We start from the raw sequence: 111,935 nt of genomic DNA, 5'->3' as shown, positions 1-111,935 counted from the left end.
GTGGAGCAGGTGAGGGGGCAGTGCCTGGCCACCGTCCGGGGTGCCAGGCAGGGCTGTGGGGCTTCAAGGCTGGGGCTGTGAGCCTGGGGGGCACGAGCTGGGGCCTGATCCCCACAACCACCCCAAGGGACTCCACCCATGCACGAATTCATGCACTGGGCATCTAATCAATGATAAGAGAGAATCATTGATTGACTGCCTCCTGCATGCCCTGACCAGAGATTAAGCCCACAACCTGGGCATATGCCCTGACTGGGAATAGAACTATGACCTCCTGGTTCATGGGTTGACATTCAACCACTGAACCACACCAGCTGGGCCAAAGATATATTTCTAATTATAAGTCACAATATCACACAGCTGTTTCACCCAGGGACTGCCTAACCAGGGCTGATCAGGACAACAACATGTTCCCAGGACTAAATGAAAGGGGGAATCTACCTCCTGAAGCCAAAACCAATGCCCTTTGGCCTTAAGATTTGGGGAAGCAGATGCACTGCTTGGTCAAAGTGGAGGGGATATCTGACCTCAACCTCAGGTAAAGGAAATCAGAAGTTCTTACGTGGACTCAAATGATGATTCATCTCACATACAGTCATGGGCAGGAGGAAACAGCTGGCTCATGTTTTGGGGTCAGATCAGTGGTTCCTGAGTCTGGCTGCACGTCAGAATCCCCTGGGGAACTTGAAAAAAATAGAAATGTCTGGGCACTACCCCTGACGTTCTCATTCAAAATCTCCATGAATGGGGTCCAGAAATATGCATTTTTGAAACTAATCAGGTGGTACTGAGATAGCATGCCCTAATTGGTGGTTCAACCTTAGGGAATCCCTGGGTTTGATGACACTGGTCACATTGATCCTCATACAAAAAAGCGAGTAAAATGGAGAAGAGGCAGGATAGAACCCAAAGATAAATAATGGCTATTTCAACATGTGGGTTACGTTGGTGGTAAAATACCTGAACTAAGACATTTTATAATACATATAGAATGCCTAGAATTTCTTGAGTCATGCAAAGTAAAATAGGGCCTCCTGGTCCCTTCTGCTTGAGTGGTATGTGTGACTAAAAAAGGGGGCACATACTAAACCTGAAAGCCCAGGGGAGGACTGCACAAACTCAGAGACCAAAAGTAACCAAATACAGTGGGGCCTTGACTTACGAGTTTAATTCGTTCCTAGACTGAGCTCGTTAAGGAGCTCGTTAACTCAAATTACTCTATCAACTCAATGCAAAAAATAGGCGGAGAGACAGCTAGTATCTCAAAAAACGCTTTAGTCGGGACACTCGTAAGTCAAGGCCCCACTGTAAGGTGGTCTGAACATAAAAATTCCTAACTAAAAGTGGGTCATGGTGGTAGTCACATCCTAGGCAAGGAAATGTGGCAATACCTAACAAAGCTACCAAGACACCCACCTTTGACCCAGCAATCCCACTTCTGGAAATCTACCCTGAAGATATATCCCCAACAGTACAAAATGTGAAAGTACAAGGTTATTCATTGCAGCATTGTTTATAGTAACAAATATTGGAAATAATAAGTACCATGGTAGGCAGAATGGTGCCTTGCCACACCTGGCCCGTGTGAATCAATAGTTGAGTGTCAACCTATGAACCTGGAGGTCATGGTTTGATTCCCTGTCAGGCACATGCCCAGGTTGTGGGCTCAGTCCCTAATGGGGGATGTATAGGAGGCAGCCGATCAACAATTCTCTTTCATCATTGATATTTCTTTTATTTTTTAAAAATATTTGTATTGATTTCAGGGAGGAAGAGAGAGGGAGAGAGAGATAGAAACATCAATGATGAGAGAGAATCATTGATTGGCTGCCTCATGCAGGCACCACACTGGGGATTTAGCCTGAAATCCCCAAGCATGTGCCCTTGACTAGAATCAAACCCAGGTCCCTTCAGCCCACAGGCTTATGCTCTATCCACTGAGCCAAACAAGCTAGGGCTCATCATTGATGTTTCTCTCTCTCTTTCTCTCTCTCTCCCTTTCCCTTCCTTCCTCTCTGAAAAAAAAAAAAAAAAAAGAATAGTGCCCTGCCAAAAAAAATTCACATCCTAAAAAATAAACAAACTGAATTAACAAGCAAAGTAGAGACAGACTCATAGATAGCAGGCAGACAACTCTGGTGGGAAGATGTTTGTTGGGGTGGGTGGAGTGATTGAATAAAAAAGAAAAATGAGAAAGAACTCATGGACACGGAAAACAGTGTGGTGATTGGGCGGGCGTTGGGGTGGTTGAAGAGGGTAAATTGTGATGGGAAAAAATAAAATAAGAGAAGAAAAATCTATGTCCTGAATCTGTGGATATATTACCTTACAAGGCAAAAAAGGGAGTTTGCAGATGTGATTAACTAAAGGATTTTGAGATGAGGACATTATCCAGGATTATTAAGACAGGCCCAATATAATTACAAGGGTCCTTATAAGTGAATGATGGAGGCAAGAGAGTTAGAGTTGGAGAGACATGAAGATGCCACACTACTGGCTCAGAGAGGGGGGAAGGGAACATGAGCCAAGGAATTCATGGGGCCTCTAGAAAAAGCTTCTCACTGTCTGAGAAAGAATTGCAAATAAAGAAGGGTAAAAGCTCCACTAAAATGTCATTCTAGATTAGAATCAGAGGTATCAATAGAAACTCATGGTTTAGAATTCAGGGTGGGGCAAAAGTAGGTCTACAGTTGTGAGTACACCAACACAATTTATTCCTATATTGTTATTTATTAATTACTAGAGGCCCGGTGCATGAAATTTGTGCACGGGGGGTGGGGTGGGGTGGGTCCCTCAGCCCAGCCTGTGCCCTCTCCCAGTCTGGGAGCCCTCGGGGATATTCGATTAATGGCTAGGAGGGAGTGAGCCTAAGCTGGCAGTTGGATATCCTTGGATATCGCCAGCTGTGAGCCCAGATGAGGGCTTCTGGCTGAGTGGCGCTCCCCCTGTGGGAGTGCACTGACCATCAGGGGGCAGCTCCTGCATTGAGCATCTGCCCCCTGGTGGTCAGTGTGCATCATAGTGACCGGTCGTTCGGTCAATTTTCATATTAGCCTTTTATTATATAAACTAGAGGCCTGGTGCACAAAAATTTGTGCACTCGGGGGCGGGGGTCCCTCAGCCCGGCCTGTGCCCTCTCTCAGTCTGGGACCCCTCGGGGGATGACCACCTGCTGGCTTAGGCCCACTCCCCAGGGGGGATTGGGCCTAAGCTGGCAGTCAGACTTCCCTCTGGCAGCCCGGGAGCCCTCGGGGGATGTCCACTTGCCAGTGGGGAGCAGGCCTAAGCTGCAGTCGGACATCCTTAGCACTGCTGAGGAGGTGGGAGAGGCTCCCGCCAGCACCACTGTACTGGCAGCTGGCAGCCTGGCTTGTGGCTGAGCAGAGCTCCCTCTGTGGCAGCGCAATGACAACCAGGGGGCAGCTCCTGCATTGAGCGTCTGGCCCCTGGTGGTCAGTGTGTGTCATAGTGACCAGTCATTCCCAGTCATTCTGCTGTTAGGGTCAATTTGCATATTACCCTTTTATTATATAGGATAGAGGCCTGGTGCACGGGTGGGGGCCAGCTGGTTTGCCCTGAAGGGTGTCCCGGATCAGGGTGGGGTTCTAGCTGGGGTGCCTGGCCAGCCTGGGTGAGGGGCTGATAGCTGTTTGCAGGCTGGCCACACCTCCTTTAGGGTGGGAGGTCCCCACTGGGGTGCCTGGCCAGTCTGGGTGAGGGGCTGAGGGCCGTTTTCAGGCTGGCCAAGCCCCCCCCCCACCACTCCCCCCCGGCGATGGAAGCTCCCAGCCTCTCCTTTTTTTCTTTTCTTTTTTTTATTCTTGGGTTTATTTAGCTTCTATAATTGAAACTTTATAGCCTTGAGAGGACCTCAGAGCTGGCCAGGGCGGGCGGGAGGGAAGCTTGGCTTCCTCCATCGCCAGGGGCAAACCCAGCCTCTTGCTCGCTCCAGCTCCGTGGCTGCTGGCCGCCATCTTGGTTGGGTTCATTTGCATATAGTTGTTCTGATTGGCTGGTGGGTGTGGCTTAAGGCATAGTGAAGGTATGGTCAATTTGCATGTTTGTCTTTTATTAGTGTAGATTGTATTATTTTCCATATGAACAACTGTAAACCTACTTTTGACCCACACTGTCTATATACTTACAGGCAGATGTAGAAATAGGTATGAGTGTATGCATATGCATGGGTTGGTATATGTGCATGTCCTTGCTGAGAGGACCAAGGAACAATGGCCATAGCAATAAGCCCACCTACAGCCCTGATCTCGTTTTCTAAATACCATTCTCTAACAAAAGGAACCAGACTCCTTGAATAAGTGGTTAATTCCAGACCTGGGGCAGGGTTAATAGATGTGGAATATCTGGCCGCAGAAAATAAGCAAGTATTCAATAAAAGATGGATGTATCAAAAGGACATAGGAGCCAACTGGAAGGAGTTCCCAATAGCCAAAACAATTTAACCAATAAAATAAATAATGATGGTACTACATTATAACCTACAAAATAAAAAATGTCCATGATGCCATATTTATATAACTAATATAATAAATAATCATATGGAGAAGATGAGGCTTTTGCAATGAACAAATATAGATGAAATGAAGGAGAAAAATAATATCACAATTAGGCAAACACCCCAGAAATAATAGTTGCATGTAAATCCCACCAATGGATGCTAAAATGAGTGGGCAAAAGACTGAAGAGAAGCAAGATATTAACAGTCTCAAAGTATATATCCAAAGCTATTTATTACTTAGAAAAAAAAAGAGTAACTTTACAGTGGAGAAACCTGGTGGACACTACCGTAACCAAGAGATCAAGATTAAATTAACCAGAAATACGATATCACATCAGGTGTCCTCCGAAATGATGCAACGAATAGCATTCTGTGGTTTAAGAATAACATGCCAAAAAAATCCTCAAAATCACAACCTCAATCTAATCATGAGAAAACCTGGGAAAAACCCTAAGTGAGAGAACTTCTTAATAACTGACTAGTGCTTATCAAAAGCCAGGGAAAGAAAGAGGAACACCACAGGCTGTAGTTGACTAATAAGACACAACAATGAAGTGCAATATAAGATCTTGAATTGGGTCCTGGATCATAAAAGGGACATTATGAGAACAATTGGTGAAATTTCAAAAGGATCAGTAATTTAGTCAATAGTATATACTGATGCTAATGTTCTGGTTTTGACCATTGTAAATTGTTAACATCAGCTAGATAAGGGCATATGTAAACTTTCTGTACTAGTTTTGCCACTTTTTTGCAAATCTAAAATTACCGTATTTCAAGTAAACATTTCTTAAAATGTGGATTCATTATTTTTCTGAATTTGGTAAATTTATTCAAGAATAAAAACACTTGGGATTTCCCCCTTATGTTAAATATTAAGGATGTTTATAGAGGCTACTCTTTTTCAAATCCTACTCTCCCTGCTGCCCTACATTCTTAATGATCTTAAGGAAGAAAATGAAGTAGAAACAAAACACACATGAGAAGTCTAAAGATTTAAACAGCAGCCTACCTGAAATTCTTTTAGGAATAAGGTGGGGTATATGTGCATGTGCACATATTATGAAGATTTATAGAAAAAAAGAAAGAATTGCTAGAGCTATAGGATCATTTTTTAATTAATAGTTTTGTGCCACAACTCTCTATAAAGTAGGCATCCATTAAATGCTTTACTGAGTTAATAAATAAGTGACCCCTCTTGCTCAAGCAATGAAGAACTAAACTTGAATTAAAATTCACCCAGCTCAGAGTTATGAAAATAGAATTACAGTTGAGGGAAGAAAAGAAAAAGAAGATCTTTCTGCCAGTCTATAACAGGATTTATCGGTCTCATTTAAGTTGTGAACAAACCTAAAACCAGTGTGTCCCCCTGGAGAACTGAGTGTAGAAAGCGTCCTGGACCCACTGTCAGCATGGAAGGACCAGGGAGCCAAGGATCGACTTGGTGGCTTGACTTTTCTTTGTCATTTGTTTATCTTTGTAGAAGTAAGTGCCTATGGTGCCAACAACCTTTATCAATTATTTTGCTTTCATTTCCCACCATGCCTGAACATAGAGAGTATCCAGAAAGTTAAGTCTTAAGAATATTTTTATTAAGTCCTCTAAGTGATCCCAGACCTGTTAATACCTTGCCCCACCTTTAAGAGACTTGCTGAACATTTTTAGCAGCCTCTTTAATAATCAAGCAACTCATTATATTCTTTGCATTTAGACCCAGTCCTTCATGATGCAGTTCTATTAACTTATAGTCATCTGTTTTAACTTTGATAGAGAAAGACACCAGCAGGTAGGCACTATTTTAAACATTTTAGTGGTTCCTCAATAAGTTAGGTCATAAAATTATTATATGATCTTGCAATTCCACTTCTAGGTATGTACTCAAAAGAACTGAAAAGCAAGTATTAAAAAAGAAAAGTACAAGAATTTCCATAGCAGCACTATTCTCAATAGCCAAAAGGTGAAAGAAAACAACACTTAATTTCTATAAATCAATGAATGGATCAAGAAAAGATGGTATGTCCATACAATGTAATGTTCTTTAGCCATAAATAGGAATGAAATACTGATACATGCTACAATATAGATGAACCTTGGAAAGATTATGCTATGTGAAAGAAGCCAGACACAAAAGGCCTTATGTTATATGAATCCATGTATATGAAATGTCCAGAATAGGCAAATCCATAGAGACAGAAAGCAGGTTAGTGGTTGCTAGGGGCTGGGGGAAGAGAAAGAAGGGGAAGTGACTGCTTAAAGGGTATGGAGTTTCCTACTGGGTGATGATAATGTTATCGAATTTAAAAGTGATGATGGATGCACAACAGTGTAAATGTACCAAATGTCACTGAGTTGTGCATTGTAAAATGGTGAATTTTATATTATACTAGGGGCTCAGTGCATGAATTCGTGCACCTTGAAAGGAACCGTGGGCCGCAAGGCTGTGGTGGGCACAGGGGTGGGTCTCGGCCCATCCTCTGTGACCCCACCCCAGCCCTCCCACCACGACCCCCTCCCCCCATCCCCTCTCTGCCGGCAGCCCCGCTCCCACAGCTGCCACTCCCACATACTGATGGCACCGGCCCCGCTCTCATCCACTGATGGCGTGGAGCAATTGGTGCCAGCACCAGCAGTGGGTGCGAGCAGTGCCTGCTGCCCTGATTGCCCCTCAAGAACAGGGGGAGGGGGAGAAGCCCTCAGGGGCAATCTGGGCCGGCAGCCATCGCTCGCACCCACTGATGACACTGAGTGATCAGGACCAGTGTCAGGCACCGGCAATGGGTGCGAGCAGCGTCTCTCTCGCCAGCAGCGGGTGTGAGCAGGGCTGGTGCTGGCAGCAGGTGCGAGCACTGGTGGGACCGCGGTGCGCGGGAGCAAAGAATTTTCAGTAACCACCAGTGGCTTACCCAGATGATAGCGACAGGCGCGCCACCTTGGTCAGGCGCTCCCGCTCACCTGCTCCACCATCCCACCACAGCCAATGCCCACCATGTTCTGTGCTCCACTGCCTGTTGCCGATGCCTACCATGTTCTGCATGCACCCCCTGGTGGTCAGAGCATGCCATAGCGACCGGTTGTTTGGTTGTTCGGTTGTTCATTTGTTCTGCTGTTTGGTCTATTTGCATATTAGTGTTTTATATATATAAATGTATTTTACCACAATAAAAAATTAATTTCAGGAGAAGGATTATAGGTGAGGGACATGGGGAGGCTATGAGCAGGTAATGGGGATGGAGAAGATGATTGTGAATGCAAGCACAAGAGTTAGGCCACTATAGCCTTCCTTGTAGCCCCACTGTCTGTGAACTTGTGTTGATAATTCTACTTCTTTTATTCAAGGCAGTTCCGGGTTAAGTTCTCTGACACTTCCAGTTCTTAAAACAACTCTCAGTTGCTTATCCAGCTACCTAAAGATACAAGGTTGGCTGCTTTCCCTCCTCTTCACTGCCTACTCTACATTTTGGGTTCCTTGTCACCACAAGACTGTCTATAAAGCAAACACTGTACTTTCTTGCTTTATTTCTTCTATTTCTTCTATTTATTGAGGTGACATTTATTGAGGAAAGAGTTCAAGATCATAGTAGGCTAAAGATATTAGTAGGTATGGTATTTCAGTCAGGAGTTTTAAAAATGTCCCCTTAGAAGAACTTACAAAGAACTGTTTTCTTCTACCCCAGTGGCCTATCTCTTCTGTTGGTAGAGTCCTGCTCAGTCCTCAGGGCTCTGGGACATGAGGTCAATTCCAGCCTAGCTTGAGCTGTTTGCATTTACTCAACATGTTGGAAGGAACCCATAGATAGCCTCAGGGGTATTGTGAGGACGTAATTATTCAATTCAGTGATGGGTTCATTGGTGTTCATTTTATTATGCTCCAAAGTTATAACTATATTCTCTTGTATGTATCAAATATTTCATGATACTTTTTTCTAAAATAAGAATAGCTTCAACCCTAAGAATGATGCTAGAAGTTTAATTCCTCTAAATGTGGAACATTCAAGGACCAACCTGATCTTCCAAAATGGCTGTAGATGAGTTTCTTTCTAGGCTTCCCCAGTTAGGATGAGAATTCAAGTGGCTTTAGGGTTGGAAAGGTCCTTCAACCATGTTGATCTATGTTCTCTTTGTCTTCTTCCTTGAAATCAGAAGATAATAAATAATATTAATAAAGATAAATAATAAAGTATTTTCTGATCAACAAGGAAAACTAATCATCTTAACCAACACACATGTTGAGAGAGTCAATAAGCTCGGGCCCCAAGCATTCCTGCACTTTCTTACTGGGTAGGCCAAGGATGCAGCCTGACTGCTCTTTATCTGGGCCATTTCTCAGGGTTGTGTTTGCAGTGAGCAGACTTGAGGGATGAAGTAACCTCTTTCACAAAAAAGCAGCCTTGCTGACCACTCACCATAAAAGTGGTAGATTTGACAGCTCACTGTACCTCAGTTAAGTCACAAACCTGCTGCATCCACCTCAGTGTCTAGTCCAACTAGGCCCACCTCCATGCCCTCCATGGAACTTGGGGCACATGGAAAACATCTCATGCTCATCATGAGCCTACACAGGCTGCTTGCTGCCCTGTGAGTAACAGAGCCTCCTGCCTGCCCCCCTGAAACAGTAACAGACTATCCTGTTTACCCGCCAGTAGGGTAAATCCCAGGCCCTCACAGAGCCTGCCTGTTTTGGTGACAAAGCTGAGATGCTGATAGAAGCATGGCATTCTGAAAGAGAAAGGACAAGAGCCCTCAGTAAATGGGCTATTCGATACAAGAAAACTCCCTGAGATCCAGTAGGAAATGCTCTCATGTAGGTGGTGGTGAGGGTGGGAGGGTAGAGTAAGGGTCTCTCACTGTCCTAGGTGTGAAATGAGGCTGAGCAACAAAAGGTAGGGTCAGAACAGGTCACCCAGAGGGTACTTTGGTTGTGGCACATTCTCTTCTGGGGGGAGAAGGAAGGATGTTATCATGACAATGGGGCATCAAGCCCCACACCTCAGCCCAAAGGTATGCAGGGTGACTGTGGCTGATGGGTCAAGGGTCCCCAATGCTGAAATAATGGTGTCAGCATTGAAGTTACAGAACTTGGGGTAGACTGCAAACAAAACAAAACTTGTTTGTTGAGCCTAGTGGTGGGAGGCCCCGTGAAACAGAGTACATGCAAAGGCTCGCTTACTGGCACTGAGCTGCTCTCTCTGCCTGTCTCTCTCTCAAACTTCAGCAGCTTCAGGGAAGAAGGCTGAGTGTTCTGGGGAACTTCAGGGAGGGGAGAGAGGATTCAGATGCTTATGGCTCTGTTGGACAGAGGTACCCAAGTCTAGTTATTTCCAAGCAGAAGTAGGGTGAGCTAAGTACCAGGTTGGCCCAAAGTGATGAGGATACAGGTGTGGATGAAAAAGGGACCCCCTTTTAGACCTGACAGACTCAGGGGAGGTCTGCATGGCAAGCCTTACAAACCCAGAAACTGAAAATAATCACATAGGATGGTCTGAACATAAAAATGACCATCTAAAAATGGGTGATGGTGGTAGTCACATCCAAAGCCAGTATCTTCCTGACAAAGGTCCGTTTTTTCCTTAATGGAGCCTGACTACTGTCTTTTTGCATCTAAGATAACATATCTTTGAAATGTCAGAGTAATCATCATTTTCAGACCCGCTGCGCCAGAGCACACACTACAGTGCTACCTCGTTCCCAGCATACCATCTCTATGTGCTGTAAATGCTAATTATTAACTATCCTATACCCACCAATGTACAAAAAGTATGTCTCTTTGCATTGTGCTTTTTATCCATTCCTCCAGATTTCCCTGCTTTGCTTTCTTCCTCTTAATCTACCACCAATGGATTTCATGTTACCCTACTTACATCTCCTCCTTTGATTCTAGTGTATAAGATAAGCTCCAAAACTGCCATTCTCTGGAGCATTTTCTCAACCCATTGAGATTTTGCTTCCTAGCAGTTGTTCTCAGTTTGGCTCAAACAAACTCATAAAAATTATTTATTGGTTTGCACATTTCTTATGTAGACACATGTTAAAATTAGTGACCTCTTTATTTAACGGCAATTCTTACATGAATTTTTTTGCCAGATGAGGTGGAAAACAACATTTTAAAAAGTTGATATGCAAGCATTGCTTTCCTTAACTATTATTCTAGAATCATAAGGCCATGTGGCTTTAATTTCCAGCTACTCATTCCAGAATGGATGTTTATTATTTGAACAACATTATTTTCCAGGCACTGGGATGCAAAACATTGTCTCTGCCTTGGGGGGCTCATGTCTATTGTGGGGAATGGCAAATGAACAGAAATATTGTACCAGGGGGTTAATGCAGGCATAGAGAATGCCCACTGTCTCCCAGCCTGCTCTGAGGACAATCCCACTGGGTGCAGCTGGGGCCTGTCACTTGGCCTGAGAGGAGGTTGGTAATGAAGGTGAGGGGAAGTATAAGTGTCATAAGACAAGTAGTTACTAGGTCCATATATGACATACAGTGGGGACTAATTAACTTTAAGATGGGTGGCCAGAGAAGGCTTCCCTGTTTTACAAAAGAGGAAACTGAAGCTCAGAGGGTTTAAGTAAACAGGTGGCCAGCGGGAGGCTGAAGAGCCTTCGGGAACAGCGGGGCAGCAGGAAGAAGAGGACAGGATCCTGCTCCCCTCACTCCCTAGCTCCTCAGACCTCAGCCCCTTTCACAGCTCCCTAAAGATAAGGAGCCAGTGAACTTTACTTGGAGCAGCACAGAGGTCATGATCAGAGACCTCTGTCCAAAACTCTGTTTCATCTCTTACCAGCCCTGAGTCGTTGAACTAATGACTTTCTCTTTTGGTTCCTGTTTCATTGTAACATAGGGATCATAAAAGACCTGCCTTATAGCATTGCTGTATAAATGATTTGAGACATGGAAAGTGCTTCAAACAGGGCCTGTTGGTATATGGTAAGTGCTCAATAAATATTAATTCTATGATTTGTATGCTATCACCTGGTTGGTGTGGCCAACCTAGCTTAAAGAGCATATAGGGGGATAAATGGTGATGGAAGGAGACTTGACTTGGGATGGTGAACACACAATACAATATACAGATGATGTATTATAGAATTGTATACCTGAACCCTATATCACTTTATTAACCAATGTCACCCTAATAAAGAAGTAAAAAAACACACCTTAGCTTATTTTTCCCCTCATAATTAAAATGCAAAAAGTTTAGGGTTTTTTTTGTGTGTGTGTGTTTTTTTGTTTTGTTTTTTGCAGGTTGTAAAATGACATATTGTATTATTGTAAAATAATTTTAAATGAAAAAAAAAGAAAAATTACCCAAATACCTAACCCTAGAGTTAATTGTTGTTAATATTTTGGTGAATATAATTCTCTACAGCTCTCTGGATATGTCTATATGAATGCCACTTTAATTTAGAGTGTCCTTATCTCAGAATGCTGCTCAGTGAACTGCTTTTATCACTCATCAAAGATATTATGGGCATCTTTTCATGTCAATAATTATAGATCCCATGATTATTTGTAAATCTTAATTAGTATTTCACTGTATGGCTATACCATAATTTATTTAAGCCTTCCCTTAGTGATGGCCACTTAGGTTATTTTCAATATTGTTGATATTATAAATGAATGGCACCATGAATGATGCTGTACAGTTGGCTCTGAGTCCTAGTCTAGTTATTTCTTGGAAACACTTGCTGTATGTAGAATCTCTGGGTTAAAGGGTGTGTACCTGAAGACACCTGGCCCATATTGTGGGAAAACAGACTGGCTGGTCAGCCTGCTTGACAGGGCTTTTGTAGCAACTCAGGACCTAGTTGTGGGAAGGCAATTAGGCCAATGAACAGTTTGAGGGAAGGCAAATAGTTGGAGGCTGTCCCTGCCAACAGGTTTGAACATGTTCCTATACTGACAGGTAATTTTTCAGGCCTGAGAAGGGACTCTGTGGGAGAATTTACTGACCTCTTTGTTAGATCACCAGTGCCCTACAACTTCTCTGAATATCTGGCTTTTCTAGGAAATCAGGTTAAGGAAGTTCAATTGGCTGAAAAAAAAATGTTACTTAAACTTTTGAGGAACCTTCTAAGGATATCATGTACAAGGGAATTTTGCTCCCGTCAGGCTTAGGGAAGATTTTTCCTAGCCCCAAAGTTTCCTCTTCACTTAGCCAGTGGTTCTGAGTATTTTTCCTTAGCAAATAAAGCTGGAATGTGAGGCAACATATAAGAGTGGTGGCCATGACACCAGCAGCTCTCACTGGCTAGAGATTAATGAAAGATAGAGAATGCAGAGGAAATGGCACAGGCTGGATTGCATCAAGGCTGGGCCAGTTCAGACTGGCTCCTGTCATAGGTGGAGGAAGGTGAGGAAACGCCTAGAGGTCAGCTACACACTTCATGTCAGCCTCCCTTCCTGATGCTATTCTAGGGTGGAAGTTTGGTGTGGAAGAGTGACCAAGGGATTAGCGGAATGTGCAGTCTATTCCTACTTTTAAGCAATTCTTAACCAAAGAGGAAAACAGTAATACAGGTTAACATTTACAAAGGTCTAAATATTGCCAGAGCAGTTCTAAGTGCTTTATGTGTATGAACTCATTTAACTCCTACAACAATCCTAGGAAGTAGGTATAGTCGTTGGTCTGATTTTATAAGTAGGGAAACTGAGGCACAGATTGTGTAGACAATTTGCTGGAGATTACACATTGAGTAAATAAGAGAGCTGACATTTAACCCCCATCACCTAGCTCTGGGTTTTCTTTGTTTTACTATTCTCTTTATTTTGGTAAAAATGGAATCTGTGATTTCTCTTCAACCAAACACTCCTGAAATAATCCTTAAAAAGAATGTATATCAGGGATAGCCTTAGAGAAGCTAATGGGAAGTGAAACCTTTTAAGAGTGATCAAAAGCTGATAAATAAGAGGATTGAATGAACCCTCTCCAGACCTGGGAGTGGGAAAGAAAAAAATGTTAGTGGCAGAACCCTGGGGATTCATGACATTATCTGACAGTGACATGCTGTGCATTAAGAGTAGAAGGTATGTGGCCATCTTTGCTTTCTTACTCTTTGTCAACTCTAGTTCTTTTACTTTTCCCTCCCTGTTTCTTCTGTTCCTTTTTCATAGGCTGCAAATGCTTTGTATCCACACTAGACATATACACTAATGATCTCTCTTATATGTATATGTTCTGTGTGGGTATATATATCGATTTATATCTATATATACATGCTTACATATTTCATACATAAATAACTTGTCTCCACAAATTATTAATTTTCTAAAAATGTTATTAAGTAATCAGATTTAATAAACATTTTACTCCGTGCATTGTATGTCTAAGCTTGTGAAATTATGACCTGACTTGTTCAAGAGAACAGGAAAATAGTTGGGTCAAATGAGGTACTAAAGACTGCCAGAGGCCCAGTCAGAAGGCCCAGTCTTAATGCGATTCCCAGAGTGAAGAAACAGGAATGCCAGGAAAAGTGACCAAAATGTGGACAAGCCATCATACAGTGGATGGAAAGGAAGGAAACTGGGAGGGTTGGAAGGGCTGATGTGACGAGGGGGAGCAGAACATTTCGTTATGGATATAACAGCCAGGATAGTCACTCCCTGTCATACCTGCACCTGGCAGGCAATACCCTACCTCTCCTAGCAGGAGATTTAAGGATGATCATGGTAGCCACAAGCTCAATTGCAAAAGACATTTGTTATGTCTTTTCTTTTTCAATAGATGTGTATGTAGGCATGAGTGTGTGTGTGTGTGTGTGTGTGTGTGTGTGTGTGTGTGTGTGTGTGAAATTATTCAATTCCAGCAATTTCTTAAAGTTCAAACCAGAGAATTTTCATAACCATCTGATTTTGAGTAAGTAGTCTCCCGGCTTACTTCATCCTCTCCACAGTCACCTTTTGATTCCCCAATTGTAACTCTTCTCTTCATAGCAACCAAACTCAAGGCTTCCCTGACTGTCCACAGGATTTACCAGTGTCAACCTTTCACATAATCTAGGAGAAATATAAAAAAGAAACTTCTTTTCGAGCTCCATGGCCTACATTCATAAATTGTTCTTATTAGCAATTTGGGTTCTCTGGATTCACTTTCTCTAAAAGTCCCAAATTTCTTTAGGACTTAATACTCTTAACTAACCAACTCCCTTGAAAAACAATAAGAAATAATATTTCTTCTTTCTAGGCAATATAATAAAGTCATTTTTTGAATTAAGAAGGATATATATCCTTGGATTTAATGACTATCAAGAAAATTTCAAAATAGTTTAAGGGGCCTTGGGACAAAACCAAGTGTAAGAACATTCAAATCATAGGGGTACAAGAAGAAAGAGAGCAAGGAATTAAAAACCTACTACTCAGTCATAAAAAGGAAAAAAATCTTACTTTTTGCTACAGCATGGATGGACCTTGAAGGTATTATGCTAAGTGAAATAAGCCAGTCAGAGAAAAGCAAATAGCATATGATTTCACCTATATGTGAAATCAAATGAACAAAATAATAAACAAAATAGAAACAGACTCACAGATACGGAGAGTAGACTGACAGCTGTCAGATGGGAGTGAGTTGGAGGCTAGGTGAAATAGGTGAAGGAATTAAGCAAAAAAAAAAAACAAAAAGAAACTCACACACAGACAAAAGTATGGTGATTAGCAAAAGGAAAGGTTGAGGGGGCAGGTAAAAGAGGGTTAAGAGGGGATAAATGGTGACAGAAGGAGACTAGACTTTGGATGATGAACACACAATATATAGATGGTGTATTATAGAATTGTACACTTGAAACATATAATTTTATTTACCAATGTAATCCCAATATATTCAATAAATATGTAAAAAAATAAAAGAATGCAACTTAAAATAAAAAAAAGAAAAGAAAAAGATGGCAAACTTCCCTAACCAGGCAAAGTAAATAAACATACAAGTCCAGGAAGCATAGAGAGTCCCAAACAAGATGAACCCAAAGAAACCCACACCGAGACAAATCATAATTAAAATGCCAAGGGTTAAAGACAAAGAGAGAATCTTAAAAGCAGCAACAGAAAAGCAGTTATTTACCTAAAAGGGTGCTCCCATAAGACTATAGTTGATTTCTCAACAGAAACTTTGCAGGCCAGAGGGTTTGGCACCAAATATTCAAAGTGATGAAAAGCATGGACCTACAACCAAGATTACTCTACCCAGCAAAATTATCATTTAGAATCAAAGGACATAAATAGAGAGGATCCAAGATGGCAGCAGTGTAGATGGAAGCTACACTCACCTCCTCCAAGGACTAAATGAATTAACAAAGCATTCAGAACACTGCCTAGCATGTATTAGATACTAAAAAAGTTAATACTATTTATTAAATCATTTCCATATGTTCTAGTGCTGTGATATGGCATAAAACAGATGGAACTACAAAAATACCATATTTGGATTAAACTCAATGGGGCACCAAAATACATAAACTAACCCTCAAAGGTTTGATCAAATTTAACTGAAGCAGTAGAGAGTTTAACAATTAAGTTCAAACTGCTTTAAATATTTTCCAGTAATTCAATGGTTTGTGTCTGTATTTCTGACAAGTCCTATTATTTGTATGTTTTGTTTTGGTTTTTTTTGGAGGGGGGGAGGAGTTATGCCCTTTACTACTAATAATATGTTTTAATCTTCATGTTTTTAAGGGCAGTGTGAATATCTGGGTCATCTCTGCATTCTACATAATGCCTAGAGGATACAGTAGATGCTCAACAAATGTTCAATAAAAATGATAAGTTCTCATTTATGGTGCACTCATTTCTGTGTAGTTAGAAACCAAGCTGCATCATTGTTTTGTTATGATTTTGTGTTCAATTTGACACAAATTTAGACAGAATAGACATAAATTTAACTTAAGGTATAAAAAGAGAAATTACTTTCACTAGGAAGCTGTTTGTTCTGAAATTAGCAAAGAATGAAGCATTTTTCTTTAAAAACAAAACAAAATATAGTTTATCCAAAAAATTTACTAAATTTCCCTAAAAATGTTATGTTATGCTACACAACTTCTGTTTTACAGTAGCTCCATAATAACTGACATGGGGGAAGCCAGCTGAATAAAAAGGAATTGATGCCAGAATTTTAAATGTACAAATTGAAAAAGAAAAGAAATTCTAGTTAAACATTATGAAAAATTCCAAAATTATTAAGACTTGGACCATCAACCCAGCAGAACTTTAATTCACAGTTATTTTAACTTGAAAGATAAAAAGAAAAGTTAAATATTTTAACTTAAATGTTTTTAATTTTTAAATATAAAAATTTAATAAATACAAAATTAATTTTAATTAAAAATAATTTTTAAGCCAAGCCAGTGGTTGAGCGTTGACCAATGAACTAGGAGGTCACAGTTTGATTCCAGATTCAGAGCACATGCCCGGGTTGCAGGCTCGATACCCAGTGTAGGGTATGCAGGGGGCAGCCATCAATGATTCTCTCTCTCCCTTCATCTCTGAAATTAATAAAAATATATTTCAAAAAAAGTAGTATTTAAATCATTCATAACAATAACAGTCTGGTTGGATTCATAGCTCTTACACCTTAAAATAATTTAATAAACCATTTCTTGCCACCAGTGATATCAGTAAACAAAGTGACTACACCAGGCATTGTTCTAAGCATTTTAGATATGCTGCCTCATATAGTCCTTATTTTATTTCATTCATTAGCAAACAGGCTTAGTGAAGTTAAATTACATATCCAAAGTCATAGAATTAATGCAATTGGAACTTGGGTCTGACCAACTGTAGGTCTTTGAAGCAAATTCCCAATCTTCTCAAATATATGTACATTTCTCAATACAGCTAGATTTTTTCCCTTTCATGGTCACCTAGTATAAAGCAACTTATAGAGCAGTGGTTTGTGTGTTTTTTAAGTTCTCTGCTAGAAACCTGAATTATTTTAATCACATTTGAAAGTCCCAAACACCCTTAGTATCCTAGAAAGAGATGACTTTGTATGGTCTCATATACATCAGCATTACCTCAAGCTTGCTAAGTTATTTGTGTCCAAAAGGAAGAAAGGTGTTTGACACCTGAAGGCTGCTGTTAGTCATCTGCTGTTGCTGATATTAGGTGTTTTGTTTTTTTATTACTCAAGTGTGACATGGCATTTTCTTTAATTCTCACAACAGTTCTCTTAATCAGTTTCAGTTATGTAAATTTTGTTGTCTTTTGAGTAACTTCTCCATGATCTTTCCCTTTTCAGTTTTTACCACTGCAGAGATTTTTGAGGTGAAACAGCTTTTTTGTGTCTTGTCAAACAAAGGCTGGATGCTCAGTTTGGGGGCAGGCAGCCAAAGTTTCCCACAGAGAAGCCAAGATGCTAAAAGGGGAAGCCTAGGTTGGGGGTTTTTATAGTCACCAATATCCCCTGAAATGCTGACCAAATAGCTTCACCTCACTCTTATGCAAAAACTTCACATCCTAAACTCAGTTCTCAGACTGGATAAATATAAGTTAGGATCATTTTTGCAAGCTTTCCCAAGGTCCAAATGTTTTAGTTATTTCATATCTATGGAAGCATTTTCATGTCTATTAACAGTGGGTTGATTTGGTTCATTTGTTTGTTTATAATATCATTTACATCACGTGGATCCAAACCCATAGCTGCTTAATCAAAGGCTATAAATTACCTGATCATGCTTCCACATATTAGAGGTGTGCTGAGGTGACACCAGTGAAAAATAGAGGAAAATTAAATGAAAAAAATAATAATTCAAATCAGTTGGGTTCAAGTCCAGACTGAAATCCGGTGGTGGTGGAATTTAGTTGTTTAAACTTCCTCACAACTGATGTTTGTATTGGACTTATACATTGAGAGTTATTATTTCCTTTAAAGTTTATAAAATTCCCTGAAAGGCAAGTAATTGAGCTCAAACTTTTAAAAACTATAGTTTATTTATTTATGACTAGAGGTCCAATGTATGAAATTCGTGCAAGAGTAGGCCTTCCTTCCCCTGGCTGCCGGCATGGGCTTCCCTCTGGCACCCGGGACCCGGGCTTCCCTAGCAGCCCTGGCTTCGTCTGGAAGTTTGTCCGGAAGGACATCCAGTCTAATTAGCATATTATGCTTTTATTATTATAGATAGGTAATATGTTCACAGGATTCAAAAGCCAAGAGATTACACCAGTAAAATTCTCCCACCAGGAACCCAATATGCCACCCCAAAGGCAACCAGTTTTACCAATTTCTTATGCATCCTTTCTGATATATATGTTTTGCATACATGGCAAATATACATCTATATTTTTTTCCTTTCAAAGGTGCAAAATGTATATCTGGAAAGATACATAGTGCACATAATATATGCTTTAAGTGTACATAGTATACATACTACTAGTAAGTACCTAGTATGCAAAGTAAGTGTTCATAGTGTACATGTTATATGCTTAATATAACATGTGTACAGTGGCATACTGTCCACTGTTCTGTAACTTCCTTTTTAAATGATAAATATATATTGGAGGTCTATTTTTATGACAGTACAGAAAGAATTTCCTTATTTGTTTACATGGCTATCTAATAAAGTATTCTATTGTTTTGATGTGCCAGCACATTTAATCAGTTCCCTATTGATGGGTGTTTGGGTTGTTTCCAATGTTTTTCTATTATAAATAAAATTGCAATGAATATCCTTTATACATAGGTCATTTTACATCTATGAGAATACAGTGTAGGGTTAATTTCTCTAAATGGAATTACTCTGTCATTTATAATTTTTATAGATATTGCCAAATTATCCTTTTCAGAGGTTGTACTAATTTATATTTCCACTAGAAATATAAGGGATCACAGATTTTCTTCAATCATTAAACTTATCTATAATAATAAAAGCATAATATGCTAATTAGACCAGACAAAGCTGGGGCTGCAAGGGAAGTCCGGGGCCCAGGTGCCAGAGGAAAGCTGGTGCCAGCAGCTGGGGGAAGGAAGGCCTATTCTCACATGAATTTCGTGCATCGTGCCTCTAGTCCTTTATAAAAAGAAAAAAAAACACCTGCTTTCTACACAGCTATGGTTTGAAAGTTTTGGTCCACCTCTTTGCCCCAAATCCTAATCCCCAAAATGATGGTATTAGGACAATGGGGTCTTTGGGAGGTGCTTAGGTGGAGCTCTCATGAATGAGATGACTGTTCTTTTGAAAGAGACCCCACAAAGATCCCTTGTCCCTTCTACCATGTGAGGACACATGAGCCAGGAAGAGGGTCCTGACCACAACACAACCCTGCTGGTGCCTTGATCTTGGATTTCCCGAACTCCAGAAATGTGAGGAATAAAAACTTCTGTTGTTGATAAGCTACCCAGTCTGTAGTGTTTTGTTATGGCAGCCTGAGTGGACTAAGATGCACATCCTCAGAGGTAGGCACCTCTCCATTCTCCAGGGGCCAAGTGGGATCTGGCCTCCTTGCTGCAGGTTTCCTAGCACCTAGGATTTCCTCCCTCTGCTTCACAGCTTTTGATGCCCTCTCTTCTCACTGTTTTTTTTTCCAGTTTTTTTTTATTGCTTAAAGTATTACAAAGAGTTCTTCTCACTGTTTTGAGACATTTTCTTAAAGTCTCACATTCCCTAACACTTGAGTTATTACTTAATTCTTCATGAATGTATGTATTGTCTCCTCAGATAATAAGCTCCATGACTGCATGAGCCACATTTAATGTCTTTCACTTCCCCACAATGCACTGTAAATGCCTGGCCTGTGGAAGATGCCCAATGAGTAACTGTGAGCCACTGAGCTGCTTGTAGTGAATTGTGGGAAGTGCAGGTGTTATTGTGGTACTTTCTATGTCTGAGCTTTGGCATGGGGCTGGGGAGGGAAATCGACCCTCAGGCTACAAAGGGAGAGAGGGCAGGTAAAGGGAACTACACAGAGAAAAATCAAGATTAATATGTTGAGGTATACTGCAATCCTGCCGCACAGCCTTCTTCTGTTATTATCGGAGCCTATTCAGTTATTATCTTGAAAATTACCCCTTCTCAAAATGTAGGCACAGGAACACTATTTGAACTCATTACAGCACCATCGTAGTCATCCCCAGGGATATCAACACATTGAGAACCTTTGTGGGATCCTTTGGCTAGTCCCCAGCCTAGAGATAATGCAAGTTTAAAGACTGGGTGGATCTTCACCTCCCTTTCCCTCATCTTCAACCAGGTTGCTGCTGCTCATTTCCTCGGGCCTATCTCTGCAAGGCGTGTCCCTTAACATTTCTGACCTGCCCTCAACTCTTAGGTCGCACCCTGGTTTGTCACCGGACATGAAAGGCTCTGGTGAGGGATTGAATCCTGGTTGTGAGTGAGGTTTCACTCCACGGCTGCCTATCTCCCAAGCCTGACTTTCTCCTCAGCCAAGACAGGATTAGATACTCATTTTCTGCAAGAAGGTATCTCCTACAGAGTTCACACTGAGTGGAAAGAGGAGATGGGAATCTGTGTTTACCAATAATGTTTCCTCAATGGAAATGGGTATTCTAGACTTCCTGTCCATCCAATTGCATTTTTCTATTATAGAATATGTAATCAGATCATTAATAAGTGGGGAAAATGGAGCCAAAATGATAGCTTCACAATAATTAAGAAACTAAGAAGTTTATATTTCAGCCAAGATTTGGCTATTTACTGTCCATTCAAAATTAATGTCATAGTCTTATACACAATACTTTTAAATGACCTTTTTACATTTTTTGTTGAGGGAAAAGATGTAAGTAAATAAGCAGCAGGAATTTCAATCAAAACTTTTTTAAAGCTTCCCCATAGTATCACTGTAATTATGCACTTATTTATTTTTGCCTATTTAACGCTCCACTTTTCCTTAACTTTGCTGATTTGGTAGTCATCCAGGCAAATGTTGTTTCCTTGTTTGGAACACCTCCTTGCTGGTTCATGGCATTAAATGAGATAATATATGTAACTCTTAGTGCCTGGCATAGCATATATGCTCAATGAATGGTAATTATCATGATTATTAATTATAGCACCCAACTACTAACAATTGCTTCAGTTTGGTCAAACTTTAACTTTTCTTAAAATAAAAATAATTCTGGAAATATTTAAATTATAACAAGGAGTCTGGCCAGTGTGCCTCAGTGGTTGAGTGACAACCCATGAACCAGATGATCACGGTTTGATTCTCAGTCAGTGCACATGCATGGGTTACAGGCTCAATTGCCAGTAGGGGGTGTGCAGGAGGCAGCCTATCAATGATTCTCACAACAATGTTTCACTCTCACATTGATATTTCTCTCTCTCCCTTTCCCTTCCTCTCTCTCTAAAATCAACTATATATATATATATATATATATATATATATATATATAGAGAGAGAGAGAGAGAGAGAGAGAGAGAGAGAGAGAGAGATTTTTTTTAAAACACCTTGTAGAATCTGGCATATATTCTTAGAAATCATCATCACCTTTTGAGTGTCTGATTCAGAGAAATGACCAAAAGTCTCTGTAAAGTGAACTTGGTGACTAATTAAGCTAGATGACAGCATTAAAAGTTCTATACTTCCTTGAATGACAAGTGTTGTCATTTGTTGTAAAACCATAAATCTCCCTATGGTAGCACTCTGTACCAGGCCTCAATTCTAACCTTGGCTTTGCTCTAGGTTTCTCACTTCCTATTCAGAACCTGAAGATTGAACTACATCCAGCTTCATGTGTGTTGGCTTACATATCCATGTTTACTGATCTGAGAAGAGTACTCGCATAAAGGAAAGCCCCTTTGTTTCCCTGTAGTTCTCTTTACCACTCCATCTCTTCCACTTTCCCTCCCTCAACTCTTCAATTCGGATGGCACAATTCTGACAATTTTTTTTGTATTCTCCTAAAAGAAGCTATTGAGTTACAGAGAATAAAAATTTTCAAAATATGCTTTTAAAAATAGTTCTTTTGATATTTTTCATTATGCAGGACTTAAGAGCATGCTGTGTAGACATAGAAGCTATGGGAAAAAAAAGAACGAGGAAGATGGCTGAAGATCTTTCAAGTAACTGTCTCCACTGGGATGCTAAATTAGGAGTGGTTTTTATAAGACAAGAAAAATGGTCATCCTGGTATATTGGAACCACAATAAATAAGAATGTTTTATTAAATTAATGCAGGTGTATACAGTGATTATCAAATGCAGAATTATATATCATTTCTGCCTATGTCATTTACAACAAAACACAAGACAAAGGGCTAAAGTGCTTTATAAATCTAACACCATGAAGGCTTTAAGAATTAGAAATGGAGTGAATAAACTGGATCCTTGCTTGTACATCACACAAACAAGGAATATTGTACAAATGAACATGTGCAAAAAGATAAGAGAAGACATTTTGTTGGAGATCCTGTTTCTTCAGCTTTGACATGTGGAAAAGCAAAGAAGGTTTTCCTTGTCATCAATCCAGGTAAATGGCTAAAAGGGAAGGAATACTCTGGGAGCTTCTGAGAAGGCATCTGAATCTCATCACCTTTGGAAAGCAAGATCTTAAGAGGCCTCTGTAGTGATGAAAACTGGCAGGACTCAAGGGTTTAAGCATAACTCATGGGTCTTTATTGGCACACATGAGGGTCTAGGGTCAAGGTACTCTACTGGAATTTCCAAAAAGAACATGTAATTTTTCAAGTACAATATCAAAGTCAAGTTTATACTCAGGAGAAAACAAACAAAATAACAAGTTGCAGACATGATTCTGTCACACAGAATTAGAAATAAAGTCATCCTTTACGACTAAATTGACCCAGTTAGAGAGCCCATGGGTTCCATTTTGAGAAAGACAAAATAAACCAAGTCCCTCCTCAGTCATAAAGCAAGTACTCAATGAATTGCTGGTTGTCTAAATGTAGACGTAGTACATATTTAGCATGTACTAAGTCTTATGAAAGACACTAAGAGGCTATAGAAAAGGTGCTCTAGAAACTAACAAGACAACGGTGCCTGACCTCTGGGAACTTCATATTTGTCCCACTGCTACATATAAAATAATATATTAAATAAAAATAGCAAAGTGTACAGCAGGCATGTAATGTGTTACCACACACGTGAAAAACAGGAAGAAAGAAAAATATATGCTATATAGTAGGTGCTCGGGTTACGTCGGAGATCCATTCCTATGGCGCAACGTAAGGAGATTTTCGCCATAAGTCAAACCCACCTACATAAGCACCTATATCACTACATGGAGCACATACACAGCAGTAATGAAGTGAAACAGTAAAAAAAAAAAGTAAAAGAACGGTAACAATTCCTGACCTTTACTTGTGGTAAATAAATAATAAAACACATAAAGCATATATGTACATACATCGAAATGACGGAACTTTTTTTTAAATAAATAAATGGGAGATGGCGACATAACCACAAAACGACGTACATCAAGTCTGATGTAACCCGAGGACTGTCTGTATATATATATTTCCACAAACATTCATAGAATATCTTCAGAAGCATAATAAACAAAAGGCAAGAGTGGTTGCTTCTAGAAAGGCAACCTGGATGATACAAGGATGGCGTAGAGAGTTTTTAATGTCTCCTAGTTGACTTTCTGAATTTTGAATCATGGAAAAGTCTAAATTCAAAATTCAACTGCATTTAAATAAAAAAGAACTGTTAAATAATACCCGACACTATATAAATAAGCATCAGGTTGCATGACAAAGGCAAATAAATAAGGGGTAAATATAATGATAGGAAAGGAATTCAAAAGTTATTTTCTATAGTTTTTAAAAATTTGACATCTTAAAAACATAAAAATTATTGATATTGTCTCACAAACTAAAATTGCTTTGATTATTAAAGTATTTTCAGTTGTCCAGGAACACACTGACTGGCCACCAATAGTACCCCCTCCTTTTGGCAGCATATCTAGACTTTCTCCCTCTCACTATCATTCTCCTCCAACACCTTATGCTATGTCACTGCAGGAAGTGTAATAATACATTTTCCTACCGGTCTCCCCATTCTGCTATGAGCTCCTTTAGGAGCAGTACTTTATTTTGCTCACATCTGTAGACTCATTGTCTGGCACAGTGATTGGCATGCAAGGGCATTTCATAAATGTTTGCTGAATGAATAAATTAGCAGCTGTAAATTATATTCTAAAAGGACAGTGGATGACAGTCCGGGAAATCTGAAGTCTGCTACTTACCACTCCATCATCCTATACAAACCAATGGTTTGTTTGTGTGCTTCCTACATATCAATAATTATAGAGGATTCAAAGCACCTGACAAATACTATACATTTTTCTGGACACATACAAGTGATTAAGCAGGAAGTTTAGTTTGGTGACAATATATCTTCCAAAAGAGATCATTCGCAACCACACTCACACGACAAGATCCCACAAACTCAAAATAAATAGAAATCACTCATACTTAAATACTGTTACAACACCAGCACTCTCAATCATGCAGAAGACAAATCAAGACACTGATTGAAGGCACTTCTGTAGGAACTGACCAATAAATCAGGGAGCGATGGACAATTTGCGTGGAGGCTCATCATTCAGAAGTTTCCTTTCTCCCTTCCATAGGCACTGATGAGTCTTCCAGTCATTTTGAAGTATCAAGGTTTCCTTCGTTCTTTGTTCTCCTCTTCTTTTCCAGCTTCCATTTTCAGTGCTTGAGCCTTTTGAGTCCTACATCGCCTGCAGCCTGCCGGCCTATTGCACACCTCTGGTCATGCTCAGCCCTGACAAACGCAAACCACAGGCTGAGAATCCCTGCTTTAAGACCAGAAGTTTCAATGTTGGATTACGTCTCCTCAAACTGTGCAGCTGGAGAGCAATAATGAGAAATATTTTATATTCGCTAGATGCTATAATACATTTGCAAGAAGATAAAGAAGCAGAGTATATTTTTGCTCAAATACCTTTACTTGATAAAGGGTGACCAACCATCCAGTTTGTCCCAGACTGTCCTGATGTTAAAACTGAGAGTCCCCTGACCCGAGAAACCTTTAGTCTTGAGAAAACTGGGATGGTTGGTCACCCTAGGATGACCCAAACAACATTCACTAGTTAGCTTTACACACAAAGGAAACCACATAATAAAACCTGCCTGAGCTTGTCCAATCTGATTAGATTACTTTAAAGTTGGGCTTTTTGTGAAGTCTGGTTTCTAAATATATTAAAGCAAATTGAAAACATTATTTCTCTTAGTTCAGTTGGGCGAGATTTTTCTGACCTTTTATAAATATAGACATTTGTGGCAAAATGGAATCAAGCAGATAGGCTAAGAGTAAGGTTCTATGGTCAAGCTAATGGGCCTCAAAGCCTGATTTTTGTCATTTATCAGCTGTATGTTTTGGTGCAATTTACATGATCTTCTTGGCCCTGTATTCTCTAATATAAAGTGGAGATAATCCTGGTATTTATCTCCTTCATTTGAGGGGTTGGAGGGAATTAAAGGAGGTACTAACACAGTTCCTGACATACAACTTCTATTGATCAATCTATCTACATAAGTCAACTTGGTCCTCTTGCAGGGAGAAGTTAGGATGCAAAGCAATAGAGACCCAGCAGAGAGAAACTGCCTCTTCCCCTACACCCCCCAACACATACACACAGAGCTGCTCACCATTCTTTACTCTCCAGGCCATCCCTAAACCTTCTCAGACTGCGGGGGCGGGGGGCGGGGGTGGTTTAGGGGAGGTAGGGGGAGGAGTTCTCACATTAGAGTTGTGAGGCAAAAAGAAGCCAGCAGTTCCCACAGCTAGCATTCTTTTAAAAGAAGAGGAATTATGACTGATAGAGTCCTCCTTGTTATTACTTTAGCTTTTTGTTTCCTTTTTCTTCAACTTCTCAATCCCTGCTAATATTCTTACCATTTTGTTTCTTTGAGTTCATGTCTCGAGTGACACATTTTTCCACATCCATCATTCTCACTTGGAAAAAAAAAAGTCATTTTTATTTCCACAAAACACAATTCTACATCCCACACAGTGACTCAAGTTTAAATTCCAGGTTCCTACGAAACATTTTTAATCCCTAGGAAATCTGGTAGACTTTCTTATTTCACAGGTCTCAACCCCTGAGGTTAATTCAACAGTTTAGGGCTTTTGCTCCTAGATTTTCTTTGTAAGTATATACTTTTATTTCCCATTCTTACCTCAGAGATGGACCATACTCTGAGGTACTTTATCATGCACTGGTTTCCTAGTCATTTCTAATACCAACTAATAATTTCCATAGGAAAATATTCAAAATGCAAGTTGGTAATAGTCACTTACTTGGACAAATCAACTCCATCTCAGGATCTTCCTACCATTGAAACTTGGTCCTTATATTCTGGCTGTCTGTGTTCTGTTAAGCATTAAGTACTTCGTCTTTAGAATCAGCAACCTCCACTCCCTCAATTACACTACTTTCCCAGATCCCCTCTTAAAGGGTTGTGGGGAATTTCTCAACAACTACTGGAATTCCCTTCCATTTTCTGCTTCCTTATTGACAACAGATAACTCTATGCAAACCACCATTGTGTCCTTTAGTATACTTCTCAAAGAATTGGAGAAATGTTTTCTTTGAGTCATCTTAACATGGGAAGAAATTATTTGAATAGGCTCATTTTCCTGCATTCAATTGTTGCCATAAGTAAACAGAGAGATAAGCACATTCAAATTATTTAGAAAATTGAATAATCAGCAAAATACTCTATGGTAAAAGTATCACAGCTCTACAGAAGGAACTATTTTTATAACTTAGGGTATCCAGAAACCAGCTCAATATAACAGTGCAACTAATATAAGACTCAAATTCAAATAAAACCAACAGGTATTTTAGCTTTTTCTCTCCTCTAAGTCTGTGGTTATTAGTTATTTCCATAATAGAAAGAAACTGCATGATGATGGTCTTCTTCAACCTCTATTCACTCCTGTTCTCCTGCCCCTCACTTCTATACACATGGACCTTCACTCAGCAATCCTGCTCAGAGTCACTATAATTGCTATTAAACAGTAGAATGTTTTTGTGCCACCTTGCAAAGGCAAGTCAGGTTTCCCTGCAGTCATGATCCAACTGTCACTCCCTCAGATATGCTCCTACAGTGTGCACTGCTGCCTTCCAATGCTGGTGATGCTGCTGGACAGGAGAATGAACAGGGCTAGAGGAAGAGGTGATATACAGGTTCACATGATGGCATAGCTAAAATCTACTTTGCATAATTGAAAACAAGCCCTGAAAGAAAAGGCTTATAGGAAGGCAGCATTTTATAAATCAGTGTTTCCTGGTGGGGATACTGCAAGCATTTGGGGTAGTCCCCCTATTACGTGGGACTGCCCTGCACATTACAGCAGGTTTAGCATCCTTGGCTCTATCTACTAAGTACCATTGTGACAACATTAGCACCCCCATACATTTCCCCACATCTCCAGTGAAGACCCTTTCAATAAAGGAAATACCATCTCTCTGTAGACAGAAGACCACTGCCAGGGCTACAAATAACAACAGGATGGCTCCCAGAATTGCCCAGTGAGTCCTCTTATTTCTTGGAATTGTAGGTGGTTCTGAAAATCAAAACAAAAGAAAAATAGACTAAAGATAAAATGTTGATGGGAAGGAGTCAAGAGAATAATAATCATCCTTGAAAGTGATCGAGGTTAGCTTTAGGTTAATTTTCAAAAGTTCCTGTCCAGTGAGTGGCTGGAATGGTAAGATACCTCCAATATGAAAGTGAGAGCAGCATGGAAAAGTGGAAGCAGCCCAGGCTTTGGACAGATGGACCTGGGGTTAAATTCTGCTGCCACTTACTAGCTTTGACTTCTCGGACAAGTCCTTTAACCAGCCTACAAGTTGGAAACAATAAGGCTAATGTTTGTAAAGTGCTTAGCAGTACTACAGTGGGTGGCTGCTTAATCCTAAATGGCAGCCTTGATTAATTCACTTTCTCTTATATTCTTAAATATTGAAGTCAAAAGGCTAATGTACACGGCAAAGATGCAACATGAAGGCCAACAAGCACTGCCAAAGAATGCTCACCTCCCTATGTCTGTGGTCATGATTGGGGACCAATTTTTATCTTTTCTTTTTCCACAGTTTGAATCTCGGGACATCTAATCATTAGTGCCTCTCACCAATCTCCCAATCTCTCTGTCTGCGGTTCCATGCAGGAAGAAAAGGTGGTCCCATGGCACATGAGGCTCAGAGATTGCTAACCTCCCACCATTAGTCATGATCTCTGACTACCTAGTTCAAGTTTTAAAGCCATAGCAGCAGTCCGCCTTCATCTAGTAGCTTACAGTCTATAAAGCCTGTTCCTATCTATTTTGAGTCTCAAAATAAGTTAGATATGCCAGGTATAAAAAAATCCCCAGCTTACAGATGAGGAAACAGACTCCAAGCAGTTCGAGTTATTCTAAGTTATTCCACAAATAAGCTGTCAAATGGCAGGAACCCACTAATGCAGCTCCTACCAAAGTGACTCATGCCCAGTAAGAGCATCTCTTCCATTATCTAAACTAAACTTTTTTTAGGGGGGGGGGCGGGCTGGATTGTATTTTCCTATTGCTCAACGTTTCTACCCATTTTTTTAAGTTGTTTTCTCTGAAGTACCTGAAGCTTTACTGTCAACATCTAGTGGGGAAGAGAGCAGTAAAAAGTGCTTCTCAGAATACCTCTAATTTTATTTAACATCATGCTTGCCCACCTCACTTTTTCTAAAGGTCTGAGCCGGTCACCAGACTGTTTGCTGCCTTACCCACTTCTGTAGGGTAGGGGGGTAAAAAAAAAAAACCAAAATTGCTGAATCTGTGCAGGTAAAAATCTAAAATCCTTGTCATACACTGTAGCTCAAGTAATCCCATGATAATTTTGCCCAATAGGTTATAACCATATGGGGAAAATGAGGCCTATAGAAGTTGAGTAACTTGCCCAGGGACACACAGCCTTTAGACCTATGCACTAAGCAGACTGCCCTGCGTTGAAATGTCATAGACTACCCTGAGGGAGGCAAATGGCCTGAATTGAGTATTCTTCTCAGGTGCTCCCCTGGATCCCTCAGCCACAACAGCATTTCTGCATGGATGAGATTGCCTGTTGTTGTTTTTTAATCTGTTTCCTAAAGAATATGATCTGTCTTATTCTTCTGAGAGCTCCCAATGCTTTGCACATAGGCTATATTCAATAAATATTTGTTGATATACAAATATTCAATAAATATAGCAATGTGACTTGGATGAATGGAGATAAGGAAGCAGGCTGCATATTAATTCAACAAACAGTGAATGCCTACGATGAGCAGGCATCATGCTTGGTACCAGGGGATAATACTAGGCACATTTTGAGACTTTCAAAATATTACCTGGGATGACCAACTCAGATGTACTGTTTTCCTCAAAACCTGATCTCCGAAAAGTGCAGTAGAAAATCTCATTAGCTGTTGTGTTGACTCTAAGTGTGCTGGTCACATTGAGAAGTTTCTCATCCCTCTCGGAACTGGTGATGGTGGTCTTGCCATTCAGGACTCGGTGGTCACTGCTTGTCCAGGTGACTTCAGCCTCAGGGTAACCCTCAGCCTGACAAGTTAGTTCATGTTCAGAGGTGTCCAGATCCACAGAAATTCTTTGGTTGATTTTGCGGTATGGGGCTAGGTCATGAGCAGAAAGAAGAGAAGTCAGGGTTTTCACTTAGCACAGAACTAGACGTGTGGCTTGGTGTTGTCCACATTAGAAAGAATATAAATCCAGAATGGTTCTCATAGAAATCAGCTTAATGTTCAGATAGCTTAGCAGTGGGGAACTGCTAGTTCTGCCTTAACTCTTCTATTCATACTTGGGCCAAGTTTGGACTTAAAGGAACAATTATCTTGCTATAAATATCATATTGTTATTTTCATTGGACTCAAAGTAAATATATAGAGTAATAAAGTGATAATAACAATTGAGTTAATCCAAAACTTCAGTTTCACATTTCAGTTTTGAAATGTTTCACATTTAAAAGGCCATGGTAAGTAAACTCCCTGTGGGGAAGCTGTGTTACCACATGTTTGCAGTGATGGGAAGAGAAGTCTGATAGAGTTACTGTGAAATCATTTGCATATGGAGATGACTCAGGACAGTGGTTCTCAACCTTCTGGCCCTTTAAATACAGTTCCTCATGTTGTGACCCAACCATAAAATTATTTTCGTTGCTACTTCATAACTGTATTGTTGCTATTGTTATGAATCGTAATGTAAATATCTGATATGCAGGATGGTCTTAGGCGACCCCTGTGAAAGGGTCGTTCAACCGCCAAAGGGGTGGCGACCTACAGGTTGAGAACCGCTGACTCAGGAACTCTACTTCCTTGAATTATGTAGCTCAAGTAACCTGGACATCAAACTTATATTAGTGATTCAGCCTCAGCTGAAATTTGGTGGCTGGCTTGCTCTCAGTGCAGCTCAATTTAACCCCTAAAACTATGATATGACAACAAGATGGATGGGGAGTAGGATGCCAATTTAGTAATTTATAACACAAAATAGAATAGTCAAGCAAATCAGATGTTAGTCATCTACAGTACTCCACCAGGGGCCCCGCCTTGGAAAAACTATCAGACCCATAGATTTCCTATTGTGTCAAACCATAGGAGAGGCAATTGTAGCTCCACAGGAGACAGTACAGAGCTCAGGTGACCTGGAAGAACACCCTTCCTCTGCAGGGACAGCTGTCCCACTCTGCATAGGACCTGCAGGCTAACAAGAGACTTACACTCTATACTTCTACCTGACTGCCAGGCTTATGCTCTTCTTCCTATTCCAGATTCCTGGCTGTTTATAGGATGACGTCTTAATAATTTCTTTCATGCATAGAAACACAGTAAAGTGCCTGATATTTGCTGATGGACTGAAGAAAAATTAAAAATCCCACTTGAAATCCCACTATTCTATTTTTATGAATATCACTGTTCTAGAGAAGCATATGGTAAAATGCAATGAACATTTAACCTACTTCACAAGTGGCATCTTCTTGACAACAGTAGCATTAATTGAGCCAGAATCAGTGATCCAGTAATATACCATAAAACAGGTGCATTTCTCCTAATTCTTATATAATTTTGATTTTGAGATAATGACCAGTTATCCCTTTATGATAAATTCAAACTTTTTCTACTTATTGACCTTCAGATTAATCGTAGTTATCCTAGGAATGGAAATACCAAGAGATGATGATTTAATTCTAGTCACATTAAAATGTGAAAAAAAAAGTAGGCACATAATTTCAAAACTGTAAGTAAATAGGGCAGATTTCAGCTCAATACCAGAAAGTAATTTCAACAATTGTGGGAAGTATGTGAGCAGAAGACCCTTTGGGGAATTTCTGTTCCCTGGGAATTTGGGCTAGTTGCTCTTGCCTGGGATCCTTTCAGCTTTCAATTCTAGGAATCTTAACTGTGAAAGCAGAGGTGGTCAGCTAAGGTGTTTTCCTTTACCCAAACTTTGAACCCAGGTGACCTGATGACATATTTGTGGTTCAGAACTCAGGGATTTGTCACTCACAGTTCGTCTTTAACACTCCACGATAATGCTGGTATAGATTTTTCAAGATGAATGCCCAGTGAGCATAGTTTATACCATCTCTAAGGAAGAATAGTTTTCTCTATTCTTGATGTAATTATAGTTTGCCTTCATAAAATGATTTCAATTCTTTTAAAATGTGAACCTTATAGCGAAATTTGTTTTTAACATTTGTTTTAGTTAAGTATGGCATAGAGAGGTTCAAAGGAAGGAAAATGCTGGCAGATCTAATAAAATAAAAATAGTAGTTGAATTAAAAAAAAATCCTGGAGAAAACACACAAATAGTGGTTACCTGGTTATCTCTGCATGTCATGGAAGATGGTGGTGAAGGGTGGAGGGACACTTCTGTAATTCATTTTATTTCCTTCCATAGTATGTATTACTTTTATAATAATAGCAAAGTAAAGAGTGAGAATTTATTTTAGGAAAACTGAACATTCTATGGAACATGGCTCTGACATGTTTGGCTCTGGATCTCTAGGGACTGTCAAGTAGGAGGGGCTCAAGAAATGCTCATTGGGCCCTGGCCAGTGTGGCTCAGCTGGTTGGAGTGTCATCCAGTACATCAAAGGGTTGTCGGTTCCATTACCAGTCAGGACACACTGAAAATGGTGGGTTGATTCCTGGTGGGGGTGTGCATGGGAGGCAATCAATTGATATTTCTCTCATACATTGATGTTTCTATCTCTATCTCTCTCCATTCCCCTCTCTCTAAAATCAGTAAAACATGTCCTTGGGTGAAAATTAAAAAGGAAAAAGAAATGCTCATTGGATGGGTGTGTGAATGAATGAATGAACAGATTGCTCCTGTGGAGAGTAATAGTGGACTTTCAAGAATGAAAAGTTCTCATCGCTGATATGATTTTAATAAAGGTTTGGCCTCTTTACCTATAATCATTCTTACCATTGACTTTCAAAGTAATCCGCTTGTAGTCGGCACCACCATAGCTGATCAAGCAATAGTAAACCCCGGCATCCTGCAGTTTCACATCAGTGATCTGAAGTGCAGCCTTTCCCAAAACGAGCTGGTCTTTCAACAGATGGGCCCTTTGGCTATAGCTACTGTGTTGAACTTTCAGGTCTTCCTTCCCATTTACAAATTGAATAACTTTCTTTTCTCCCATTTCCCAGTAGACAACTAATACATGCAAGTTTAACGGTGTTGTTACTGGGAATTTGCATTCCATTGTCACATTACTGCCATACTCTACCACATATAGGTCCTTGGTAACTGTGATAGTAAATGCTGAAAAGAAAAATAACCAATCTTCAGAACATGGAAAATTTCTTAAAAATTTCACATAATGAGCACATAGTTTACAAACATTTTACTTGGTCACTTATGTGATAATTATGTTTAGGAACTTGCTTAAAATACGTATTTTATCTGGTGGGTTTGAAACGCATTTTGGGATGCTATATTTCATCTTTGAGATAAAAATAATAAAATTAGCTAAACAAGTTGTCCTAAAATTCATAAACATACATTACTATGGAAATACTATATGGTGATGGGGTACTTAAAACTGAAGACTTTGTCTCATGTGGACATCCCCAGAATGTCCTTTTACTGGACACATATTTGCCTTCTGCGTAGTCTGAATGGCAGATTCCAATACAGTCATGCACTGCTTAACAATGGGAATACATTCTGAGAAATGCATTGTTAGGTGATCCTGCTGTTGTGCAAATACCATAGAGTGCACTGACACATACCTAGATGGTATAGCCTACTACATATCTAGGCTATATGATATAGCCTATTGCTCCTATGCTACAAGCCTGTATGACATTTTACTGTACAAAATAACATGAGATTAAATCAAGCACAAGTGAAAATAATACAATCAAAAGACGTAAACACAGGATGTATGAGGCTGCTGTTGGCCTAACATGGCATAATGTTTAGAAACAAACCTTTTTTTATAAGTAGAAAGAGTCTTCTAAAATAACAATAAAAAGTATAGCATAGTAAATACATAAACCAGTAATAGTCATTTATTAAAAGTATCAAGTATTATGTACTCTACATAATTGTTTATGCTCTACTTTTATACGACTACCAGTAGAGTAGGTTTTTTTATACCAATCTCACCACACACAAGTGAGTAATGCATTGCACTGTGACATTATGATGGCTACAATGTTACTAGGTTACAGGAATTTTTCAGCTCCATTATAATCCTAAGGGACCACGGTGGTACATACAGTCCAGTCCATCATTGACCAAATCATCTTTTAGCAGCACATGACTGTATTCCTAACTCTTGATCAGTTGTCTGGCCTGAGGTAAATGAGTCTGAAGATTTGTGGAGGGTCTTAGGATAATGCCAGTACTGCTGTTACCCTGACACTTTCCAAAATTCTTCCTTATAATATACTCTTCAGGGAACAGCATGTCACCAAGCAAGGTGGATAAAATGATCCTTTCATTGTTTAAAACAAACATCATAGACTATTTCCCCAGATATTTTCAGTAAATATACCTAAGAAATGAACAATGCATAATGGATAATGAGTTAATTTTGTTTTTTGATTTGTCTGTGTTTCCTAAATCTTTGTCCAATGATAAGAGATTATGAAATATGTTTATGAAATAAAGAAGGAAAAATCGAATGTCCTCTCTATTAAAAATTATATTCATTTAAATTTATTTTAGTCTTTAAGTTATGGTTAAAATATTTAAACTATATGACAAATCCTTATTTGGTGTCTTACCTTTCAACAAATGACAGTAGGCCATGAGTGTAAAACTACCAAGTATCCTCATTTTTCTGAAATTACCTAATTATAGAAAACACAAGAAGGAAACTGCTTTACTCAATAATTCAATACCCAGACATTATGAGACTTGGCAGTTCTAATTGAAATAGTCTTCAGATAACCAGACAATGACTGACTTGTAAGTGTAGAAATGCAGCAGGAAATTTAGAAATTCAATACCATCACTTAATATCCCCGAGCCGTTTAAAGGCAAATTTTAAGAAAAGCTACTGTGATTAGGATTTTACAATTTAATTACAAGCCTCAAAAAAAACTTATAATGTACACTTAAAAGAAGCCAAGAAGACAATATTGCACCGAAATACTCTCCATTATTTCATGTGTGTTTTTCTACTGTATAACATATCTAGAAATCTAAACCTGCCCTGTGCAAATGTCAAAGCCAGGAGAATCTCATTTCCATATCATCCCACCTCTCAATGCTTCTTTTCTTCCCCTGCCCCAGTGGTTCTCAACCTGTGGGTCGCGACCCCTTTGGCGGTCGAAGGACCCTTTCACAGGGGTCGCCTAAGACCATCCTGCATATCAGATATTTACATTACGATTCGTAACAGTAGCAACATTACAGTTATGAAGTAGCAACGAAAATAATTTTATGGTTGGGTCACAACATGAGGAACTGTATTTAAAGGGCCAGAAGGTTGAGAACCATTGCCCTACTCCCTCCAGCAGCTGAATACTTTCATGATACCCTTTAATTAACTATTCAAGCCTTCCACACCACTACTCCAACCATGCCAGCTCGCCCCCAGGTGCCATCCTTCATAAATCTCCTCTTCTGCCTTTTATTTATTCTAGATAATATATCCTATCCGTGCAATAAATTGATTCCACTAGTAGCAGGGGAAGTGAAAAGTAGAAACAGTTGAATTTGACTGATTCATACTAAGATGTAAATGTCTTACAGCCACTCTTTGAAGAGTATTTGCCTAGAGCCTATTCTTCATTTTGTCTTCCTGCTTGAAATTCTCCCAATTTTTTCTCAGCAAACATTGACGGAGCAGCTCCTCTGTGCCAGGCACTATTTTAGGGACTGGGGATATACCAGTGAACAGAAAAGGAAACTTATTCCACTCTTGGAACTTATATTCAAGAAGATTTGTACTGAATTTCACCCAAGCTGTTTATTTAATAAAATAGTTTCTCTATGGTGTTATACATACGTTTATACACTTTGAGAAGAAACTCAGTTTTCCTCTTAGGGTGTCTTTGACCTCTGCATACATATAAAAACTCACAATAACCCATTAATCAATGTGACACATATATAAGGCAGAAAATTAATGCCCCTAATATATAGATAGCTTCTAAAAATCACTAAGAAATAAAAACAGGAAAATGAACAAAAGGTTCTAACATACAGTTCAGAGGATAAGAAATGCAAATGATATTTAAACAAAAGAATGCTCAATCTCACCAATTTTTAAAAAGCATAAAATTAAAACATAAGATACCATTTTTCACTTATTAGCTTGACCAAAATTACAAAGATTCCTAATATTTAGTGTTTTTTGAGGATATGAACCTCTCACCCTCTAATGGTAGGAAGGAATATGAAGTTATGTAACCTTCTTATGGAAGGCAATTTTAAACATTAAAAATTTAAATGTATATGTCATATTAGCTTTCCCTTCCTCTTCTAGAAATATATCCTACAAAAACAAAAACACATACATATAAGAAGATATGTAAAGGGAATAGCATTGCTAATATTAGCCCAAAACTGGGAATACTCTAGAAAATCTAAGTGGTCAAATAAATGTTGGTATAGTCCTACAATGTAATAGCATTAAGGACAGAATTAAGTACATGTACATGTATTGATTGTGCAGAGATGTAAAAAGTAAGTCGCAGAACAGTGTATGTGGTAGAAACTCACTTAAAAATCTGTGTGTGTGTTTAAACATAGATTCCAGAATAAGCCATATCAAGATGCTGACAGTGTTTATCTTCAGGAGTGAAATTAGAGGAAGGATAGGTCAGTTTTCACCTCTCTAACAACCTATATGATCCTTCATGTTCAAATACATATACAAAAAGGGTAAAATAAAATGAGTCATTGTTCTCTTGCTAGTGTGAGGTGCATAATTCTTATTTATCTCCTTACCATCTGCACTGTAGATGGGAAAGAGATGGCATTCAGGCCTTGAGAACATAAAGGCTGTTGAAATGAGGCTGCTGTATGATAGTTATCTGACTGTCCTTCCTTGAGCCAGAGCTGATATACTACAGTTATGAAATGCAAATGCACTATTATAAACAAAAATGCACTTATTGGGCAGAAGAAAACTTAAGACTCCAAGCAAAGAACCGTTGAATAAATCAGAGGGACATTATATCTACTCATGGATTGCAACTAAATTCTGCCAATGAGTGAAGTCCCATACAAGAACTGATGTGTTCAAAGACCAAGGAAATGTGAACTAGAGAATAAGTAATGGTTCATTCAGGATGGGGAAGCAGGTTTGTCCCTGGGAGAACCCAGCATAATACTATGGAACTGATACTACTTCTCTACCTCCCATGGAAGAATGGATAGGAGGAAGAGATAGGGAAAGAATTCAAGCTTTATTTCTCAAAAGTAGGAGTATAGAATGATATATGTTGGTTTAGGATTTCCTTTGATTTTTACCCAATGTATATGATTTTTAAAAGTTCTTAGAATTTGATAATGTATCTCCAAATGAACTGAAAACTCACCTCATTAATAGATCAAGAGAGTTGATGAGTGGCCTTCCCTTCAGTGACCCTACAACACACTTGTACATTTCCCAGGTCTTGCTTCAATTCCCCACAGTATATCTATGGCTTTCTTTATAACTATACACTAATTGTTGTCCTATAACCTCTACTACCTTCTTCCACTGAAAAAAGCTACTTTTTTTCTTCAAAGTATCATAATTCTTTAAAATCTGCTAGCAACTGTCAATGTGAACTGGCACAAGCTTTCTGGAAGGCAATTTTCATTTCATTTATTTACTATTGAATTTATTGGGGTGACATTGGTTAATAAAATTATATAGTTTCAGGTATATAATTCTACAATGCACCATGTTCACCACCCAAAGTCAAGTCTCCTTCCATCATCATTTAATCAAAAGGCCTTTAAAATATTCAGACTCTTTGGCTAAGTAGTTATGCTTCTATGAGTTTACCTGAAGGAAAAAATCAGCTATGTCCCAGAGAGCAAAAATGTCCAGTGAATGGCTAAAATAGTAAATCACTGTAACTATAAATAATCTTTTGCCCAACATGGGGGATTATTTCTGTTTGGTTATCCAGCACCATGGAATATAGCCATTTAAAAAGAAATCACATTTACAAGACTATTTAATCCATAGAAAATCATCCACAGTTTGTCTATATATTTATTTTAGGTGCAAAAACCAAGATGGAACAATGGTACTTGAAGTACTCCCTGTGTTATAAAACAAACCCAAACTATTCTTGACATAAACCACGGTCAATGTGTCTAAGAAATGTTTTAACTCACCCCCTTCTTACCCCTTTCTTCCTCCTTCAGGACTTCTTTTAAGTCCCCAGAGCAAATAGGGCAAAGAACTCGGGTTCCAGAATCCTGGGTCTTACCACAGGAAAGGACCTTAGGGAGATGCCGCAGGTGTGCTGACTTACCCACTGCTAGTGAGTGGCTGAGGATGGATTTCCAGCCCAGAAATTTTCCAATAGACCCTCTACCAACCTCAGGACCATATTTATGAACTCACAGAAACATACACTTACAAGATTGACATTAAGCATAACTGGATCCTGCCTAGGGACAGGCCCAACGTGTACCTGTTCTTATTAACCTTGACAAGTAATTGGCTCTATTGCCCACCCCCACTCCCACCCTCACCCCCACCCCTACTTTCCTTTTCCCTTCTCTCTTCATCTCAAATAAAGGAGACCATGGACCATACATTTTAAAAATGCCAAGCGAGATGGCCAGAGATTCTGGCCAGTGGGCCACTCGCGGGGATAGCGGGGATAGCACGCTCCCTACCTCCCTACCTGCGGCGGGCGCTGCGCCAGGGACTGCCTGTAGAACTCGCGGAGGGCGGCACGTTAAAGGCTCTCGGAGAGGAAGGGTGGAGTCCCCGCCCTCTGCTGCAGAGAGTTCCGCTCAGACTTGAGTCAGCCAGGGCTTTTCTACAGCGAGAACTGCGGATCCTTCTTCCTTGGAAATATATACGCGTGAAACCAAAAATGAAACTTACCACTGAGGTTTCCCATAAATCAGCTTTTAAAAAGAAAAGCTTCATGTTTCAAATCCAATGTTTTTTAAAAAGGTAAGAAACAAAACGACGCCTGAAATCATCACAAAGGTTCAGTTGGTTTCGGCTTGAGAATCCAGGCACTTTAAATTCTGCCATCAGGCTGACCCCTTTTCGACAAAAAAGCTTTTACAAGAAAACAGAACAACTTGATATAATTCTGCAACATATAGAAAGTGAGAGGACAGGCCAATATGACTTTGATTTTTATTCTAGAAAGTGGGTGTGTGTGTATAATAGGAAATATATTTTTAAATTGTGTATTGTGATACTTCCTCAGAGTTCCTCGACATAATGAAACTTCAATTGCCTCGTCATTAAAAGAATTTCCCATCATGACTTACAATTTGTAAGAATGCTCTGGGATCACTGCTGTCTTACTATTCAGGTTGGGGGAGCATGTTTTAGGTGGGGCTAAGAAGATCCTTCTGGTAACTGATCAGATGAGCCCAAGTTGAAACCATGTGACTCACACAGAGGGTGGTGGCATAATTTACTCAAGCATTCAATACCTTAGACTTTTAGGTGCTTGCCGCTCTTTCTCCTTTCCTCTTCACATCTTTCTTTATAAACTTTGTAATTTTTAAACTGATATATTGAACTCTTCATGGTTTGCTTTTCCTACTTATTCATTTCAAATGCAATTCAAAATACCGTACAATGAATGAATACTGAGATGTCCATTGGCTTGGTTATGGCATTTCCTTCCCAAGTAAGAATTTCCACATTCTCAGAATAGCACATATTTATTTTTAACTTGGAAAACTACTGAGAATTATATTTCCTTAAAAATCTGGTGGGGAACCCTGGCCAGTGGCTCAGTTGGTTGGAGCATGGTCCTGCACACCAAAAGGTTGTGGGTTCGATCCCCAGACAGGACACATACCTGCAACTAATTAATCTCAATCTCTCTCTCTCTCTCTCTCTCTCTCTCTCTCTCTCTCTCTCTCTCTCTCTCTCTCTCTCTCTCCCTCCCTCCCCACCTCTCGCTCCTCCCTTCTCCCCCTCAACACTCCCCCCGCCACACACCTCTTCCTCTTTCTCTAAAAAAATCAATAAACATATCCTCAGTGAGGATTTAAAAAAATCTGGTGGGGAATGTGAAATTCTCTTTAGCCTTAATAAAATCGTAATAGACTTGGAGATTAAGCTCAAAATGCTCCCTCTTGCAAATCTCTTGTTGAGGCCACGTAGTGAAATACAGCAGTATTTTTCCAAATTTAGTTCCTCTGATATATTCTATTTAATGTTTCATTTTTCTTTAAATGACCATCAAGACCCCAAAACATATATTTCATGACCTGCTAGTGTGGTCATGCCTATTAAGTCAGAAAAAACCAACTCTAGTGTCACCTACCACTAACTATCGGAGAAATCTTGGGCAAATAATTAACTGAGTAGTCAGGATTAAGTAATTTCCTCTTAGATAGCCTCTATGACCTATGAATGATTTTTTTAAAACTGGATGGGAAGCCCTAGCCTGGTAGCTCAGTTAGTTAGAGTGTAGTCCTGATAGGCCCTCCAAGGTGTCAGGTTTGACCTCTCGTCAGGGCACATACAAGAATCAACAAATGAATGCCTAAATAAGTGGGACAACAAATTGATGTTTCTCTCTCTCTCAATAAATTTTTTAAAAAACATAAAACTCTGTGTGTGGGGGGCGGGGGGAGGATGTTTAGTTTGTTTTTTAAGAGCGCATTCTTTTCTTTTTAAAATTTTTATTGATTTCAGAGAGGAAGGGAGAGGAAGAGAGAGATAGAAACATCAATGATGAGAGACAGTCATTGATTAGCTGCCTCCTGCATGCCCTCCAATGGGGATCAAGCCCACAACCCAGGCATGTGCTCTGACTGGGAATAGAATCTGTGACCTCCTGGTTCATAGGTCGATGCTCAACCACTGACCTACGCTGGTCAGGCTTTTTTGTTTTACCCAAGCAGTGTTCAAGGTGTACATATGATCAATAGGAAAAACAGGAGACAAATAAAATTGATTTTTCTCTGAAGTTGTTGATAGGAATGGAAGGTGTTGCTCATCTTGGGGCTCAGTGATTAGCATATTAGTAATCTGAGGACTTGTGATCTTGTTCATCTGACCCACCTGTTTCCATCCTTCAGCCATTCATATTCCATACGGTTTATCAAGCTTCTTAATATAGGTACTCTGGAGTTAGGAAAACAGGATATGTTTAGAAAAAAGATTTTATCACTTAAAAATATATGAAAATCCAAACAGCTGAGGTGTTGGGGGGTATCAGTCCCAAAACCCTGTGTAGGTTTTATGATTTGGGTGAAGTGGATGGAGAAGTGCTGAGATAGAAGAGCAGACACTCTCATTATCTCCAGTATCGCTATTTCCCAGTATGACCCTCTTACTTTCCTCATTTTTAAGGGTAAATCTCATCACTGCCAATGTACAGTTTCTGAGGGTCACTTGCATCACAGTCGACTTGAGCTGAGTGTTTAAATACAGATTTCAGGGCTTTAACACAGACCTGTTGAATCCAGTTCTCTGAGGAGTGATCTTGAGTCTACATTTCAACATCAACCTGAGGTGATTCGTGTGCACACTGAAATTTTAAGTACTGATTGTATAATGTTTAAGGGAGGAAAATTAAATCAAGTGTTCTTTGAAAGTACAGTTATAACTTCCTTTCCTCCATCTAATTTGGTTGAATAATACCAATACCACCCTTCACTCTACCTCTGCCCACCTTTTGTTGCCTCCATCTTTGCCATCTATTCACACCCCATAGATTGTAGCTAAACAGACTTCATTGAGCAGAACACTTTGCCCTGGTTATACAACTGTTTAAAATACAGGAGTAATTAACATGTGTGGATGGCCAGGGGGCAGCAGCTGTCATCACTTGACACCCATGCTCACTTACCCCGTATTTGTCTCCTTCCTTCCTATGCTGAGCTGTGAAAGAGCTGGCCAGGGAAAGAGTTCTTGCCTTCAAAAGGCAGCTCCCATGCTGTGCATACTTTAATACAAAGATGAGGCCTCCAACAATGTTCCCTGTCCTCAAGGAATTTACAAACCCAGACATAAATATGTAATTACTAGAGGCCTGGTGCACAGGATTCGTACACTGGTGGGGGGCGTGGCCTTTGGGGATCAGCCCACTGTGGGAGTGCCGTGCAGCCCAGTCAGCAGAGACCACCAGACCACCAGGGGGCAGCTCCTACATTGAGCATCTGCCCCCTGGTGGTCGGTATGCGGCATAGTGACTGGTCGAGTGGTCGTTCTGGTTGTTTCGCCATTTGGTTGCTGGGCTTTTATTATCTAGGATGCCTTGGGTAAATGCTGTAGGAACTTGGGAACACTGTATGGTAAATAATTTAATTTTAAGGAATCTCAATAAATGAATTGAAGGCCATGAAAAATAGAGATATCCTTTCAGAGGATAAAGGGAAATGTTTTATTGATTTAATATCCTAGAACTAAATAACCTAACTGAATGTTGTAGAAATGACAGTCCCCTTGTGAGTCACTTCACTTGGTTTAAGGACATGAGTAAGTTCAATGGCTCTTGTGGAAGTGCCTCCAGAAATTGTTTTAAACCAAGAACAATATGAGTTCTAGGTCTAAAAGTGTTCAAAACTCCTGCTTTGAAGGGAACAAATGGGTTTTGTTTTCTGCTATGAGTAAGTGGTTATTCAAAACCAATTGTAGTCACACCTGGGTTAACAGGATCGTCAACCTAACCAATTTGGCTTTCATGACTATAGACCTATCATAAAAGAATGAGTAGTTTTTTCTTTTCCCCTACTTTTTCTGAAAAGATAATAAGAAATATCCTTTCTTAGGATATCCTTTCTTAGTTTCAAGAGAAAGCGATTCCAAACATAAACTAATAAACTAAAATTTCAGATATTAAAAAGTCCTATTTTTAAAAAGAAAAAAAATTGGTGACCCAATATTGCAGAATGCCTGGATGTGAGGCTCCTTTAGTTATGGTAGCCAGGGAAGGCTTCTCTAAAAGGTGTTATTTGAGACATGAGTTATGAAGACAATCATGCAAAGATCTACAGGAAGAGCATTCCTGGCAGAGGAATCATAAGGATGGAACAAAGTTGGAAAGAAGGTCATTGTGTCTGGAATGTAGAGTGAAGGGAGCAGTGGTAGATCAGATCATATCCTGAAGGTCCTTGTAAACCAAGGGAAGAGGTTGATTCCAATTGCAATGGAAAGTCACTGGATGAGGTAAAGCAGGGGAGTTACTTGATGAATGTTCTGAAAATGTCACTCTAACTGTGGTCTAAAGACTAGAGTGTAGAGGGGCCAGCAAGGAAGCTTAGAGACCTTTAGGAGCTGTTGCTGTAAACCACATTTTGGAAGTAGAACTTACAGAACTTATTGATGGATATTAGAAGTAAGGGAGAAAAGGGAATCAAGGATGGTATACAGGGTGGGGCAAAAGTAGGTTTACAATTGTGAGTATGTGAAACAGAGTTTATTCTTATATTATTACTTATTAATTATTGTATTATTTTCCATATGACTAACTTTAAACCTACTTTTGCCCCACCCTGTATATATTTTAATATGCTGTTCCATATTAAAACCAAGGACAATATACAGGGTGTCCCAAAGAATGTATATATACTGTAACACCTAATAGCTCAATTTTTAAAATGAAATGTATTTTAATAAACACTGCCTTTATAACTATTGCCTCTATTTTAGAGATGCAGATACTGATGCACAGAGCTTAAGTAACTGATCTAAGCTTACATAGCTAGGAAATGGCACAGCTGAGGATTCCATTCCAGGTACTACAGCTCCAGTGTCTGTGCTCCTTACTACTGTACAATGTGTGTGGTAAAATTAGTATCCTTATTCACACCTGGTGGCACTATGAATTTGTTCAACTTCAAACATTTAAATATAGAGCTACCATATGACTCAGTAATTTCACTCCTACATATTCTTTCCCAAGAGAATTGAAAACATATGTACAAAAACTAGTATACAAATATTCATAGCAGCATTATTCATAACATCACAAAAGTGGGAACAACCCAAATGTCCATCAATTTTGAATGGATAAACAAAATGTGGTATATCCATACACTAGGATATTACTTAGCCACAAAAGGAATGACGTACTAAACAATGTTGCAACTTTGATGAACCCTAAAAACTTTATGCTAAGTGAAAGAAGCCATATACAAAAGGCCATATATTGTATGACTCCATTTATATCAACTGTATAGAATAGGAAAATCTATTGAGACAGAAAGCAGAGTAGGAGTTTCCCAGGACTAGAGGAAGGGGGAGAATGGAGAGTAACTGCTAATGGTACAGGGTTTCTTTTTGGGGTGATGAAAATGTTATGAAATTAGATAGCAACGATGGTTGTACAACCTTTTAAAATACTAAAGATTTCTAATTTGTACACTTAAATGGTGAATTTTATGGTATGTGAATTAAATCTCAATTTAAAATTTTCTAGGTAGGGAGAGAACAAGATTTCCTGTCCACTGTTGCCATTATATTACACTGCCACTTGGCGTCACTGCTGAGGAATGGACAAAGTCCAGACAAGGTTTGTACAAAGCTCAGTAATGCTTTGCCAGCTCAGACCATGTCCAGGCTACAGGTGTGCTCCATGATTGAAGTGTAAGGTTAAAATTCAGACCATGTTCCCCAGAGCATGAGAAACACCATTCCAGAAAAGCTTAGTTGAAGATCTTCTAGCCTCAGTCCCACACACTGTGCAACTACTTGCCCTCCATAACAGACTGAGGTTTTTGGCTAATCCTGGTTCCCATATTAATGGAGATATTCACACTCTTTGAAACAGCATCTCTGTTAAGAAGAAATACCTCTAAGCATGTCTTAAGCTTTCAAAAACTTTGTTTTTTTAAAGAAGTACTTTATGGATATAAAGGGAAATATTGAGTAATTTTCCTTTCCTGTGGTAGGAAGACTTTCCATGAGTCGAGGGATTTACATTCAATTTCTATATATTTATATTTTTTAACCCTGTATTTCCCCATCAAAATATTAAAAAGCTATATATATATATATATATATATATATATATATATATATATGAAGATGGTCATCATGATACTATTGACAATAGCAAACAAGAAATCAGAAATATCCAACAATGGGAATTGTATACATACTTCTGGGAAATCTGACAACTGTTAAAAATGACACACATGAATGCTATTTAACATGAAAATCCTTATGCTATAATGCAAAATGATTTTTTAAAAGCAAATATTTGTACATGTGTGTAAAAACATATACACACACATTTATACAATTAGAAATAATGCATATAGCAGTTAAAGTTATATTAATTTGATTTGAAATGAATTCTTTTAATCCTCTTACCCCACATTCTAAAAAATGTGCCATATATATATATATATATATATATATATATATATATATATATATATATATATATATCAATTACCAGGGTATATATTCTCATAGTCACTTTTTCACTTATATTTCAAAGTTGTGAACATATCATACATACAAGAGTATTTATAATGTATGTATACAGTTTAAAGTGTATCCATTGAGTTTCAATCAGGAATCAGAATTATACTCAGTTGGTTTGACTAAAGAGATATTAATGTAGTAAAGAGATATTAATGTAGACACTATTTAAAGGGTGTGGTAAGGTTGAGAGAATCATCCAGCTGAGGCATCCCAACCATCAAGATGAAGTTAAGAACCATCAACTTGAGAGTCTTGGTGCAACAGCAGGAAGCCCATACCATTTTTAGACTAAAGAGCAAGGGAGGATGCCCTGGCCGATTTGCTCAATGGTTAGAGCCAAAGGGTTACAGGTTCGATCAGGGTCAAGGGCAGGTGTGTGAGCTGGAGCCATGGAGGAGAGACCTCTGGTCAAGAGCTGCAGCTGTGGAGAAACACAGCCACCGCCAGATCCTTACACCGAAACAGAGAAAGAATGGATAAAACATATCCTACCTCTCTTTCCTCCTGCCTACAATTTCCTGATGCTTCCATTGTTTAAACCCAGCTAAGAAGAGCCCAGGTGATGCTTTCCAAAAAGGTCAGCTTCTGGGGTAAAGAATAGGGCAGGGGAGGGAGAAAAATAAATATGAGTAAATATGAGGGTAGACAAAGAGAAAACCCAGATAGTCTACTTGTTTTTCCCACCCCAGATTTATTCTTGCCCTTTGCTCAAATGAAGAGAAGTTTATCCCCTGCACATGAGAATCACAGAATCCTACCAATCATCAAATTGCTTTGAGGTGATGTCAATTTGGGTGTAGTCTAGAAACTAAATTATAATATTTGTTTCCACCAGTACACTTCATGCAAAGTAACAGGGAAAGAGGGGCCAGGGAGGTTATAACCAGTTAACATTTTGTATGCAGAGCTACAATAATCCCTGCCTCTACAACTTGTCGCTAAAAATGAGAATCAAAGCTTCCTACTTTATTCACGTATGTTTCCCTGGCCTTATGCACTACCGGGATAAATCAGGATTTTTTTACACTTTAATTTTTGCATGGTCTGAAATTTAAGTGGTCCGACTTTATCAGGTTACTGCAGTTATCTAATGAGCATTATTATTGTAGATGGGAGGAATAAGATGGGTCCAGTGAATCTCTGGGGGTCATGCACAGTTCCCCTTCCCTTCATTGTATAGCTGCAACCCAATTTCCTCTCAGTCATTGGGATCAGTCATCCCAATTCTATCACTATGAGGAACCAAAATAATCAGGGGCAATTTCAGCTTTCAATTCAATAGAATCATGGCTGTGTCCTCAAGTGGTAGCATTTCTTTCCTTTGAACTAGGACTTCCAAAAATGATAAACCCAAGGTTGTAAAAGAGGTGTGCTGGATATTTTCCATTTGTCCTGTCAGTCATTGTCCCTAGGAGGCTTGCCTCTATAGACTGCACCCACCTGTCTCCTTCTTTCTCTGGCTTCCTGTTCATCCTCAACATTAAATCTATTCTGCCAGTAGAAAAGCCCTTAAAAATGTTTATAAGGATTATATTTTTAAGTGACAACCTCTCACAAGATACATTCTCTTCCTGGAAACAGATCCAACAGTGGTGGTTGATACCATTTCTAGAGAATAACAGTAAAACAGCTCATTAAAGTCTATCGAGGCTTAGCAGGGCACAGGAGCATGGATTCTCATGTACGTGTTAACAGGGTTACTGACAAAGTTCACTTGAAGCTTTTAAGTGAGACTGTCACTCTGCGTCCTCTGCCTCCCCTCAAAATCTGACAGCTCAGTCGCTGGGGTTTTGAATTTGCCTCTTCGACCTGCCCCTTCCAGGTGCCAAGTATAGAACACAGCAGGCCTAGGTCGGGCGCGCGGGTCCTTTAAAGAAGACAAGGGCTGCGCTGATTGGCTGAGGGGTTGGAATCCACTGTCACGGCTAGCCAATCCGCAAGGCGAAGCCCGGTTCTTGGCGCGGACTAGGGGACCCGAAACCTGAATGTCTCAGCGGCCTTTACCTTGCCCCGCTCCTCCACTGCCCGCTGCCCAGTAATTGAGCACCAGCCTTGCGGGACCCGGCCGGCCACAGGTGGGTGGAGAGCGCGGGTCCACGTCCTCCGACGCTGAGCTGCCGGGCTCGGCGTGCAGGCCCGTGCGGCGCCCTTGCTCCTAGTGTGCTCCCGCCCTCGGCTCCCTTCCTGCTCCCAGTGGAGAAGGTTAGTGTGCGCCCGCCCTCGGCTCCCTTCCTGCTCCCAGTGGAGAAGGTCTCCTACTGGTTTCGGAAAGAATCCCTTCCGGTCGATAGGACTCCGGGCCTTTCCCGCACCTTGTAATCAAACTGGGAAAGTATACAGAGCACTATCCTCGGAAATCAGCATACCATTCAGGAAATACCCAGGTTATTGTCATCAGGGCGGGTGGAGTTAAATTAGGGAAACCCTCCGGAAGTTGTAGGTTAAGGGCTGGAATTTGCAGGGGAAGTGGGCTAATGTGAACGGAACGCAACGACTTATTGAAAATGATTGTAATTATGCAACCAGTCATAAATGTAGGTTATGTGTAATTCGATCAGGAAGTGAGTCAGCGCAGAAATTTGGATGACAGAGGTCGTGGGTTATGGGATTATCCTTTAAAAAAAAAAAAGAATTAAATGCATGTTCTCAGCGGTGCCTGTAAGTTGCAGCCTCAACACTCCTCAGAAATATCCCTTCCCATTGTAATCTATAGCAAACTGACACTGGGCTGGAGTATCAAAGAGCCCATTTTAAGGTCTCAGGAGTAATCAAAGGAAAAATGCAGTCATTAAGAACTCAAATCAGCATTCTCAGTCCTCTGAGACACACTGGTCTCTAAATTTTAAGTATCAAGAAATTTGTCACAAATGGTAAGTGTTGGAATTTTTGAAAGGCTTACTTATACAACTGAGTGAATTCAGTTATTCCTATTGAAAGATCACTCTTGCTTATTTTCTTTCCCCAGTTTTACTGACAAATAATTGACATACATCATTGTCTAAGTTTAAGGTATACAGCATGATGGTTGGACTTACATATATTGTGAAATGATAACCACAACAGGTTCAGCTAATACCTATCATGTAGATACAGTAAGAAGAAAGAAAAAACTTTTTCCTTCTTGTGATGAGAACTATTAAGATTTATTCTCTTAACTTTCCTATGTATCATACAGCAGTATGAACAATAGTCATCATTTTACTAATATTTTGTGAGTCCAGCTGGTGTGGCTCAGTGGTTGAGCGTTGACCTATGAACCAGGAGGTCACAGTTCGATTCCCAATCATGGCACATGCCAGGTTGTAGGTGATCCCCAGTGTGGGGCTTGCAGGAGGCAGCCAATCGATTCTCTCTCATTATTGATGTTTCTATCTCTCTCTCCTTCTTCTGTCCTCTCTGAAACATATATATATATGGGAGAGAGAAGAATGAGAGTATTATGAACACCTTCCAGACATTGGAAAATGTGGGAAAAGTTGAAAATACTGAACTCCAAGATGTAGTTTACAAGGTGTGGTGCCCTTGTTTCCAGGTGTGATCTCCCCTGAGGACCACAGGGAAGCTCTTCTCTTGGGTTTGCTTCTAGCTTTGACCCTTGGGAACGTTGCCTAACACATTCAAACTACAATCTAGAAGACCCAAGAGAGCAAGGCCCAGAAAGAGGTAAACTTAAATCCTAACTTTCCACATAGTTTCTTTTCCCTAGATGGCTGATATACAGACTCTTCCTGTATTTCAAGGAAGATCCCACCCCTTAATAAATAGTAGCACTGTAAGAGACATAGCTCTGTGACATACTATGTGTGTGTAAGAATAGGATTAGGGGACAATTGTTTTCTTTAGAAATGTTTGCAACATATGTAAATTTTCAATTATCCACTCCTATATGCAGAAGAAAAGTAAGAAATGGCAAGTGACCTGAGCCAACCTTTCTCTAGTGTCACTCATTACCTTCTGCAAACTTTTATGGGAAAGAGACACCATGGAGACTGCCAAGATGGATAATACATTGCTTCTGCCTTCAGGCAATTTCTGGTCTGCTATTGGAGACCATTGACATGGGACTGTCAGAATTTGCAGGAATGAGAGAATTTATGCTAGATCTCCCCACTCTCAATGGGTGGCCTCCAATTCTGGTCACAGAATGGAGTGGGGCAGTGGTAGAGCAGGAGGGAAACCTCATGACCTCTCACGGCTGTGCTTCTACTTTCTGGTGAATAACTGGCCTCTTCCCAACACTAAAACTGACTCTGGACCAGAGGCCCCCCTGTAATTCCAGGGTGTGTCTACGGCCTGAATACAGGAAAGACAATGAAGTCTGGCTTACAGTTCTCACCCACCTGGAGCCCTAATAGCAGAGATAACTCATTTCACTTGGCATGAAATGCTCTCTCTCCATTCTTCTCCACAATTAGCCAGAACCCAAGATTTCCTGATAGGGATATTGAAAAACAGAAGCTCCAATGGCTTCCCACAGAATACTATGAATCCTGGTAGAAGCATTAAAACTGGCCCTCTGCTCAACAGCTCACCAAAGAGAATCAGCAGCATTGTTGAGGAGGGGAGAGCAATTGTAACATCCTTGAGTTTTGCATTCTGAAAGTAAATAAACTGAAGGTCTTCTGTACCTACCCAATTGGATTAAGACCAAAATATTAAGAGTTCTGGCCTCCCTAGAATTGACAGCCCACATAAGATAGACAATATCTTATATTCATTTAAAAACTGAGTTTCCCATGACATTTAATTATCCTTATGTTTTCCCCCTTGAGAACTTCAGGGGGAAGTTAGTAGCTTGAAGAGAACAAAGGTGAAACTTGAGGAGGATGGCCAAGGGATGTCAGGAGTGGGTGGCTGGAAATAGAGGGTGTTTAGGAGAGGGGCAGGATTATAAGAAGAGTACTGATATAGTGACTTTGAGATATTTAAAACCTCCTAAAACACAAATGCACAGACAAATCTGTCCTCAAAGTGCATGATGCATCTTCTGCATCACCCCTCTTCAGAAACAAAGATTTTCTCATCCAACTATACAGAAGGTAGAGTATAGACGGTATCCTCCCTCTCTCTCTCTCTCTCTCTCTCTCTCTCTCTCTCTCTCTCTCACACACACACACACACACACACACACACACAACCAGAGAGTTTTTCTGTATGTTTGTTTTTAAGTATTCAGTTCTTCAAGATTTACAGTGGGAAACAAAATCAGCAAACATGGAGCCAAATATTTACAAAGCATAAGATTTTGGAAGTCGTCTAGTTCAATCAGCTGGTCTTACTAAGTGACAGCCAAGCCAGTTAAGTTTGCCCACAATCAGACAGTTAGTTGAGAGCAAGGACTAGAATCCAAAACTGTGTTCCCAGGTCAGAGTTTTTTTCTTACATTGTTATAAGTTCACAATATTCCAAGCCACAGCACATGAGGGATGCATGTAAAATGTATTGTTTTAAACTTCTTTGCTTTTTTATATTTAGGTCAAGATGGGGTTTATATTCTCAAAATCTATGAACGAAAACATGAAAAACCAACAGGAGTTCATGCTTATGAATGCTCGACTTCAGGTACTTTTAAAATAATTAAGCTTTTATGTTGTTACTTTATGTTGTTACTAGAGACCCGGTGCATGAAATCGTGCACATTGAAAGGAAATTAATTAAAAGAAATATTTTAATATCGCTATTCACCTTTTCTCTATAATAGAAGTGTCAACCAAATTCATGATCAGCAATGAAAGATGGAAACACACGTGTGTGATTGGCGCCAGCAAGAGCTTTATATATATAGATATATAGATAAGTATATCTATATATATCGATATATAGATAGATAGATAAACTTGTTTAATTAGATCTGCTTTCTTATTTAGCTAAACTTTTTCCAGCCTAGTGAAGCACCCCAACTTCTCTTTTAGGTAATTGTCAGCAACACAGCAGTAAATATCAACATGAAGGAGATTATTATTGTAGATCACTCAGGGAGAACAAAGGGTGAAATATTTACCTGTAGCAGTGTTTGACTATATTCTGCGCAGTAAGAAAACCTGAAGTCATTTTCAAGTTCCACCATTTCTTACTTCTTTTCAGTCTGGTCAAGCTTCTAAACTTTCTAAATCTCTGTTTTCTGGCTAATGAAAAGAAAATAGGATTCTACCAAGTCTCCTATCTACCTACTCCAGGACTTCTGTGAGGATTGACAGAGATGAGGCACATGAAAACGCTTCACAGACATTTGGTTAAACTGTAAAATGTTTGCAACTGGCTATAAAGCAAATCGTGTTCCTGTGCTGAAGAAACTCCAAGGAGGCTAGTCGCTGGGCATTGCTACATGACATCATTCCCCGGTGCCCACAGCCACCATTTCTGAGCTGGGCTGGGCTGTGGACCACATTTTGCACCATCGGGTCTTGGCAGCATCGGCTGCGATTTAGTGGGCTGTCGCTCTGGGGTGATGGTGGGACCTGTGTCCCACGGGGGGGAAGCCAAGTGTTGCTTTCTCTGTAAATGGCCAGTGTGCATCAGTGTCTGCCCCCTGGTGGTCAGTGTGCATTATAGTGACTGGTCAAACAGAAACTTAGCATATTAGCCTTTTATATATATATAGATGGTGGTTAAAGTTTCTAACGTGTGCTCCAGCAGTATGTTCTCTTTGACCCCAAAAGGTAAAGTGCTCTTGGGGCTCCATCCTCAAAGCCAAGATGAAATGGATTGTTAATTATCTAGTGAATGGGCTTTTAAAAATCTCCAATCCAGATATTTCTGCTAAAATGTCCATACTATAGCTCTGGCTGGTTTGGCTCAGTGGATAGAGCATCGGCCCACACACTGAAGCGTCCCGGGTTTGATTGTGGTCAAGGGCATGTATCTCAGTTGCAGGCATGCTGCAGGCTGGATCCCCAGCCTCGGGTTAGGGGCAGGAGGCAGCCCATCAATGTGTCTCTCTCACTCTCTCTAAAAATCAATGAAAAAATATCCTCCAATGAGAATTAACGAAAATAAACAAAAAGTTTATATACCATAGTAAGAGACAACTGCTTACAATATAGAGTAGGGAGAATGATACCCCCTCAAAGATATTTGCATCCTGATCCCCTGTGACTGTTTTTCTTTGCATGACCAAGGGCTCTGCAATGTGATTAAGTTAAGAGCTTGAGATGGAGAAGATCCTGTATTATCTTGGATGATCTGGATGGGCACAATGTAATCACAAGGTTCTTGTAAGGGAAAGAGGGAGGCAGGAGAGCCAGAGGAGGGGCAGGCAGGGTAGGAGGAGAGATTTGAAAATGCCTTGCTGCTGGCTTTGGAGATGGAGTAAAGGACCATGAGCCAAGAAACACAAACAACTTCTAGAAAATGGAAAAGGCAAGGATATGGATTCTCCCCTGGAGCCTCCAGAGGCAGTGCAGTTCCATTTTGGCTTACAGTTCTCACCCACCTTTCCAAGGTTCCATTTTGGACTGCTGACCTCTAGAACTGTAAGAAAATAAATCTGTGTTGTTTTAAGCTACTAAGTTTGATAATTTGTGATATAACAATAGGACACTAATACAGAGTATGAAAACGACACTGGATTTATACATAGGCTGCATAGAAAAGATCAAAGCAGATTATCTAATTGCCTATATATAGGTTGTCAAAAAGTATTTTAAAATGTTGTATGTCAAAATCAAGTGTTAAAAATTTGACTGGAATCATCTTCCTAAAATATCAAATAAAGATTTCTAGGCCTCTGTGGTTCATTATGGCTCCGAGAATAGAAAGTCCTACTCTAAGGCAGTATACAAAGTGGTTAAAAGTGAGGACTGAAGCCAGGCTGTTTTTGAACCCTATCTCTACCCTGACTAACTTTAGGCCTGTGCCTCTGTCTCCTCATCTGTAAGCTGGAGGTGATAGTATCCCCTGCATAGGGTTATTTTGAAGAGTAAAGATGGTCGTGTATAAAAAGTGTGTAGAACAAGACCTCAAATCTTTAAAACAATGTCTCTCATTCTATAAATATTAGTGGCTGTTGTTGCTATTGTTATTAAAGAGTGACAAGAGTGTCTTATGCAGGCTAATGTCTTTTGGGGGAATGGAACAATTGAAAGAATGGGCAGCTGAATTACTGTAACAGAGCAGAGTGACCTAGAGAAGACCAGACGTTAGGCATACAAACCAGCCATGAATGTCACATACTCAGAGTCCTTGTCCAAGACCTTTGGAAACTATAGGGCGTTTACTCTTACATCAGTCCCCATGAAGTCAGGATCTGTGAAGGATCTGGGATTTTAATGTATTTGCAAGCTAACAAATTAGCCTGTGACTATTTCATGGATGCTGGCAGAATTCAGGAGATACCATGTCAGAGACAGAGAACTTAATTACTCATAACATAGAAAGCAGCATGAGCACGAGGTTGCTATCAATTTCCCATTCCCCTCAAGTCTCACAGATGATACAAATACGGCTGTAGATGGGTGCTGGGCATTCAGTGGGTTTGTGGCACATTTGAAAAACACTGAGCTTAGGGAATCTACTGCTTTTATAATGAGCGGTGAGCTCCTGGAGTTGGGGAGGATTATCTTCTTTTTTCTTTTTTTTTTTCCTAATATATTTTTATTGATTTCAGAGAGGAAGGGAGAGGGAAAGAGAGAGAGAACCATCAATGATGAGAGAGAATCACTGATCAGTTGCCTCCTGTACACCCTACACTGGGGATGGAAATGCAACCCAGGCATGTGCCTGACTGGGAATCAAACCATGATCTCCTGGTTCATAGGTCAACACTCAACCACTGACCCACACTGGCCAGGCAAGGGTTACCTTATTTCTCAAGATTGTTCACTACAAACACAGCCCAGAGAAATGGCCTGAACAAAGAGCACTCTAGGTCTTGCATTCTTGGCCTACCCAGCAAGAATGTGCTGGGACATTCAGGGCCGATGACATATTAATCCTCCTGACAACCTGCTCCTCAGCCCAACTGACCAGAGCTTTGAGAACAAACTTGACTTCTGCCCACTGATTCCAGCAACCACCATAGAGGGCACTGAGGTCAGACTGGCAGGAGCACTATCGGTAACATCAGTTTTCAGCTTAGTTGAATCAGAGGTGAAACAGGCCCAGGCATTTAGAAGAATCTCTGTGGGGCACTTATTGAGCCAGTAACTTTGCCTTAGGTGGTAGAATGGGATAAAGTTTTTCCCAAAGGGGTAGCTGCTACTTTATGCAAAATTGAGATGATAACAGGGCCAGGCCAGCCATGCCCTCAAATACATTTTAATTTGACCAGCAAATGAGCCCTTACATTCTAGTTGTCCTGTCCTAGTTAACCCACCCAAAATGGAGATGTCAGGTCTAAGTGGCACAAGACTTCCATGGGTCAGGTGTTCATTTTTAACAAGAGCGCTGTAGTAGGCCAACAGCTGCCTCATGTTATTGAAAGGGGTATATTACAGGTTCAGTGTAACACCACCCACCCACCCCTAAATTTCTATGTTAAAGACTTAACCCTCACTGCCTCAGCATGTGACCTTATTTGGAGATAGATGCTTCATAGAGGTAATCAACTTAAAATGAGGTCATCAGGGTGGGCCCTAATCCAATATGACTGGCATCCTTATAAAAAAAGGGGAAATTTGGACCTAGAGATAGGCATGCAGGGACAATGCCATGTGAATATGAAATTGGCCATTTACAAACCAAGGAGAGAGGCCTGAACATTACAGCCCCAGCAATGAACCAACCCTGCTGACACCTTAATTTTAGACTTTCAAACTCCAGACTGAGACAATATGTTTTTGTTGCTTAAGCCAGGCAGTTTGTGTGTACTTTGTTGTGGCAGCTCTAGAAACTAATACAGGATGTATTTGGTGCCTGTGTCCAGCAGGTGACACTGCAGTACTGGGCCTCTCTGGAGATCAACTGTGATTTTCTGTTTTTCTCTCTGGGATTCTATATTGTGTCTATTAGACCACGGGAAGGGGCCAGGGAATCCCTGAATGGAAGGGTGTCCTCTCGTCACTATAAATATTTAATTATATTAATATATAAACAAGTAACACAATTTCATTACACATTCATATAACAGGGGAAACAACTGTAAGATCTTGAAGCAGCTCAGAGGTCATTTTTAATTTCCCTTCCTTGAGGCAAACTTCTTTCAAACCCTATCAGTTGAATTCCAGAGCTTTTTTCCCTCTGGGAACACAGACCAAAGAAATTAACATAGGTAATTCAGGGTTATTTTAGCAGTGTCATGAGATATGCTATCCCCAGCGAGCTGGAGGAATTGAGGAGTGCAAAGCAGCTAGGAAGCTTTTTGCCCTTTGGCTCCTAATCCCAGCATGGGTGCAGCTTCCTCCCATGTGCACCCCTGGCCTCCAAGAGCACTGAGTTTCAGGGCATCATTCTTTTAACCTCTGCTAGTGCCAATACTCTGACCTGTGTGTCATAAGAAACCGCCAAACCTGTAGAGAATTTTTATGAGTTTGTTTGAACCAAACTGAGGAAAATTTCTGGGAAGCAAAACCTCAATGGACTGAGAAAATGCTCCAGAGAATGGCAGTTTTGCAGCTTCCTTTATACATTAAATTCAAAGGAGGAGATGTAAGTACAATTACATGAAATCCATTGGTGGTAGATTAAGAGGAAGAAAGCAAAGCAGGGAAATCTGGAGGACTGGATAAAAAGCAAACTGCAAAGAGACATACTTTTTGTACATTGGTGGGTACAGGATAGTTAAAAATTAGCATTTACAGCACATAGAGATGGTATGCTGGGAACGAGGTAGCACTGTAGTGTGTGCTCTGGCGCAGCGGGTCTGAAAATGATGATTACTCTGACATTTCAAAGATATGTTATCTTAGATGCAAAAAGACAGTAGTCAGGCTCCATTAAGGAAAAAACGGACCTTTGTCAGGAAGATACTGGCTTTGGATGTGACTACCACCATCACCCATTTTTAGATGGTCATTTTTATGTTCAGACCATCCTATGTGATTATTTTTAGTTTCTGGGTTTGTAAGGCTTGCCATGCAGACCTCCCCTGAGTCTGTCAGGTCTAAAAGGGGGGTCCCTTTTTCATCCACACCTGTATCCTCATCACTTTGGGCCAACCTGGTACTTAGCTCACCCTACTTCTGCTTGGAAATAACTAGACTTGGGTACCTATGTCCAACAGAGCCATAAGCATCTGAATCCTCTCTCCCCTCCCTGAAGTTCCCCAGAACACTCAGCCTTCTTCCCTGAAGCTGCTGAAGTTTGAGAGAGAGACAGGCAGAGAGAGCAGCTCAGTGCCAGTAAGCGAGCCTTTGCATGTACTCTGTTTCACGGGGCCTCCCACCACTAGGCTCAACAAACAAGCTTTGTTTTGTTTGCAGTCTACCCCAAGTTCTGTAACTTCAGTGCTGACACCATTATTTCAGCATTGGGGACCCATGACCCATCAGCCACAGTCACCCTGCACACCTTTGGGCTGAGGTGTGGGGCTTGATGCCCCATTGTCATGATAACATCCTTCCTTCTCCCCCCAGAGGAGAATGTGCCACAACCAAAGTACCCTCTGGGTGACCTGTTCTGACCCTACCTTTTGTTGCTCAGCCTCATTTCACACCTAGGACAGTGAGAGACCCTTACTCTACCCTCCCACCCTCACCACCACCTACATGAGAGCATTTCCTACTGGATCTCAGGGAGTGTTCTTATATCAAATAACCCATGTTTACTGAGGGCTCTTGTCCTTTCTCTTTCAGAATGCCATGCTTCTATCAGCATCTCAGCTTTGTCACCAACACAGGCAGGCTCTGTGAGGGTCTGGGATTTACCCTACAGCCAGGTTAACAGGATACCCTGTTACTGTTCCAGGGGGGCAGGCAGGAGACTCTGTTACTCACAGGGCAGCAAGCAGCCTGTGTAGGCTCATGATGAGCATGAGATGTTTTCCATGTGCCCCAAGTTCCATGGAGGGCATGGAGGTGGGCCTAGTTGGACTAGACACTGAGGTGGATGCAGCAGGTTTGTGACTTAACTGAGGTACAGTGAGCTGTCAAATCTACCACTTTTATGGTGAGTGGTTAAGGCTGCTTTTTTGTGAAAGAGGTTACTTCATCCCTCAAGTCTGCTCACTGCAAACACAACCCTGAGAAATGGCCCAGATAAAGAGCAGTCAGGCTGCATCCTTGGCCTACCCAGTAAGAAAGTGCAAGAATGCTTGGGGCTTGAGCTTATTGACTCTCTCAACATGTGTGTTGGTTAAGATGATTAGTTTTCCTTGTTTATCAGGATATACTTTATTATTTATCTTCTGATTTCAAGGAAGGAGACAAAGAGAATATAGATCAACATGGTTGAAGCATCTTTCCAACCCTAAAGTTACTAACTGGGGAAGCCTAGAGTGAAACACACTCATCTACAACCATTTTGGAAGATCAGGCTGGTCCTTGAATGTTCCCCATTTAAAGAAATTAAACTTCTAGTATCATTCTTAGGGTTGAAGCTATTCTTATTTTCTTTTAAAAAGTATTATGAAATATTTGATACATACAAGAGAATATAGTTATAACTTTGGAGCATAATAAAATGAACACCAATGAACCCATCACTGAATTGAATAATTACGTCCTCACAATACCCCTGAGGCTATCTATGGGTTCCTTCCCACATGTTGAGTAAACGCAAACAGCTAAAGCTAGGCTGGAATTGACCTCATGTCCCAGAGCCCTGAGGACTTAGGACTCTGCCAACAGAAGAGATGGGCTCCTGGGGGTAGAAGACAACTCATCTTTGTAGTTCTTCAAAGGGGACATTTTTAAACTCCTGATTGAAAAACCATGCCTACTAATATCTTTTTTGTTGTTCCTTATTTTTTTTTTAATTTTCTTTATTGATTATGGTATTACATATGTGTTCTTATCCGCCCCTTCCCCCTTCACCCCCTCCCCCCACTCAAGCCCTCACCCCCCTGGTGTCTATGTCCATGCCTACTAATATCTTTAGCCTACTATAATCTTGAGCTCTTTTCTCAATAAATGTCACCTCAATAAATAGGGTAAATAGAAGAAATAAAGCAATAAAATACAGTGTTTGTTTCATAGAGTCTTGTGGTGACAAGAAGCCCAAAATGCCTAGAGTATGCAGTGAAGAGGAGGGGAAAGCAGCCAACTCTGGATCTTTAGGTAGCTGGATAAGCAACTGGGAGTTGGTTCAAGAACTAAAAGTGTCATAGGATTTAACCGGGAAGTCCCTTGAATAAGAGAAGTAGAATTATCAACAGAAGTTCACAGACAGTGGAGCTGTAAGGAAGGCTATAGTGGCCTAACTCTTATGCTTGCATTCACAATCATCTTCTCCATTCCCATTACCTGCCCATAGCCTCCCCATGTCCCTCACCTGTAATCCTTCTCCTGATGTTCATTTTTTTATTGTGGTAAAATACATCTATAATAATAAAAGGGTAATATGCTAATTAGACCAGACATCATTCCGGAGTCCTTCTGGACAAAGCTGGGGCTGAAGAGAAGCCGGTCCCAGGTGCCTGCCAGCAGCTGGAGGGAAGCCCAGGTCCTGAGTGCCTGCTGGCAGCGGGAGCAAAGCCCGTGTCCCGGCTGCCAGAGGGAAGCCGGTGCTGGCAGCCGGGGGAAGGAGAGCCTACTCTTGCACAAATTTCATGCATCCGGCCTCTAGTATAATATAAAATTCACCGTTTTAAAGTGCACCACTCAGTAATAGTTAGTACATTTACACTATTTTTTAAAAATATATTTTATTGATTTCAGAGAGGAAGGGGGAAGGAGAGAGAGAGAGAAACATCAATGATGAGAGAGAATCATTGATAGGCTGCCTCCTGTACGTCCCACACTGGGCATCGAGTCCGCAACCTGGGCATGTGACCTAACCAGAAATCTAACTGTGACCTCCTTATTCATAGGTTGACACTCAACCACTGAGCCACTCTGGCCAGGCTACATTACACTATTGTGCAACCATCATCACTTTTAACATTGCCATCACAATGAGAGGAAACTACATACCTATTAAGCAGTCACCTCCCATTCTCCCTCTTCCCCAGCCCCTGGCAACTGCTAACATACTTTCTGTCTCTATGGATTTGCCTATTCTGGACATTTCATATACATGGATTCATATAACATAAGGCCTTTTGTGTCTGGCTTCTTTCACATAGCATAATCTTTCCAAGGTTCATCTATATTGTAGCATGTATTAGTATTTCATTCCTATTTATGGCTAAATAACATTACATTGTATGTACATACCACCTTTTCTTTATCCATTCATTGATTTATAGAAATAAAGGACTTTTTCACCTTTTGGCTATTGAGAATAGTGCCGCTATGGAAATTCTTATACATGTTTTGTTTTTGTTTTTAAACACTTGCTTTTCAGTTCTTTTGAGTACATACCTAGAAGTGGAATTGCAAGATCATATAATAATTTATGATATAACTTACTGAGGAACCACCAAAATTTTTTAAATAGTGCCAGTGTGTGGTGTCTCTCTCGAGCAAAGTTAAAACAGATGAAAATAAGTTAATTGAACTGTATAATGAAGGATGGATTGGGTCTAAATCCAAAGAATATAATGAGTTGCTTGATTTAGGGTTTTTGGTTTTTTTTGCTGTTGTTAATCCTCACCTGAGGATATTTTTCCCTTTGATTTTTAGACAGAGAGGAAGGGAGAGGAAGAGACACAGTGAGAAAAACATCAATGTGAGAAAGACATCTATTGTCTCCCACACACAGCGGGATCAAGCCTGCAACCAAGGCACATACCCTTGACCAGAATCGAACCCAGGACCCTTAAATCCTCAGGTCCATGCTCCAACCACATAGCCCTGTGGCCGGCAAACTGCGGCTCGCGAGCCACATGCGGCTCTTTGGCCCCTTGAGTGTGGCTCTTCCTAAGCCTTAGGAGTACCCTAATTAAGTTAATAACAATGTACCTACCTATATAGTTTAAGTTTAAAAAATTTGGCTCTCAAAAGAAATTTCAATCGTTGTACTGTTGATATTTGGCTCTGTTGACTAATGAGTTTGCCGACCACTGACATAGCCAAACCAGCTATGGTTGAGTTGCTTGATTTTAAAAGAAGCTGTTAAAAATGTTCAGCAAGTCTCTTAAAGGTGGGGCAAGGTATTAACATGTCTGGGATCACTTAGAGGACTTAATAAAAACATTCTTAAGACTTAACTTTCTGGATACTCTCTATGTTCAGGCATGGTGGGAAATGAAAGCAAAATAATTGATAAAGGTTGTTGGCACCACAGGCACTTACTTCTACAAAGATAAACAAATGACAAAGAAAAGTCAAGCCACCAAGTTGATCCTTGGCTCCCTGGTCCTTCCATGCTGACAGTGGGTCCAGGACGCTTTCTATACTCAGTTCTCCAGGGGGACACACTGGTTTTAGGTTTGTTCACAACTTAAATGAGACCGATAAATCCTGTTATAGACTGGCAGAAAGATCTTCTTTTTCTTTTCTTCCCTCAACTGTAATTCTATTTTCATAACTCTGAGCTGGGTGAATTTTAATTCAAGTTTAGTTCTTCATTGCTTGAGCGAGAGGTCACTTATTTATTAACCCAGTAAAACAATGACAGGATATCTAGTATATAGAGAGTTGTGGCATGAAACTATTAATTAAAAATGATCCTATAGCTTTAACAATTATTTCTCTTTTACATTTTAAGAAATGTTTAGTTGAAATAATTTTAAATTTGCAGAAAAGTGGCAAAACTAGTACAGAAAATTTAAGTGTACCCTTGTCTAGCTGATTTAACAGTTTACAATGATCAAAACCAGATCATTAGCATCAGTATATACTACTAAATTACTGATCCATTTGAATTTCACCAGTTGTTCTCATAACGTCCCTTTTATGTTCCAGGATCCAATCAAGATCTTATATTGCACTTCATTGTTGTGTCTCATTAGTCTCCTCCAGCCTGTGATGTTCCTCATTCTTTCCCTGGCTTTCATGATAAGAACTTTTGCTAAGCACTAGTCAGTTATTTAGAAGTTCTCTCACTTATGGTTTTTCCCAGTATGTTCTCATGATTAGATTGAGGTTGTGGTTTTTAAGGACTGTTTGGCAAACTATTCTTAAACCACAGAATGCTATTTTGTCGTTGTCATTGCATCATTTCAGAGGACACCTGATGTGATGTCGTATTTCTGGTTAATTTAATCTTGATCTCTTGGTTAAAGCGGTATCCACGAGGTTTCTCCACTGTAAAGTTACTCTTTTTTTTTTCTAACTGATAAATATCATTGGATATATACTTTGAGACTGTTGATATCTTGCTTTTCTTTAGTATTTTGCTGACTCATTTTAGCATCCATTGGTGGGATTTACATGCAACAATTATTTCTGGGGTGTTTGCCTAATTGTGATTTTTTTTTTTACCACCTTCATTTCATCTATATTTGTTCATTGGAAAAGCTGCACCTTCTCCATATGATTATTTATTGTATTCATTATATAAATATGGTCTCATGGACATTTTATGTTGTGGGTTATAATGTAGTACCATCATTATTTATTTTATGGCTTAAATTGTTTTGGCTATTCTGAACTTCTTCCAGTTGGCTCCTATATCCTTTTGATAGATGCTTGTTTTCTAGGATAGTTGCTTTATTTACTGGAATCATAAGATATTCCACATCTATTGCTCCTGCAGCCAGCCTGGAATTAACCGTCTGGTTCCTTTTGTTAGAGAATGGTATTTAGAAATCGAGTTCAGGGATGTAGGTGGGCTTATTGCTATGGCCATTGTTCCTTGGTCCTCTCAGCAAGGACATGCACATATACCAACCCATGCATATGCATGCACTCATACCTATTTCTACATCTGTCTGTAAGTATATAGACAGAGTGGGTAAAAAGCCGGTTTACAGTTGTTCATATGGAAAATAATACAATAACTAATAAATAACAACTCAGGAATAAACTGTGGTTGGATTTATTCACAACTGTAAATCTATTTTTGCCCCACTCTGAATAATAAACCATAAATTCATACTGATACTTCTGATTCCAATCCAGAATGACATTTTAGTGGAGCTTTTACCCTTCTTTATTTACAATTTTTTCTCAGACAGTGAGAAGCTTTTTCTAGAGGCCCCCTGAATTCCTTGGCTCATGTTCCCTTCCTCCCTAAGCCAGCAGTTTGGCATCTTCATGTCTCTCCAACTCTGACTTTCTTGCCTTCATCCTTCACTTAAGGACCCTTATGGTTGCATTGGGCCTATCTCAATAATCCCGGATAATCTCCCCATCTCAAAATCCTTTTGTTAACCACATCTGCTAACTCCCTTTTTTGCCATGTAAGGTAAAACCCCACAGATTCAAGGCACAGACTTCTTTGGTGGGTTGGAGGTATTATTCTGCCTACCACAGGTACTTATGACTTCCAATATTTGCTATTATAAACAGTGTTACAATAAATAACCTTGTGCTTTCACATTTTTGTACTGTTGGAGGTATATCTTCAGAGTTGATTTCCAGAAGTGGGATTACTGGGTCAAAGGCGGGTGCCTCGGTAGTTTTGTTTAGTCTCACCAACAGAATTTGTGGTGTTGCTTTTTAATTTTTGCCACTGTGACAGGCAAGAAAATGATATCTTAGTCTTATTTTAATTTGCATTCATTTAATATGAGTAAACTTGAACATTTGTGCAGGTTTGAGGGCCTTTTATATATCTTATTTTTGTGAATTGTCTCTTCATTTTTTTTCTGTCCCGTCCCTCAATTTTTAAGAGTTCTTTACACATTATGAATTTGACCTCTCGTGGAAATGTATTGCCATTTTTTCTTCCACATTGTCATTTGTCTTTGATTTTGTTTATGGTGGGATTTTTGGTGTGTGTGTGTTTTAATATATTTTATTGATTTCAGAGAGGAAGGGATAGGGAGAGAGAGATAAAAACATCAATGATGAGAGAAAATAATTGATTGGCTGCCTCCTGCACACCCCATACTGGGGATCAAGCTCGGAATTTGGGCATGTGCCTTGACTGGGAATTGAACCATGACCTCCTGGTTCATAAGCTGATGCTCAAACACTGAGCCCCAGGTCTGGGCTATATTGGGATGTTTTTGCATGAAAAATATTTTAATTTTTATGTGTTCAAATTAACAGTCCTTTATTTTATTGCCTCTGCATTTCAAGTCTTTATTTAGAAAGTGTTTTCCTATACCAGTTACAGAAGTAGTCACCTTGTCTCCCTATGGTACTTTTATAGCTTCATTTATTTACATTTAGATCTCTAATCCATTTGAAATTTGTTCTCATATACAGTGTAAGATATGGATGTAATTTTATCTTTTCCCAAACGACTATCTCATAGTGTCTACATTTATTAAAAAACCCATCTTTTCCTCCAGTGATTTGAGATGTCACCTTTATTAAGGGTCTATATCAGTGATTCCCAAAGTGGGCACTACCGCCCCCTGGTAGGCGCTGCAGCGATCCAGGGGGGGCGGTGATGGCCACAGGTGCATTTGGGGGCGATGAGTAACTGCTATTAAAATTTAAAAAAAATTAATTTCCAGGGGCTGAGTAATATTTTTTCTGGAAAGGGGGCGGTAGGCCAAATAAGTCTGGGAACCACTGGTCTATATGTACTTGGGTTTGTCTCTGGACATGCTATTCAACTGGCCAGTATGTCTATTCATATACCAGTATCACACTATCATAATTAGAGATGCTTTTTTAGTATGTTTTGATGCCTAGTTAATCTAGTATATACAATTGCAATTTATTTTTTCATTGTTTATTATGTTAACTTCTTCATAGAAACTTTAGTTCAACTTGTCCAACTCTAGAATATAGTTTATTGATTTTTTAAAAACTGGGATTCCATGCATGTATAAATTTATTTAGGAAGAACTGTTATGTCATCCTATCCAAGAACAGGAGATGTTTTTCCATTTGTTTAATCTATTTTATGTCTTCCAAGAGTTTATACATGAATTACAGACTAAGGAAAAGTTTTACTGTGTGTGGTAAAAGAAAAATTTTAATTTTTCCTATAAACGATTATAAAAATATTCTTGCAGTTGAATTTCTTGTGTACCTGGCAATGGACTATATTAGCAGTGCATATGATGAAGGGACATTCTTACTCTGAAATATGTGAGACTGAAGAGGAGGAAGAGAAAGAATAACAGAATTTCCAGGCAGGTTGGCATAACACATGGAAAATCTAGAAGGGAAAACGGCCATTGACTGCTACCAGATGGATTTATGGCCAGGACACGGCTGCCAAGGACTATGGTTTCACTCTCCTTGTTGCAATGAGAAATTCACAGACACTGGAGTCAGATACACCTGGGGCCAACCCTGGCTCCATCACTTACTGGTTGTATAACCTTGAATAAATGATGTAGGCTCTCTGAGTCTCAACTTCATCATCTAAGGTGGGGAGAAGGATATCCAAGTAGTAGCTTGTATGGCAGAGGTGATGCTCAATAAGTGTTCCCTTCTTTCCCATTTATCTACTTTCTTCTCCTTTTAAATAATCAATCCTGGTAATGGGACCAAGGGGCCAATAAGCCTGTCAGACCCACAGCCTAAAGATGACAACACAGAGACACAGAGTTGAGTAGTAGTATAATATTTTCATGTTCTGAAATGGTTTACATTATTTCACATAGTCCTTTTCTTGGAAGAAGAAATGGTTGGATCATTTTCAGTAAAGAAAAATTTTGTGTTCTCTTTGAATCTGTTTGATAAATTAATGATATTAATTTTAAGTTCATGGTTAGGTTCTGTTTAAGTACATTTACTGATGGTAAATTAAAGAAATATGTGAGCCATTAAATTTTGGATTTATTACACTAATAATATAATTATATAACTTAGGATTTGAATTTTTGTTATGTTTGTTTTGTTATGAATTTTTGTTACATTCATTTGGTTTTTAAATCCTTGTACATGGCTTAGATGCCAAATTGTATAGTGTAAAATATTTATTTTCTGTTATGTATCCAAAATGAAAAATATTAATTTGAAGCCCTATTTATTTTGAGGAAAATCTGAACATCAAGACTTCAGAGTTTAAGTTATAATATTAGAATGGGAGATTATAGGCAATTTTCCTCTTTTGAAAAATTTTCTGCAATTATATATATCTTTAAAATATGTACAAACAAACAAACAAAAGCACAGTGAGAGCTACAGTTGTAGACACAGTACCTTAACATTAGCAACTGCTAATCTGCCCACAGGCTTTTGGTAAAAAGTTGTTGTTAGTTTTTTGCACATATTATAATAAAAAAATCAATATTACCACAAGAGGTGATTAGGAATATATATATTTTAATTAAATATTTTCTTCATATTTTTAGTATTTAAACATTTGAATAGTTAAAGGCTTTGGGAAGTTGAAGGCGAAGGGAGTTCTATTAGGTTATATTTTTAAAAAATACTGCTAAAGTTAATTCCCTTCTGAGTAACACTTTGTTGCTATGCCCCTTTAATAAATACATCAATTAGAACTTTCATTTGCAAGAACTGTCATTTTCAAGAACTAGAAACCCAAAGCACACAACTATGAAGAAAAAAATCTGCTTGTTGTTGATAGATAAAAGGGAAGAATGAGTAATGTTCATAAATAAGAGATATATAGTAAAGTGCAAACGACAGGGGTTTTTGTCTACGTATTTCTTTCAACAAAAAGCTACTGCCATTGCACACCATACAATTTGGTGTGCTCACATGTAATCTCTATCTTTCTCTCTAGTAAGTTCAACTAAATATTTACATATTTATAGGACATAATTTTGCCTAAAATTTATAATGTAAAAGGAGGTCCTTTAGATGTGAACCTGTCCAGGGAGAGGATCCCAAAGGCACACCTATTTGCTTTACGACCCTCACTTTCTATCATGGGGTGGAGAACAGTGCGAAAAAAATGCCAGCATGTTTATAGCTTTATCAAACTGAAAAGTTAAAATATCTAAATAGTAACCACTTCAAAATCAAATTGTTTTCTTGTAGACTTCACCAAGGGGAATCAGTGCTCGCTTCTCTCACTTTTCCTTCTTCCAGTGGATGCTTTGTGCCACTTTCATGACTTAACAGAACTAACTTTTCCCCTTGGATCATTGATGTAGTCCTTTTAGACAGTTCAGTATCAACATCTCTTCTGTGATTAAGTGCTTATTATTCTGGGGGAGGGCGCACTTTTCCCTTTCCATCATGCTCTCTTTTCAGCCCCTGCCCAACAAGGGCTGAAACTGAGCCACTATTGTTTTTAATACTTCATATCTTAGCTTGCTTGTCAGTACTATCAAATTAGTCTTTAGTTTTCAGTACAAGAAGTCAGTGTGAATAGACAGCCCATAATAAAAAATTTACCCCTTGCCCTAACCGGTTTGGCTCAGTGGATAGAGCGTCGGCCTGTGGACTGAAGGGTCCCAGGTTCGATTCCGGTCAAGGGCATGTATTGTGATTGCAGGCACATCCCCAGTAGGGTGTGTGCAGGAGGCAGCTGATCGATGTTTCTCTCTCATCGATGTTTCTGACTCTCTGTCCCTCTCCCTTCCCTCTGTAAAAAAATCAATAAAACATATTTTAAAATATATTTTTTAAAAATGTACCCCTTTCTTATTAAGAAAAAAATCAGGATTATAAAAGAAAATTTTGACATAAAACTTAATTACATTTAAGTTTCTCAATGTATGTCATTTCATTTAATTACATAAAACATAATTACATTTATGTTTCTCAGTTTGACTTTTTCCTATTTGTGGCAATTCAGTTTGGGTTTTTATTTAGCACTAGAGGCACGATGCATGAAATTCGTGCAAGGGGCTCGGCCCTCACAGCCCCAGCTTCGTCCAGATGGTCGTTCTGCCATTTGGTCTAATTAGCATATTAGCTGTTTATTATATAGGATTGTAGTGAAGGAAGAATGAATGTCACTATAGGAATTAAACAGCAACAAATCTAAAATTTATTGGTTATGATTGGGTCAGACTTATCTTTCTATACAAGTCTTAGACTCATACAAGTCAGAACAAGACAGAATGTAAAAATAATTATTTTTCCATCAGGAATTACAGTGGGGCCTTGACTTACGAGTGTCCCAACTAACGAGTTTTTTTGAGATATGAGCCGTCTCTCGGCTGATCTTTTGCTTTGAGTTGCAAGATCAAAAAAATTTGGGTTACGAGCCAGTTTCAGATACTCCCCCGCTAGTTGGCGCAGCAAACGTCACAGTGATTTGATATACGAGTAATTTGAGTTATGAGCTCCATCATGGAACAAATTAAACTCGTAAGTCAAGGCCCCACTGTAATGGTTATTTCCTTATAATAATGAGATGATATTTTATTTTTGAAATCACATGTGAACATGGATAGTGGAATTATTATTTCCCAGAAATGGATAAATGATGAATTCTTTCCATAATCTACTTTGGCTTTTATACTGAAATCAGGTTTAAATAAGAAATTTCTAAGTTAAATGCTTGGCTAAAATTAATTAGAATTGGAGATGACCTGCCCTAGGAATTCTTCTTAATAACAATCTTTATATCACTAGATTAAGTTTTTGATGTTAACTAGGTTCTGATTTTAGCTACTGTATAAATGTATTTTCTTCTAAATAAAAAAAAGTACAGATTAATAACCATCCAAGCTGAACTCCCAAAATACTTTCCAAAAGAGATGATGGGTTGACATTTGAGCAATGTTTTAAAGCAGGAGTGGGTAACATCTGGCCTGCAGGCCATATAAGGGCCACAAAATCATTTGGTCTGGCCCTGCCAAGGCAACTGCAGGTAGGACTCGAAATTCAATAAATCTGGGAGCTTTTTTCACAGCAACATAAATTTATATTAAGTCAATTATATTAAGAGAAGGATGTTATAAATATTCAAATGGCCCTTGGCAGAAAAAAGGTTCCCCACCCCTGTAGGAAGACAGATCAGTTCAACCCACCCTCTTGACCAAAACTTTGCTTTGGTGTAGATTGTACCTCTTTAGGGCAGTAACTTCTAATACCCATGGAAGGTGATATTAGCATTAGGATTAGGGAAGCTTGAAGGAAAAAAAGAAACATTTACAGAAAGAAATCAGTTTCCTCCCACCTCCTACCACTGCAAAGAAAATTCTGGTAGTGTAATTTTATTATGAGAATAGAAAAAATAATGATTATGAAGCTTAAAAGTAATTATTTATGAAAAGGAATATATATAATGCTAAACAGTCTTTCCTTCTCTCTTTGATAAATATAAAGATGGAATGTTTTATTATAAAGTTACAAAGTCTTTACATCTGAATAAAATTATTTCTTACCTAATGGTCCAGATGTTTTTGAACAATTGTAGAAAGTGGACCTGAAAGACCTGGAATAATTGTATGGTCAGGGAACTATACCACAGATAGTTCTTATTTTTCATAGTGATTTAAAATATACATACTGTTATTTACCTATTATGACTGATGCTGAAAGGGTACTCTGTCCCACTTCTAGTTTTTAAAACACTTTTGTTGAAGTATAATTTACATAGTATAAAATCCACCCATTGTAAGGGTAAAATTCCATGATTCTTAGTACATTTATAGAGTTGTGCAACCATCACCATAATCCAGTTTTAGAATATTTCCATCATCTCCCAAGATTCCTTTGTGCTCATTTACGGTATATCTTTGATTTTGGCCCTATACCTAGGAAATCACTAATCTATTTTCTATCTTTGTACATTTGCCTTTTCTGGACATAAATGGAATCATAAAATATGTAGTCTTTTTTGTCTGGTTTATTTTACTTAGCATAATATTTTTGAGGTTCATCCATATTGTAGCATATTTTCTGCTCCCAGGGAATTTTAGAATCAGTTTGTCAAGCAAATTTAAAAATAAGAAAAAAAAATTCCTGTCAACCAGGTGGAATGGCCTTTGCTCAACATGGCCTTTAATCCCCCTTACTAGTTTCTTGCTTAGGATTCCTCCATCTTTTAAAGCATTTTTTGAGGAATTATTTTATATTCAGAACATTTCTGAATGTAACAAAACCACATGGAAGTACAAAAAGTACTTTTTGTTGAATAAAAACCTTTAGTTTTCAGGATTGCATGAAGATATAGAAATGTAGGACCAGAAAAGCATAACTCACTAAGAAGACAGAAGGGAAACTAAATAAAGAACATTCTCATAGTTATAGTCAGTTGTGTTTAGTTTTGTCTTTTTGTTTTACTTCTCTTTTGCAAGTAAGTACTTTAATTTTCTGGCTATTATTATAAATGGTATAAACAATATTACTCTCCATTTCATTTTAACTGTAATGACATCTCATTAGACCAAAGTCATATCACTGACAACCTCTTATCTGGAACATGATGAGGAAGCAAGAAAAAAATACTTAAAGACAAAAGAACCAAATAATTATAACAAGACCATGTTCTAAAATGTATGCAACATATTCATAGGAAGCCCCGGCTTCCCGGTCCTCATTAAAACTAGGTACTTTTATTTTATACACAGTTCTAAAAAGGTTTGTTCTTTCACTGCCCCTAGACCAGTGGTCAGCAAACACATTAGTCAACAGAGCCAAATATCAACAGTACAACAATTGAAATTTCTTTTGAGAGCCAAATTTTTTAAACTTAAACTATATAGGTAGGTACATTGTTATTAACTTAATTAGGGTACTCCTAAGCTGGCCTTTGCTAAAAACGTCCTCAATCTGAGGGCTCGACCTCAGCAAACGTACCCCCACTTCTTCTAACGCCACTTCTTCAAAATAGACTCGCCCAGGCTGAAAACCAACTTCTGCACATGGGCCACAAAGTTTCAATCGCACTGTGTGCACCCGCACGTGGTATTTTGTGGAAGAGCCACACTCAAGGGGCCAAAGAGCCGCATGTGGCTCGAGAGCCGCGGTTTGCCGACCACTGCCCTAGACAATCAAAAGCAACAGATCATTGAGAGATCGAGAGGAAGAGACAGAGGAAGAAGGGAAGTCAGGAGAGATTGGTCCTTAGAGAAGGATTTATTGCTAAGAGTGAGAAATAACAGCGTGACAGAGGAGGAGACAGAAAATGGACACAGAGGCCTGGGACCATCCGGTGAGCTCTGACAGCACCACTGCATGACAGTGTGGGAGAGCTAATGATGACTCTCTGTCTCTATAAAAAGAAGTTTCCTTATGTTCAAACTACCTCCACTCCTTCCTGGAAGAGGAATAGGTTGGGCAAAAGTAGGTTTATAGCTATGAGTACACAAAACAGAGATTATTCTTCTATTATTATTTATTGTTATATTATTTTCCATACGAAAAACTGTAAACCTACTTTTGCCCCACCTTGTATATGACAACTATTTAATTAAATTTATAAATAAACAACCAAACAATTTTTATTTGCTATATCCTATAATGAAGGCAGCAGTATATTATAGCTTTTAGACAATTGTCTATTAAAGTAGCTAGAATTCTTACAGAGAGGAAGGCTGTGTGAGAATGAAGGCAGAGATTAAACTGATGCATCACAAGCTAGGAAATTCTAAAATTGCTGGCAGCCATAATAGTCCAGGGGAGATCAACACATTCCACGAGATTTTTTACTTGACAAAGAATGATCAAATCTTTTTTTTAAAGTAAACATTGTTTCAGAGGTGGAACGCCGTTCATGTATTTTTATTGATCTCAGAGAGGAAGTGAGAGGGAGAGAGAGATGGAAACACCAACTCTTACATGTAGATCTTTCCTCACATGTGATATAATATGCTGACCATATATGTTAGGCTTGGATAAAAGCTTCAAACTACCTGTGTTCAATACCTCAAGACATAGAAAAAGAATATCATATCTACTCTGTATATATTTCACTGACAAAGTAAGAGTTGGGGATAGCTGTCCAGAGGGACATTAGTAAAAGTCTATTGAGAATTAAAAAAAAAAAAAAGATGAATCAAAGCAATTGAAGAATGAAAATTCACTGGAAAAGCAGATTATTTACTCTGCTCAGGTTCAAAAGGGGAGTAACCATACTTTCTCTTTTTCTTCCTTTTTTTTTTTTTTTATCTTCAGCTGGAAAGACAGCTAATGATGCAGAACGAAATGAGAGAAAGACAAATGGCCATGCAAGTTGCTTGGTCTCGGGAATTCCTCAAATATTTTGGAACATTTTTTGGCATTGCAGCCATCTCTTTAACAGCTGGGTATGTTTGTTATTTACTTTAAAATTTTCTGAAATAATTTATTTATTTTGTCTTTGCCATTATCATATTATTATTCAGTTGGCCAAGACAGGACTTTGGTCCAAATACTGTGCATGTAAACAAAGTAATCCATTATAGCTTAATCCTTGGAGGTAATTCTGTAGAAACAGGGTAGCAATAGTTAATTCTGCCTTTAGTTTATTAGATTGCCTCTGTTCTTTTGTCCATTTTACAAGTTAGAGAACTAACTTGGCACTGAGACAGGAGGCTTCTACAAGTTTATCTCCACAAGCCTTAAATGGTAGATATCAACACTTCACTATTGATAAAATGAGTAATCTGAGCCTCAACATCAAATACCAATGAGTAATTCATAGACCCTGCCTGTCCTGGAGAACTATAGAATCTGGTGAGGGGTTATGGGTAAGGAAATCCTATTTTCAAAGAAGATGCAAATGAATTAAGTAACTTTTGAAATAAAGGACATTCTTTCAAAAAGCAGGTAAATTTTTTTTTCATCGAGTATAAAGATATGTATTTACGATCATTTCTTGATATTTATTTTTCTTTGTTCTTGAACCAGAGCAATAAAAAGGAAGAAGCCAGCCTTCCTCTTCCCTATCATTCCATTAGGCTTTGTCCTCACCTACCAGTATGACTTGGGCTATGGAACCCTTCTACAAAGAATGAAAGGTAAGCGTTTGATAAACCAGACTCTATTTCTGATTCATTACCTGGTTAAAGGATCCCTTTCTTATGATTCCTTGACTTAGGAAGATTCTGACAAGACCCTCTCCCTGGTTTTTAAATATAATAATTATTAAAAATTAGATTATATAAACTTACAATGAAATAAATTACAAAAAATAAGCATTAAATTATATTAAAAACAATGGTAAAAAGTACTCAACTGATCAGCTAATTACTATACTGTAATCTACACATTTAGATTATATATGTCTATACTCTTAAGTTATGAATATCTATTGTATCTGTATGGTAGAAATGCAGATACAATATACAAATACAATAAAATACAGATACAACTCTGACTTTAGTGACATCCCATTGGTACCCTGAAGTTGATTGTGGTGGAAGGATTTACACCATGGAAATCTGCAAATGTTAAATCAAGACTTGACTTATTTTGTTGTTGTTGTTGTTGTTGTTTATTGTTTAGACCAGAAGTTGGTATACTATGGCCTGTGGGCTAGCCACCTGTTTTTGAAAATAAAGTTTTATTGGAACATCGACATGCCATTCATTTCTGAGTTGGCTTTGACTGCTTTTCATTACCATGACAGAGATGCCTCTTTGTAACAGAAACAAAAGGCCTCACAAGCCTAAAATATTTACTGTCTGGACTTTTAAGAAAGTTTACCAACCCATGGTCTAGACTTAAGATAATGATGAAGGCTATGTTAATAATGCAGATTATGGCCCCAACGGGTTTGGCTCAGTGGATGGAGCGTTGGCCTGCGGACTCAAGGGTCCCGGGTTCGATTCCGGTCAGGGGCATGTACCTTGGTTGCAGGCACGTGCCCAGTGGGGAGTGTGCAGGAGGCAGCTGATCGATGTCTCTCTCTCGTCAATGTTTCTGGCTCTCTATCCCTCTCCCTTCCTCTCTGTGGAAGATCAATAAAATATATATATATATTTTTTTTTTAATTAAATCTTTATTGTTCAGATTATTACATTGGTTCCTCTTTTTTCCCACCATAACTCCCCTCCACCCAGTTCCCACCCCTCCCTCCGCCCTCACTCCCCACCCACTGTCCTCATCCATAGGTGCACGATTATTGTCCAATCTCTTCCCGCATCCCCCACATCCCTTTTCCCCCCAAGAATAGTCAGTCCATTCCCTTTCTATGTCACTGATTCTATTATAATCACCAGTTCATACTGTTCATCAGATTATTTATTCACTTGATTTTTAGATTCACTTGTTGATAGATGTGTATTTGTTGTTCATAATCTGTATCTTTACCTTTTTCTTCTTCTTCCTCTTCTTAAAGGATACCTTTCAGCATTTCATATAATACTGGTTTGGTGGTGATGAACTCCTTTAGCTTTTCCTTATCTGTGAAGCTCTTTATCTGACCTTCACTTCTGAATGATAGCTTTGCTGGATAAAGTAATCTTGGTTGTAGGTTCTTGGTATTCATCACTTTGAACATTTCTTGCCACTCCCTTCTGGCCTGCAAAGTTTCTGTTGAAAAATCAGCTGACAGTCGTATGGGTACTCCCTTGTAGGTAACTTTCTTTCTCTTGCTGCTTTTAGGATACTCTCTTTGTCTTTTGCTCTTGGTATTTTAATTATGATGTGTCTTGGTGTGGTCCTCTTTGGATTCCTTTTGTTTGGGGTTCTCTGCACTTCCTGGACTTGGAAGTCTATTTCTTTCACCAGGTAGGGGAAGTTTTCTGTCATTATTTCTTCAAATAGGTTTTCAATATCTTGCTCTCTCTCTTCTTCTGGCACCCCTATAATTTGGATGTTGGTACGCTTGAAGCTGTCCCAGAGGCTCCTTACACTATCTTCGTATTTTTGGATTCTTTTTTCATTTTGCTTTTCCAGTTGGGTGTTTTTTGCTTCTTCATATTTCAAATCTTTGACTTGATTCTTGCGATCCTCTGGTCTGCTGTTGGGAGTCTGCATAATATTCTTTATTTCAGTCAGTGTATGCTTAATTTCTAGTTGGTTCTTTATCACAACATCGAGGGTCTCACTAGATTTCTTGAGGATCTCACTATATTTATCGGCGGCTTCTAGACAGTTCTTTAAAGACCTTAAAAGTGTGGTTCTGAATTCTATATCCAGCAGTTTGCTTTCCTCCATTTCTTTCGTTTGTGTCCTGTTTCTTTGTCTTGGCATTTTTTATGCTTCCCTGTGTTGAAAAAGTGGTTTTCTGTGCTGAGTGTCCTCTAGGGCCCAGTGGTTCAGCCTCCCCAATTACCTGAGGAGGACACTCTTGGTGCACCCCCTTGTGGTCTTTGTGCACAGTCTTGTTGTAGTTAAGCCTTGACTGTTGTAGTTATCACTGGGAGGAATTGACCTCCAGGCCTATTGGCTGTGAGAATCAGCTGTGTCTGCAGTGGGAGAACTTCTGTGCTGGAGACACCCCTCTGGGGCAAGACTTGCTTCAATGGGGCTTTGGTGCTCACTGAGTCTGCCCCCTGAGTGTGTCCTTTATGTTTCCAGGGAGTTGCAAACTGGATGGTCCCACTCTGACCTCTGGGCTTCCTGGCTCCTGGATCTCTAGGGAGGTACTAATCTAGCCTTTGCCTGAGGCTATCCAGCAAAAGACTCCCTGCAGGACTTGGGCGGGGCGGGTCCCACGGGATCAACACGGCGGGGCTAGCAGTTATGGCTGCTCTCAGACTTGCCATCAGAGGCTCTGCTTTTCAGTGTCCTGGTAATTGCTGCAAGCCCCTCGGAGAGAAAGCTGCCCTCGGGTTCCGACCGATGCCAGATAGTCCCGCTTCTCCCGTATGAGTCTGGGTCCCTAGAGACTCGCCCGGAACTGGAGCTCAGAGCCTGAGACTCCCTCCCGATTGAAAACGACAACTGCGCCCTCAGCCACCAGCCCACTCCACATGCACCTCCGCACCTCAGTATTTTACTTTCGCACTGCGCCTCCTCTGAGCCTCGGTATGCTTTTCTCTTTCCTTCTAGTTGTAGAATTTCCCCTCAGCCAGCCTTCCTGTGGTTCTGGATGATGTCCGTTCTTTTAGTTGTATTTTTGAAGTGGTTGTTCGAGGCAGCAAACTCCGGTGTTTACCTATGCTGCCATCTTGGTTTCTCCCTCAATAAAATATATTTTTAAAAAATGAAGATTATGTTTAAAAGTGTGTTGTGTCCCTAGCCATTACATTGTGAATGGCTTAAAAAATGAGGAAATATTCTCCCAATATTTAAAAAACCATTATCTGATTCAGCAAAGTTGTTCAAATCATTCTCAAATGAGTAAAGTTCCAACATATGTCATTGTTTCACTTTTGTCATACTTATCAATGTAAAAGAAAACATCAACCTCATTCATAGTGGAATTATACTCATTCACCAACTGCTACTATAGGTTAGCTGTGACTACAAGGGTTCAGCAAAAATCAATGAAAACATTCTGTAAGAACCAATTTGCTACATGGAATTTATGATACAATGTATTGTACGTTTTATTATTTATAACTTGTGTGCTACATATATATTTCTATAAGTAAATCTATAATAAACATATGTACTTAATAAACTTTACATTTTAACACCCCCCCCCCCCCGGGAGGGAGCTGGTTGTTAAATATTCACCAGACTGTGCTGCTCTCCTCTCAGAACCTTGGCTCTCACTGCCCTAGCAAATAGCATTGCACTCAGAAGACATTCCTGCCCTAGGAAGATAGTTTCTCATTAGTCTAGGACAGTGGTCAGCAAACCGGCTCGCGAGCCACATGCAGCTCTGTGGCCCCTTGAGTGTGGCTCTTCCACAAAATACCACGTGCGGGTGCGCATGTACAGTGCAATTGAACTTCGTGGCCCATGCGCAGAAGTCGGTATTTTGTGGAAGAGCCACACTCAAGGGGCCAAAGAGCCGCATGTGGCTCGCGAGCCGCAGTTTGCCGACCACTGGTCTAGGATATTCCTGCTTCCAAATTCCTACCACTTCTCTGGGAAATACACTCATACGAGTATCCCCGTGTCCCCACTTTTCGAGCCTTTAACCCATAGAACATTGGAAACAGTATTTTCCCAAGCCTTCATTTTTCCATCCTGCTCTTTCCTGGGCTATGGGCCCATCCTTGAAGCTTTGTGGGAACTGCTTTGATATGGTAAAGGAGGAGGTAATTATGTTCTGAAAAAAAAAATTTGAAAATGAAAATATATTTCCTCATAGATACTATGTAAAAGTGTTCTTTGTGGTCAGGTGTTATTGATATCACAGTTCAGCTATATTGTAAGCTAAAGAGTTCTTTGCTGATGGCCTAGAAATTGATTTATAGCATTATTACCATGGGAAAATGTATTCTGAGTACTAAAACGCTGACCTACAAATTAATTTTTTTGGTACAATCCCATTTGAAGCTGGAAATTAACCAGCTCAGTTTCACATCACTCATCTACTTAAGGATTCATTAGTCCGAGCCCAACTATGTCTCACTGTTTTATAATGGACATTAGAAGTCACAGAGCAAGTTTACTTTCTGGAAACAATTTGATTGTATATTTTTAAAGTAATTTTATTACAGGTCCATCAGAGTCTACAAAATTCAGAATTTTATACTTTCAGGGCATGTTGTGGAAATTTCTTGTAAAAAGAAATACATCTTTAGAATATACCAGGAAACTTACCATATTAGAAACTTTAGGTTATCACATTTAGCATTGTTAACTAATGATGACCCCAAGATATAAAATCCCTGTTTGACTGACTTTATCAGTCATTCTGTAAACACATATTGAGATTTGCTACATGCCAGCAAGACATTCTCACATGGAAATATCTAGTCTGTCATCAGTGGCCGGCCTAATTATATACAAGTTATAATGATCTTTACTTACTATTTGAGACTGAGAAAAGAAGTGTTGGGAGATGGTTGAAGTACTCTTATAATTTGAAAATTTTAGTCTGTTAGGTTTGGAGTATAAATTAATTGTGTGCTAAAAGACAAGAACTTAAAGGAAACATTTGCCTTCATTTCCAAAGTTTATAAAATGTCAATGTGTATTATGACACAATTTTAAAATTAATTTTTCTAATTAGTCTTCAACATTAAAAGTTGGCAAATGTTAATGGGTCCAACAAATTACTAGCTGTTATCTGAAAGAGGAACTGTTTATAGAAATGTGTAGATGTGTGTGTATGTAGGTATACAGACTAAAGAATATTTAATATTATTTGGGGTATTTACAAGTAGTTTCAGGTCAAAGATTAGCTTTCCTAAAAATTTAGAATTTTCAGTAAATTTTATTTTCTCACATGTCACTCATAATATATTAAAAGGCAAAAGGAAGGGGACTACCTCAAACCCCTCCAAACACAACTAATCTTTAGCACCCTGACTTTTCTTCAAGGAAAAAAACAACATTACTTGGTATGCTTTCTCTTCTACATGTTAAAATGTTGTCTTCTGTCAAATAAAATGGCATCTGATTTTTCTGTGAGTCTTCAGGATTCATCACTATATTTCCTTTGGGAAATGACTTCTCCTGAGGACAGCGGGTGAAATATTTAACTGTAGGATTTGAGGAACACAGCAAGTAGGTCTTCTCACAAACTGCTGATACTCCTTTGTCACCTTGTATATGTCTGTACTTTATTTAAGGTGAAGCTGAGAACATATTGGAAAAAGAAAAAAATAAGTTACAGCTGCCAAAAGGAATGATTACTTTTGAAAGCCTTGAAAAAGCCAGAAGGGAACAAAGTAAATTCTTCATAGACAAATGATATCATGTTTACCCACTGAAACTCAAAACACAAAATTGTTGACTTGAATAATGGTTTTCACAATTGTTTAAGTGTTCAAGATTTTGATATACTGGATTTTATTTTAAAATATTAAAATGTAAGATCAGGTTTGTTAAACTATTTTGAAATAAAATTTATAACATTCAACAAAAAAAGGAGGTACTCTAAGTAACTTTTAGATTTCCCATATATGTATATTATAAATATGTAAATATAAAGTTAATAAACTATATTGTTTTGAACTCCTGAAAGCAAATGTCCTACAGCTCTCATTTTTCTGTCTCACACACCTTCCCCATCACATTCATCTTTAATTTGGATTTGTCAGTTGTGTCCTGTCTCCACCTGACAGAAACAATTCATATTAATGACTAATATGTATATTGTGCTTCCTATGGCCAGTCACTCTTCTGAGTGGTTTGCATAGATCTAGGACAGGAAGGACTGCTGCTTGGCAGAGATTACATTTGAGCTGAGAACTGAATGATGAATGAGCCAGTTGTGTAAAAAGCAGGTATGGGGGCAGGGAAGGGATTTCTAGGCAAAGGGAAGAGCCAGAGGAAAGGCTCTGAGACTTGTCAAAGAATGGAAAGAAGGCCAGGAAAAATAGTAGGAGATGAAATCTGAAGGAGAGAAACAAGAACAAATACATGGCTAATGCAGCTGATGATACATTAATATATGGCTTTGATACAATTATAGTTGAAGAGAACCTTGGGGCCAGGTCTTGAAGGATGCATTGAGTTCTCCATGAAGACAAGGGGGTGAAGAGGAAGTGCATCTTTGGCAGAAAAAGAAGAATGACTAAAGGCAGTGCCATGCATGTCAAGTCCAGGGATTTGCTGCTGGTTATTGGGTTTGCCTGGGGCAAGAGGTTCCTTACGTGGGAGATTTGTTAAGAAATAAGCCTGGAGGCACAGCTCAACTCCTTGGGTGTAACACCAAGGAGGTTGTGCTCTATCCCACTGGTACTAAAATTACAACTCAATCAAGTTTATATGGTATTCCACCTAATTCAGTTTGTGTTTGGGGATAATTCTGAAGGGTCCTTATGGTATAGTACTTAATTGCACTTTGTAAAAGATTTTAGCAGTGCCCCAGATCCACTCAAAACAGTTTTGGCAACAAATACTGAAACTATATTGTCAAGATGTTAAAGACGGAAGGAAGACCCTTAGAAATTATCTAGTCTAAATCCCATTTTACAGCTGAGAAAATGGAGGTTCATAGTGATTTACCTAAAGTTCCACATCTGGTAATGGTAGTTGGTACTAAAACCCTGGTGTCTGATATCCCTAGAAGGATTCTTTCCAATGCAACATGCTGCCTGACTTCAAAGGAAAGTGACAAAGTAAAAATCAAAAATAATTTTTAAAAATTATCACATATGCTCAATTTCAGAGCCTTAGAAAATGTCCCAAAGATGGGGTTAGAACAGGATAGGGAAGTAGCAGAGTCAGACTGCAAAAATAATCTACAACCAATGTAATTGGAATATGAGTAATCTGAAGTTGATACTATATTTTATAGGCTTCAACAATTTTAATATCTGCATGTTCAAATGTGGTATTTTAGAGACACTAGTCAGAATTTAGAAAGTTTTTCTGCTCCACGCTTATGGGAAAAGAACAAACCCTTGCTGGGAAAATATTATTAAATAAGCCTTATTACTCATGTGTTGCGGTGTCTCTTGGCCTTGGATGTGTCTGTTCTGTGAGAGGGTTGGAAATGCTCTCCTAGGTTTGGCCTTGTGGATGCCTACAGGAGATTTCAGAAATATCTTGCAAACTGCAAAATGTCTAATTTGAAGAAAGTAGTTTCTAATATTCAGGGCTGAATATTTAGCATCTCTACTGATTTTTCTACTGGTAACTTTGGGTCTTGGAGTTTATGAAGATTGAAGCAGTACTTGGGCTGCAGGTGTACCAGGAAGCCCAGGCTGGCTGGAAGCAGAGCGTAGGGGGTGACAGAAAATAAGAGAGCCAAGGAAGAGTAGTCTTCATGAAGGGATGGAGCTGACTCAAATGCCTCTCACAGTAAATGGCTGCCAGGGTTCCATTACTGGCTTGCTTGGGGGAGCTGAGCTCCCTAGAGACCAAAGTCACCTATGGGATCCCCTCACAGGCCTGTTTATTTTGCTGTAATAACTTGTTCCTTTGGCTACTTGGATGGCAATAAGAAGTGTGTCTGGAACAACACAAACTTATCATGACTGCTGATAAAAGCAACTGGAACCCTATATCCCACTGATACTTAGTGGTCACTGAGTCTGAGGTTTAGATAGTATTTCTGGTTCATTATTTCTCAATCCACAGGTGTCATGGGGTTAAAAGATAGATTGCTAACCTCAGTTTATTTATTCTTTTTCTTGGAGGACTTCATCTGTGGCCAGCAGCACTGTGTAGATGTTTTCTGCTCTGCCTGGACATGAAAGACAGGCAACCCCTGAGCCCGAGTTGGTTTGGGCATTTCATTTGGTGTTAGAAGAACAGAGTTCAGAATATGTCTCATGAAGTCACATCCTAGAGAGGACTGACTGGCAATCTGGGATTCTAGTTTGGTGGGGATTTCAAAAAACTGTAAGGAAACAGCTGTTGAAGGTATGTGAAAGTCAATGGATTTTGATAAATTGAAATGAAATAAGGAAGGTTTGTGAAAAGTTATCAGGGTTTCAGGATTAGGCTTTGAGGAACACTTATAACTATTTTTCCCAACATTCCCACACCATTAATTTTCTGCTGATGAAGATCTGACACAAGTAGAAGGTAGTATCAACTGTATCTACCAAGGTGATCTTGAGAGAGAGAGAGAGATTACATTCCATAGAAATTCAATATGGATTCTGGATACTCGACAGTTTCATATCTTGAAATGCTCCAGAGAAGACTTGGCATCCAGAATGCTTTTCATCTTCAAGGAACTAAGAAATTTGAAAGGAGTCCAACTAATGCTATGTATTTCAAACTAGCAATAACAAAAACTCCTATGGTTTGAATAGTTTGTGCCTCTAGATCAGGGATGGGGAACATCCAGCCTGCAGGCTATATAAGGTCCCTTAAATCATTTGTCTGGCCCTACCAAGGCATTAGGGGTGAGTTAATTAAATGTTTGACTAAATATAACAGCCTAATTTTTAAGTTGATAATTTTGTATGGCCTGAGAATGATGGTATAAATACCTAAATGGCCCTTGGCAGAAAAAACGGTTCCCCACCCCTGCTCTACATAGTTACTTCTTTGAATTCAATAGCTATGAGAAACACAGGATGCTAGACTTACCTTCCATGCAGTTTTCTTGTATGGACTGAAAGCAAAGGACAAGCCTACCACCTCTGAAATAGCCTGAAAGCCTTACTAGGCAGGTGAAGGGGATTTTGTTCATCTACTGACTTTCATAATTGCTTTTCAGAAATTCAAGCAGACATCAATTTCCTACTAGAATAGGTGTGTTATAGGAAAAGTTCAAATAGGCTCATGGTTAAGATATTCTGTTCTTCCTCCCATTTCTTTTTCCCCAGAGATAGTCACGTTTATCTCTTTTAGATAATCCTATCTCAATATAGGATTTCCCTGAAGCAGATTTGGCACCAATCACTTGAGCAAGTCATTGATTTTGGAGGTGATCCCAAAAACATTGATGGGGAATTAAGGAAGTAGAGAAGGAAACTAGTAAATGAAGTCTAACCCAGAAAGTGACCTTTGCAGACCACTGTAGCTTAATCCTGATGAAGAACTCTGGGAAATGGTTTAAAACATCCCCTACCCCCCACCTGAGTTATCCAATCCAAGGAGTGAAATTTCCCCAGCTTAGAATGTACAGGCAAAATGGGCTCTGGAAACCAGAATAAACCTCAAGCAAGAAACCAGGTGTTAGACACTGGAAGTCAGATCAGCTCAAACTGAAATGGTAAGGGCTAATAAGTAGTTGAAAGCAACTCATATTTTAGTTACTGATAGGGTTACTTTAACTTTACATCTCTAAGTAACATTCCAGTGTAGCTACTTCTTAATGTTTCAAAAAAATATTATTTCTTGACATACCATGAAGATAATAAAGAATTAGCTATCTTAACTCCCCCAACCCCAACAACCACCACCACATGCATCTATTTCCCTATCCTTTCAATATTGTTATGCAATCATTTTGGTTGGATCAATATTCATTGTTTACATTATAATGATGCAAACACTGTTCACAACTGTGTCATATAGTAAAGTATAATTACTTCCCTTTCTTGCTCACTTCCTGATTTCTCTGGAATTAGTAGTCTTTTTGTTGTTTTATGTGCTTAATGTTCTTTATAACTTCATTAACCTCAAATTCTTTGTTGGTTTTTAAATCTCCTCCAAAGACATCCATTCACATCAGGTATTTTGTCAATACCTTCTTGAAAAAAAATTGGAGGCTTCTGACCTGTTCTCACCTGTACTGTTTTTTGGGTTTTTTTACATCTGAAAGACAGCTCTCTCCTCCTGAGTTTTCCCTTCACCACTGTGGTGGAGGGGGAGGGTCCTTTTTTCTTATACCTGCGTTGGATCTTTTGTTTCCTATATTCTGTGTTGTGCTCCCTCATTTGCTGGAACTCATCCCTCCTTAGCTTTGTGACAAAGAGTGAATGGAGGAAAAAAATGTTGAGACCTTATATATCTAAAAATAACTTCCTCTTCTTCACTTGATTGATAAATTGGCTGGGTACAGAATTCCTGGTTGTTAATGACTTTCCATCAGGATTTCTAAGGCATTTCTCCACCGGCTTGGGTGTCAACACTCTGTGCTGGAAAGCCCTCCTACACCGATCCTCCTCCTCACCCTGCTTGAGCTTCAACCACGCATGCTGGCCGCCCATCACATAGATATATTCCTCATCCAATTCAAATCCTAACAGCACTAGCCTGCACCACCATGCAAAAGCTTTTCTTAACCAGTTCAGGCTCACACACCTCTCACTGGGTCACCTTCCCTTCCTCCCTGCTCCCAGTGTGGATGCCTTCCTCACTCTTCTCAGATTACAACATCCCCATAGGAACCACCAGAGCATTCCCCTACATCTGCCAGCATGGATACATCCTTTGTTCTGCCCAAGTGAATGGATTTAGCAAGAAATTATTCAGTATAGAAGGGAAAAGAAAAAGTGAAAGAACTGAATTTTAATATTTGTCATCTAATACAAATATTTAGAATTTTTTAAATAAAATTATTTTTGTTTAATTTTGTGTGTTCAAGTAACCCTTATTTTGTGTGTGTGTTTTTAAAATTTTTATTCAATTTATTGGGGTAACATTGGTTAATAAAATTATATAAGTTTCAAGTGCACAATTCTATAATACAACATCTGTACATTGTATAGTATGTTCACCATTCACAGTGAAGTCTTTTTCCATCTACATTTATCCCTTCTTTACCCTCTTCTACTTCCCCCCACCACTCCTTTCCTTCTTGTAATCCCCATGATGTTGTCTGTGTCTATGAGGTTTTTTTTAATCCCTTTACCTTTTTCACCCTGCCCCCCCCACAAAATCCCTCCTTTCTGACATCTGTCAGTCTGTTTTCTGTATCTATAAGTCTGCTTCTATTTAGTTTGTTTATTTTGTTCATTAGAATCCACATATAAGTGAAATCATATGGCAACTGTCTTTCTCTGATTGGCTTATTTCACTTAGCATATTCTCTAGGTCCATCCATACTGTCACAAAAAAGGTAAGAGTTCCTTTTTTTTATGGTTGAGTAGTACTCCATTGTGTAAATGTACCACAGCATTTTTATTCACTCATCTACTGATGAACATTTGGGCTGCTTCCAAATCTTGGCTATTGTAAATAATGCTGCAATGAATATAGGGATGCATGTGTTCTTTTGAATTAGTATTTCAGGTTTCTTCAACTATAGTCCCAGAAGTAGAATTGCTGGGTCATAAGGTAGCTCTATTTTTAATTTTTTGAGGTAACTCCATATTGTTTTCCATAGTGGTTACCTATGTAGTAAGTAGATATTTTTCTTTATGTTCTATTCTTTTTATTAACTTATTTCTCAAGCCTCAAATTTTCAAAGGGTAGACAGGAAGAGTCCACATATCTCTACAGGGATCCTAATTAGGGCAGGATTTTAAAACTAATATTTTAAACTTGTTGATTTGCCTTAAGTGTATAAAGAGTCATAAAATATACCATTCATCCTCAAAGGATGAAGATTTGTATTACATATGTGCATATAATTATAAAAATTAAAATTACTGATTTGATTTTGAAAATTGACTATATGTCATTGCTGTGCTGACTGCTTAGTAGGCACTAAGGGGACATGAAACTTTCATGTGATTAAAAAAAGACACTGAACTCGATATCTTAAGTCTTTGCCTGAGCCACACCACAAACCCTCACTAATTGTGTGATCTCTGGCAAAGCATTCTGAGTATTATCTATAAAATGGGGTAAATATCTGTGCAACATGACTGTTATGTAGGCAAAATGAAATCATGTTTGTAAAACTTCTCAGCAAACTATGTTTGATATCCAAGTGTCAAACTCTGCAGAAACAGTCTCAGTTTAAACCCTCACTTCACCACTCACTAGACTTAAACAGGTGTCTGAATCACCATTTCTCCATCACCTCATTTGTAGTTTGGTAATACTGACATTACTCAGCTCAGGGTACTGCTGAGAGGGATAAAAATGAGATAAAATGTTCAGCGGATAATAAGCATTCAATATTTCCTAATGTTATTGTTCTATGTTTACTGACATCCTCCAAAGTATATCCCCTGTCTATTGCTATGTTCATTCTACCCTATAAATTAATGAGTTTTATTTTACAAAGGAGAAACTGATAGCTGATGGCAAACCCTTCTCTGTTAAGCAGCTGATTGTATATCTTATTTCTCAAGAAAAATTACTATTTTCTATGAACACAATAAACATACTTGAGAACTAAAACTACGAGTAATTGATGTGATGAGGGGCCATATTTCATTGGTTCATTTAGATGAAACTTCACACACAAAATGGTATAAATTCAACTAATATTTAGTTATGGATTAAACAAATGGTATTTACTGAAAAGAGTAAAATTGAAATCAGGGCTATCCTACAAAATCTAGAATGTGAGGTATCTGGGCCTGTGGATAAGAAAACCTGAAAGCAGGAAAATAGGGTATTCTGGAAAAAATTGTACCTTTTAGGAAAGTAGTTCTAGGCATTCAAAACAACTGATTATTAAATCTAATAGACTCAATCTCTGGGAGCAAGTGAGAAGAAGGTATTCTACACACACTAAATATAAGGAAGAATACCCTCATCCAAAGTTCATAAATCACATGATCAAAACCACAGAATCACAGATGAAGAGAACTCATAATCATACAGATATACACAACTTTTCCTAGACACTTAATTTTTCTTCTCCACCAGTCAGCTTAGTTCAGAATGATCCTTTGTCAAATGCTTTTGGGTATCCCCTGTGAAAATTAATAAACAAAAAAAAACTCATTTATAATGGAGTAGGGTACTATAAGAGAAAATGCTCATGCCCGAGTCACTTAACAGCACATTACTGACCCCAACAGGAAGAGCTACCTTGCATCTCCAACAGGAAGTGATATTACTTTACTACCTAAGCTGGAGGAGGGAAGATCCCTCCTTGCCCAATAACTGCTCAGCCAATGAAAGACTGCCATAATTCAGTTACTGAAAAGTCACTATCCTTCCAACTTTGTTTCCTCTAATGAACTCTTCATTTACAACAGCCCCTTCAAAGTCTGCAAGAGTATTTCTCTCCATTGTTTCTCTGGACTTCATTAATGGTGAAGTGTGTGGTGTGCTATTAGACTGCATGTCCTGAATTGCAATTATTTGTTCCTTCCAAATAGTAAATCTATTTTTCCGGAGGAATATCTGGCTCTCTATTTGTTTAAGATCAACAACGCCTTACTATATATATATATATCCAACCATACCTATAAAAAAAAAGGAGAATTAAACTTCATTTTATGAGAAAGGCAATTTATAGTTATGTTCAAACTTGTTGCTATAAAAATAATACCTCTTGAAAATCGACAGTATTGTATTTTTTCTAAAGCTTTAAAATGTCATTTTGGCATACTAATAAGTGCTTAAAATTGTTTGAAAACACTTAGTAAGGTTATAACTTCTTCATCTCTTCAAATATATGCAGATTATAAGTGACATTTGTTATCCTTGCAAAATAAGCAAGCTTGATGATTCCTGAAAGTCAAGAAAGAAGGACTAAAGTATGATTGTTCAGGTTCTATATTCATTACTGAACATCTCTGTACTAATTTTTCACTTATGCCATTGTTATAAGGTTGAAGTAGAATAATGTGTTTCTATAAAAATATTGGCTAAGATTCCAAAATGGTGGCAGAGTAAGTGGAAGTTACACTGACACTCTCCCAGGACCAAACTGGAAATGTAACTAAAATACAGAAAAACCACCCTGAAAAATCAATGGAAGACTAGCTGGAGAGAACTCTGATAACCAAGAACAGAAAGTGGAGACTGCATAGAGACTGATAGGAAGTACAGAGGCTTGAAAGGGCTGACTGGGCTCCCAAAGAGAGCAGCTGAAGTTCCGGAATGATATCTTACCTGTGGGGGGTTCCCACTGAGAAATCGTGTTTAAACCCCAAGCAGGGTTCCCCAGCCCAGAGCACCAGAACTGAGAAAGGTGCCCACATAGCATCAGGCTGTGAAAAGCAGCAGGGTTGCTGCTGACCAACAAGAGACAGCTGGAAATGCAGGCACACTCTTAAAGGGCCAACGCACAAAATTTTGTGTGCAGCCACTCACCTTGGGCTCTGGCAGAGGGAGAGCAGAGTGGACTTGGAGCTGTGTAAGCAAAAGCCAGGAATAGGGGCTCTGGAGTTGGAGCACGGAGGACAGCCACCCTGGTTTCCTGTGCTGAGTCATTCTCTCATGCTACAAAGGAAATCTTTCCCCAGGAACCTTTGCTACCCAGGCAGTTTTTGCATGGGGAGGGGGGGGGGTTGTGGGGGGGAGGCAGTTGCCCCACCCTATGAGTGATAGCCTGAGGCTAATCAAGTCTCAGTGTCAATGGGACTGCAGGCATATCTGGAAGGCTTTGAGTCTTTGCCTGATTTAATCCCAGGCCCAGAGGTAGAAAAAGCAGATCTTGGTGCACATCATGGTCCTTTCCAAAGGCACCCAGCCCCAACAGATGGAGCCACAAGCTATGAATTGCTGATAGCTCCAAATAGGGTTCCAAGGACCAGTCACAGTGTCTGACAATGTCCTGCACTAGAGATTGGGAGTCGTAACAGATCTACCTAATACACAGACACAAACCCAAATAGGCAACCAAAATGGGGAGACAAAAAAAGCCCCAAATGCAGGAACAAGAGAATTCTCCAGAGGAAGAGCTAATTGAAATGGAGATAAGAAATTTATCAGAATAATGGTGGCAAAGATGCTCAACAGCATGAAAAAAGATACAGTAACTATGAAAAATAGCATAACACTAATAAAAAAATACAGTGGAAGGAATACACAGCAGATTAGGGGAAACCAAGGATCAGATCAGTGAATTAGAAGGCAGGGTAGAAAAAGTCACTCAGAGAACCAAAAAGAAAAATAATAAACAGGAGGACAGCTTAAGGGAACTGTGGGACAACATGAAATGTAACAATTCTAATAATAGACAAACATGGTAATTAACCATACCTCTGCTACGCTTCCCATTGGCTAATCAGGGTGATATGCAAATTAACTGCCAACCAAGATGGCGGCTGGCAGCCACGCAGCTGAAGCGAACATGAGGCTTGGTTGCCCCGGCGATGGAGGAAGCCAAGGTTCCCCGCCTGCTGCAGCCCAGCTCTGAGGTCCAGCTGCAACAATGTTGCAATTATAGAAGCTAAACAAACCCCAGATACCTGCTTTCAGCAGGCCGGTCTCGGAGCTGGAGCCGCAACAAAGTTTCAATTACAGAAGGTAAATAAATCCCAGAATAAAAAAAAAAAAAGAAAACACTGGGGGTTAGGGGAGGCCGGGGGATTGTTAAGGGCGGGGGAAAAAAGGAGACATATGTAATACTCTTTGTAATACTTTAAGCAATAAAACAATTTAAAAAAAAGATTAAAAAAAAAGAAAAAAAGGAGAGGCTGGGAGCTTCTGTCGCCAGCGGGCTTGGCCAGCCTGAAAACCCTCAGCCCCTCATCCAGGCTGGCCAGGCACCCCAGTGGGGACCCTCATCCTAAAGGGGGTGCGGGCACCCTGAAAACAGCCATCAGCCCCTCACCCAGGCTGGCCAGGCACCCAAGCGGGACCCCCACCCTGATCCGGGACACCCTTCAGAGCAAACCAGCCGGCCCCAACCCGTGCACCAGGCCTCTATCCTATATAGTAAAAGGGTAATATGCAAACTGACCCTAACAGCAGAACGACTGGGAATGACTGGTCACTATGACACACACTGACCACCAGGGGGCAGACGCTCAATGCACGAGCTGCCCTCTGGTGGTCAGTGCGCTCTCACAGGGGGGAGCTCTGCTCAGCCACAAGCCAGGCTGACAGCTGCTAGTACAGCAGTGGTGGTGGGAGCCTCTCCTGCCTCCTCAGCAGCGCTAAGGATGTCCGACTGCAGCTTAGGCCTGCTCCCCGCTGGCAAGTGGACATCCCCCGAGGGCTGCCGGGCTGCCAGAGGAATGTCTGATTGCCAGCTTAGGCCCAATCCCCTGGGGAGCAGGCCTCAGCCAGCAGATGGTCATCCCCCAAGGGGTCCCAGACTGTGAGAGGGCACAGGACGGGCTGAGGGACCCCCCCAACCAGTGCACAAATTTTTGTGCACCGGGCCTCTAGTCCCATATAATAAAAGAGAAACATGTAAATTGACCATCGCTCTGCTACACTCACCAGCCAATCAGGAGTGAGTATGCAAATTAACCCAACAAAGATGGTGGGTTAATTTGCATACACAGGTGCCAAGTGGCCTGGGTCCCAGGAACATCCTCAGGCGTAGGCCCTGAGCAGTCGGGATCCCAGAATGCCCCCGGCCACACCGGGCCTACGGGCGCAGGTGCCAAGTGGATGTTCTCGTCCCGTGACCACTTGCGTGTGCACCAGCACCAAGCGGCAGCCCAGGTCCACGCCCCCCAACCCAGAGCCCACAACCTGAGGCTGCCGGTCTGGGAAGTGTGCCCCTGGTGGTGGCGGCCACCACACGGCCCAGGTCCACCCGCCCCCCAGCCCGGCACCCACAACGTGGGACTGGCTGCTGGCATCAGGGGCGTGCCCTCCCAGCGGCAGGGACACACCCCTAGCCCAGTGGACACAACGCAGGGGTCCTCTGCGCATGAGCTGCAGAGGAAACACCTTTCTTTTTCTTTTTTAAAAAAATATATTTTATTGGTTTTTTTACAGAGAAGAGGGGAGAGGGATAGACAGTTGGAAACATGGATGAGAGAGAAACATTGATCAGCTGCCTCCTGCACACTCCCCACTGGGGATGTGCCCCCAACCAAGGTACATGCCCTTAACAGGAATCAAACCTGGGACCCTTCAGTCTGCAGGCCAACGGTCTATCCACTGAGCCAAACCATTTCGAGCATAAACACCTTTTCTGACCACTCATTGGCTAAGCTCTCTGTACGCCGCCACTTGCAGTGTTCTTGGTAACTTGGGTTATAATAATCCAAGAAGGTGATCTAGGGTTTTTCCACCACACTCCTGAAGGAAAAAACGAAGGTCCACTGCTGGAGGGGCTAAGAAATGTCATATCCTGCCCTAGCTGGTTTGGCTCAGTGGATAGAGTCTCGGCCTGCTGACCGCAGGGTCCGGGTTCAATTATGATCAAGGGCATTTACCTAGGTTGCAGGCTCCTCCCTGGCCGGGGGCCCAGGTCAGGGCTCATGCAGGAGACAACCAATCAAAGTGTCTCTCTCACATTGATGTTTCTCTCTGTCTCTCCCTCTCTCTTCCACACTCTCTAAAACTCAATGGAAACGTATCCTCAAGTGAGGATATAAAAAAAAGAAAGAAATGTCATATCCTATGAAAGACACATCTTGAAAATGCCTAAAAAGCCAAAACCAGTTTGGCTCAGTGGATAGAGCGTCGGCCTGCGGACTGAAAGGTCCCAGGTTCGATTCCGGTCAAGGGCATGTACCTGGGTTGCGGGCACATCCCCAGTGGGAGATGTGCAGGAGGCAGCTGATCGATGTTTCTCTCTCATCGATGTTTCTGACTCTCTATCTCTCTCCCTTCCTCTCTGTAAAAAATCAATAAAATATATTAAAAAAAAAAAAGAAAAAGAAAATGCCTAAAAAAAGTTGTCATTTTTTCATGGTGAAGGGACTGGAGTCTGTGTTGATGAAAACACCTTGGCAGCTGCGGTGGCTGGCAGTGGCTGCAGCAGTGGGGTGATGGGGCTGGCGCCTTCCCCTGATCAGCCCAGGCGCCTCCTGCAGAGGGAGGCCAGACTATGGCTTAGGCCCACTCCCCACTTGGAGCAGGCCTAAGTTGTCAGTAGGACATCCCCTGAGGGCTCCCAGTATGTGAGAGGGGGCAGGCTGGGCTGAGGGTACCCCCCCCCAGTGCACAAATTTCATGCACCAGGCTCCTAGTATTCACATAATAGGCCTGCCAGAGGGGAAGACAGTGAGCAAGGGATAGAGAAAGTGTTTGAAGAAATAATGGCAGAACCTGGTGAAGGAAAAAGTCACAAAAGTTCAGGAGACAGAGAGATTCCCAAGCAAGAAGAATCCAAACAGGCCCACGCCCGGATACATCATAATAAAAATGCCAAAAATTAAAGACAAAGATCTGAAAGGCAGCAAGAGAAAAGCAATTTGTTACCTACAAAGGAGCTCCCATAAGGCTGTCAGCTGATTTCTCATCAGAAACTCTACAGGCCAGAAGGGAATGGCATGAAGTATTCAAGGTAATGAAAAGCAAGGATCTGAAACCAATATTACTATATCAGCAAGGCTATTGTTCAAAATAGACGATGAAATAAAGAACTTCCCAGACAAAAAAAAAAAAAAGGCTAAAGGAATTTATCACCATAAAAACAGCACTGCAAGAAATGCTAAAGGGGCTGCATAAAGAACTAAAATGGGCCGAAACCGGTTTGTCTCAGTGGATAGAGCGTCGGCTTGCGGACTGAAAGGTCCCAGGTTCGATTCCGGTCAAGGGCATGTACCTGGGTTGCGGGCACATCCCCAGTAGGAGATGTGTAGGAGGCAGCTGATCGATGTTTCTCTCTCATTGATGTTTCTAACTCTCTATCTCTCTCCCTTCCTCTCTGTAAAAAATCAATAAAATATATTTAAAAAAAAAAAGAAAATTTAAAAAAAAAAAGAACTAAAATGGCAATAAGTAAGTACCTATCAATAATAACCTTAAATGTAAATGGATTAAGTGCTCTGATCAAAAGACATAAGGTAGCTGAATATATTTTTTAAAAAAACACAAAAAAAAACATGACCCACTGATATGCTGTCTACAGAGACCTACCTAATAACAAAAGACTCATGCAGGATGAGAGTGAAGAGAGGGGAAAAAAAATTTCCATGCAAATGGAAACGAAAAAAAAGCTGGGTTAGCAATACACATATATGACAAAATAGACTTCAAAATGAAGGCCATCACATGAGACTATAAAGGTCACTACATAATAATAAAGGGATCAATCCAACAAGCAGATATAAACCTGGTAAACATATATGCACCCAATATAGGAACACCTAAATATATAATAAAATTTCTAGAGGACTTGAAGAGAGATTAACAGCAATATAGTCAGAGTAGGGGGACTTTAAAACCCTGCTGACTTCACTGGATAGATCTTCCAGACAAAAAATTAACAAGGAAACATGGACTTTAAATGACATATTAGACTAGATGGATTTAATTGACATTTATAGAACATTTCACCCCAAAGTTGCAGAATATACATTCTTCTCAATTGCACATGGGTCACTCTCAAAGATAGACCACATGTTAGGACACAAAACAAGTCTCTTCAAGTTCAATAAGACTGAAATCATATCAAGCATCTTCTCAGATCACAATGGAATGAAATTAGAAATCAACTACAGTAAAAACACTCAGAACATTGAAACACATGGAGGCTAAATAGCATGTTGTTAGACAATGAATGGGTTATCAATGAGATCAAGGAAGAAATAAAAAAAACTTCCTGGAAAAAAATGAAACTGAACACAAAACAATCCAAAATCTCTGGGACACAGCAAAAGCAGTCTTGAGAGCAAGTTCACAGCACTACAGACCTACCTCAAAAAAACAATAAAAATTAATAATGGACTATTTACCCCTACAACTTAAAGAATTAGAAAGAGAACAAAAAGAAAAGCCAAGGGTAAGTAGAAAGGAGGAAATAATAAAGATTAGAGCAGAAATAAATGACACCGAGACTAAAAATAAAATAAAATAAAAATGAAACCAAGAGCTGGTCTTGGAAAAGATAAACAAGATTAATGAACTATTAGCCAGACTCATCAAGAAACAAAGAGAGAGGACCCAAATAAATAAAATCAGATATGAAAGCAGTGAAGTAACAACTGACACCACAAAAATACAAAGGATTATAAGAAAATTCTATGAACAACTATATGCCAACAAGCTAGACAACGTGGATGAAATGGACAAATTCCTAAAAAAAAAAAAAAAAATACAATCTACCAAAACTGAGTCAGAATCAGAAAACCTGAATAGGCCAATAACAACTGATGAAATAAAAGCAGTAATAAAGAAAATTCCCAGCAAATAAAAGCCCTGGTCTAGAAGGCTTCACAGGGTAGTTTCAACAAACCTTAAAAGAACAACTAGCACCTATCCTCCTCAAACTATTCCAAAAAATCCAAGAGGAAGAAACACTTCCAAGCTCTTTTTATGAGGCCAGCATTATCCTAATTCCAAAACTAGATAAGGACACTACAAAGAAAGAGACCAATGTCCCTAGTGAACATAGATACTAAAATCCTCAACATAGTATTAGCAAATCAGATCCAGCAATATATTAAAAAGATCATACACCATGATGAAGTGGGATTTATTCCAGGGATGCAAGGCTAGTACAATATTCACAAATCAATAAACGTAATACATCACATAAACAAATTTAAAGACAAAAATCATATCAATAGACGCAGAAAAAGCATTCAACAAAATGCAACACCCATTTTTGATTAAAACTCTCAGCAAAGTTAAAATAGTGGGATCATATCTCAACATAAAAAAGGCCATATATGACAAATCTACAGCAAACATCATACTCAATGGGAAAAAATTAAAACTATTTCCTTTAAGAACAGGAACAAGACAGGGATGTCAGCTTTGACCACTTTTATTCAACACAGTACTGAAAGTCCTAGCCATAGCAATTAGACAAGAAGAACAAATAATAGGCATCCAAATCAGAAAGGAGGAAGTAAAACTCTCAGTATTTGCAGATGATATGATATTGTACATAGAAAACTCTAAAGACTCCACTAAAAAACTACTAGATTTAATAAATGAATTTGGCAATGTATCAGGATACAAAATTAGCACCCAAAAATCTATGGCATTTTTATACACCAACAGTGAATTCTCAGAAAGAGAAACTAAGCAAACAATCCCATTTACCAGTGCAACAAAGAAATTAAGATACTTAGGAATAAACTTAACCAAGGAGGTAAAATACTTGTACACGTAACACCACAGGACATTGAAAAAAGAGATAGAGGAGGATATAAACAAATAAAAGAACATACTGTGTTCATGGATTAGTAGAATTAACATCATTAAAATGTCCATACTACCCAAGGCAATCTACAGATTCAATGCAATCCCTATTAAAATACCAATGGCATATTTCACAGATCTAGAACAAATACTCCAAAAATTTATATGGAACCAAAAAATACCCCGAATAGCTGCAGTCATCTCCAGAAAAAAGAACAAAATTATAGGGATCACAATACCAGATATCAAGTTATACTACAAAGAGACTGTAATCAAAACACCCTGTTACTGGCACAAGAATAGGTACATAGATCAATGGAACAGAACGGAGAAACCAGAAATCAACCCAGAGACCATTATGCTCAATTAATATTTGACAAAGAGGCAAGAACATACAGTGGAGTCAAGACAGTCTCCTCAATAAATGCTATTGGGAAAATTGGACAAATACATGCTAAAAAAGGAAGAAGAAAAGAAACTAGACCACCAACTTACAGAAGAGTAAACTCAAAATGGATAGAAGACTTACATGTAAGTCATGAAACCATAAAAATCCTAGAAGAAACCATAGGCAGCAAAATCTCAGACATCTCTCATAGCAATGCGTTTACTGATAAATCTCCTAGGGCAGGGGTGGGCAACCCCTGGCACGCGTGCCAAACATGGCATGCCAGTAACTTTTGCTGGCACGCGAAACCCTCTCTTATAATCTCTATTTACAATTTTTTTCTTAATATCGACTTTTTATTTTTCAGATAAATTCAGTGTAGGTGCATCTTAGATAAATAAATAATTTTACATAACAAGTTATCTTAAAGACCATAGACATGGATTGACGAGAGAGGGGAAGAGCAATTTCAATAGTGTCGAAAACTATTGAGGACTTGGAATGCCATTCCAGAAAATTTTTTCTGTTTAAAAAACTTTGCAACAGCGTTACTCTCCATGTTTTCATCCACATATGCTTGTGAATCTTTGTTCTCAGTGATGAATTTTGTTAAGTCTCATAATAGGAGTACCCTGATGGATGAAAGTAGTAGCTCGTGCATATCTCTGAAGGTCACGAAATATAAACCTGATGTAAAATCTCTGTCATCAGTGATGCAGCAGCTTGACAGCCTGTGCAAAGTTTCTAGGAACTGAGCTCACACACCTGAGCAACGGCCTACAAAGAACAGCCAGATCAAAATTAAGAATAGTCCTGACCTTTAAGTTACCCAGAAATCAATAACAGGAGGATGATGAATAGCTTGGCTAAAACTACGCAATTAGCTTTTGTGACTTGGCTTTGCTTACTATGGGAACCTGAACACAGATGTAGTTGTCCCCTTTAAATATTGGACTCTGCAGATGGTCGAGGCCGCTTCTCTCTTGGGCTTCCTGAGTGGAGGAGCGGACACTGGCCAGTCAGTAAAGGCTCTCTACATTTTAATCAGTCTGGAGTTCTGGTCATTCTGTCGCTCGCACTCCACAACAAAACGAAAGAACAACGCCTTTTCATTGTTGAGCAATATTGTAAAAATAATGAAAGTTTGGCAGCTACAGTTCACAATTTTCGTGCAAAATATGGTCGGAATAGTGATTTAACTTCATCAACTGTGAAGAGATTAATTAAAAAATTTAGGGAGTCTGGATCAATTAGTGATCTTAAACACTCTGGCCGTCCTTCAACAAGTCGTTCAAAACAAAACATCAAAGCAGTTCGTGAGAGTGTTGCTGAGAGTCCAGGGACATCAATTCGGCACCGTGGTCAAGAATTGGACATTTCGAGAAGCTCTCTACAGCGTATTCTCACGAAAGATTTGCATCTTCATGCTTACAAAGTTCAATTGACTCAAGAACCAGGCACAGCGAATAGAGTTCGTTGAATGGATTATGGAACAACAACAAGTGGATACTGATTTTTCGAACAAAATCATCTTCAGCGCTGAGGCTCATTTTCATCTTGATGGCTTGGTTAATCAACAAAATTGTCGCATTTGGGGTTCAGAAAATCCACGAGTGATTGTTGAGAAACAAATGCATCCACAACGTGTCACTGTTTGGTGCGGATTTTGGGCTGGAGGCATCATCGGACCATTCTTCTTCGAAAATGCGGCTGCTCGGGCAATAACAGTTAATGGTGCTCGCTATCGAGACATGATAATCCATTTACTTGATATGCTATTCCATACATAACCCTATACTGTATAATTTATGAATCAATAAAAAATTTACAATTTTTAATTATAAACCTGTGTTTTCTATCAAAATTACTTCTTGCGTGAATTTTGGGACACCCTTTAAGTTATCCAGGGAATATTTCTAACCAAATAAAATAAAAAGGTTTGTATCATTGAAAAAAAATTACCTCACCAAATACAGCAAACATAGGATACAGTAAAAACAACAACAAAAACCCACATGATTTTTATGCTGTAACATGTACTATCAAAATTTTCTTCTTGTAATTGTGGGATTCTACTGCTTCTTTTCCCTTTTCTTTTATGGTTTGTTTCTCTCTCTCTGTGTGTGTGTGTGTGTGTGTGTGTGTGTGTGTGTGTGTGTTCTCTAGTCTCAGAAATATAAAATGCAACATCAAATTAAAGTATTCAAGAAACTGGGTTGCTATCAAACCACCTCCCAGAAGAACTGGAGGAAAGGCAGTAGAGAAAGTGCATGGCAAACTTATGATATTGCGCAAGCCTAAAGTGATGCATTGAGAATTTTAATGTTTCTACTGCGATTTAGATAAAAATTCATCAGTTTTCCCTCTCTTGTCAATATCTTATAATTTCATTCATTATATTTTTATGAATTGATATACCACATACTATACTCATTAATCTAATTATAATCTTATTTAGATCAACAGGTTATGCAGCAAATGTTCATACTGGAAAACTCTAGGTTATAAGAGTATGAATAATTTCTGTTTATTTTTTAAAATATATTTTTATTGATTTCAGAGAGGAAGAAAGAGGGAGAGAGAGAGAGAAACATCAATGATATGAGAGAATCATTGATCAGCTGCCTCCTACATGCCCCACACTGGAGATTGAACCTACAACCCAGGCATGTATCCTGACCAGGAATTGAACCGTGACCTCCTGGTTCATAGGTTGACGCTCAACTACTAAGCCACACTGGCTGGGCAATTTCTATTTTATTTTTGTTGATAAATTTAGTGTAATGGCCAGCCTAGCTTTATAATAAAGGAAATACTTCAAATATTGACTAGCTTTACATAAGTATACAAAATGGCTTGAGGATAAGGAAAGAGGGGAAAAAATACCACTATAAGAGGGCCAAGAACAGAAAGATGGGCAAATGGAGGAAAGGTTGAAAAGATAAATTAGAGCTGGGAAGAGGGGTAGGGTAGTGCATTACAAGGAGCTGGGTGGGGAAAGGGGTGGAGCTTGGACCATTGCCTCAAGGTCTAAGTGGTAGCCTGAGAGCTATAAAAGCTTGGTGGAGCCAAGGGAAAGTATCCTGAAGTCCAGGATTGGCATACTGGCAGAGGCTGGTAGGTGGCAGCAGCTACAGTCTCTAGACAAAGGCTGAAATGCCCAGAGCAAGAGAGATAAGGTCCAGGATGCTGCGCCTGTTCTTGTTCCACCTGCTAGGAAGTTGGCTGCTACTGAGCCAACTTCCCAGAGAGAGCCGAGGCCAGGACACGGAAATTTTTACTAAGTGCAACCTCGAATTAGTCCGTTTCTTCATCCGTGTCTGCGGCACTCACATCTGGGCAGAGGACATGAGGAAGCAGCGTAAGCCAAGATCTGGACCATCTGCAGGTGAGAGCTGCTGGTCCCTAAAAATTTGGATTGTTCCCTTTATAACTTGCTTTTCTAGTAAGGGTCTTACCAGGGATCTTACCAAGCAAGGGAAAACTATGGGAACAGTAAACAATTTTATCTGAGAGGCATGCCCTTCGCCTCTTGGCAGCAAGGCAGACTTGGTGGGGAGAAGGGGATAGCCACAGAGGAGATAAGGCTGCCCAAAGACCCGTAAAAGGCAGGGCAAATTGGGGTTAGACCCCAGAGTCAAGGTCTGTGGCCTGGAGAGCAGGAGTGCTACCGGCTGGGGCAACTAGACAGGGCATCTTGAGAGGACAGGGGGCAGTGAGGTGTGAACCGGTTATCAAATATGTCTGACGCAGAACTCAAAAGACCTCCCATAGGGTCCTGGAGAGGTGGACATGAAGCCTTGGATTTAACAACTCTCTTCCTCTGTAAATAAATAAATAAATAAATAAATAAAATGCTGAGCCATGGCCCATGCCATTGAAAACCTCCTCTTTTGTTTTATTTTATGTATTTTTTTTATACTTCACCAAAGGGGAGAGCCTAGCTTCCCACTTCTTTTATTTACATGCTTTTACTGATATTTTAGAGAGGGAGAGGGGGAAAGAGAGAGAAACATTGATGAGTTAGAGAAACATCAATCGGTGAAACACTGATTGGTTGCCTCCTGCACAACCCCTACTGGGGATTGAGCCCACCCCCAAGGCAGGCATGGGCCCGACCAAGACTGGAACTAGCAAACCCTAGGTGCATGGGACGACACTCAACCAACTGAGCCACACCAGCCAGGGCCCCACAGCTTTGAACTGGGTCTTGAAATTCATTTGTAAGAGAAGAGATTGAAGATAAAGAAAAGGGCCTTGTCATCTTCAGGAGAACCCGCAAGGGACCAAGAGTCAAAGGAAGTTTGCCCTTCAGACAAACAGCAAAATGATTTTGCTGCAGAATCACCGCCCAAAATTCAGGTGTGTGTATTAATGTGCTAGTAGGCCAAAACATTGAGACACTGGTTCTTGGAGATAGAGAAAGGTGTATTCAATTTGGCTGAGGTGACAGAATGGGAGAGCAAGATCTCACAAATCCATCTGTCCCTAAAAGCAAAAGTAGGGAGTTTTTGTGTAGCTAGGGCGTAGGGGAAGGAGAGTTCCAGGGAACTGACAGAGAAGTCTGTATAGCTTTAGTCACAGATGATGCTTTTTCATAGCAGACTCCTGAGTGTCAACAGCTCATCTCAGCTACTTAGAAGACATTCTTTCCTTCTGCAAAACAAACTCAAAAATTCTCCTGGTGACCCTGTATTTATTACCTGCTTGACAAAGAGAAAGTACATCAGCAACTTGAGTCCATTCGTGAGAACAAAAGAGTTGAGTAGGAAAAGTGCTTAACATGTGAACAAAGACCTGATTAAGAATTAAATTATTTAATTCTAGCTGTCAAAAATACTAGGGGCATTAAAATCACAAGGGGCTCAGCTACAATTTGGAGTAAATATTCTGAAGAAGAGAAATCGTTAAAGAGTATATGTATGAGGCGTCAAGGACTGGTTTCACCACCCTAAGAGATTGGAGCAGTTGAAAATTCTGCCTTTTTAACTTTATCTTGAAGCAGTAATTTTCCACCATAGATTATTTGATAGTTTCAAATAACTAATATACTCTTCAAGGGTTATTATAACTCAATGGTAAGTTACTTAGCAATGGAAGAAAATTACTCAGGTAAGAAAAATTAATATGTAGTCAAACTGTTTTTAATGACCAAGATGACTTCAGCTATGTCGGGGAAAGGTGCAGGCCTTTAATGAAAGCATTAAGGGGACATAAGAAGTAACAGATGGTCCAAGTGGAATAAAGCATTATAAACTTGGTAAATTTGTGTATTTTAAAGTGCCCAACTATATGAACTAAATTGTTTACATATTAGGTAACTTGCTGATTATGTTGATATTTAATTTTATTGAGACAATGCTTTCCTTTATATCTATGCAAATTTTTAGTTTTCCTGATGTCCATTGACATGAGTATTTTTTCTTCTCCTCCTCTTTTTTTTTTAACTTAGAAATCATGCCATTTTCCACCACCAAGAATGCAGAACCCTTAAATATGAGGATGGAATTCATTCCTACTTCTCAACAGGAACTGAAGACAACACTAGCTGAGAGGCAGCCATTATTGAAAGAGCTACTTCAACAAGCTTCATCAAAGGATATAAATCTTAACTTTGAAGAATTTAAGAAAAATGGTCTCCAGAGACAAAGTGAAGCAGAAAACAAAAGTCTTTCAAAATTAAAAAACATACGCTTAGTTAAACATTTCCTAAAAAAGAGAGAGGCCCCTTACCGATTATCTGATAAGTGTTGTAATGTAGGCTGTACCAAAAAAGAGGTGGCTGTCTACTGCTGAGATGAAACTAATTGTGCATTTCATGTAATGTTCACATGTATTTGCAATGACATTCATTGATGCCTCCATCACCCCACTGATTATTAGAATATGAGAAATGGTTTTTAGTGTTTAGGTCTTTAATTTTGTGTGTAAGAAAATATTCCTTGTATTATTGTAGTTTCTGTTAATAAATATTTGCATGCTAAAAAGTATTTTTTGTCTTTTTTATTAATGGAATTTTGTTAATTGCTTTTTTAATGCTGATAACTTAAAATGGCAATAAAATCTTTATCATTTCAACCACACACAAATAACTCAACTTAAAATTTTTTAACTAGATAGTAAAACTCTATGTCTTGCATTAGTAAGAATAGATGTCTATTTTTGAAACTTGTATTTGATAACTTATGATCTGTCACCCACTTTTCCCTCAAGATCTAATATCCAAATGTCCTTTCACTACTTAATATTAAACAAATTATTTTAATAGCAAAATTAAAAATAACTCAGTGTACACAATGACTAACAGGTCCATAAAATGAACCAAAATATTTTCATTGATATTAACTCATATCAGATATACAAATAGTCACAAAACTTGGGACTTTTCGAATACATTTTTAAAGATTTTTTGTGTTGTATTGAACTATCAATTGCAATAAGATTGGACACTATTTCATTCTTTTGGGATCAAATAAACTTAAGTATTTTTCAAACTAGCGTTCTTCACTTAATTCTACTGCCTAAGAAGCTAAAAAGTAAATTGTTTTTTTAAGGGGAAAAATAAATAGCTAAATATATAAGAAAATAAGGAAGTCAGTGTCCTTATTTATATTATAGAAAAAGTGGTTTAGCAAGGGAATGTACTTTATATTTACTACTAGAGGCCTGGTGGACAGATTCGTGCACTGGTGGGGTCCCTAGGCCTGGCCTTCCGGGATCAGGCCAAAACTGGCTCTCCGACATCCCCTGAGGGGTCCCGGGTTGCGAAAGGGCGGTTTTCGGGTAATGCACCCTGGAATTGGGCTCCCTCCTCTCTGGTTCCGGGTGCATCACCCGAGAACTGTAGCTGCCAAGTCACCACAGCTCAGCAGCTCCTTCGTTGAGTGTCTGCCCCTGGTGGTCATTGTGTGTCATAGCTACTGGTCAGATGGTATAACAGTTGGACAGTCGCTTAGGCTTTTATGGATTTAGATTGTAGAATTTACAAACCATTTCTGTAACAAAGTAACTGTGAATTGATATGAAAACTTGTTAGAATAGTAAATTAACAAACATCATTTTAGTATTTAGCTAGTTCCTTCAATTTACATAGACGTAAAATTTTAGACAAATTCACTTAAATACCAAGTAAATTTCCACCAAATGTCTGTGGCCCTGACTGGGAATCAAACTGTGACCTCTTGGTTATTAAGTTGATGCTCAACCACTGAGTCATGCCAGTCAGGCTATATTTTTATTATTAACTAAAGTCTATAGTTTATATTAGGGCTCACTCATTGTGTTATAAATTCTATTTTTTAATTAATTGACTTTGTTTTTAGACTAGTTTTAGGTTCACAGAAAATCTGAGTGGAAAGTACAGGAAGCTCCCATATATTCCCATCCTTTCCAGGGCACCTATCCCCCTACCCTCCAATATTTGTACATTTGTCACAACTGATAAACCAACATTGACATATTGTTGTCAACCAAAGCCCATAGTTTATACCTGGTGTTGTACATTCTACAGATTCTGACAAATGTATAATGACATGTATCCATTCTCATAGTACCATATAGGACAAGGTCATTGTCCTAAAATTCCCTCCCTTCCCCCAAATCTCTGCCACCAATTCTTTTACTGTCCCCACAGTTTTGCCTCTCTAGAAACTCATTCGTTATCACACAGTATATAGCCTTTTCAGATACTCTTCTTTCACTTAATAATATGTCTTAGGATTTCTCCATGTTTTTTCAAAGCTTGATTATTCATTTCTTAATGGCACTGAATAACATTGGCATGGAGGTACCACAGTTCTTTTATTCATTCATCTTGGTTGCATTCAAGTTTTGACAATTATGAATAGAGCTGCTATAAAAACATTCAGTGCAGGTTTTTGTGTGGACATGTTTTCAACTCATGTGGGTAAATAGCAAGAAACATAATTGCTAGATGATATGGTAAGAAGATGTTCAGTTTTTTTAAAAAAAAACTTCTAGAAGAGCAAAAGACAGTAATTTTGAGAAATGTTGAAGGAAGTTTCAAGACTTTTCTCTTCATGAAAACATGCTTTCTTTAGCATTCAGTGTGTTATATGTTATAAGATTTCATTATTTGTAAAATGGGGTTAATGAAATCCATTATTTAGCTCCCATGAAGAATGTTGGGAAAATAATGTTTAAAATGTGATAGAGTGGTGTGACCAGTGTGGCTTAATTAGTTGAGCATGATCCATATACCAGGGGGTCACTGCATATATTTTCAGTCAGGGCATATGCCCAGGTTGCGGTTTGATTCATAGTCAGGGCATATGCCCAGGTTGCAGGCTCAGTCCCCAGTAGGGAATGTGCAAGAGACAGCCAATAGATGTTTCTCTCTTATTGACATTTCTATCTCTCCTTCTCCCTACCTCTCTCTAAAATCAATAATAATTTTTTAAAAATATGATAGAGCATATACTGGACATCTTTGAGAAATTTGATAGCTGAAAATATAAATAAAAATGTTATTACTAAAATCTATTGTTTTACAATGGCAACATACTTCTTACAACCACAGAAAGGAGAAAATAAAGTGACTAATACTGAAAAAAAACCCACACAAAAACTTCTAAGCTGTCTTTCAAAGTGGCTATACCATTTTACATTACCAGCAGCAATGATTGAGTTCCTCTTACTCAGATCCTCCACAGCATTTGTTGTTGTCAGTGTTCTGGATTTTGGTCATTCTAATAGGTGAAATGGTATCTCATTGATTTTGTTGTTTTAATTGAATTTATTGGGGTGACATTGGTTAATAAAATTATACAAGTTCAGGTATACAATTCTACAATACATCATCTGAATATTGTATTGTGTTTACCACCCCAAGTCAAGTCGTCTTCTTCCATCACCATTTATACCCCTTTACCTTCTTCTACCTCCCCCAATGCCTCCTTCCCTTGGGCAATCACTATACTGTTGTCTGTGTTCATCAGTCTTTCTTTTTTTCCTTGCCTAATCCCTTCACCTTCTCACACATTCTGTTCTCTGTATCCATGAGTCTGTCTCCACATTGTTAGTTTATTTTTGTTCATTAGATGCCACATATGAGTGAAATCATATGGTACTTGTGTTTTTCTAACTGGCTTATCTCATTCAGCATAATACTCTCCAGAGCCATCTATGCTATTACAAAAGGTAAGATTTTCCTCTTTTTATGGCTGAGTAGTATTCCCATTGTGTAAATGTAGCACAAGCTTTCCCCTAACTTATCAAGTGCTGAGGAGCACTTGAGCTCCTTCCAATCTTGGCTATTGTAAATAGAACTGCAATGAACACAGGGGTGCATATATTCTTTCCAATCTGCGTTTCAATTTTCTTTGGATATAATCCCAGAAGTAGAGTAGCTGGGTCAAAAGGCAGTTACATTTTTAAGTTTTTCAGGAAACTCTACACTGTTTTCCATAGTAGCTGTACCAATCCGCATTATGGCCAACAGTGCACTAGGGTTCCCTTTTCTCAACATCCTCGCCAACACTTGTCATTTGTGGATTTATTAATGATAGCCATTCTGAGAGGTGTGAGGTGATAACTCATTTGTGGTTTTAATTTGCATTTCTCTGATAATTCGTGACATTTGGCATCGTTTCATATGTATATTGGCCATCTGTATATCTTCCTTGGAGAAGTGTCCAATCAGGTGCTTTGCCTGTTTTGAAACTGGATTATTTTGGGGGGGAGGTGGGCGGTTTGTTTATTTTTTGGTGTTGAGTTGTTTGATTGTTCATAAATTTTAGAATATTAACTCCTTATCAGAGGTATCATTGGTGAATGTGTCTTCCTATTCAGTGGGTTGTCTTTTCATTTTGCTCGTGATTTCTCTTGCTGTGAAAAAATGTTTAGTTTGATGCAGTCCCATTTGTTTATTTTTTTTTCTTTTGTTTCCCTTGCCCTAGGAGATATATCAGAAAAAATATTGCTACAAGAAATATCTAAGATTTTACTCTGGTAACTGCTGAGTCCACTCCTTGAGTGTGTTACTCATGAAGGTGTTTGAATGGTGCTCCAGCATGGTCTGAAGCTGTCCACTGGGTGCACTGGCTCTGGGGCCTCCTGGAAGGTGCAGGCCAAGGTCAGCCACCACGTGTGCTCTGCCTGGGGCCATCGATTATGAACAACAAAGCAATCTACAGATGGCTTCTACTTGTGCTGGGCTTAAAGGTGCCCAGGAGAGGTCAAGCTGCAAGCCAAGGCTGGTTACCACTAGTGCTGGGCCTGAGGCCACTTAGCAAGAGTTATGGGGCATGCTGAGGCCAGATTCTGCTTGTTTGAGAGATTTTAGGGAAGTCTGGAACATAAGCCAAGACAGACCATTTGTATGGAAAAAAAAACATTGGAAACAGCTTGGATAGGTCCGCTAGTTGGGTAGGGCAGGGTCTCAGTGTATCACCAGTAGGGTGAATGGTGATACCCAGGTTGATGGAGACAGATATGGCACCTGCCCACTGGCTCCATAGGGGGAGGGCTCAACACACACACACACACACACACACACACACACACACACAAAACAATAGCCTCTGCCAGCACTGTCCAGGAAAAAAAACACCCTTAAGCTCTCTCTGATACCAGACAACTCAGTTTCTCCCTAAATGGCCTTGGTGCCTTTTGAGCTGCTGCCCCAATACTGGAGCTCAGAGCAACCGAGTTAAAATAAGTCAATGTATGGACCCTTTAATACAGTGGTTCTCAACGTTGGCTGCACATTAGAATCACCTGGGGATCTTTTTAAAATCCTGATTTCTGGGCCTCATCCTCCAGAAATTCTTTCTTTGTTACTAATGTTGTGGCCCCACCCCATAACAAAGAAACAGAATTTCCAGAGGATGAGGCCCAGAAATCAGGATTTTAAAAATTTCAATGACTCAGGCCTCTTCTGCTTACCAGCTCTGTGATATTTGGCAAATTTCTTAACTTCTATAAGTCTGAGCTCCCTCATCCATAAAATGGGGATAATTATAGTACTACTTGATATGACTGCTACAAAGATTAAATGGGGTACAACATGTACAAGCCTGATGTGGTAATCACTCAACAAATAATATGTCATTATAATCATTCTTTCAAAACATATCTTTGATATCAAACAATACTATACGGCTATAGTAATCAAAACAGTATGGTACTGGCAAAAAACAGACACATAGATCAGTGGAACAGTATAGAGAGCCATAAATAAACCCACACCTATATGGTTAATTAATATATGATAAAGGCAGCAAGAATGTATAAAGACCATATATTCAGTAAACAGTGCTTGCAAAACTGGACAGTTGCAAAAAGTAAAAATAGAGCACCTTCTTACACCATACACAAGAATAATCTCAAAATGGATTAAAGACTTAAATATAACACTCAAAACCATAAAACTTCTAAAAGAAAACATAGGCAGTAAAAGAAACATTTCTTTTAGCAATATTTATTTATCTCCTTAGACAAGGGAAACAAAAGAAAAAAATAAACAAATGGGACTACATCGAACTAAAATGATTCTGCACAGCAAAGGAAACCATCAACAAAACAAAAACACAACCTATGAATGGAAGAACATATTCACCAATCATAGATCCAATAAGGTATTAATATCCAAAATTTATAAAGAATTCATACAACTCAACACCAAAAAAATCAAACAATTCAATTTAAAAAAAATGGGCAAGAACAGATGGACACTTCTCCAAAGAGAACATACAAATGACTAGTAGATGTATGAAAAGATGCTTAACATCACTAGTCATCAGAGAACTGAAAATTAAAACCACAATGAGATATCACCTCACACCTGTCAGAATGGCTATCATCAATAAATCAACAAAAAAGTGTTGGAGAGAATGTTGAAGAAAAGGGAACCCTAGTGCACTATTGGTGGAAATGCAGATCAGTGTAGCCACTATGGAAAACAGTATGAAGGTTCCTCAAAATTAAAAATGAAACTGCCGCCCTGATCGGTTTGGCTCAGTGGATAGAGCGTCGGCCTGTGGACTGAAGGGTCCCAGGTTTGATTCTGGTCAAGGGCATGTACCTTGGTTGCGGGCACATCCCCAGTGGGGAGTGTGCAAGAGGCAGCTGAATCGATGTTTCTCTCTCATCGATGTTTCTAACTCTCTATCCCTCTCCTTCTCCCTTCCTCTCTGTAAAAAAAATCAATAAAATATACTTTAAAAATAAATAAATAAATAAAAATAAAAATGAAACTGCCTTACGACCCAGTGATTCCACTTCTGGGTATATATCTGAAGAAACCCAAAGTATAATTCAAAAGAATATATGCACCCGTATGTTCACTGCAGTGTTCTTTACAATAGCCAAGATATGGAAGCAATCCAAGGACCCATCAATAAATGAGTGGATTGCCAAGCTGGTGTGATCAGTGGTTGAGCATCAACCTATGAACCAGGAGATCATAGTTCGATTCCCAGTTAGGGCACATGCCCAGGTTGCAGGCTCAATCCCCAGTCGGGGGCATGCAGAAGGCAGCCGATCAATGATTCTCTCTCATCACTGATGTTTCTGTATCTCTCTTTCCCTCTCCCTTCGTCTCTGAAATCAATAAAAAAAAAATTAATAAAATAGATAAGTGGATAAAAAAGCAGCGGTACAGAGAAACTATGGAATATTACTTGGCCATAAAAAAGAATGAAACCTTGCCATTTGCAACAGCACAGATGGACTGAGAGGGTATGCTAAGTGAAATAAGTCAGACAGAGAAAGATAAATACCATACGATTTCATTTATATGTGGAAAATAAAAGAGTGAAATAAATGAACAAACAGAATAGAAACCCTCAAAGATACAAAGATCAGACTGATAGTTGCCAGATGTGTGGGGGGTTGGGAGGCTGGGTGAAAAAGGTGAAGGGACTAAGAAATACAAACTGGTAGTTACAAAATAGTCATGGGAATGTAACTACAACATAGGAAATATAGTCAATAATATTGTAATAAGTATGTTGCCAGGTGGGCACTGGAAATATCGGGAGAAATCACTTTGTAAAGTACATGATTGTCTAACAACTATACTGTACACCTGAAAATAATATAAATAATATTGAATATAAACTTTAATTTTAAAATTTTTTTTAAAATGTAAAAACCTATCTTTGAATACATATTACTGATATGTATTCAATAATACATACTTGCTGTAAACACCAAGAATAAAGTGTAATAAAACACCATTACAGTAGGGAAGACAAATAAATAATTGGACAGAAAGCAAAGAAGTAAAGGAGACATTACTTGTATTATAACCAAGCAATTATTTTAGTTATTGTAATTCATTCTACCCACAATTAACATCCTAAACTAAAAAATTTAAGGATTAAGTCATGGGAATCCTAGTTTCCACATCAAAATATCAACACAAAATGCTAAAATAAGTTGAGAAACAAATATTCCAGTATAATTCCTAACAACCCCATGTTTTATCTTTCATAAATTAAATTCTTATTTATAAATACTCAAATGTGTTTTACTGGGCAGCTCCCATTTTATGACAATGTTCTGGAATAAGGTTGCTAGGATGGGAAATAAATAAGTCAGGCAGGAATTCATTCAGTAATAACAGTAATTAATTCATTCAAAATAAATCAATCATTTCACAAACAATTCGTTCAATTCACTAAATTCATTGAATCTTGCTAATATTGTAAGTAGTATTTGTAGGTAGAATGTGTTCATTCATTCATTAAATGTTTAGCAGGTACTGTCTTAGGCTTGGATAATAAATATTAAACAAAAACAGTTCCACCCCTGGTTCTTGCCTCTTGCCTTCGACACCACTGTGGCCTCGCCCACTGTGCAGACCCAGGGAGCCCTGCCACTGCAGTCTGACTGCCCGCTGCAGTGGGCCAGGATGTAGGACTTTCTGGAGGAGGGAGATACTCCCTGAGAAGTTGATGACAGGAAGCAACAAGGAGGTGGATTACACTCACTGCTCTACTTGGGCTGCAGCCTGAGCGCCCCCCTGCGCGCAGCTTAATGCCAGCCTAGCCACTTTCTATGGCCGCCTGAGCCAGGACAAGGGAATACAGAGGCTTGGGCCAGAAGCTGTGAGCCTGAGGGGAGGAGGGATTGGCTGGTGGTCATGGAGCCAGAACCCCAGTGCTGCCTGGAAATGTCTTTGTGTCCTTGGACCAGGACCAGCAGCAATAGCAGGACTTCCTGGGTGACATGTCTTGGTTGACAATGCAATACAGGAAGCTTAAACTTTGGAACAAATATCAAATTTCCAACATTCATCACTAATATTCTTGGATGCCACCACTGGAAAGATCATGTGCAGGAATGGGCTGCTGGTGATTCATGGTGACCCAGAAAATTTGGAATTCCCTTGGGGACCTAAACCGTTTTTTCAGGGAAGTCATTGCAGGGCTCCTGCTTAGAAATAATGGAGAATAGCAGCCTGGAGGGGTCTCACGTGGAAGTCTATTTCTCCGTACACTGGTGTCCCCCCTGCCAAAGCCTCACCCCGGTCCTGGTGGAATCCTACCGGAAGATCAAGGAGGCAGGTCAGAAACTTGAAGTCATCCTTGTTAGTGCAGTCAGGTCAGAGGACTTATATTCAAATAGTATTTCAGTGAGATGCCCTGGCTTGCTGTCCCCTACACTGAGGAGGCCCAGTGTTGTGCCTCAACTGCCTGTATGGAATCCAAGGCATTCCCACCCTCATCATGCTGGACCTGCAGGGTCCAGTGGAGGTGCTGACAGAGGGCAAGAACTGCAGGGAGTTCCCGTGGAACATCATGCCTGTGCTCAGAGCTGTCTGACTCCAATGCCCTGGAGCCCTGGCCTCATCCTTTTTGTAGATTCTGAGGATGATGGGAAGTCCCAGGTGGCCAAGCAGGTGATCCAGCCAATAGCTGAGAAGATCACTGCCAAGTACAAAGCCAAAGGGGAGGCACCACTTCTGTTCTTCATGGTGGAGGAGGATGATATGATTGACTCCCTGAGAGATTACACCAACCTGCCAGAGGCTACTGGACATGGCAGTCTGGGTCAAGGACATGATGGATGTGGAGGAGATCAGCCCTACCATTGCAGAGGCCTCTTGAATGACTCCTAGAAGAAAAGCTCAAACAAGAGTCCATCTAGTGGGCCTCCGACCTCATGAGACACTACTTAAAACTCAGTCTTCCCTCCTTCCCTTCCTTCCCTTCCTTCCTTATACCCAGCGTGTCCTGAATCACATAACCCAAGTGTCCAGCCTCTCTATGGTACCGTTTTTCTCCATTAGCTTCTCAGCTAGTACCCTAGGGTGCGCATCCTCTCAGCAGCATAGGAACCCACCATGTTTGGAGACGCTGCTTGCGATTCACGGACACCCAAGCCTGGCCAGAGCTGGTGCTGCATCACTCACTCTCAGTCACCAGCTCTTGGTGAAGTATTTGCCAAGGTGTCCTGCCCAGTGAGCAAGAAGGGACAGTGCATCCGTGCTCTGGCTCACACAGTTCAGTGACAAAGGTGGAACAATTGGTACTTGGGCAGGGATCTCAGATTTCAAAGGAAGTTTGTGTTCTTCTCTGGTGATTCATATAGTAACTGCTTACTTTGATTGAGCTCTTACCATGGACTAAGGGCTTCTCATTCCTTTCTTATCTCTCTTTCTTCCTTGATCTTGACCTTCTTTAAGTTTCTGCCTTCTCATACAAACAGCCCCTACTAGCTTGGAATTTTGTTAATAACTTCTTCTCCTCCAACATCTTTCCAAGAAGATGCACCTGGCCCTGGTTCTTAGAGAAGCACAGCCTCCCCAGTGCATTCCTCTGGGCCGGGACTACATGAACTCTGTTGAGGTGCCTGTGCCCAACTTTGGTTACCCCTGTCATCCCCTTTTCTTTTCAAAGCAGAACTAAAAAGAGACTACTTACCAGAAGCCTAGCTTTTTCCTAAGAACCTGCAGAAAAAGCTGTGCCCAAGGGTGGGAATGAGGGCAGAAGACATGTCAATGAAGAGTATGCCTTGGGTCCACTTTCCTAGGCCCTGCTAACTTGGCTCCTTATTTGGGCTTAACTGACCACAAAAAGGAGAATAGCATCTGTGTTCTTAGCATTTGGGATGGAGGGCTTCGCCTAGGAACCTGCACAGGTTTAGCCTCTCTCAACCAGGTGTCGGGGTCTTTGAAGCAACCCCAGGCCTTATCCTTGGTTCCACACTACAGAACTCTGCCAACCAAGACCATTTATTTGGAAAACCCAGCCCCCAATTATCTGTAACAACATTGCTCCTGTCTGAACTGGATTGCTGATGTGTAGTTCAGAGGTACAAAATTAGCTGGTAATTAGACTGTTACTTGATGTCACCAGCCTGAAATGTAGTCACTTAGTAGGAAATAAAGCAGGCATCCCTATACATTAAAAAAAAAAGTTCCACTCCTCAATGAGCTTACAACTAATAGAGAAGAGATAATTACTAGTACATGATTTTTTTTCAAAATTCACCATAGTGCAACAAAGAACTATAATTATGACATAAACATAAAATAGGATATAAAGGAACAAGTAGTCAATTCTTAGAAAGCTTATTCAGTTATTCTTTCATTCATTCACCAAATGTGATATGATTGTTGATATTAACATGTCATTTATTATTTGTTATTGATATTATTAGTTATAATTATTAACATTAAATTATCTCTGAGAACCAACTATGTGCCAGGCACTGTTCAAGAAAAATGATATCAAGGTAGACAAAATTAATAAAATCACTGCCTACGTGGAGCTCACGTTCTGGGAGGAAGAGACTAATAGTAAACATATAGAAAAGTAAAATATATAGCATGTTAGTTTGTAATGAATGATAAGAAGAAATACAAAGCAGGGCAAGGGTATAGCAAGTGCAAAGAGAATGAGAATATAAATCAACTTTGCCAGTTTCTGACACATATTGCTTACTGTGTCTGTGTGTGTGTGTTTTGAATCTTCCTCTCAGTTATAACAAATATTTTCCTTTTTCACAGGGTTTCGCTGATAAAGTTCTGACTAGGACTCATGGCCCACTGTAGATTGGACATTAGTTGTTTTTTAAGGAAGGCAATGAAATCAAGCTAATCAAATCACATCAACCTTTAGAAATATCTGACTGCCAGTTAATTTAACAGTATTCATGGATGCCACTGGGAGAGCAGGGCAAAGCTGGAGGAAGGGAAAATGGAGAAAAAGACAGAGTCAGGAGGCAGAAAGAAAGGGGGAGAGAAAAATTAAAATGTGAAGGGAAATGGAGAATATCATTGACAACTGCTGGCGCCTCTCTAAGGCAGTGGTTCTCAACCTTGGCTGCACATTAGAATCACCGGGGAATCTTTTTAAAATCCTGATTTCTGGGCCTCATCCCCCGGAAATTCTGTTTCTTTGTTACTAAAGTTGTCGCACCACCTCATAACAAAGACACACAATGTGCGGGAGTACGAGACCCAGCAATGAGGAATTTAAAAAGAATCCCAGCGACTTCTCGACTGCAAGCAAAGATGTAGAACCACTGGTTTATCGCTGTGCCGTCGCATTCAAGGAAAATTCGGGAATGGCACAAACTGATCCCTCAACAATCCCGTATCTGCCTGCTGCCCAACATAGAAATATCAGGCTGTAGAGGTATCAGATTGGACGAGAGAAATATCTGACCTCTCTAGGCCTTTTTTTTCTTAGTG

The 111,935-nt window shown here is 39.5% G+C and overlaps 3 protein-coding genes and 1 pseudogene across 6 annotated transcripts; 3 read left to right on the top strand and 1 right to left on the bottom strand.

The window, feature by feature from the left end:
* Positions 1 to 23,843: 23,843 nt before the first annotated feature.
* On the bottom strand, positions 23,844 to 47,685 carry CD274 (CD274 molecule). 3 transcript variants are annotated; one of them, XM_006094128.3, is made up of 10 exons: positions 47,552 to 47,685; positions 46,040 to 46,132; positions 41,174 to 41,236; positions 38,811 to 38,972; positions 34,734 to 34,799; positions 32,920 to 33,261; positions 29,820 to 30,104; positions 27,922 to 28,026; positions 26,350 to 26,409; positions 23,844 to 25,300 (listed from the first exon to the last, which is right to left on the bottom strand). In XM_006094128.3, exons 5-10 carry the CDS (start codon positions 34,783 to 34,785, stop codon positions 25,278 to 25,280), a joined length of 867 nt encoding a protein of 288 aa, XP_006094190.1. In that variant the 5' UTR covers positions 34,786 to 34,799; positions 38,811 to 38,972; positions 41,174 to 41,236; positions 46,040 to 46,132; positions 47,552 to 47,685; the 3' UTR covers positions 23,844 to 25,277. The 3 variants fall into 3 exon arrangements, with proteins under 3 accessions (XP_006094190.1, XP_023614196.1, XP_023614197.1); XM_023758428.1 differs by having other exon boundaries at positions 23,844 to 25,215; XM_023758429.1 differs by lacking the exons at positions 38,811 to 38,972; positions 41,174 to 41,236; positions 47,552 to 47,685 and having other exon boundaries at positions 23,844 to 25,215; positions 46,040 to 46,051.
* PLGRKT (plasminogen receptor with a C-terminal lysine) lies at positions 44,559 to 78,425 on the top strand. 2 transcript variants are annotated; one of them, XM_006094127.3, is made up of 6 exons: positions 47,502 to 47,749; positions 49,080 to 49,210; positions 51,023 to 51,109; positions 71,581 to 71,711; positions 72,295 to 72,404; positions 78,027 to 78,425. In XM_006094127.3, exons 3-6 carry the CDS (start codon positions 51,029 to 51,031, stop codon positions 78,146 to 78,148), a joined length of 444 nt encoding a protein of 147 aa, XP_006094189.1. In that variant the 5' UTR covers positions 47,502 to 47,749; positions 49,080 to 49,210; positions 51,023 to 51,028; the 3' UTR covers positions 78,149 to 78,425. The 2 variants fall into 2 exon arrangements, with proteins under 2 accessions (XP_023614198.1, XP_006094189.1); XM_023758430.1 differs by lacking the exons at positions 47,502 to 47,749; positions 49,080 to 49,210 and adding an exon at positions 44,559 to 44,627.
* An 18,923-nt stretch (positions 78,426 to 97,348) lies between these two features.
* On the top strand, positions 97,349 to 100,240 carry LOC102426925 (prorelaxin-like). Its single transcript, XM_006094139.3, has 2 exons — positions 97,349 to 97,658; positions 99,723 to 100,240. The coding sequence occupies exons 1-2, from the start codon at positions 97,427 to 97,429 to the stop codon at positions 100,064 to 100,066; spliced, it is 576 nt and encodes a 191-aa protein (XP_006094201.2). The 5' UTR covers positions 97,349 to 97,426; the 3' UTR covers positions 100,067 to 100,240.
* A 5,056-nt stretch (positions 100,241 to 105,296) lies between these two features.
* Positions 105,297 to 109,344, top strand: LOC102426615 (annotated as a pseudogene).
* The last annotated feature ends 2,591 nt before the right edge of the window (positions 109,345 to 111,935 follow it).

Source organism: Myotis lucifugus, unplaced genomic scaffold (genome assembly GCF_000147115.1).
Source record: "Myotis lucifugus unplaced genomic scaffold, Myoluc2.0 scaffold_130, whole genome shotgun sequence".
Taxonomy (NCBI): domain Eukaryota; kingdom Metazoa; phylum Chordata; class Mammalia; order Chiroptera; family Vespertilionidae; genus Myotis; species Myotis lucifugus.
The sequence above is the reverse complement of the archived record's forward strand: the minus strand, read 5'-3'. Positions and strand labels throughout refer to the sequence as shown.

Excerpts from the sequence above, each read along its gene's own strand:
- CD274 (XM_023758428.1), bottom strand. The coding sequence starts at position 34,785 with ATGAGGATACTTGGTAGTTTTACACTCATGGCCTACTGTCATTTGTTG. Across the intron at positions 33,262-34,733 it reads CTACTGTCATTTGTTGAAAG|CATTTACTATCACAGTTACC; the intron begins GTAAGACACCAA and ends TTTTCTTTTCAG. Across the intron at positions 30,105-32,919 it reads GATTACTTTGAAAGTCAATG|CCCCATACCGCAAAATCAAC; the intron begins GTAAGAATGATT and ends CTCATGACCTAG.
- PLGRKT (XM_023758430.1), top strand. The coding sequence starts at position 51,029 with ATGGGGTTTATATTCTCAAAATCTATGAACGAAAACATGAAAAACCAA. Across the intron at positions 51,110-71,580 it reads TTATGAATGCTCGACTTCAG|CTGGAAAGACAGCTAATGAT; the intron begins GTACTTTTAAAA and ends TTTTATCTTCAG. Across the intron at positions 72,405-78,026 it reads CCTTCTACAAAGAATGAAAG|GTGAAGCTGAGAACATATTG; the intron begins GTAAGCGTTTGA and ends ACTTTATTTAAG.
- LOC102426925 (XM_006094139.3), top strand. The coding sequence starts at position 97,427 with ATGCCCAGAGCAAGAGAGATAAGGTCCAGGATGCTGCGCCTGTTCTTG. Across the intron at positions 97,659-99,722 it reads AAGATCTGGACCATCTGCAG|AAATCATGCCATTTTCCACC; the intron begins GTGAGAGCTGCT and ends TTTTTAACTTAG.